General features: G+C 45.5%; 4 protein-coding genes across 4 annotated transcripts; 3 read left to right on the top strand and 1 right to left on the bottom strand.

Annotated features, from left to right (window-relative positions):
- The first annotated feature begins 33,223 nt into the window (after nucleotides 1-33,223).
- On the top strand, nucleotides 33,224-52,238 carry LOC140068707 (uncharacterized). The gene is made up of 4 exons (XM_072114101.1): nucleotides 33,224-33,576; nucleotides 46,334-46,460; nucleotides 46,952-47,025; nucleotides 49,625-52,238. Exons 1-4 carry the CDS (start codon nucleotides 33,261-33,263, stop codon nucleotides 49,954-49,956), a joined length of 849 nt encoding a protein of 282 aa, XP_071970202.1. The 5' UTR covers nucleotides 33,224-33,260; the 3' UTR covers nucleotides 49,957-52,238.
- An 8,615-nt stretch (nucleotides 52,239-60,853) lies between these two features.
- ZC3H6 (zinc finger CCCH-type containing 6) lies at nucleotides 60,854-89,440 on the bottom strand. The gene is made up of 12 exons (XM_072115141.1): nucleotides 89,208-89,440; nucleotides 74,232-74,424; nucleotides 73,402-73,512; nucleotides 72,193-72,409; nucleotides 71,029-71,159; nucleotides 69,955-70,071; nucleotides 68,734-68,845; nucleotides 68,106-68,215; nucleotides 67,662-67,729; nucleotides 67,053-67,390; nucleotides 66,830-66,925; nucleotides 60,854-65,655 (listed from the first exon to the last, which is right to left on the bottom strand). The coding sequence occupies exons 1-12, from the start codon at nucleotides 89,291-89,293 to the stop codon at nucleotides 64,208-64,210; spliced, it is 3,027 nt and encodes a 1,008-aa protein (XP_071971242.1). The 5' UTR covers nucleotides 89,294-89,440; the 3' UTR covers nucleotides 60,854-64,207.
- An 11,837-nt stretch (nucleotides 89,441-101,277) lies between these two features.
- On the top strand, nucleotides 101,278-106,013 carry LOC140068706 (C-reactive protein-like). The gene is made up of 4 exons (XM_072114100.1): nucleotides 101,278-101,348; nucleotides 103,908-103,974; nucleotides 104,699-104,818; nucleotides 105,347-106,013. Exons 2-4 carry the CDS (start codon nucleotides 103,911-103,913, stop codon nucleotides 105,958-105,960), a joined length of 798 nt encoding a protein of 265 aa, XP_071970201.1. The 5' UTR covers nucleotides 101,278-101,348; nucleotides 103,908-103,910; the 3' UTR covers nucleotides 105,961-106,013.
- A 15,195-nt stretch (nucleotides 106,014-121,208) lies between these two features.
- On the top strand, nucleotides 121,209-136,018 carry LOC140068705 (SH2 domain-containing adapter protein D-like). Its single transcript, XM_072114099.1, has 8 exons — nucleotides 121,209-121,334; nucleotides 122,003-122,100; nucleotides 130,665-130,959; nucleotides 131,234-131,351; nucleotides 132,954-133,133; nucleotides 133,684-133,888; nucleotides 133,979-134,092; nucleotides 134,846-136,018. The coding sequence occupies exons 3-8, from the start codon at nucleotides 130,672-130,674 to the stop codon at nucleotides 135,033-135,035; spliced, it is 1,095 nt and encodes a 364-aa protein (XP_071970200.1). The 5' UTR covers nucleotides 121,209-121,334; nucleotides 122,003-122,100; nucleotides 130,665-130,671; the 3' UTR covers nucleotides 135,036-136,018.
- Nucleotides 136,019-144,179: the final 8,161 nt, after the last annotated feature.

Below are 144,179 nucleotides of genomic sequence, written 5' to 3'. Positions count from 1 at the left end.
GGGGCACATTACAGGGGGATCTGTATGGGGCACATTACAGGGGGATCTGTATGGGGCACATTACAGGGGGATCTGTGTGTGGGGCACATTACAGGGGAATCTGTGTATGGGGCACATTACAGGGGGATCTGTATGGGCACATTACAGGAGGATCTATATGGGCACATTACAGGGGGATCTGTATGGGGCACATTACAGGGGGATCTGTGTGTGGGGCACATTACAGGGGAATCTGTGTATGGGGCACATTACAGGGGGATCTGTATGGGGCACATTACAGGGGGATCTGTGTGTGGGGACATTACAGGGGGATCTGTATGGGGCACATTACAGGGGGATCTGTGTGGGGCACATTACAGGGGGATCTGTGTGTGGGGCACATTACAGGGGGATCTGTGTGTGGGGACATTACTTGGGGATCTGTATGGGGCACATTACAGGGGGATCTGTATGGGGCACATTACAGGGGGATCTGTGTATGGGGCACATTACAGGGGGATCTGTATGGGGCACATTACAGGGGGATCTGTGTATGGGGCACATTACAGGGGGATCTGTGTGTGGGGCACATTACAGGGGAATCTGTGTGTGGGGCACATTACAGGGGGATCTGTATGGGGCACATTACAGGGGGATCTGTATGGGGCACATTACAGGGGGATCTGTGTGTGGGGCACATTACAGGGGAATCTGTGTATGGGGCACAGTACAGGGGGATCTGTGTGTGGGGCACATTACAGGGGGATCTGTGTGTGGGGCACATTACAGGGGGATCTGTGTGTGGGGCACATTACAGGGGGATCTGTGTGTGGGGCACATTACAGGGGGATCTGTATGGGGACATTACTTGGGGATCTGTATGGGGCACATTACAGGGGGATCTGTGTGGGGCACATTACAGGGGGATCTGTATGAGGCACATTACAGGGGGATCTGTATGGGGCACATTACAGGAGGATCTGTGTATGGGGCACATTACAGGGGGATCTGTGTGTGGGGCACATTACAGGGGAATCTGTGTGTGGGGCACATTACAGGGGGATCTGTATGGGGCACATTACAGGGGGATCTGTGTGGGGCACATTACAGGGGGATCTGTGTATGGGGCACATTACAGGGGGATCTGTGTGGGGCACATTACAGGGGGATCTGTATGGGCACATTACAGGAGGATCTGTATGGGCACATTACAGGAGGATCTGTATGGGCACATTACAGGGGGATCTGTATGGGGCACATTACAGGGGGATCTGTGTGGGGCACATTACAGGGGAATCTGTGTATGGGGCACATTACAGGGGGATCTGTGTGTGGGGCACATTACAGGGGAATCTGTGTGTGGGGCACATTACAGGGGGATCTGTATGGGGCACATTACAGGGGGATCTGTATGGGGCACATTACAGGGGGATCTGTGTGTGGGGCACATTACAGGGGAATCTGTGTATGGGGCACATTACAGGGGGATCTGTATGGGCACATTACAGGAGGATCTGTATGGGCACATTACAGGGGGATCTGTATGGGGCACATTACAGGGGGATCTGTGTGTGGGGCACATTACAGGGGAATCTGTGTGTGGGGCACATTACAGGGGGATCTGTATGGGGCACATTACAGGGGGATCTGTATGGGGCACATTACAGGGGGATCTGTGTGTGGGGCACATTACAGGGGAATCTGTGTATGGGGCACATTACAGGGGGATCTGTATGGGGCACATTACAGGGGGATCTGTGTGTGGGGACATTACAGGGGGATCTGTATGGGGCACATTACAGGGGGATCTGTGTGGGGCACATTACAGGGGGATCTGTGTGTGGGGCACATTACAGGGGGATCTGTGTGTGGGGACATTACAGGGGATCTGTATGGGGCACATTACAGGGGGATCTGTGTGGGGCACATTACAGGGGGATCTGTATGGGCACATTACAGGAGGATCTGTGTATGGGGCACATTACAGGGGGATCTGTGTGTGGGGCACATTACAGGGGAATCTGTGTGTGGGGCACATTACAGGGGGATCTGTATGGGGCACATTACAGGGGGATCTGTGTGTGGGGCACATTACAGGGGAATCTGTGTATGGGGCACATTACAGGGGGATCTGTATGGGGCACATTACAGGGGGATCTGTGTGTGGGGACATTACAGGGGGATCTGTGTGTGGGGCACATTACAGGGGGATCTGTGTGTGGGGCACATTACAGGGGGATCTGTGTGTGGGGCACATTACAGGGGGATCTGTATGGGGACATTACTTGGGGATCTGTATGGGGCACATTACAGGGGGATCTGTGTGGGGCACATTACAGGGGGATCTGTATGAGGCACATTACAGGGGGATCTGTATGGGCACATTACAGGAGGATCTGTGTATGGGGCACATTACAGGGGGATCTGTGTGTGGGGCACATTACAGGGGAATCTGTGTGTGGGGCACATTACAGGGGGATCTGTATGGGGCACATTACAGGGGGATCTGTGTGTGGGGCACATTACAGGGGAATCTGTGTATGGGGCACATTACAGGGGGATCTGTATGGGCACATTACAGGAGGATCTGTATGGGCACATTACAGGGGGATCTGTATGGGGCACATTACAGGGGGATCTGTGTGGGGCACATTACAGGGGAATCTGTGTATGGGGCACATTACAGGGGGATCTGTGTGTGGGGCACATTACAGGGGAATCTGTGTGTGGGGCACATTACAGGGGGATCTGTATGGGGCACATTACAGGGGGATCTGTATGGGGCACATTACAGGGGGATCTGTGTGTGGGGCACATTACAGGGGAATCTGTGTATGGGGCACATTACAGGGGGATCTGTATGGGGCACATTACAGGGGGATCTGTGTGTGGGGACATTACAGGGGGATCTGTATGGGGCACATTACAGGGGGATCTGTGTGGGGCACATTACAGGGGGATCTGTGTGTGGGGCACATTACAGGGGGATCTGTGTGTGGGGACATTACTTGGGGATCTGTATGGGGCACATTACAGGGGGATCTGTATGGGGCACATTACAGGGGGATCTGTGTATGGGGCACATTACAGGGGGATCTGTATGGGGCACATTACAGGGGGATCTGTGTATGGGGCACATTACAGGGGGATCTGTGTGTGGGGCACATTACAGGGGAATCTGTGTGTGGGGCACATTACAGGGGGATCTGTATGGGGCACATTACAGGGGGATCTGTATGGGGCACATTACAGGGGGATCTGTGTGTGGGGCACATTACAGGGGAATCTGTGTATGGGGCACATTACAGGGGGATCTGTATGGGGCACATTACAGGGGGATCTGTGTGTGGGGACATTACAGGGGAATCTGTGTGTGGGGCACATTACAGGGGGATCTGTGTGTGGGGCACATTACAGGCGGATCTGTGTGTGGGGCACATTACAGGGGGATCTGTATGGGGACATTACTTGGGGATCTGTATGGGGCACATTACAGGGGGATCTGTGTGGGGCACATTACAGGGGGATCTGTATGAGGCACATTACAGGGGGATCTGTATGAGCACATTACAGGAGGATCTGTGTATGGGGCACATTACAGGGGGATCTGTGTATGGGGCACATTACAGGGGGATCTGTGTGTGGGGCACATTACAGGGGGATCTGTGTGTGGGGCACTTTACAGGGGGATCTGTATGGGGACATTACTTGGGGATCTGTATGGGGCACATTACAGGGGGATCTGTGTGGGCACATTACAGGGGGATCTGTATGGGGCACATTACAGGGGGATCTGTATGAGGCACATTACAGGGGGATCTGTATGGGCACATTACAGGAGGATCTGTGTATGGGGCACATTACAGGGGGATCTGTGTGTGGGGCACATTACAGGGGAATCTGTGTGGGGCACATTACAGGGGGATCTGTGTGGGGCACATTACAGGGGGATCTGTGTGGGGCACATTACAGGGGGATCTGTGTGGGGCACATTACAGGGGGATCTGTATGGGGCACATTACAGGGGGATCTGTGTGTGGGGCACATTACAGGGGAATCTGTGTATGGGGCACATTACAGGGGGATCTGTATGGGCACATTACAGGAGGATCTGTATGGGCACATTACAGGAGGATCTGTATGGGGCACATTACAGGGGGATCTGTGTGGGGCACATTACAGGGGAATCTGTGTATGGGGCACATTACAGGGGGATCTGTGTGTGGGGCACATTACAGGGGAATCTGTGTGTGGGGCACATTACAGGGGGATCTGTATGGGGCACATTACAGGGGGATCTGTATGGGGCACATTACAGGGGGATCTGTGTGTGGGGCACATTACAGGGGAATCTGTGTATGGGGCACATTACAGGGGGATCTGTATGGGCACATTACAGGAGGATCTGTATGGGCACATTACAGGGGGATCTGTATGGGGCACATTACAGGGGGATCTGTGTGTGGGGCACATTACAGGGGAATCTGTGTATGGGGCACATTACAGGGGGATCTGTATGGGGCACATTACAGGGGGATCTGTGTGTGGGGACATTACAGGGGGATCTGTATGGGGCACATTACAGGGGGATCTGTGTGGGGCACATTACAGGGGGATCTGTGTGTGGGGCACATTACAGGGGGATCTGTGTGGGGCACATTACAGGGGGATCTGTATGGGCACATTACAGGAGGATCTGTGTGTGGGGCACATTACAGGGGGATCTGTGTGTGGGGCACATTACAGGGGAATCTGTGTGTGGGGCACATTACAGGGGGATCTGTATGGGGCACATTACAGGGGGATCTGTGTGTGGGGCACATTACAGGGGAATCTGTGTATGGGGCACATTACAGGGGGATCTGTATGGGGCACATTACAGGGGGATCTGTGTGTGGGGACATTACAGGGGGATCTGTGTGTGGGGCACATTACAGGGGGATCTGTGTGTGGGGCACATTACAGGGGGATCTGTGTGTGGGGCACATTACAGGGGGATCTGTATGGGGACATTACTTGGGGATCTGTATGGGGCACATTACAGGGGGATCTGTGTGGGGCACATTACAGGGGGATCTGTATGAGGCACATTACAGGGGGATCTGTATGGGCACATTACAGGAGGATCTGTGTATGGGGCACATTACAGGGGGATCTGTGTGTGGGGCACATTACAGGGGAATCTGTGTGTGGGGCACATTACAGGGGGATCTGTATGGGCACATTACAGGAGGATCTGTATGGGCACATTACAGGGGGATCTGTATGGGGCACATTACAGGGGGATCTGTGTGGGGCACATTACATGGGAATCTGTGTATGGGGCACATTACAGGGGGATCTGTGTGTGGGGCACATTACAGGGGAATCTGTGTGTGGGGCACATTACAGGGGGATCTGTATGGGGCACATTACAGGGGGATCTGTATGGGGCACATTACAGGGGGATCTGTGTGTGGGGCACATTACAGGGGAATCTGTGTATGGGGCACATTACAGGGGGATCTGTATGGGCACATTACAGGAGGATCTATATGGGCACATTACAGGGGGATCTGTATGGGGCACATTACAGGGGGATCTGTGTGTGGGGCACATTACAGGGGAATCTGTGTATGGGGCACATTACAGGGGGATCTGTATGGGGCACATTACAGGGGGATCTGTGTGTGGGGACATTACAGGGGGATCTGTATGGGGCACATTACAGGGGGATCTGTGTGGGGCACATTACAGGGGGATCTGTGTGTGGGGCACATTACAGGGGGATCTGTGTGTGGGGACATTACTTGGGGATCTGTATGGGGCACATTACAGGGGGATCTGTATGGGGCACATTACAGGGGGATCTGTGTATGGGGCACATTACAGGGGGATCTGTATGGGGCACATTACAGGGGGATCTGTGTATGGGGCACATTACAGGGGGATCTGTGTGTGGGGCACATTACAGGGGAATCTGTGTGTGGGGCACATTACAGGGGGATCTGTATGGGGCACATTACAGGGGGATCTGTATGGGGCACATTACAGGGGGATCTGTGTGTGGGGCACATTACAGGGGAATCTGTGTATGGGGCACAGTACAGGGGGATCTGTGTGTGGGGCACATTACAGGGGGATCTGTGTGTGGGGCACATTACAGGGGGATCTGTGTGTGGGGCACATTACAGGGGGATCTGTGTGTGGGGCACATTACAGGGGGATCTGTATGGGGACATTACTTGGGGATCTGTATGGGGCACATTACAGGGGGATCTGTGTGGGGCACATTACAGGGGGATCTGTATGAGGCACATTACAGGGGGATCTGTATGGGGCACATTACAGGAGGATCTGTGTATGGGGCACATTACAGGGGGATCTGTGTGTGGGGCACATTACAGGGGAATCTGTGTGTGGGGCACATTACAGGGGGATCTGTATGGGGCACATTACAGGGGGATCTGTGTGGGGCACATTACAGGGGGATCTGTGTATGGGGCACATTACAGGGGGATCTGTGTGGGGCACATTACAGGGGGATCTGTATGGGCACATTACAGGAGGATCTGTATGGGCACATTACAGGAGGATCTGTATGGGCACATTACAGGGGGATCTGTATGGGGCACATTACAGGGGGATCTGTGTGGGGCACATTACAGGGGAATCTGTGTATGGGGCACATTACAGGGGGATCTGTGTGTGGGGCACATTACAGGGGAATCTGTGTGTGGGGCACATTACAGGGGGATCTGTATGGGGCACATTACAGGGGGATCTGTATGGGGCACATTACAGGGGGATCTGTGTGTGGGGCACATTACAGGGGAATCTGTGTATGGGGCACATTACAGGGGGATCTGTATGGGCACATTACAGGAGGATCTGTATGGGCACATTACAGGGGGATCTGTATGGGGCACATTACAGGGGGATCTGTGTGTGGGGCACATTACAGGGGAATCTGTGTGTGGGGCACATTACAGGGGGATCTGTATGGGGCACATTACAGGGGGATCTGTATGGGGCACATTACAGGGGGATCTGTGTGTGGGGCACATTACAGGGGAATCTGTGTATGGGGCACATTACAGGGGGATCTGTATGGGGCACATTACAGGGGGATCTGTGTGTGGGGACATTACAGGGGGATCTGTATGGGGCACATTACAGGGGGATCTGTGTGGGGCACATTACAGGGGGATCTGTGTGTGGGGCACATTACAGGGGGATCTGTGTGTGGGGACATTACAGGGGATCTGTATGGGGCACATTACAGGGGGATCTGTGTGGGGCACATTACAGGGGGATCTGTATGGGCACATTACAGGAGGATCTGTGTATGGGGCACATTACAGGGGGATCTGTGTGTGGGGCACATTACAGGGGAATCTGTGTGTGGGGCACATTACAGGGGGATCTGTATGGGGCACATTACAGGGGGATCTGTGTGTGGGGCACATTACAGGGGAATCTGTGTATGGGGCACATTACAGGGGGATCTGTATGGGGCACATTACAGGGGGATCTGTGTGTGGGGACATTACAGGGGGATCTGTGTGTGGGGCACATTACAGGGGGATCTGTGTGTGGGGCACATTACAGGGGGATCTGTGTGTGGGGCACATTACAGGGGGATCTGTATGGGGACATTACTTGGGGATCTGTATGGGGCACATTACAGGGGGATCTGTGTGGGGCACATTACAGGGGGATCTGTATGAGGCACATTACAGGGGGATCTGTATGGGCACATTACAGGAGGATCTGTGTATGGGGCACATTACAGGGGGATCTGTGTGTGGGGCACATTACAGGGGAATCTGTGTGTGGGGCACATTACAGGGGGATCTGTATGGGGCACATTACAGGGGGATCTGTGTGTGGGGCACATTACAGGGGAATCTGTGTATGGGGCACATTACAGGGGGATCTGTATGGGCACATTACAGGAGGATCTGTATGGGCACATTACAGGGGGATCTGTATGGGGCACATTACAGGGGGATCTGTGTGGGGCACATTACAGGGGAATCTGTGTATGGGGCACATTACAGGGGGATCTGTGTGTGGGGCACATTACAGGGGAATCTGTGTGTGGGGCACATTACAGGGGGATCTGTATGGGGCACATTACAGGGGGATCTGTATGGGGCACATTACAGGGGGATCTGTGTGTGGGGCACATTACAGGGGAATCTGTGTATGGGGCACATTACAGGGGGATCTGTATGGGCACATTACAGGAGGATCTGTATGGGCACATTACAGGGGGATCTGTATGGGGCACATTACAGGGGGATCTGTGTGTGGGGCACATTACAGGGGAATCTGTGTATGGGGCACATTACAGGGGGATCTGTATGGGGCACATTACAGGGGGATCTGTGTGTGGGGACATTACAGGGGGATCTGTATGGGGCACATTACAGGGGGATCTGTGTGGGGCACATTACAGGGGGATCTGTGTGTGGGGCACATTACAGGGGGATCTGTGTGTGGGGACATTACTTGGGGATCTGTATGGGGCACATTACAGGGGGATCTGTATGGGGCACATTACAGGGGGATCTGTGTATGGGGCACATTACAGGGGGATCTGTATGGGGCACATTACAGGGGGATCTGTGTATGGGGCACATTACAGGGGGATCTGTGTGTGGGGCACATTACAGGGGAATCTGTGTGTGGGGCACATTACAGGGGGATCTGTATGGGGCACATTACAGGGGGATCTGTATGGGGCACATTACAGGGGGATCTGTGTGTGGGGCACATTACAGGGGAATCTGTGTATGGGGCACATTACAGGGGGATCTGTATGGGGCACATTACAGGGGGATCTGTGTGTGGGGACATTACAGGGGAATCTGTGTGTGGGGCACATTACAGGGGGATCTGTGTGTGGGGCACATTACAGGCGGATCTGTGTGTGGGGCACATTACAGGGGGATCTGTATGGGGACATTACTTGGGGATCTGTATGGGGCACATTACAGGGGGATCTGTGTGGGGCACATTACAGGGGGATCTGTATGAGGCACATTACAGGGGGATCTGTATGAGCACATTACAGGAGGATCTGTGTATGGGGCACATTACAGGGGGATCTGTGTATGGGGCACATTACAGGGGGATCTGTGTGTGGGGCACATTACAGGGGGATCTGTATGGGGCACATTACAGGGGGATCTGTGTGTGGGGCACATTACAGGGGAATCTGTGTATGGGGCACATTACAGGGGGATCTGTGTGGGGCACATTACAGGAGGATCTGTATGGGCACATTACAGGGGGATCTGTATGGGGCACATTACAGGGGGATCTGTGTGGGGCACATTACAGGGGAATCTGTGTATGGGGCACATTACAGGGGGATCTGTGTGTGGGGCACATTACAGGGGAATCTGTGTGTGGGGCACATTACAGGGGGATCTGTATGGGGCACATTACAGGGGGATCTGTATGGGGCACATTACAGGGGGATCTGTGTGTGGGGCACATTACAGGGGAATCTGTGTATGGGGCACATTACAGGGGGATCTGTATGGGCACATTACAGGAGGATCTGTATGGGCACATTACAGGGGGATCTGTATGGGGCACATTACAGGGGGATCTGTGTGTGGGGCACATTACAGGGGAATCTGTGTATGGGGCACATTACAGGGGGATCTGTATGGGGCACATTACAGGGGGATCTGTGTGTGGGGACATTACAGGGGGATCTGTATGGGGCACATTACAGGGGGATCTGTGTGGGGCACATTACAGGGGGATCTGTGTGTGGGGCACATTACAGGGGGATCTGTGTGTGGGGACATTACAGGGGATCTGTATGGGGCACATTACAGGGGGATCTGTGTGGGGCACATTACAGGGGGATCTGTATGGGCACATTACAGGAGGATCTGTGTATGGGGCACATTACAGGGGGATCTGTGTGTGGAGCACATTACAGGGGAATCTGTGTGTGGGGCACATTACAGGGGGATCTGTATGGGGCACATTACAGGGGGATCTGTGTGTGGGGCACATTACAGGGGAATCTGTGTATGGGGCACATTACAGGGGGATCTGTATGGGGCACATTACAGGGGGATCTGTGTGTGGGGACATTACAGGGGGATCTGTGTGTGGGGCACATTACAGGGGGATCTGTGTGTGGGGCACATTACAGGGGGATCTGTGTGTGGGGCACATTACAGGGGGATCTGTATGGGGACATTACTTGGGGATCTGTATGGGGCACATTACAGGGGGATCTGTGTGGGGCACATTACAGGGGGATCTGTATGAGGCACATTACAGGGGGATCTGTATGGGCACATTACAGGAGGATCTGTGTATGGGGCACATTACAGGGGGATCTGTGTGTGGGGCACATTACAGGGGAATCTGTGTGTGGGGCACATTACAGGGGGATCTGTATGGGGCACATTACAGGGGGATCTGTGTGTGGGGCACATTACAGGGGAATCTGTGTATGGGGCACATTACAGGGGGATCTGTATGGGCACATTACAGGGGGATCTGTATGGGGCACATTACAGGGGGATCTGTGTGGGGCACATTACAGGGGAATCTGTGTATGGGGCACATTACAGGGGGATCTGTGTGTGGGGCACATTACAGGGGAATCTGTGTGTGGGGCACATTACAGGGGGATCTGTATGGGGCACATTACAGGGGGATCTGTATGGGGCACATTACAGGGGGATCTGTGTGTGGGGCACATTACAGGGGAATCTGTGTATGGGGCACATTACAGGGGGATCTGTATGGGCACATTACAGGAGGATCTATATGGGCACATTACAGGGGGATCTGTATGGGGCACATTACAGGGGGATCTGTGTGTGGGGCACATTACAGGGGAATCTGTGTATGGGGCACATTACAGGGGGATCTGTATGGGGCACATTACAGGGGGATCTGTGTGTGGGGACATTACAGGGGGATCTGTATGGGGCACATTACAGGGGGATCTGTGTGGGGCACATTACAGGGGGATCTGTGTGTGGGGCACATTACAGGGGGATCTGTGTGTGGGGACATTACTTGGGGATCTGTATGGGGCACATTACAGGGGGATCTGTATGGGGCACATTACAGGGGGATCTGTGTATGGGGCACATTACAGGGGGATCTGTATGGGGCACATTACAGGGGGATCTGTGTATGGGGCACATTACAGGGGGATCTGTGTGTGGGGCACATTACAGGGGAATCTGTGTGTGGGGCACATTACAGGGGGATCTGTATGGGGCACATTACAGGGGGATCTGTATGGGGCACATTACAGGGGGATCTGTGTGTGGGGCACATTACAGGGGAATCTGTGTATGGGGCACATTACAGGGGGATCTGTGTGTGGGGCACATTACAGGGGGATCTGTGTGTGGGGCACATTACAGGGGGATCTGTGTGTGGGGCACATTACAGGGGAATCTGTGTGTGGGGCACATTACAGGGGGATCTGTATGGGGCACATTACAGGGGGATCTGTATGGGGCACATTACAGGGGGATCTGTGTGTGGGGCACATTACAGGGGAATCTGTGTATGGGGCACATTACAGGGGGATCTGTATGGGCACATTACAGGAGGATCTGTATGGGCACATTACAGGGGGATCTGTATGGGGCACATTACAGGGGGATCTGTGTGTGGGGCACATTACAGGGGAATCTGTGTATGGGGCACATTACAGGGGGATCTGTATGGGGCACATTACAGGGGGATCTGTGTGTGGGGACATTACAGGGGGATCTGTATGGGGCACATTACAGGGGGATCTGTGTGGGGCACATTACAGGGGGATCTGTGTGTGGGGCACATTACAGGGGGATCTGTGTGTGGGGACATTACAGGGGATCTGTATGGGGCACATTACAGGGGGATCTGTGTGGGGCACATTACAGGGGGATCTGTATGGGCACATTACAGGAGGATCTGTGTATGGGGCACATTACAGGGGGATCTGTGTGTGGGGCACATTACAGGGGAATCTGTGTGTGGGGCACATTACAGGGGGATCTGTATGGGGCACATTACAGGGGGATCTGTGTGTGGGGCACATTACAGGGGAATCTGTGTATGGGGCACATTACAGGGGGATCTGTATGGGGCACATTACAGGGGGATCTGTGTGTGGGGACATTACAGGGGGATCTGTGTGTGGGGCACATTACAGGGGGATCTGTGTGTGGGGCACATTACAGGGGGATCTGTGTGTGGGGCACATTACAGGGGGATCTGTATGGGGACATTACTTGGGGATCTGTATGGGGCACATTACAGGGGGATCTGTGTGGGGCACATTACAGGGGGATCTGTATGAGGCACATTACAGGGGGATCTGTATGGGCACATTACAGGAGGATCTGTGTATGGGGCACATTACAGGGGGATCTGTGTGTGGGGCACATTACAGGGGGATCTGTATGGGGCACATTACAGGGGGATCTGTGTGTGGGGCACATTACAGGGGAATCTGTGTATGAGGCACATTACAGGAGGATCTGTATGGGCACATTACAGGGGGATCTGTATGGGGCACATTACAGGGGGATCTGTGTGGGGCACATTACAGGGGAATCTGTGTATGGGGCACATTACAGGGGGATCTGTGTGTGGGGCACATTACAGGGGAATCTGTGTGTGGGGCACATTACAGGGGGATCTGTATGGGGCACATTACAGGGGGATCTGTATGGGGCACATTACAGGGGGATCTGTGTGTGGGGCACATTACAGGGGAATCTGTGTATGGGGCACATTACAGGGGGATCTGTATGGGCACATTACAGGAGGATCTGTATGGGCACATTACAGGGGGATCTGTATGGGGCACATTACAGGGGGATCTGTGTGTGGGGCACATTACAGGGGAATCTGTGTATGGGGCACATTACAGGGGGATCTGTATGGGGCACATTACAGGGGGATCTGTGTGTGGGGACATTACAGGGGGATCTGTATGGGGCACATTACAGGGGGATCTGTGTGGGGCACATTACAGGGGGATCTGTGTGTGGGGCACATTACAGGGGGATCTGTGTGTGGGGACATTACTTGGGGATCTGTATGGGGCACATTACAGGGGGATCTGTATGGGGCACATTACAGGGGGATCTGTGTATGGGGCACATTACAGGGGGATCTGTATGGGGCACATTACAGGGGGATCTGTGTATGGGGCACATTACAGGGGGATCTGTGTGTGGGGCACATTACAGGGGAATCTGTGTGTGGGGCACATTACAGGGGGATCTGTATGGGGCACATTACAGGGGGATCTGTATGGGGCACATTACAGGGGGATCTGTGTGTGGGGCACATTACAGGGGAATCTGTGTATGGGGCACATTACAGGGGGATCTGTATGGGGCACATTACAGGGGGATCTGTGTGTGGGGACATTACAGGGGGATCTGTGTGTGGGGCACATTACAGGGGGATCTGTGTGTGGGGCACATTACAGGGGGATCTGTGTGTGGGGCACATTACAGGGGGATCTGTATGGGGACATTACTTGGGGATCTGTATGGGGCACATTACAGGGGGATCTGTGTGGGGCACATTACAGGGGGATCTGTATGAGGCACATTACAGGGGGATCTGTATGAGCACATTACAGGAGGATCTGTGTATGGGGCACATTACAGGGGGATCTGTGTATGGGGCACATTACAGGGGGATCTGTGTGTGGGGCACATTACAGGGGGATCTGTATGGGGCACATTACAGGGGGATCTGTGTGTGGGGCACATTACAGGGGAATCTGTGTATGGGGCACATTACAGGGGGATCTGTATGGGCACATTACAGGGGGATCTGTATGGGGCACATTACAGGGGGATCTGTGTGGGGCACATTACAGGGGAATCTGTGTATGGGGCACATTACAGGGGGATCTGTGTGTGGGGCACATTACAGGGGAATCTGTGTGTGGGGCACATTACAGGGGGATCTGTATGGGGCACATTACAGGGGGATCTGTATGGGGCACATTACAGGGGGATCTGTGTGTGGGGCACATTACAGGGGAATCTGTGTATGGGGCACATTACAGGGGGATCTGTATGGGCATATTACAGGAGGATCTGTATGGGCACATTACAGGGGGATCTGTATGGGGCACATTACAGGGGGATCTGTGTGGGGCACATTACAGGGGGATCTGTGTGGGGCACATTACAGGGGGATCTGTGTGTGGGGCACATTACAGGGGGATCTGTGTGTGGGGACATTACTTGGGGATCTGTATGGGGCACATTACAGGGGGATCTGTGTGGGGCACATTACAGGGGGATCTGTATGGGCACATTACAGGAGGATCTGTGTATGGGGCACATTACAGGGGGATCTGTGTGTGGGGCACATTACAGGGGAATCTGTGTGTGGGGCACATTACAGGGGGATCTGTATGGGGCACATTACAGGGGGATCTGTATGGGGCACATTACAGGGGGATCTGTATGGGGCACATTACAGGGGGATCTGTGTGTGGGGCACATTACAGGGGAATCTGTGTATGGGGCACATTACAGGGGGATGTGTGTGGGGCACATTACAGGGGGATCTGTGTGGGGCACATTACAGGAGGATATGTGTGGGGCACATTACAGGGGGATCCGTGTGGGGCACATTACAGGGGGATCTGTATGGGGCACATTACAGGGGGATCTGTGTGTGGGGCACATTACAGGGGGATCTGAATGGGGCACATTACAGGGGGATCTGTATGGGGCACATTACAGGGGGATCTGTATGGGGCACATTACAGGGGGATCTGTATGGGCACATTACAGGGGGATCTGTATGGGGCACATTACAGGGGGATCTGTGTGGGGCACATTACAGGAGGATCTGTGTGTGGGGACATTACAGGGGGATCTGTATGGGGCACATTACAGGAGGATCTGTGTGTGTGGCACATTACAGGGGAATCTGTGTATGGGGCACATTACAGGGGGATCTGTGTGTGGGGACATTACAGGGGGATCTGTATGGGGCACATTACAGGAGGATCTGTGTGTGTGGCACATTACAGGCTAATCTGTGTATGGGGCACATTACAGGGGGATCTGTATGGGGCACATTACAGGGGGATCTGTGTGTGGGGACATTACAGGGGGATCTGTGTGTGGGGACATTACAGGGGGATCTGTATGGGGCACATTACAGGGGGATCTGGGTGGGGCACATTACAGGGGGATCTGTATGGGGCACATTACAGGGGGATCTGTATGGGGCACATTACAGGGGGATCTGTGTGTGGGGACATTACAGGGGGATCTGTATGGGGCACATTACAGGGGGATCTGTGTGGGGCACATTACAGGGGGATCTTTGTGTGGGGACATTACAGGGGGATCTGTGTGTGGGGACATTACAGGGGGATCTGTGTATAGGGCACATTACAGGGGGATCTTTGTGTGGGGACATTACAGGGGGATATGTGTATGGGGACATTAAAAGGGGATATGTGTATGGGGACATTACAAGGGGATATGTGTATGGGGCACATTACAGGGGGATCTGTGTGGGGCACATTACAGGGGGATCTGTGTGTGGGGACATTACAGGGGGATCTGTATGGGGCACATTACAGGGGGATCTGTGTGTGGGCACATTACAGGGGGATCTGTGTGTGGGGACATTACAGGGGAATCTGTGTATGGGGACATTACAAGGGGATATGTGTATGGGGACATTACAAGGGGATATGTGTATGGGGCACATTACAGGGGGATCTGTGTGGGGCACATTACAGGGGGATCTGTGTGTGGGGACATTACAGGGGGATCTGTATGGGGCACATTACAGGGGGATCTGTGTGTGGGCACATTACAGGGGGATCTGTGTGTGGGGCACATTACAGGAGGATCTGTGTATGGGGCACATTATAGGGGGATCTGTGTGGGGCACATTACAGGGGGATCTGTGTGTGGGGACATTACAGGGGATCTGTATGGGGCACATTACAGGGGGATCTGTGTGTGGGGACATTACAGGGGGATCTGTATGGTGCACATTACAGGGGGATCTGTGTGTGGGCACATTACAGGGGGATCTGTGTGTGGGGCACATTACAGGGGGATCTGTGTGTGGGGCACATTACAGGGGGATCTGTGTGGGGCACATTACAAGGGGATATGTGTGTGGGGACATTACAGGGGGATCTGTATGAGGCACATTACAGGGGGATATGTGTGTGGGGACATTACAGGGGGATCTCTATGGGGCACATTACAGGGGGATCTGTGTATGGGGCACATTACAGGGGGATCTGTGTGGGGCACATTACAGGGGGATCTGTATGGGGCACATTACAGGGGGATCTGTATGGGGCACATTACAGGGGGATCTGTGTGGGGCACATTACAGGGGGATCTGTGGGAGGCACATTACAGGGGGATCTGTGGGAGGCACATTACAGGGGGGCTGTGTGGGAGGCACATTACAGGGGGGCTGTGTGGGAGGCACATTACAGGGGGATCTGTGGGAGGCACATTACAGGGGGGCTGTGTGGGAGGCACATTACAGGGGGATCTGTGGGAGGCACATTACAGGGGGCTGTGTGGGAGGCACATTACAGGGGGGCTGTGTGGGGCACATTACAGGGGGGCCTGTGTGGGGCACATTACAGGGGGGCTGTGTGGGAGGCACATTACAGGGGGGCCTGTGTGGGGCACATTACTGGGGGAGATTACAAGGGGGACATTACTGGATAGATGTGTGGGTGACATTATTGGGGGATGAGTGGGTAACTTTACTTGAGGGGAGTGTGTGGGACATTACTGGAAGAGATGTGTGGGAGACAATACTGGGGGCTGTGTGAGGACATTACTGGGGGGCTGTGGGGACATTCCTTGGGGTGTGTTCACACGTGGCAGCAGGAAGGTTTGATCTCACATCAGTTTCCAGTGATGATTATGTGATGGATAACGAGCGCCTGGTGTCTTGTATTTATTTAAATGCCACGTGTGAGCACAGCCTTAGGGTGATTTCACACGTGGCGTTTTGAACGCGTTTTTGGCCCGTTTTTAAGCAGTCCATTTTTGACAGGTTTGCCCAATTATCTAAATTCAAACTGGTCAAAAACAGATACTATTTTTGACGGACTGCTTAATAACGTCCAAAAACGTGTTCAAAACGCCACGTGTGACATCACCCTTACAGTATTTTGGGAGAGTGTTAAGGGCAGCAGCAGGACAACACTGTGAGGGCGCGTTCACACGTTGCAGTTAAAACTGCATCACATTCAGCTTTGAGGTGGTTTTAGGTGCAGTTTTGTTAATTTAACGTGTGAAAGACATGAACTGGTGAATTTGAGTTTGAAGGGGAAACCTGTTCGACAAATGTTCTCCGCCGCACCTAAATTGCACCTAAAACCACCTCAAAACTGATTGTGATGCAGTTGTAACTGCAACATGTGAACGCAACTTCGGAGAACGAAGATTTTGGGATAATGAAGGACATAAGATGTCTGTGTAGTGAACTCCACAGAAAGGAGACGTGGTGATGCCGAGTCCAAGGGTGGTTGCACATGTGACATTTTTTTTTTTTTTTTAAAGCTTTATTTGGTCAACCGTAAAGAATATACATGCATACATATAGTCGCGGTTACAATAGTATCAGTATTAATACAAAGCATGGAATTCTTGTGTTTTTGACCATTGTTCTTATTCACAGTTAGATCTCAACTTTATAACATAAACAAGGCGCAACTAGCGCCCTTACGGCTGTACGTCTGTCTTGTTCATTGCACAACAGCGTTTCCCTTGAACGATTAAAAATCGACATAGTAGGAAATACATAAGTAGTATAACTATTTATACCGTGGGAGACATAGTGATCCAGTGTGTGGCATAAAATAACCTTGTTTTTCTAAGGGCAGGATAGGTGTTTTCACGTAGGGAACCTTGCTGACACTAGAAATTAGTTGTGTCTATCTGTAATCGGCCTAGAGTCCCTTTCAAGTTCTCGGTGTGGTACCAAGTTGTATGACATAGCTTTGCCATAAGACGCCTGATCTCCTCTGTTGTGAGGTAGGTGGTGATAAATTTCCTCCATTTGCGGAAGAACGATTTCGTACATTTACTACCCAGTCTCTCTGTCTCTAGCCTGTCTACTTCGAGGTATGTCTTTATCTGTGCTAGCACTTCTGCCCATGTGGGTAATGTATGTTCCAACCAATGATTTAGTAGACATCTCTTGGCTACCAACAGCGTGATATGTATGATTGGCGGTAGGGGGTCTCCTGCCTCTTCCTCTGCCCCTTCAGGTATTGTGGAGTGAAATAGTAATCCTAGAGCTGTGATGGGGAGTGTCACTGAGTAGGCTCTAGCAATTTGGTCTCGGATTTCGGTCCAGTAGGGTTGCAAGTTGGGGCACGCCCACATAGTGTGATAAAGACCTACTAGTGGCTCCTCGCATTTAGGGCATTTAGTTATCCTGTCTGGTCGCAATTCCGTTGCTGGGATGTTGAATGCATAGATGGCGGCATGCATAAGTTTGTAATAGGTCTCACGCCAACGCTCACTTAGAATGTGCCTACGCACCCCAGCCCACCCCTGCAAGATACGTGTGGAGACATGGTTGGCCCGTAACCTTTTTTCCCAGTATGGGAAGTTAAGCGGTTGTTCCACTGGTTCTTCTTTCCGCCCTAGTATGGAATATAATATCGATATGGACCTTCTCCATCCCACTTCCCCCAGCAATTCGTCAAATTTGTTTGTGGTCATTTCACCTGCCAAATTTTGTGTTTTTGAGTTGCAAAACGTCACCATCTGAATGTAGGGAAAGTCTTGTCTGTCTGGCAAGGTATATTCTGTTGTCAGTTCCGTCAGTGTCTTAAGTCTTGGTTCTGTGTCATGTATCAACTGTCGCATCCAATTTATTCCGTTTGCTTTCCACGGTCCATATAGTCTACTAGTCCCTCCCGCCGGGAACTCCGGGTTGTCCCATAATGTTAGATGTTTGGACATCTGATACGGCATCCCAAATTGTTTCCGCAACACCTTCCATGTCGCTATGGTGTCCCTTAATAATGTCGACTGTTTTGCCATTCTTGGGAGTTTAGCGTAAGGTAGGTGCAAGGCTGCTACCAAACCACACCCCTGAAGGAGTCCCTGTTCCAGTTGTATGTTTGAAACATTGTTGGTGCCATGCACCCAGTCAATTAGGTGTCGTAGTATAGAAGCATGATTATAGCGTCTTATATCTGGGAAGTTCAACCCTCCCGATGGTTTAGTATAGGTCAGGCGTTTTAATGATATCCTTTGCTTCTTGCCCTGCCATACAAATCGTGTGAATGCTTTGTTCAGATCTCTTATGTCTGTTGTTTTTAGCAGCAGAGGCAAGGTTTGTAGGGGATAAAGTAAACGTGCGAAACTAATCATTTTTATGAGTTGTACCCTTCCTGAAATGTTTAGTGGAAGAGATTCCCAGCGCAAAAGCTCTGCTTTTATTTTCTGGAAGAGTGGTGGGTAATTCAGGGTATATAGGGAGGAGGACGTTTTTCCTATATGGATTCCTAAATATTTTATGCTCTTTGTGGCAAGGCCTATTCCTAGTGCTTTTATGGCGTGTTGTTCCGTAAATAAAAGTGGGTCTAGCGGTAGAAGGTCACTTTTGGCCAAATTTATCTTAAACCCTGCTATTTCTCCAATGTCTTCGATGTGCGCCAGTATCCGTGGCACCGTATGCACCGGGTCTGTTAGGAAGATCAGTATGTCATCCGCGAATAAAGCAGATTTTACACAAGTGTTGCCCACTTTGATTCCCTCGTTAATGATCGGTGAGCGAAGGGCCTTTGCTTGCGGCTCAAGTGCCAGGTCAAAAAGTAGGGGTGACAGGGGGCATCCCTGCCTTGTCCCTCTACTCAGGTTTATTACTCTGGATTTACAGCCTGCCATTAGTATCTCAGCTCTAGGGTTGGTGTATAAACCTGAGACAAAAGTTCGGAAGTGGCCTGTAAAGCCGTACTTGTCCAATGTCAAGTCCAGCCACCGCCAGCGGATCCTATCAAACGCTTTTTCTGCGTCTAGAGCCAATAATGCTCTTTTCCCCGCTGACGGTGGCTGATGTGGCACGCTGTCCAGCACTGCCAGTACCCGCCGGACGTTCGTGACGGCCGCTCTTCCCTTCACAAATCCAACTTGGGAAGGGTGTATTAGTTTGGGAAGTAGTTCTGCTAGTCGGTTAGCTATTATTTTGGCCGCTAGTTTTAAGTCCTGATTGATTAGCGATATGGGCCGGTACGAACAGGGTAGTAGTAGGTCCCTACCTTCTTTGGGTAATACTTTAATATAAGCCGTGTTTGCCGATGAGGGGATTGGGGCTCCCTCCATAATTTTGGTGAAGTAGCTTGCCAGTATGGGTGCGGCTTGGTCCTTAATCTCTTTGTAAAATTCCGCCGGGAATCCGTCTGGCCCCGGTGCTTTCCCATTTCCCAAATCCTTAATCGCCCCCTTTACCTCCTCTGGAGTTATTTCTTTATTTAGTAGAGACATATCTGCGTCAGACACCGTGGGTAGTGATATCTGAGACAAATATGTCCCCGCCCTGGCGCTGTCAAATGGAGTAGTGTCTTCAAATAGTTTGGTATAAAAGTTGTGAAAGATTGACAGTATTTCTCTGGGGTTTTCATGTATTGTTCCTTCTGCGTCCCTAAGTCTGGTGATGTTAGTGCGCGGTCTTTGTCCCTTTGCCAAATTGGCCAATATTTTTCCAGACTTGTTCCCAAATCTAAATAAAGTCGCCTCAAATCGGCTGCGGTTTTGTGCTTCTTGCAACTCTATTAGCGACTCGTGGTGTGCCCTTGCTGTTTTCCAATGCCCTAGGTTCTCTGTGTTAGGGTGCAAAAGATATTTTGTATAAGCCTCTCTAAGTGAGGCGCTGCTGGTGGCAAAACGTTCCTTATTACGCCTCTTGAGTGCGCCTACATGGTTCATGATTTTCCCCCTGATTTCCATCTTTGCTGCCTCCCAGTACAAGGCAGGTTCTATTTGCCGTCCTGCTTGCGATGCTGCATATTCTGTCCACCATCCTCTCAGGAGCTGGTTAAATGAGTCATCCTTCGCTAGGTGGGTTGGGAATCTCCAACAAAAGTCAGACCCTGGTTTGTGGGTATGCGCTAAAGACAATGAAATAGGAGCGTGATCTGATATCAATATTTGTTCTATAGTCGTGTCTATTGTGCGGCTCAATAGTGCCCCTTTCATAAACATGTAGTCCAGTCTGGACCAGTTGTGATGTACCTCTGAGTAAAAGGTGTATTCCCTGTCATCAGGGTGGTAATATTGCCACACATCCGTCAGTCCTATATCGTCTGTCAGGGTTTTCACATCTGAGTCTGTTTGTGATGTCGTCTGCGGTGTCAGTATTTGGCTTTTCCGGTCTTCTGCATTGTTCATGACCTGATTAAAGTCTCCAGTCAAAAGTATGTGAGGAGATATATCTTGGGCTACTATCCCTGTCAGAGATGCATAAAATGTGTGCTGGTCATGGTTGGGTGCATATATGTTGTATACGCTGAGTCTACCTGCAGGGGTGTCTAGGATGGCATGCAGAACCCTATTGTCTTCTAGCATAACATGAGAGTGTACCGTGATAGATGAGCGTTTATTCACTAGTAGGAGGACCCCCCCTCTCCTTCTAGATGTTGATCCCCCTACTGCAGTTGAGACCCAGAACCTTTTCATTAAAGAAGATTCAGTACTAAGCAGGTGGGATTCCTGAAGCACTGCTACATCCACCTTCATTTTATGTAGATGCCGCAGCACTAGGGATCTTTTCTGCGGGGACCTCAGTCCCTTAACATTCCATGATATTATTTTAGTAGACATGAGTGTCCATTTGGATCGATCTGCATAGTTATGTCCTTTCCTACACTTTTGTTGTATGTCTCCCACTGAACACGACAAATAACAATAAAACAATCATCAACAATACGATAACTCGAAAACATACAAAAAAAAAGGTGTATAGTCACCCGAGCCCATGGTATTGGGCTTGTCGTATAGTCTCTCAGTGACCTCCACATTTTCCGGCATGGAAGGAGACCTCCCCACCCAGTTCGTTTGAAGATGCGTCTTCCCGCCTACATCGGACAAATGATGGCTGTTCCATAGTCTCTTATCTTTGTTTCCCGGGCCTCCGTCTCTTCTTCCGTTGATCAGACACGTCGTGGGGTCTTGGGTGGACGCTGTGATCCCGATGGCCTCTGTTCCGGGGACATTGGTGGTTGTCTTGGGGAGGAATATGACGATGGTGAGCTTTGTCGCTGCCGTGGATGTTCGCGCCAGGCTTGTAGTGCTTGGATTGTGTTTTCTGCGACCAAAGGATCCGTAAAGCTGCAGGAAGTGCCATCTGGGTGAGTGACCTTAAGCGTCGCTGGGTATAGCAGTTGGAATTTCCAGCGTCTCTGAAAAAGTTCGGTGCACAGGGAGCTGAAAGCACGTCTTCTCTTTGTTAACTCTGCAGAGTAGTCCGCAAAAAGTAGCACTGATGCATTATCAATTTTCAGTGGCTCTCGTCTTTTTCTGTAGGCCCGCAGAATGGCCTCTTTTTCTGCATAGTCCAGATATTTTGCTATAACCTGGCGCGGTCGATCCTCCCTCCCTGATGGTTGCGTAGAGGGGGACCTTGGTGCTTTTTGGGGGCCTATTCTGTGTGCCCGCTCTACTTTGTATGGTCCTGTCAGGCCAAGCTGTTGCGGCAGAATATCTGAGAAGACGTGTGAGAGCTGAGATACTGGAACTGACTCTGGAAGCCCTACCAATCGTAGGTTGCTTCTACGAGACCTATTTTCTAGATCGTCAAGTTTCTCTGCGATACGTGCAGATTCGTTTGTGACTGCCGTTAACTTATTCAGAGCTACTGTCAGGTCATCTTCTAGAGTAGATATTCTATGCTCTGCTTCAGATAATTGGGACGTATGCTGGTCCACCTCAGCTTGTATACTCTGCAGCGTCTCCTCTATGGCATTGGAGACTGCTTCCTGTATGCCTGGGGTAATCTTTTTTGCCACCTCTTTAGCCAGCTTTTTGTAATTAATGGGCTGTCTTACCCCCTGCTGTGAACCAGCATCTGATTCATCCTCTGATGCTTCTCCCTTCCCGCTGCGTGGAGCAGGCGGCGCCATGTTGCCAGCACGTGGTCCGGGGGAGTCTGTGGCGGTTCTGGGCTCCCGCTCCGTTCAGCGCCTGGCGATTTCCCCAGGTGAGGTCTCCCGGTTCCGGTAGCCGGGGGACACTGCTTTATATGTCCGGTGCGGCAGTGTTATGCGCGCATGTTGCGCTTTTCGTGCGGTCGGGTGGCGGAGCTCCGCTGCGTGTCTCCCTACATGCCGGGGCCGGAACCGGAAGTTACATGTGACGTTTTGAACCCGTTTTTTGAAAACCCATCCATTTTTGTCCATTTTAAATTAAGATAATTGGTAAAACCGGACAAAAACAGATGCAGTTTCAAAAACGCATGTGTTTTTTAACGGACTGAAAACACCTGACTAAAAATGGACTAACAACCGGTTCAAAACGTCACGAGTTCCACCACCCTAATAATGAAGTAGACATGTCACCTGCAGTCACTGGATGTAAGTCAGGATTTCTCCGGTGTTTCTGTAGCTGTGTAGCCCCTCAGTAAAGTTGTTATTGGCACAAGCACATGTGAGGGGGTTATTTACAAGAGGGGGCATTACTCAAAGTCTGATACAAATTCATTGGGGCCCGTGCCCCGGATCTTTTTTCACACTAGCAACGCCCCTGGGAACAAGTAATCTTTGACCTCACTTAACAAGCCACATGTCAGAACTCGCAAATTGTTCTGATGGATCAGGTTTGAGGCTTCTTGCTGGAAAACCACACCCAGAGCTGCCTGTGATTGACAGCTCCATTTCTGATCCTGGGAAAGCTGGGTGTGTCTTTGCACTCGTTTTGCCTGCAGCTGCGGTTTGAATGATGGACGGCTGAGCCAGTCAGAGCTGGAGGTAGTGTCCATTTCTGCCTTATATTCTGCTCAGCCCCTTCATTTGGTTGCTGGAGATTGCAGTGTATCTGTGTATCTAGTGCTCTTGCGTTTCTTGCTATTCTGTGTACTGACTTCTGCTTTGCCTACTGACCATTCTATTGTTATTTGATTCTGTACCTTTGCCGCCATCTTGGTTTTGACCCGGTTTGTTTGACTTGGCTTGTTTGTCTGTATCTGTTGTTTGTCCCTCAGTATTGTTTATCTCCTAGTGTGTCCACACCTTCCTGTCAGTCTAGTGTCGGTTTCTGTTACCAGTGTAAACACGGATCTATATCTGTATTCCGGTAACCTGTCCGCTCCACCATCCAGCAGCTGCCAGACAAAGTAGGGTTTCCCTGTCATCTTATAGGATCATTCAGGGACCGTCAGAATGGCTCCTGATAGTGGGTTCGCCCTTGTCAGGGCGGTTTATCTGCTTTAGGCAGGACCTTAGCCCGCAGGGTCGTCGCAGGGTGAGTTCGCCACCACCTATTTAGTCTGACAGCTAGCGCCAAGCCTGGTTGTGGTTGTGCGGTTTGCTGGACAGGTGCTGACACCACAATTGAATTTGGCTTTCAAACTGTTAGTCTGAGAAACATTGCAGATTTTTTGACAGTTATTTTAAATAAAGTGCCTCAAAGTGAGTTATGGTGACCTAATGGCGCCACTAGACTAAACTTCCTTCTGTGAAGCACTTAGATATGGCCACATGATTATACTGTTAGAGAAGATACATAGAGATGGATATTACCTGGAGTGCCAGGTTTGAGCCCCAATCCAGGTAAGAGGTTCTCTTTTACATTTTAATCTGGAGGATCTGACCCGAGGAGTTCCCTATGATCCAGAGCCTTTTCCTCTACCTTTATAACGCGGACCCTTCTTACAGTAACTACCCTGGTTATGAATAGGGTTAGATATTTTTTATTCACCTTTATCAAGTGCCCCTTAGAGATGATGACTAAGTACTATACTCCACAATTTCCATTTATTTTTCACCAGAGCCCGACACAAAGTGGGTTGGACTTGCTATGGCGTGGTAACACCAGGTCGCTCCACAGGTGCGACTTTGTCTGCGGTGGAGGCCAAGGCGTAGTACAAAGTTACAAAGTCATGGTTGGGGACAGGCATAAGGTCAGGACAGGCAGACAGGGATCAGAGTCTGGGATGGAATCAAGGTCACAACGGGAAATCAGGATAATCGCAAAGGGCATGGAACAAACCTTTCTCTCAGGCATAGAAGCACAAAGATCCGTCAGGGGACACAGGTAGGGGCTGGAATTTAAACAGAACGGGCTGCCACCCAGCGCCAATTATCGGCATGCTGGCCCTTTAAATCTCTGGAAGCCAACGCGCGTGCGCCCCAGGAGGTGGGGTCGCACACGCTGGACCGTCAGAGCCAGCGCTGAATCAAGGTGAGGTGAGTGAAACCGCGGGGGTTCAGAGGAGCAGAGAGGGGCACAGGTGCGCCTGCGACATAGGACATGGGTTGCAGGAGCACCCGTGACACTGGCTCTCCTCTCGCTGACCAAGCACTATGGCAGGGGCCTCCATCCCCATTAATAATAGTACTCTATGTGGTCGCAACAGGCCGCTCAAGTACTATTAAGTTTCTGAAAGAGACAGAAGTCTTTAAGACACAGACACCATTGATACTGAGTGAGGCAAGGCCAAGAGTGCGAGGGCGCCACATGTCGCATTTTGTCCTTCTGTGTGGCCACTCATCCTTTCAGCTAGAAGTCTGGACATAGGACGCAGAAGTGCAAACAAAGGTAAGTAACTGATTATACTCACTAATATAACTGGCAGGTTATATACTGGGGGCTGGCTGGCTATATACTGGAGAGGCTATATACTGGGGGGCAGGGGCTGGCAGGCTATATAATGGGGGGCTTGCAAGCTATACACTGTGAGGGATGACAGACTATATACTGGGTGTCTGGCTGGCTATATACTGAAGGGGCTGGCTGGTTATATAATAGGGGCTGGTGCTGGCAGGCTATATACTAGGGGAGGCTGGGGATGGCAGGCTATATACTGGAGGATATGGGCTGGAAGGCTATATACTGGGTGGAGGCTGTGACCAATGCATTTCCCACCCTCGGCTTATACTTGAGTCAATAGTTTTTCATAGTTTTTTGTTTTAAAATTAGGTGCCTCGGCTTATACTCGGGTCGGCTTAAACTCGAGTATATACGGTATATATTTGATTCATATATAAATATGTATAAATATATATATCTTTGGTGCACATAATTCCTATATACAGTGGTGACCAAAAGTATTGGCACCCCTGCAATTCTGTCCGATAATACTCTTTTGCTTCCAGAAAATGATTGCAATCACAAATTCTTTGGTATTAATATCTTCATTTTGCTTGCAATGAAAAAACACAAAAGAGAATGAAGAAACATTCAAATAATTGATTATTTTACACAAAACTCCAATAATTGGCCAGACAAAAGTATTGGCACTCTCAACTTAATACTTGGTAGCACGACCTTTAGGCAAAAAAACTGCAAACACCCACTTCCGGTAACCATCAATGAGTTTCTTACAAGGCTCTGCGGGAATTTTACACCATTCTTCTTTGGCAACCTACATCAGGTCCCTGAGATTTGAGGGCTCCTTCTCCAAACGGCCTTTGTGAGATCTCTCCACAGATGTTCTATGGGATTCTGGTCTGGACTCATTGCTGGCCACTTTACAAGTCTCCAGTGCTTTCTCTCAAACCATTTCCTAGTGCTTTTTGAAGTGTGTTCTGGGTAATTCTCCTGCTGGAAGACCCACGACCTCTGAGGGAGGCCGAGCTTTCTCACACTGGGCCCTACATTATGCCGCAAAATTTGTTGGTAGTCTTCAGACTTCATAATGCCATACACCCCAAAACATCAGGGAACCTCTGCTATGTTTGACTGTAGGGACCGTGATGCCTTTTCCCAAAAAGCTCTACTTTTGTGTCATCTGACCAGAGAACATTCTCCCAAAACGTCTTAGGCTTTCTCAGGAAAGTTTTGTCAAACTCCAGCCTGGCTTTTTTATGCTTCTGTGTAAGAAGTGGGGTCTTCCTGGATATCCTACTATACAGTCCCTTTTCATGCAGACGCTGACGGATAGTACGGGTCGACACTGTTGCACCCTCGGACTGCAGGGCAGCTTGAACTTTTTTGGTTGTTAGTCAAGGTTCTTTATCCACCATCCGCACAATCTTGTGTTGAAATCTCTCGTCAATTTTTCTTTTCCTTCCACATCTAGGGAGGTGCCACAGTGCCAGGGGCCTTATACTTCTTCATCCAGGGAGGTGCCACAGTGCCAGGGGCTTTATACTTCTTCATCCAGGGAGGTGCCACAGTGCCAGGGGCTTTATACTTCTTCATCTAAGGAGGTGCCACAGTGCCCAGGGGCTTTATACTTCTTCATCTAAGGAGGTGCCACAGTGCCCAGGGGCTTTACACTTCTTCATCTAGGGAGGTGCCACAGTGCCCAGGGGTTTTATACTTCTTCATCTAAGGAGGTGCCACAGTGCCAGGGGCTTTACACTTCTTCATCTAGGGAGGTGCCACAGTGCCCAGGGGCTTTATACTTCTTCATCTAAGGAGGTGCCACAGTGCCAGGGGCTTTACACTTCTTCATCTAGGGAGGTGCCACAGTGCCCAGGGGCTTTATACTTCTTCATCTAGGGAGGTGCCACAGTGCCCAGGGGCTTTATACTTCTTCATCTAGGGAGGAGCCACACTGCCATGGGCTTTACACTTCTTCATCTAGGGAGGAGCCACACTGCCATGGGCTTTACACTTCTTCATCTAGGGCGGTGCCACAGTGCCAGGGGCTTTACATTTCTTCATCTAGGGAGGTGCCACAGTGCCAGGGGCTTTACACTTCTTCATCTAAGGCGGTGCCACAGTGCCAGGGGCTTTACACTTCTTCATCTAGGGCGGTGCCACAGTGCCAGGGGCTTTACATTTCTTCATCTAGGGAGGTGCCACAGTGCCAGGGGCTTTACACTTCTTCATCTAGGGCGGTGCCACAGTGCCAGGGGCTTTACACGTCTTCATCTAGGGAGGAGCCACAGTGCCAGGGGCTTTATACTTCTTCATCTAGGGAGGTGTCACAGTGCCAGGGGCTTTACATTTCTTCATCTAGGGCAGTACCACTGTGCCAGGGGCTTTACATTTCTTCATCTAGGGAGGTGCCACAGTGCCAGAGGCTTTACACTTCTTCATCTAGGGAGGTGCCAGAGTACCAGGGGTTTTACACTTCTTCATCCAGGGAGGTGTCGCAGTACCAGGGGCTTTACACTTCTTCATCTAGGGAGGTGTCGCAGTACGAGGGGCTTTACACTTCTTCATCTAGGGAGGTGCCAGAGTACCAGGGGCTTTACACTTCTTCATCCAGGGAGGTGCCACAGTACCAGGGGCTTTACACTTCTTCATCTAGGGAGGTGCCAGAGTACCAGGGGCTTTACACTTCTTCATCCAGGGAGGTGCCACAGTACCAGGGGCTTTACACTTCTTCATCTAGGGAGGTGCCACAGTACCAGGAGCTTTACACTTCTTCATCCAGGGAGGTGTCGCAGTACCAGGGGCTTTACACTTCTTCATCCAGGGAGGTGTCGCAGTACCAGGGGCTTTACACTTCTTGATGACACTGCGCACGGTAGACACAGGAACATTTAGGTCTTCGGAGATGGACTTGTAGCCTTAAGATTGCTCAGGCTTCCTCACAATTTTGATTCTCAAGTCCTCAGACAGTTCTTTGGTCTTCTTTCTTTTCTCCATGCTCAATGTGGGACACACAAGGACACAGGACAGAGGTTGAGTCAACTTTAATCCATTTCAACTGGCTGCAAGTGTGATTTGGTTATTGCCACCACCTGTCAGGTGCCACAGGTAAGTTACAGGGGCTGTTAATTACACAAATTAGAGAAGCATCACATGATTTTTCAAAAAGTGCCAATATTTTTGTCCACCCTCTTTTTTATGTTTGGTGTGAAGGCAAATTAAATAAAGATAATAATACCCAAGAATTTCTGATTGCAATCATTTTTTTGCAGGGGTGCCAATACTTTTGGCCACCACTGTGCTTGTTATTTATCTATTATGTATTATTCTGAGATACTGGTACATGTATACACTGGTACAGCTTTATATTCCCTATGTATCTATTTATTTATTAGTTGTTATTTTTTATCTTTGTAATCACATATATCTGTTGTTAATATTGTCACTTATTATTGACCGGTCACTTGACTTTTACATTGATATTTTTTGTCTTTACGCATATGCCGTACACCTTACACGGGCGCCGCCATTATCAGCTAGTGACGCGGCACAGTTGCCATGCCTTTCCAATTTGACCTTTATATCGGAAGCTCTTTCCTTATTATTTAGTATTTAGTATTTAGAACCTGGCGTTTACACCCACCAGTCACTTCTGAGGAAGCCACTCGTGGCGATACACGTGGGGCTTCCAACACCCTCTCCACTGAAACATGTAATTATTAGCGACAATTTTTTGCATTGTTTATTGCTTTTTATTGTGGTATATACCCTTTTACCATCGGGTTCATCTAGGCATCTCTGGGACCATCACCTTTCATAGAGATTGCCTCTTTTTTTGGCTTTGTTACATATTGGGGGTCATTTACTAAGGGCCCGATTCGCGTTTTCCCGACGTGTTACCCGAATATTTCCGATTTGCGGCGATTTTCCATGAATTGCCCCGGGTTTTTGGTGCACGCGATCGGATTGTGGCGCATCGGTGCTGGCATGCACACAACGGAAATCGGGGGGCGTGGCCGAACGAAAACCCGATGGATTCGGAAAAACTGTCGCATTTAAAACAAAAAATTGGTCGCACGGGCCATACTCACATGCACCAGGAAGAGATCAGTGAACTCTGACGCAACTCGGCGGACCTAGGCGCAGCAGCGACAGCTGGTGGACATCGGGCGCAGGACCTTCATGAATCGCCGGAAGACCCGAACGCTCGTCCGAGAAGCCGCCGCTGGAACACGAATGGACCAGGTAAGGAAATGTGCCCCAATATTGTCATTTTGAGGTTACAGAGTCCTGATATTGCATGACGTTTTCAATTACATTGCGTTTGCATTTACGTGTTGTTTGCGTTGTGCTTGCAGTTATGTGACATTTTTGTTGACATGGCTCTTGCATAGCACTTGTGTTTACGTGCAGTTTGTATTGACATGGTGCTGGCGTTAATATGGTGTTTCTGTCGTGTTTACGCAGCACTTCCATTTGTGTCACAATTGCGTTTTGATTACATGGCATTTGCTTGGATTTAGCATCAGGTGTGTGTCGTGTTTATGCTTTCATTTACATGTAGTTTGCATTTACCTTTCTTTTACATTTTACATGGCGGTTGCATTATATTTAAGTGTTGTTTCTTTTGTGTTCATGTGGCGTTTGCAGTTACGTGACGTTTGTATCATGTTTACACTTATGCTTACAAGGTGTTTACATTCATGTGGAGTTTGTGTCACATTTACGTGGCATTTGATTTTATGTGATGCCTACTTCACATTTGCATTTGTGGTGTTTGTGTTTATGTGGTGTTTGTGTTGCGTTTACCTGCCATTTGTGTGCCATTTACAATTACATTGCTTTTGCATTTATGTTTACATGGAGTTTACACTGCCTTTATGTTTACATTTACATGGAATTTACATTCCATGTGTGTTTACAATATGTTTGCGTTTACACTGTGCTCATGTTTCCATCACGTTTGCGTCCTGTTCGAATCACAATTTGTAACGTTGCATTTTTGTATACACGGTGTAAATGTAATCTTAACTGAATATTAGCAAATGTTAACACAAGGTATGAACACAGCATCTAGATAAGTGGAGGTGTCTGCCTCACACACTGTCTGTCACTGATTGGACAGGATGAGATAGATTAGCCTAAAACACGCCTCCAGCACCCAGCTCCTCCTCTCTGACGGATTACAATGGTCAGATACAGGGACTGATATCTCCGCAACCGTCGGGGCTAGAAAGACAATTCAAAGTGCCACCGAATCTGCGTAGCAGCCCCTACAGAATGATATGCTCATCTCTACATGTTTGAGGTGGTAAAGGTCCTCTTTAATATAAATTCTGAACTTAGGCCACTATATGTGAATTACATTTTTTAATATATGCACAAGGCACATTGTGGTTTGTTATAGGGGAGTATATTTGATATTTATGATAGGTACAGTATGGTTAGTTGTTGTATAAGGTGTATATATTATATGTGTAAGGTGTGTGGTATATGGGGGCTGGCTGTATACTACTGGGAACTGCTGGCTATATACTACTGGGGGCTTGCTGGCATTATACTACTGGGGGATGGCTGGCTATATACCACTGGGGGTTGACTGGCTATATCATACTGGGGGCTTGCTGGCTAAATACTGCAGAGGCTGTGAACAATGCCTTTCCCAACCTAGGTTTATACTCAAGTCAATAGGGCTTCCTAGCTTTTGATGATAAAATTAAGTGCCTCGGCTTATACTCAAAAATGTATATGGTATGCAGGGGAGTAGTGGTCAGTGTGGTCAGTTTTGTTGTGAGGCATAATTTTTTTAGGAGCCCAATGTGAGACATACTTGTTATCTAGGTGACTTCATAATCTAAGTGACTGTAATATTGTAATATTTTTAGTTAAACATTAAGGCAATGTGCTGCACTGAAAATTCTGCAGTGATTAGTCAAAATACGTGTAGACTCACAGTCGTCATGCATTTCTGGACCAAATGGAAACTAGTCACCTGTGACGTACTAAAGGTCACTGCTGTCTGTGTCTACACAGTCCTGCTGTCACTGACTGACCTTCTTATACAGTATGTGAGACAGCTCTCAGCATGTGTGTAGTGTTATATCCATAGTGTCAGTGAGACAAATCTGCCTTCTGTATGTGATGCAGTGACTCTGTAAAGGCCCGCAGGATGGGTCATTACAAATTTACAAGTGTGGCCAGCTCTAGTGTTTTACCATTAGAGATTCTACTGCAACTCCCCTCATTTGCTTTTCTTTGCTGTCACCTAATGTCATCATCTGATACTACAACTGCAGTATGGCATAATTTTTCCCACAGGGTTAATGTTGATATAAAAAGTTAGAATATTTGTAATTATTTTTGCAACCTGAAAATCCCCAGATTTTAAAGTTTGGAAATATAAGATCACTTCAAGGCTCTGCATTCAGTCTGGTCAGTCTTTATTTAGTGTTTTTTTGGTCATTCTCTCCATGTCAGGAGACAGTACCAGGGTTCTCTCTCCATGAGAGACTAGTAGCTCTGTGAGTTAACACCACAGAGACTGTCATCCGGATTGCTGCCTAAGCAGCAGAGCCCTACTTTGTTCTTAGTAGCCAGCTCCTAACAACTAGACCAGGGCTGAAGTACACTCCAAAACTACAAATCCACTGCCAACCAATCCACCACCTCATGGCAGTCTGCAGAGAGGAAAGTTTACAGCCTATTACCAGCTGCTTCATTGTACTGTGTGCCATTAAAAAAAACGGTAAGTTTTTTATTCAAGATCCCTGTCTCCATGTGTGACTCCTGGCTGCCACTAACACCATGGGCCTCCTCTTCACCATCTGCCCAGGGATCAATCACTACAAACACTGGGAGTTCCCCGGGGCAATCCCTTCACTATACTGCATCTCCTCACTGGTCCTGAGGGGTGTGGACAAGGAGTGTTCTCCTAGATGATGCCATCCGTGACAACTTATTAGGAGGGTCTTCAGCAGGGCATGTGTGGATTAGGAGATTTTTGCAACAGCTATGGTGAGGATTATAATCTTCTGCATTAGTCTGTATGAATAAAGATGTTTTGCAGCATCTGAGGTGTGGATTTGAAGGGTTCTTTAGCAGGTGATGTGTGGATTATGATCTGTGACAGCTAAAGTGTGAACTTGGATGTTCTTCAGCACGTGATGTGTGGGTTAAGAGTTTTTGCAACAGCTATGGTGTGGATTGTGTTCTACGACAACTGAGGTTTTGATTTGGAGGTTCTTCACCAGGTGATTTGTGGATTTAGAGATTTTTCAACAGTTACGGTGTGGATTATAATGTTCTGCAGAAGATGATGTATGAATTATGATCTGCAGAAGTTGAGATGTGTGTTATGATGTTCTGCAGCAGCTGAGGTGTGGATTAGGGGAGTGGCGACATGCTGAGTAAATGTGAAAGTGAAACCTACAATATATAAAACTTCCCATGAGTCATCGTAATAGAAGGCATCGAGGACAACACAACAAGTCCACAGTAATGGATGTCCAAGAAAGAAGGAGATATATCCAACAGTTCAAAGTTCAAGATAACTCTCTGGCGGAGAATGGCTACAGGAGAATTCTCCTTCAGTTATTTGGATGTACTGGACATGGCAAGTCTACCTTCATCAACTTCTGTATATATACCCTAGGTGATGGGGAATATGAACTCAAAGCCGAGGCTAGTGGGTCTCCTTCGGCTGTCACTTCGGAGAGAAGAGCCTATCAGCTGACTGACTGCATTACAATTGTTGACAACAGAGGATTTGGATTGTCGCCAGAAGATGTGATTGGAGAAATATGCGCTCAGCTGGGTAAGTCCTTACTAAAATCATAGATAGAGATTATAGCAGGAGTGTAACCAGCAGGGGGCGAGGGCTAGGGTAACGGGTCCTGGTGGTAATATCAAGCTGAACCGGATCTACCACTTTTATTACGGCATATTCATTAACCCCATAGCGCTCCGCGCCGTAGTGCTCCGTTCCTGTGAATAGCGCTCAGCGCAGTACAGCTGCTGCGCGGAGACGATGTGGGTTCAGCTCTGCACAGGAGCCGAGCCGGCATCGGGGGTCGCAGGATGTCAGCGGTAATCCGATCGCGGGTGTTTAACCCGTTAAATGCAGCGGTCAGTGCGAGCAGTGAATCACGTGACCGCGAGTTCTCGCACCAGAGCGGTCGCGATGTGTGGGGCTAATGGTATTGTGCCGGAGGTATACTGAACATAAACAGCGCGCCTGTGCAGTGATTACAATCGCAAAGTGCCGTAATGAGCGTGCGCTTGCGCATAACGAGCAGTAGCTTGGTTTGTATCGCTGGCACATAAAAGCCCGTGGCATGTAGTAAAAAAATAAAGACTCGTGGTATGAACTTAGCTTATTGATTAAAGCACCGAAAAATTAGGTATTAACTTGCCTTATTAATTGGAACGTGAAAAACTCACATTTCGATAATGTTCCACATAAACATTAAAATACATAGTGCCGATATAATAAATGGCCTAAATAACAAAGAATAGGCACAAAAAGTGCTGTTGTGCAAATAACCTCACCTAGAACAATAGTAAAGTACATATTCCTTATTGAGGTATGATTATTACCAACAATTGATATTAGTGCAAAACATACATAGATACATAGGTTGGTAAAATATATGATACTTTATGTAAATATGATGCATATATAAAAAATCAGGAATAACCTTTACTGTATACATATAAAAATGCTGCAAAATTAAGATAAAAAAATATTGCATTTAATTACTAAACAAGTGCAGAGTGCAAAGTTCAAAGTGCAGGGGGTGGGGGTAAAGGAACAGGTGTGACAGTGAGGAAATGTGAGGAAGGAAGTAATGGGGTGAAAAACATCGGTGCTGGCACCGATTGCGGGTGTTACCGGTAAGTCTTTGCTGCAATATGCAGCAAAGACTTACCGGCTATGGAGAGGGTTCAGCCCGTGAGCCCTCTCCATGCAGCGGGGCCCGACCACTGCCATGAATACACGGCGGGCGGTCGCAAACTAGTTAATGTGCCATGCCATCATTAGGATATAGAAACCATATCACATGCGCTGGGCCAGATAAAACGGCACTGTGAATAAACTATCTTGCACAAATTCTGTTAGATCAACTATCGTATATATACCCGTGTATAAGCCGAGTTTTTCAGCACAAAAAATGTGCTGATAAACCTCACCTCGGCCTATACACGAGTCAATTAAAAAATGGATGCGACGATGGACGCGACTGCCGGCTAGTGAAGAAAGAAAAGAGAAGCAGCCGCCGAGGTTCAGAAGCCAGTGCCGAGGTTTGGAGGCCGCCGCCAAGGACCGGGAGCCACCACCAAGGACCTGCAGCCACCGCCGAGGACCGGGAACTGCCGCCGCCGAGGACTGGGAGCCGCCTCTGAGGCCCAGGAGCCGTGCCGAGTATCAAAGGTGAGTATCGTCGGAGGGTGAGTATTAAGTTTATTTTTTTATTACTTGCTTGGCATACTGGGGGCTGGCTGTATACTATTTGGGGCAGGCTGTATACTACTTGGGGCTTGCTGTATACTACTTGGGGCTGGCTGTATACTACATGGGGCAGGCTGTATACTACTTTGGGGCAGGCTGTATACTACTTGGGGCTGGCTGTATACTACTTGGGGCTGGCTGTATACTACTTGGGGCTAGCTGTATACTACATGGGGCTGGCTGTATACTACATTGGGCAGGCTGAATACTACTTGGGGCAGGTTGTAAACTCCTTGGGGCTGGCTGTATACTACATGGGACAGGCTGTATACTACTTGGGGCTGGTTGTATACTACAGGGGGCAGGCTGTATACTACTTGGGGCTTGCTATATACTACATGGGGGATGGCTGGCTGTATAATACACCCTCAGCTTATACTCGAGTCAATAGGTTTGCCCAGTTTTTGGTGGTAAAATTAGGGGTCTCAGTTTATACTCGGTCGGCTTATACTCGAGTATATACGGTATTAAAGAGTATTAAATATGATGGTAAATTGTATTTCATCTTCTCATTTCATATTGCTGGGGGATAGAGAACTTACTGGAGAAAGGGGGCAAAGCTCAGAGTTTCATTGAGACCCATCAGTTTGAGTGTATATAAGGTCCATATCCATTGTGTTTTGCACTGTGCAAGTCGTTTCTGGATTGGACCACCTCTGATTCCCAATTCAATTTTATGAATGCCCCGTGCTTTTAGAAGGCTTGGGTCAGAATTCTATTTTTCCTTGAAATGCTACAGGTTTCCCTTCTAAAACCAGATCTATGTCTGCTGTGGCTTTGATATCGCGCATATGTTCTTTAATGCGTACTTTTAACGGGCGGATTGTTAGCCCTACATAGATCAATCCACATGGACAGGTTGCATAATACACTACTGCCTTAGTGTTGCATGAAATTCTATGGGTGATATTGTAGGTGCCTTTAGAATCTGTAAAAGTGTTGATCCGCTCCACATTTGGACATGCGATACATTTACCACAAGGTTTGCAAAAATGGTTTTCGGTCTGCCTGATGTATGGTGGCTCCTTACCAGTAAATCTCTCAGATTTTGAGCTCTCCGAGCTGTCACTGAGGGATATGATGTGATGTATTGTCCCACAATAGGGTCACATTGTAGAATTGGCCAATATCTTTCTAACGCTCGGCACATTTCCTGCCATTGAGAATGGTAGTTAGTAATAAATCTTACCTGATCGGTTGCTGTTTTTTAGGCCTTGGTACCAATAAGGCCTGACGCGACGTTCTTTTTGATCTTCAATAGGCTTCTTCCAGTGACTTGTTGCTATAGCCCCGTTGTAGGAATCTAGCTTGTAGGTCGTCAGCTTGTGTTTCAAAATCTTCTTCGGTAGAGCAAATTCTCCTAATACGGAGAAATTGACCTGTGGGTATTGCTTTGATTGTTTGAGTTGGATGGGATGATGTTGCTTGTAATTGTGCGTTGACGGCTGTTTCTTTGCTGTATGCGTTTGTCTGCTGTCTTTCCTAATAACCACATCCAAAAAGGAAACACAAGATTTGTTTGCATCATAAGTTAATTTTATGTTATAGGGATTTTTATTCAACACGTGGCAGCTGTGGGGGCACTGTGACTACTATGGGGTCCACTGTGGCTTCTGTGGGGGACACTGTGACTACTGTGGAAGCACTCTGGCAGGTATGGGGAAACTGACTACTGTGGAAGCACCGTGGCAGCAGTTATGGGGGCACTGTGGAAGCTGTGGGGGGCACTGGCAGCTGTGGGGGCATTGTGACAGCCATGGGGGCACTGTGACTACTATGGGGGGCACTGTGGCATCTATGGGGTGCACTGTGGCAACTGTGTGGGCACTGTAACTACTGTGGAGGCACTCTGGCAGCTATGGGGACACTGACTACTGTGGAGGCACTCTGGCAGCTATGGGGACACTGACTACTGTGGAGGCACCCTGCCAGGAGTAATGGAGGCACTGCGATAGCTGTGGGGGGCACTGGCAGCTGTCGCAGGCACTGTGGCTGCTGTGGGTGAGCTCACAGTAGCTATGTGGCGGACTTTGGCATCTCTGGGGGGACACTCTGGTGGCTATGGGGGGCACTTTGGCATGTGGCAGCTGTGGGGGCACTCTGAGTATTGGCTGTTTTTGGGGGGCACGCTTACCCGGTGTCTCAGGTCATTTAACAATATTGCTTTGTGGTTGCACTGAATTTGCTAATACTGTATAAATGTAACTACTGAACTGCTTGAGTAGATACACCTATACAGTGATAAAATGACAGTCAGCCCCTTTAAGGCAACCACAAGGCTAATGTGGCCCCCCCAAGGGAAAATTAGTTTGACGCCCCTGATGAAGTGGCTCATGTGGCCCAGGCTGCCCAGAGACAAGGACAAGCTGTCCTCGGTGGATGATGTCTCCTCCTCCACTGCGTCCCCACAGCCATGCCCCAGTGACACCTTTGAGCTGCGCTGGTCATGTCAATCGAGTCATGTGTGGACATACACAACACCTGTTCCTCCTCTTCTTTCTCTTGCACCACTACTACATCCTCTGTCATGGCCTGAAGGGTTTTTGCTAAAAGGCAAAGGATGGAGATGATGGCACTGAGGACATAGCATCATATAGCTGACGTATTGAAAGTACTGCAGCATGGTACAAATGTCCCTCATAGGGCCAACCCCTGCTGTTGATCACTACTTTCATTGACCCAAGCTTTTTGCAGCTGGAATAGAACTATTGCCTGTCGTTGCTCACACATTCAGGACCAGTGCTCGTACGTGAGATGGGCCAAACTTCTGCTTTGTCTCCATTATTTGGGGGATGGAAAGCTGAACGGTTCCTTGGGAGGGTGTGGACAGGCTTGGAGATAGTGGTGCTGCTGGCAGTAGTGGCAGTTTGAGGGGAGACAGGTGGCCCTGTAACTGGGCAGGCATTGGTAGAGGCAGGGAAAACTGATGCAGCCGAGGGAGCCTAAGGTGGTTCCAGGCTTTTTGGTGCTTCATCCACTGCAGTTCATATTTTAGTTTGCATGTACCTGGTCTCAGATTGTCGACACTTTGCAGCATTTTATGGACCAGTGGTACAGTGCACAAATGACACATGTTCTGTCTTCTGTACACTGGGTGAAAATATGGCCGGCTTTTGAGTGCTGAGTAGAGATGAGCGAGCACTAAAATGCTCGGGTGCTCGTTATTCGAGACGAACTTTTCCCATTGAAGTCAATGGGAGACTCGAGCATTTTTCAAGGGGACCAAGGCTCTGCACAGGGAAGCTTGGCCAAACACCTGGGAACCTCAGAAAAGGATGGAAACACCACGGAAATGGACAGGAAACAGCAGGGGCAGCATGCATGGATGCCTCTGAGGCTGCTTAATCGCACCATTATACCAAAATTATGGGCAACAGCATGGCCATGATAGAGTGACCGAATGAGGCTAGATAGCATCTAAAACATGCAATAATTGACCCTGACACTATAGGGGACGGCATGCAGAGGCAGCGGCAGCAGTGGCAGGCTAGAGAGTCTCATGGCGACATACCCTAAATGGACTCAGGTTTCACCAAAGGAGGTGAGCAAGAAGCGCTGAAATGATTTCCTATGTGAACAAAAGGTTGACGGTATATTTAGTCGATAACACAGCATGGTGGCGACATAGTGACCAAGCTCCATAACGTATCTGGTGAAACACCCGAAAAATGAGCCTGACACAGCTCGTTTGATAAAGGGACGACATGGGGAGGCAGCCATGGAGACGACTTCCATGATTAAGAGTGACTACTGGGGCATCCATATTGCTTCTATGATTGAAACTTCAGGTCTCCAGCATGGTGACAGATGGGCCGAGTTCCACTATGTATCTGGTGAAACACCTGAAAATTCTGCCTGACACAGCTCGTTTGATAAGGGGATGATGTGCTGCATATCCTCTCGTGCTCCAGCGTCTGGGGTATAGACAGTTGAAAGTTGCACATGGAGACATTGGTGGACGCTGTGGAGGATCGTGGAGGCGAAATGGACAGGAAACAGCAGGGGCAGCATGCATGGATGCCTCTGAGGCTGCGTAATCTTGGGATGGAGCTGGAGGTCCGCTGCCAGGCGAGCTTTCGCCTGTCCAAGCCCCTGTCTCTCGGCTCCTCCCCACCCAAAATGGGCCTGGGGGCCAGAAGCGTTTACTTTGAAAAAATTATAATTTTCAAAGCAGGTGAATATTCCTAGGTGAATATTTCACCTAGGAATAATGGAATAGCATAGTGGTTCTATTTTTAATTCTTTTTCGGAAATGGTTCCATGATTAAGAGCGACAGTATGGGGCATCCATATTGCGCTGCTATGATTGCAACTTCAGGTCGCCAGCATGGCGGCGACAGACAAAAAATAGCCAGTTTCCTCTGCTTTAGTGTACAAAGAGGAGGAGAAGGAGGACAATGAGGAGGAGGAGTGCATAAATTATTCAGGTTGAGCTTCTTTCACCTGGTGGAGAATGAAAATCCGGAGAAATCCAGGCTTTATTCATCTTGATAAGCGTCAGCCTGTCAGCGCTGTCAGTCGACAGGCGTGTACGCTTATCGGTGATGATGCCACCAGCTGCACTGAAAACCCGCTCGGACAACACGCTAGCGGCAGGGCAGGCAAGAACCTCCAAGGCGTACAGCGCCAGTTCGGGCCACATGTCCAGCTTTGAAACCCAGTAGTTGTAGGGAGCTGTGTGATCATTTAGGACGATGGCATGGTCAGTTACGTACTCCCTCACCATCTTTCTGTAAAGATCAGCCCTACTCTGCCGAGACTGGGGACAGGTGACAGTGTCTTGCTGGGGTGACATAAAACTGGCAAAGGCCTTGTAAAGCGTACCCCTGCCAGTGCTGGACAAGCTGCCTGCTCGCTTACTCTCCCTCGCTACTTGTCCTGCAGAAGTACGCCCTCTGCCGCTAGCGCTGTCAGAAGGGAAATACTGTTTCAGCTTGTGCACCAGGGCCTGCTGGTATTCATGCATTCTCACACTCCTTTCCTCTCCAGGGATGAGAGTGGAAAGATTTTGCTTGTACCGTGGGTCCAAGAGAGTGAATACCCAGTAATCGGTGCTGGAATAAATTCTTTGAACGCGAGGGTCACGGGATAGGCAGCCTAGCATGAAATCTGCCATATGCGCCAGCGTACCAACGAGCAAGAATTCACTCCCCTCACTGGCCTGACTCTCCATTTCCTCCTCCTCCAACTCCTCCAACTCCTCTTCTTCTGCCCATACACGCTGAACAGTGAAGGACTGAACAATGGTCCCCTCTTCTGTCTCGCCAACATTCTCCTCCTCTTCCTCCTCATCCTCCTCCACCTCCTCCGATATGCGCTGAGAAACACACCTGAAGGTGCTTTGGCTATCAACAAGGGAATCTACTTCACCCATCTCTTGTGACGAACGCAAAGCTTCCGACTCCATGCTGACCAGAGAGTTTTTCAACAGACCAAGCAGCGGGATGGTGAAGCTGATGATGGCGGCATTGCCACTGACCATCTGTGTTGACTCCTCAAAGTTACTCAGCACCTGACAGATATCAGACATCCACGTCCACTCCTCATTGTAGACTTGAGGAAGCTGACTGACCTGACTACCAGTTCTGGTGGAAGTTGACATCTGGCAGTCTACAATCGCTCTGCGCTGCTGGTAAACTCTGGATAACATGGTTAATGTTGAATTCCACCTCGTGGGCACGTCGCACAACAGTCGGTGAGCGGGCAGTTGGAGGCGGCGCTGCGCTGCCCTGAGAGTGGCAGCATCTGTGCTGGACTTCCTGAAATGCGCACAGATGCGGCGCACCTTCGTGAGCAAATCAGACAGATTGGGGTATGTCTTGAGGAAACGCTGAACTATGAGATTTAACACATGGGCCAGGCATGGCACATGTGTCAGTCTGCCGAGTTGCAGAGCCGCCACCAGGTTACGGCCGTTGTCACACACAACCATGCCTGGCTTCAGGTTCAGCGGTGCCAGCCACAGATCAGTCTGCGCCGTGATGCCCTGTAATAGCTCTTGGGCGGTGTGCCTTTTATCGCCTAGGCTCAGCAGTTTGAGCACCGCCTGCTGTCGCTTAGCGACGGCACTGCTGCTGTCGCTTAGCGACGGCACTGCTGCTGTGCCTAGAGCTACCGACTGATGGCGCCATGCCCACGGATGGTAATTCGGAGGTGGAGGAGGGGTGGGAGGAGGAGGAGGCATAGTAGGCCTTTGAGACCTGGACCGAGGTAGGCCCCGCAATCCTCGGCGTCGGCAGTATATGACCAGCCCCAGGGTCAGACTCGGTCCCAGCCTCCACCAAGTTAACCCAATGTGCCGTCAGCGAAATATAGTGGCCCTGCCCGGCAGCACTCGTCCACGTGTCCGTGGTCAGGTGGACCTTGTCAGAAACGGCGTTGGTCAGGGCACGGATGATGTTCTCTGACACGTGCTTGTGCAGGGCTGGGACGGCACATCGGGAAAAGTAGTGGCGGCTGGGGACTGAATACCGAGGGGCGGCCGCCGCCATGAGGTTTCGAAAGGCCTCGGTCTCTACCAGCCTATAGGGCAGCATCTCCAGGCTAAGCAACTTAGCGCTATACTTCCTTTTGCGCTCCAGCGTCTGGGGTATGGAGAGCTGAACGCTGGTGGATGCTGTGGAGGATCGTGGAGGCGAAGATGGGGTTTTCGCACGGGAGGTGTTTGGGCCGTGGTCCTGGGCAGGGGGCTGACTAGCAGATGACACAGGGGAAGGAGCAGTGGTGTGCCCGGCCGGAGGTGAACGGGCTTGGTGCCATTGAGTGGGGTGTTTAGCATTCATATGCCTGCGCATACTGGTGGTAGTTAAGCTAGTACTGGTGGAACCCCTGCTGATCCTGGTTTGGCAAAGGTTGCACACCACAGTCCGTCGGTCATCCGGTGTTTCCTTAAAGAACCTCCAGACTTCTGAAAATCTAGCCCTCGCCACGGGAGCTTGACTACGGGCAACATTTGGCGCTGATGCACCAGCTCTGGCCCTGCCTCTCCGTCTGGCCCCACCACTGCCTCTTCCAACCTGTTCTGCTATAGGACTCGCCTCCGTCTCAGAAGCACTGTGTTCACCCGGCCTATCAACCCAGCTTGGGTCTGTCACCTCATCATCGTCCGATCCCTCAGTCTGCTCCCCCCTCGGACTTCCTGCCCTGACAACAACTTCACCACTGTCTGACAACCGTGTCTCCTCATCGTCCGACACCTCTTTACACACTTCTTCCACTACGTCAATAATGTCATCATCACCCACAGACTGCGACCGGTGGAAAACCTGGGCATCGGAAAATTGCTCAGCAGCAACCGGACAAGTGGTTTGTGACTGTGGGAAGGGTCCAGAAAACAGTTCCTCAGAGTATGCTGGTTCAAATGCCAAATTTTGCTGGATAGGGGGCAGACTGGGGGGAAGGAGGCTGAGGTGGAGGAGCTGGAGGAGTGCTGATTTCAGTGACATGGGTGGACTGCGTGGAAGACTGACTGGTGGACAAATGGCTAGAAGCATTGTCCGCAATCCACGACATCACCTCTTCGCACTGTTCTGGCCTCAACAGTGCTCTACCACGAGTCCCAGTAACTTGAGACATGATGAACCTAGGGAGTGTAGCTCTGCGGCGTTCCCCTGCTCCCTCATCAGCAGGTGGTGTCTCACCCCGCCCAGGACCACGGCCTCTGACCCCTGCAGTAGTTGGACGCCCACGTCCACGCCCTCGTCCTCTACCCCTAGCCCTCGGGTTAAACATTTTCAAAATTAAAGTGTAAACTTTTTTTTTTTTTTTTTGTGTTTTTTGTGTTTTTAAACAAAACGATGCTATCCTATTGCTATGGCTAGTTTCTAACCTAAGAAGGGCTGTTGGGTTCTTGTAGAATCACTCCTGCCTAACACTATTCTAATATAACACCCTAACGCTTTCCCTGACCAGCAGCAGCTCTCTCCCTAGCGGCATCCAGACAGAGAATGACGCGATCAGCGCGGGCAGGGGCTAGTCTATTCCAGGGTCACCTGATCTGGCCAGCCAACCACTGCTATCGACGTGTAAGGGTACCACGTCATGCTGGGTGGAGTGCAGAGTCTCCTGGCTTGTGATTGGCTCTGTTTCTGGCCGCCAAAAAGCAAAACGGCGGGAGATGCCATTTTCTCGAGCTGGCGAAGTATTCGTCCGAGCAACGAGCAGTTTTGAGTACGCTAATGCTCGAACGAGCATCAAGCTCGGACGAGTATGTTCGCTCATCTCTAGTGCTGAGTCCCTGAGCAGGGTGGGCAGTAGCAGGTGATGTCAAGGCTATGAGCTGACCGCAGCACCTCCCTAATTTCCTGCTGGCTACCTGGAGCTTCGTGACCACCACTCAGGCCCGGCGCCAGCACCCGGCCAACCCGGGCAAGTGCCGGGGCCCCAGGTTGCTGGAGGGGCCCACTTGAGCCAAGCCTGGCGCCAGCAGCCGGCCAACCCGGGCAAGTGCCGGGGCCCTGGGGTGCTGGAGGGGTCCACTCGAGCCCCCCGATGAATTGTACCAGTGTCGCTATATGACACTAGTACAATTGATCACCTTCCGGATCTATTACTTTTCTGCTTCTATGCTGCGCTCATTGGGAGCGCAGCATAGAAGCAGAATCCAAAACTCACCTGTGCTGGTTGCTCCGAAGCTGCGCTCCGCATGGTATGCGACGGCTCTGTAGCCGGCGCACATGATGATGTCATCAGATCACGCGTGCCGGCTTCAGGCGCGTACGGGATGCCCAGACCGAAGAAAGATGGAGGCTGTTCCTGTGTTGCTCTGTGGGAACCAGGAACGGTGAGGTTTTTTTTCTTTTCCGGAGGGGGGGCAGTTTGTCAGGGGGAGGGGGGGAGGGGGTCAGTGTGTCCGCAGGAGAAGGGGGGGGGGGAGAGGGGGTCAGTGTGTCCCCAGGGGAGGGATGGTGAGGGGGTCAGTGTGTCCGCAGAGGGGGAGGGGGGGTGGTTCAGTGTGTCCGTAGGGGGAGTGGGTTAGTGTGTCCACAGGGGGACGGGGGTGTCAGTGTGTCTGCAGGGGGAGGGGGTGTCAGTGTGTCCGCAGGGGGAGGGGGTGTCAGTGTGTCTGCAGGGGGAGGGGTGGTCAGTGTGTCTGCAGGGGGAGGGGGTGGTCAGTGTGTCTGCAGGGGGAGGGGGTGGTCAGTGTGTCTGCAGGGGGAGGGAGGGGGTCAGTGTGTCTGCAGGGGGAGGGGGTGGTCAGTGTGTCTGCAGGTGGAGGGGGTGTCAGTGTGTCCGCAGGGGGAGGGGTTGGTCAGTGTGTCTGCAGGGGGAGGGAGGGGGTCAGTGTGTCCGCAGAAGGAGGGGGTGGTCAGTGTGTCCGCAAAAGGAGTGGGGGGTCAGTGTGTCTGCAGGGCGAGGGGGGGCAGAGTGGCCACTGGAGGGCGGCTCACGAAGGGGCCCACTAAGGCTCTGTCGCCAAGGGGCCCACTAAAACCTGGAGCCGGCCCTGCCACCACTTATTCATCTAAATTCTCATTGTCCTCTCCGATCTTCTTCCACCAAGGCCTCACCGCTATCCTCCTCATCAGTCTCCACATTGCAGAAAGCCACTGCAGTTGGTCCTTTGTACTAGGTGGATCCATCATGCCAAGTTCAGACGGAACTGAACTATGCAGTTCGGGTCTGCCCAACAATTGTCACAATAGTTAGGAACCTCTATGAGGGCATGTCAAGATTCCTATTATATCTTGCCCTGAGGTTGAGTGTAATATTCAAAACTGTATATTAGCAATCTGCCGCAAAACAATTACATTGCATTATATTTTTCAGAATATTATTATTATTTCAGAAACACTTTAGCGGCTCATATAAATAACATTAAAACATTTTTTTTAAAAACTAAACAAAAATTAGCAAAAACTAATCACCAACCTTTTCCAGAGAATGATGAATCAGTAAACGAACAAAATGATAAACATAGTAGACATTTCAGCAACTGACATGCCTGATAATTATCCCATAAATTGAACAAAGGAACGGGAAAAAAACTGAAAAATGTCGAAAACATGTGGCACAAAGAAAGTATGAATAAAAAGTGATTAAAAGTAGGTGTCCTGAAATGGTATCATTGAAAATGTCAAAAAAATACACCGTACAAAGCTTCCTGAAGTTTAGTGAATTTTAATGTTCCGTATATGCTCGAGTATAAGCCGACCTGAGTATAAGCCGAGACCCCTAATTTTACCACCAAAAACTGGGAAAACCTATTGACTCAAGTATAAGCCGAGGGTGTAGTATACAGCCAGCCAGCCCCCATGTAGTATACAGCCAACAAGCCCCCATGTAATATACAGCCAGCCCCATGTAGCATACAGCAGCCCCATGTAGCATACAGCCTGCCCTCATGTAGCATACAGCCTGCCCCCATGTACCATACAGCCTACCCCATGTAGTATACAGCCTGCCCCCATGTAGTATACAGCCTGTCCCCAGTAGTATACAGCCTGCCCCCATCAGTATACAGCCTGCCCTCAGCATACAGATAAAGAAATAAACTTAATATTCACCCTCCGTTGTCCCCGATGTTCGTCGCGACTCCCGGCGGCTTCTTCACTCTTCTCTCTTCTCTGGCCAGGAGATCGCGCCGGCCGTCGCACACTGTGATGCAGCGCTGTCACCGCGGATGACGTCATCAGCGGCGACAGCGCTGCATCACAGTGTGCGACGGCCGGCAGATCGCGACTCTGCCGGCTAGAGAAGATAGAAGACAGAAGAGGAGACACGGGGAGCCGCCGGGAGCCGCGACAGGGATCGGGAGCTGCAACGAACATCGGGGACAACGGAGGGTGAGTATTAATTTTTTTTTTTTATCATTGACTCATGTATAAGCCAAGGCGAGGTTTTTCAGCACATTTTTTGTGCTGAAAAACTCGGCTTATACACGAGTATATACGGTACTTTGGACTCATCGCTTCCCACACACCAAATGGAGGCTGAATGAGTCTTAGTCTAACGCTGTGCAATGCTCTGGTATCATAAACCGCACAGTTCTAGAGCTTTGGATGGAGGACTTGTGGATTAGTCAAGACGGTTTGATACGGAATCATTCTTGTTTCTTCTTCAGGTAATTTTCTTCCTCTTAACCAGAGAGTGGAGCGAATAAGAGACTTTGTTGAGATAATGTCCAAAGTGGAAGATTCGGATTTGACGCCAAACTACTCAGACTTCATCGTTCCAATATATATTCAAAGGTAAAATTCCAACCCGAAAGAAAAGCTGGATTTTAGGTATCGGAAAAAGGACAATATTCACATAACATCAAGTAATCTAATAGGGGGACATTCATCATCCGCTTTCCCGTGGCTTTATGGCGACTAAAAGTCACCACAAATTTGCATCACTGTTTTTTTTTATTTTTACGATCAAAAAGTTGCTCGGGCAATTCTTGCCTCTTACACATAGAAGCTGTGGGGCATATTTATCAGAGCCTCTGCGCCACATCAGATCTGCCCTACCCAGCCACCTTCACACCAGGGGGAAGGGGTGTGAAGGGGGGGCCACGGGCGGTAGGGCCTGGCGTGGAGATAAACATTGCGCAGGACCCCGCTGGATACATCAAGAGGCCAGAGCCTATTAATGTATACGGCTACAACGGATGCACGGCGAGGCTATCATACGCCCCCATTGTATCAATGTGCCATTACATACCATCATGTTATACATTTCTGTTTTATTTGTCTAGCGTAATAGAAACAGCAACGTGCAAGGAGTTTTTAAGGCTGAAGACATTCTTCCAGAACTGCAGATTCATGACAGGTGAGTCTTTCTATAGTCAATGTCCTAAGGCCAAAAACTGTCCTATGGTGTTAAAGGATGGAGTATACACTAGTCATACACCTGACATATCTATCTTCAAGGTCTCCAGTTCCTGGATCTTTTCTACTCCACTGCAGCAACGGAAGTGTTTCCCACTCAATCATCCTCCACCTTTCCTTTTGAAATAGAACCAGAGGTTGCACAAATTTTTCTGGCAGAGTAAAATACTCATGTTACAGCACTCTGCCCCCGCACATTGGGGCAGATTTACTTACCCGGTCCATTCGCGATCCAGCGGCGCGTTCTCTGCGGTGGATTCGGGTCCGGCCGGGACTCACTAAGGCAGTTCCTCCGACGTCCACCAGGTGGCGCTGCTGCACTGAAGTTCCCCGGATCTTCACCAAGCCGGACGCGAGTCCCGCGACACTTTTTTTTAAAAAATGCAGCGTTTTTTCCGAATCCGTCAGGTTTTCGTTCGGCCATGCCCCCCCAATTTCCGTCGCATGCATGCCAGTGCCGATGCGCCATAATCCGATCGCGTGCGCCAAAATCCCGGGGCAATTCGGGGAAAATCGGTGCAAATCGGAAATATTCGGGTAACACGTCGGGAAAATGCGAATCGGGCCCTTAGTAAATGACCCCCAGTGTGTAACATCATACTGTGTACATGGGCAGTCTGGACAGGTCTCTGCCCGTGCTACTGCATGGGACACCACGGAGAGAAGAGAAAGCCAGAGCGTGAGAAGTAAGTACTGAGCTGATTTTTGTTTACATGGCAAGGGGCCTGTGATTGCTAATAGACAATTTATTAATGAGGGGAGGCTTCTGCTGGACATCTTATTGAGTGGAGGCTGCTGCTAGACATGTTATTAATGAGGGGGGTTTACTAAACAGTATCTTGAGGAGGGATGCTGCAAAGTTCGCATCAGGGCCCACTGGTGTCTTGTTAGCATTTCTGAGGAGTATTTTTAGGTGAGGAGGGATATGAAAGTTGTAGTAATATGACTTATCTATATCTATATCTAAAACTTGCAGTGGGACTCACTGTTGCAGGGTTTTTGAATGTGCTTTGCTACTGAAGTAAAATCGCTGTGGATTAGAAAATTCCAATAAAGCAACCTGCAGCCATACTGCCCATGTCTTCTGGCCTAGAAATTACATAGAAATGGCTTGTGTCTAATTTTATACATGACTCTCCCTGATCAGCCTCTTGCCGACACACTCTTGTTGTAACTACGGTACTTACTAGTGTTCAGCACTTGCTCCCAGTCCCTGGTTGAACGGGTCATCTGTAGCCTCCACAACCACAGTCTCCTCTTCAGTGCCTGTGTATGAGGAAACATCAGCTGCCGCACCAACAGTACTGTAGAAAGTGCTGGTGTCCTCATTGTCTGGCAAGCATGTACTAGGAAAAGTCAATGTGTTTTTAGAAGCGTGAAACTTTTTTTAAACGGTAAAACTGCCTGTACAAGCATCTATGACAGGAATTAGGACACATGCTCATTGTCTCCATCTTTCCTCCCATATAGATTATGAGCCCACACCTCGTGTCTCCATCTTTCCTCCCATATAGATTGTGAGCCCTCACCCCATGTCTCCATCTTCCCTCCCATATAGATTGTGAGCCCTCACCTCATGTCTCCATCTTCCCTCCCATATAGATTGTGAGCCCTCACCTCGTGTCTCCATCTTCCCTCCCATATAGATTGTGAGCCCTCACCTCGTGTCTCCTTCTACCCTCCCACATAGATTGTGAGCCCTCACCTCGTGTCTCCATCTTCCCTCCCATATAGATTGTGCTCCCTCACCTCGTGTCTCCATCTTCCCTCCCATATAGATTGTTCTCCCTCACCTCATGTCTTCATCTTCCCTCCCATATACATTGTGAGCCCTCACCTCGTGTCTCCATCTTCCCTTCCATATAGATTGTGCTCCCTCACCTCATGTCTTCATCTTCCCTCCCATATAGATTGTGCTCCCTCACCTCGTGTCTCCATCTTCCCTTCCATATAGATTGTGCTCCCTCACCTCATGTCTCCATCTTCCCTCCATATAGATTGTGACCTCACCTCATGTCTCCATCTTCCCTCCCATATAGATTGTGCTCCCTCACCTCGTGTCTCCATCTCCCCTCCCATATAGATTGTGCTCCCTCACCTCGTGTCTCCATCTTCCCTCCCATATAGATTGTGACCACACCTCATGTCTCCATCTTCCCTCCCATATAGATTGTGCTCCCTCACCTCGTGTCTCCATCTTCCCTTCCATATAGATTGTAAGCGCTCACCTCGTGTCTCCATCTTCCCTCCCATATAGATTGTGAGCCCTCACCTCGTGTCTCCATCTCCCCTCCCATATAGATTGTGACCTTACCTCATGTCTCCATCTTCCCTCCCATATAGATTGAGCTCTCCCCTCATGTCTCCATCTTCCCTCCCATATAGATTATGAGCCAGCCCCCAGTAGTATATATGCAAAGATTCCCAACAGCGGACGGCACTGTTTCAACCTGGTTGATAGTGAAAGGCTTTTGACTAGGGCTGGATAATTAAGGCCGCCATGGCAGCCATTGAACAATTCTATGGATTTCTTGTTGCAGGTATGTATCCCATTGTTGTCTTCACCAATAAACACCGTGCACCTTACAGTGAATTGGAAAGTTTATTTCAAATGGCCGGTGCAGAACACATCCATGCAGTGGAGAATTACACCGAAGACGACAACGTGAAGACACGAGGAAGATGCAATGACCTTCTGGCAGTGATAGAAGATGCACTGAGGGATGCAAAATTCTGCATGGAACAGAGAAGGGACCCAGTAAGGGAGAGGATAGAACGGAAGAAATTCCTGCTGAAATGTATCTATGACAAAACTATTGAGAAAAAGATAAAAGATACAAAATGGGAATGTGCAAGACTGCAAAATAAATAAACTCAACCCAACATGTGGTTGGTAAGACCTCCAAAAAGATGCATTTTTGCCCATTTCACTTCAGTTTTTTTTTTTTTTACTTTACTTTGTAACTGTCAGTATCTTTCATGTAACTATCTTTGAGTACAAACTATAATAATTCTGTTATTTATATAGCGCACACAGATTACGCAGCGCTGCACAGAGTTTGCCAAATCAGTCCCTGTCCTCAATGGGGCTCACAGTCTAATCAAACTACCAGTATGTTTTGGAGTGTGGGAGGAAACCGGAGGACCCGGAGGAAACCCACGCAAACACGGAGAGAACATACAAACTCTTTGCAGATGTTGACCTGGGATACATGGGGACATTGCCCTCGTCTCTCATTGCATGACTAAGAACAGTCGCGTCACCCCATGAACCCCTCTCCAATGTAGGCACAGGCAGGATTTGTAGTTTGAAAAAATACAAGTGATTTTTTATTTTATTTTACAAACAGAAGTTGAGGTTGGACCATCACAGGGTCACAAGGAGACTCCCATCTCTTTGGTTTATTCTGTTGGTTGGAAAACACGGACCATGTGGCAGTTGCATATCACAGACTAAGCCTCAATGATAGGACTCCTTGCATCATACAGAACTATGGCGCCTGGGTTTCCACTCCTTGTAGAGTTTGGTCCATGGAATACTGTCAGTATATGTAAGGTCCATGGAATACTGTCAGTATATGTAAGGTCCATGGAATACTGTCAGTATATGTAAGGTCCATGGAATACTGTCAGTATATGTATGGTCCATGGAATACTGTCAGTATATATATGTCAGTATATGGTCCATTGGACTCCATTATTATTCCTGTTTCCATTACACAGTGAGGATGCCTATTGACTAGATACATGACCAAATCCAACAGGTAATCCATGGAAATGCTCCCATGTTTTTTATATGTAGATTGAGCTGCACATGTAGATACAATGGGGGAGATTTATTAGAAGTGCCTGACAGCAGAACTGCTCTAGTTGCCCATCACAACCAATCAGAACAACTGTTTCATTTCCCCATAGCCTTTTATAAAAGTAAAGCTGATCTCTGATTGGTTTCCATGGGCAACTAGAACAGTTTTACTTCAGACACTGATAAATCTCCCCCAGTCTGTATAAATGAGATGACAATAATCACATGGAATAACACAATACTGCCGGAGGTAGTGGATTCCCCTCATACAAATCCGCTGTAAATTCAGACCACATGCGTCTATTTCAACATGTCTGACTACAGTCCTAGTTCTTTATAGACTACTGAGATGGTTATGACATTTTTTTATTCTTATTCATTAATGAGAATAAATAATAAAATAATTGGAGATGAGCGAGCACTAAAATGCTCGGGTGCTCGTTATTCGAGACGAACTTTTCCCGATGCTCGGGTGCTCGTCTCGAATAACGAGCCCCATTGAAGTCAATGGGAGACCCGAGCATTTTTTTGCTAAAACAGAACAGTAAAAGAACAGTGTTTAATTAAATATTCCAGATGTTTCCTGATGTTCTGCTTGTTAGAACACATTGAAATAACACTATTCTTCACTTTGCAGATGTGCGCGCGTATCTCCGAACCTATCGGAAGACACGCATGCACACCTGCAATGTGAAGAATAGAATTAAAACATTAAAAACAGTGAATACAGGAGCATTTAAGTGCAGAACACATTGAAAGAACACTATTCTTCACATTCCAGATGTTCCAAACATCTCCGAACCTAGCGGGAGACACGCGCGAACACCTGGAAAGTGAAGAATAGTGTTATTTCAATGTGTTCTTACAAGCAAAACATCAGGAAACATCTGGAATATTTTATTAAACAATAAAAACACTGTTCTTCACTTAATTTAATGCTCGATCGCGAGCAGGGGAAATACTCGTCCGAGTAACGAGCAGGTCCGAGTATGCTAATACTCCACCGAGCAGTATACTCGCTCATCTCTAGTTATAACTTTTGAACTGTTACTTATCTAAACGATTCTGAGACTGTTTTTTCCTCACATGTTGTACTTCATTTTAGTAGTAAATTTTGGCTGATATGTTTTGCGTTTATTAAAAAAAAAAAGAAAAAATGAATTTTTTGAAAAATTTGCCATTTTCGAAATTCAAAATGAAAGCGTTTTAAGGCAGATAGATTTACCACCTAAATAAGTTGCTGAATTACATTTCCCGTTTGTCTACTTTACATTTTCATCATTCTTGAAATGCCTGGATAATTTGAAATGGTAACATTTTATGTATATGGATTCATTCTGTTTGCTATGAAAATGTTTATATGATGATCTAGAATTTTTGTAAAAATTCTTTATATATTGTGATTTGAAACCTTTGTAAAAATTTCTTCCTTTTCGATGTTAATAAAAGTTTAATAATATAAAAAAATATATTTAAAAAAAATACATAAGAAAATAAAACGTTAAAGAGAAAAAAAAAATATCTGGATAATTTATTTTGACGTCACGCGGCTTACAAATTGAATAGCGATTTTCCGTATTTTTTAGAATTGACTATTTTGGGGATAAATACAGTTTTGAAAGAAATTTTACATATTTAACATCAAAACCCCTCTCTATAACCAACCCATTTTCAAATCTTCACCCCTCAAGCTATCAGAAACAGCGTTTAGGGAGATTGTTAACCCCTTGAGATCTTCACAGTAATTACATCAAAATGGAGGTGAAATTTAGAATGGTCATATTGTGTCGGTTATACGTTCATTTTGCCCTAAAATTTACACATTTCCAAAAGATAAAAAGAGAAAATCCACCAAAGAATTTATTCAGCAATTTCTCCCGAGTGCAGAGACCCCCCACATGTGTCCGTTACTTCTCCCGAGTACAGAGACCCCCCACGTGTCCGTTACTTCTCCCGAGTATAGAGACCCCCCACATGTGTCCGTTACTTCTCCCGAGTATAGAGACCCCCCACATGTGTCCGTTACTTCTCCCGAGTATAGAGACCCCCCACATGTGTCCGTTACTTCTTCCGAGTATAGAGACCCCCCACATGTGTCCGTTACTTCTTCCGAGTACAGAGACCCCCCACATGTGTCCGTTACTTCTTCCGAGTACAGAGACCCCCCACATGTGTCCGTTACTTCTCCCGAGTACAGAGACCCCCCACATGTGTCCGTTACTTCTTCCAAGTACAGAGACCCCCCACATGTGTCCGTTACTTCTCCCGAGTATAGAGACCCCCCACATGTGTCCGTTACTTCTCCCGAGTATAGAGACCCCCCACATGTGTCCGTTACTTCTCCCGAGTATAGAGACCCCCCACATGTGTCCGTTACTTCTTCCGAGTACAGAGACCCCCCACATGTGGACGATACTTGTTTTATGGGGGCACAGCGAGGCGCAGAATGGAAGGAGGGACCTAGAGCTGCCAGGATTTTAGTTTCCTCATTGGCCCCTTCTGTAGGCTATAAAATTTTCGCTTTTTCGTTATTGGGGCCAAGTAATGGCATTTTTTTTGCGGGATGAGATGCTTTTTTCAGTGTTGCCATTTTGGGGTTGGTATCACCTATTGTTGAAAATGTAGGAACTTGTTTTTGAGGACAGGAGCAGAAAAGCATCAATTCTGTACTGGATTTTTGACTTTTTTTTTGGTGTTCCCCGTATAGCCTAACAATCATGTTATCTTTATTCTATGGGTCGATGCAATTACGGGGATACCAGACGTGAATATATTTTCTTACGTTTTACTAAATGTGTCAAATAAAACCCTAATGTGGGGAAAAATCTATCATTTTTGCATCGCCGTCTTCCATTGTTAAGTTTTTGGCTACGGAGCTGGCTGATGACATGTTGTACTTTGCACCAGTATCATTCTGGAGTACATATGTTTTTTATCACTTTTTATAGCTTTTGTGGGACTCAATAGTTTAAAATCATATTTTTTGGCAGGTTTTTTAACGGCATTCATCGTGCGGGTTCAATAATGATTTACTTTTATTCTACAGGTTGTTACAGACGCGCTGATACTATATATGTGAGGTTTGTGTTATGATTTAGACTTTTTTTGGGGGTCATATGTCTCTTTATATGTTATGGGGCTTTGGGGGATTTTTATTGATTTATTACTTCATTTTTTATTGAATAACATTTTTTTTTACTTTTTTTACTACTTCCACCATGGGACATGAACAAGCAATCCTCTGATTGCTTGTTCATGATAATACTCTGCAATACTGATGTATTGCAGGGCATTAGCAGTGTCAGCCTATGCACATGCATAGGCTGACACTGTGCCTGAAACATGACATCACAGGTGCCATCTTTCAGGCACTGCCAGCAGGCATCTCTGGGGTCCTGATCGCACCCCCCACCCCCACAACGGCGCGAGGGTGCCGATCGTGGGGGAAATGCCCCCCAAAGGCATGTTAAATGCACCCGCGATTGGAGCCCACTGTTACAGCCGGCATCCCGTGTTTGCCAATGCCGGTTCGGCTTAGATCCAGAGCCGAGCCGGCATCATCTCAGTGGCGGGTATATCCGCCGCAGAGCGGTAAGGGGTTCACTCGATGCAAAGGACCTGAAGTGATGTCACAAGCATGTGACTCCTTACATGCTTCAGGCCGGGCCAATTACAAAGAAGCCGCCCTGCATGCATCATTCTAAAGTACTTAATTTGATGCAAAGGACCTGTAATGATGTCACAAGCATGTGACATGACATGCTTCAGATCGGCCAATTACAAACATGCTTTTCTCTTCTGGGGTGAGCTGATGTCACAACCAGGAAGTACCCACCCATATCAGCTGAATGTAATATATATATATATATATATATATATATATATATATACACCAGATATATCTCAGGCTAGGAAGAAGTCAGCAGCATGATACAGGTATCCTTGGAATCGTTATCAAAGTTTCTCTCCACTATTATTTGTCAGTAACTTTATAGTTAAGCTTTAAGTGCAATACATGTCATTTTGTTTAAAAAAAAAAAAAAAAAAAAAAAAACAGATAAAACATCCTGCCCAATTTTTATTTTTTTAAAACCTTCATGAATTGCAATGCAAATTTAGTTGTATATTGTACTTCATGTGACGTGTGCCAATGGCGTTATATCGGTTGCACAATACCTTAAGTTAAAGACATGTTAGCACCGAACTGCTATCAAAAACGGCAACACGAGCGCCTCCAGTGCTGCTAAACATTTCATCCAGACGCACAACAAGTTGGGGATGAATTATTAATTTCTGCTATTGAACAGATGAAACGTAAGGTACGAGGGGGAGACCAAAAAAAAAGATCTATTTGTGAAGTGAAATGGATTTTTAATCTTATTACATGGTTCCCCTAACGGCATGAATTTTAGGAATGATCTTGTATATATTTAGTAAAACAAATAACAGTTTACAAATCAAAAAAAGACAAATATAATATCCTGATTATTTTATGTCGTTCGGCCCTTTTACGTAATACCTATTTGTATATTCTTCTGTTCCTTTTGGTTGTACTATATCCGATGCCCTTTTTTAGGATAATAGTGTATTATCCATAGACTCATGTTTATGCTTTTCATTATATCGTATTATATGCAGGATGTGACGCGGTTAGTAAGGCGGAGCTATTGCTTTTAGTTTGGTTCATTCATCTGCATGTTAGCCATGAGAAAAGATGCTATCCGAAACGCGTAGGCTGCTTAAATAGGTACAAGCACCATGTACTAGGTATTTTTTTATGAAGAATAAAGTAGAGGCGGTCCCCTTCTTAAGAACACCCAACTTACAGATGACCCCTAGTTACAAACGGACCTCTAGATGTTGGTAAGTTACTGTACTTTAGTCCTAGGCTACTACAATCAGCTGTAACAGTTATCACAGATGTCTACAATGAAGCTTTATTGTTACTCCTGGTTCTTATGACGACCCAACATTTTTAAAAATCCAATTGTCACAGAGACTAAAAAATGTTGCCTGGGGTTACAATTCTAAAATATACAGTTCCGACTTACATACAAACTCAACTTAAGAACAAACCTATAGAACCTATCTTGTATGTAACCCGGGGACTGCCTGTATCAAGAAACTTGTAATTAGTTATGCCGCGGTGTTTCTCCACTTGCTGGATGTTGTGTCTAATGAAATGAATGTAAAACTTTAGACTTTTATTACTGAAAGTAATAAAAATGTCTTAACCGATTCTCTCTCGTGATTCCGGCATTTGGCAGATATAAATAATTTGGATATCACTGACCAAAGACAGGAAAGGTTTATTCTGACTGCATGTCATACAGTGAGAATATAGAACACGTGTCTCGCTATATAGTGTATGGAAACTTCTGATTTTAACTGCAAGGCTACATTCACACGGACGTATGAAAACGGCCGTATCCGTACCGTACAGTTTTTTTACGGGTTACATACGGCAACATTCATTTCAATGGACAATACGTCTGACCATTTATATTGACGTTGTTAACTCCGTTCCGTACCGTATACTGACCGTATAAAAATATAGAGCATGTCCTATTTTCTCCCGTATTTCAGTTCCGTATGCCCTAGAAGTCTATGGGGGACGTATAAAATACGGGTTACATACGGATTAAAAACGTCACGTATATACGGCCCGTAAATACGGGACTGGAGAAATCATACGTGAACGTAGCCTAAATGTTTAAAAATACAGCAATTAGTGTCCGCGCCAATGACCACCACTGCTGGAGCAGGAGCCTGGTGGAGATATACTATGATGATTGTGTAGGGCACAACTTCTGTGCATGGAAAATTACCGATCTGTCCATCCAATGTTACACTCAATCTGCAGTCACAGGTGGATAGCGCCACCTATTGGACAGAAAATATTAACGTTGTGAAGTTTCTTTGAGGGAAAGAGCCATTTACAAGACTTAGATGTACATTCACCTCAAGTACGGTGAGATCCTTCTCCCCTTCCAGTCCATGCCGGAGGGATCATTGCAGCGAGAAGATCTCTCGCTGTTGAGATCTTCTAAACAGATGAGCAACGAGTTAAACTCGATCAGACCTGCAACACATTCTGCTGGACTCGGGGACCTTGCGATTCTTCTAATGCTTCTTCTACTTTCCACCAATCAGTAAAAAGTAGCCCTAAAGACTCTTTGGCCAGGGTCAACCAAAGAGTAGAGTGTCAGACATCTTACTATAGAGGGCAAGATCTTCATTCTCCATAATTAGACTCCGTACACGGAGGAATCCCCAATGTCTCCGTAAGCAAGCTATTTACCAGGACTCTCGTTTGCGCCACAAAGGGGCTCCAAAATGTAGTATTATGTACTATGGTGGGAAAGTAGTTCCTGATATCCTCATGCGGGCGCTGTGGGCATCTTCTATTCTTAACTTGTGTTATACGCAGGAGGCAGGTCAGCTTGGAATGGGACGACTCTTTCCTCAAATCCGTAACATTGCTTGTAACTATCAAGACCTTCTCAAGTTTCTAAGGAAAAACTTCAGCTGTAGGTTCTCAAAATTGTCAGAAACTGGAGACTATCCACGAGCTCATCTGAACAAAGGGCTACGCCAAGGTTTAGACTTTTTGGAAGAACATGGTTATTCGGAAGGCCAGATACTTCGTAATGCTAGTTAGGATCCACTGAATATGGAAACGACCTTTCACCTCTTCTGGAAATGCCAATTTTCATGGGTACGAGAGTTTCTGTTCCCAGAATCAGATTTCATAGACTAACACCAGCACTTTATGGACTTTCTCCAGGGACCCATATAGGCTGATGTTTTCTGAACTGTTGTAAACGGTTTGCCCATGAAAGAAAGTTCTCAAATTTTAATCCCCTAGTGCAGTGGTGGCGAACCTATGGCACGGGTGCCAGAGGCGGCACTCCAAGCTCTTTCTGTGGGCAACCGGGCCTTCGCCCCAGCTCACCAGACAGGACTCAAAGAATTTTCCTGCAGTTCCAAGCAACTTTAAAGATGCTGCTTTCAGTTATATTTTAAAGTATACTTGGTTTACTTGGCTACTTGAGACTGTAGAAAGAGGGAGAATGTGTAGACAGGGCCAAATAATCTTTGGAGGACCTCCTGCTGGATTCCCTGTGTACAGAGGTACACTGGAAAGAAGCTGCAATTATGTAAATTTTCCCTCCTTCTTTCTACTGTGTTGGTGTCCTCAGGACATGTATGATGACAGTATGATTAAAAGTTGTTGAAGAATAGGGAACAAAAAGTTACTGCATTAATTTTTGGTTGGCACCTCGCGATAAATGAGGGTTTGGGGTTGCAGTTTAGGCACTCGGTTGCTAAAAGGTTCACCATCACTGCCCTAGTGTATATACAATAAAAAATTTTAACCTTTTACTTAACAAGTTTTTTTGCCGTTTTAGCTTCTATCACTCAGTGATGGTTAGTGTAAGATTCCAGAGCGTGAGAGGGGACTCTCTTAGCAGACACATTATGATCCGTCTAGTTCTGTGAGATGCTGTGTGCTGACAACGTGCTTAGATTATCAGGCTACAGGGTTTAGCCACATTTTCATTTGGCTTCTGAAGATTTCTACTAATATTTGACATGTAAAGAGAGATGAGACCGCTCAGAGCCATTAGATGGATACAAACCAAAGGATATGGACATTCTTTTGACTGTGTCCAAATTTTCAAGTTTATTTACAAAAAAGGCATTCGCCTCACGGAAACTCATTTGTCAATTAAAACTTCACTTTTATTGAGTCTTATTTTTAAAAAATCATATATGATGTCCCACAGAGGGGGATTTATAAGGACAATTTCCAGTGCAGTATTAAAATTTGCAGGCCGGTGTGAAGACTTTGTGTGGTATTAGAGTGTTTACTGACGTTTTTAGCTATTTAAATGAGGTGTCCTGAGATACAGGTGTTATATGAGCGATGGTGTCTTAATACTACCAGTAGGTGTCGGTCTGTTTCACTGACTTTAATAACCTACATGAACCTGTGACTGCAACACTGTTGTATCTGTTTTGTAAATACAGTGTCAGTTTAAATCTTTAATTGTCAATGGGCTCATATGTTGCAGTACTATTCAGTGCCGCTAGAGTTGTACTATTGACAGTTTATTCGTCACTGTCAATGAACCCTATATAAACCACTCTATAGCTAGAGCCCCGGCACCCCTGACGACGCCACGGGAGGGGGGGGGGGGGCTCAATAATTTACACTGAGGATAAATACAAGATCCTGAGAATTCAGGGAGTGTGTATATGGAGTGGTTTATATAGGGTTCATTGACAGTGACGAATAAACTGTCAATAGTACAACTCTAGCGGCACTGAATAGTACTGCAACATATGAGCCCATTGACAATTAAAGATTTAAACTGACACTGTATTTACAAAACAGATACAACAGTGTTGCAGTCACAGGTTCATGTAGGTTATTAAAGTCAGTGAAACAGACCGACACCTACTGGTAGTATTAAGACACCATCGCTCATATAACACCTGTATCTCAGGACACCTCATTTAAATAGCTAACACTCTAATACCACACAAAGTCTTCACACCGGCCTGCAAATTTTAATACTGCACTGGAAATTGTCCTTATCAATCCCCCTCTGTGGGACATCATATACGATTTTTTAAAAATAAGACTCAATAAAAGTGAAGTTTTAATTGACAAATGAGTTTCAGTGAGGCGAATGCCTTTTTTGTAAATAAACATGAGATGGATACAAGACACCTGAGATCTGCTACCTCACCTATAAAACACAGTCAGCTCTGCTACGCCTCCCCACGGATCCAGAGCTTATCTTTTCTGTAGAGCTGCTGCTATCTCCTCTGTAGGTGCCTGTGTCTGTAGTTCTCTCTGCCTCCTGCAGTATAAGAGAAGCTATTCCTGCCAGAGGAATCTGCCCAAGCATAGTCAGCAGCACATTGTACAGTATAACAATTCAAAAACGGAATCTCCCTAGATTACATATTAAAAACAAAAATTAAAAACACATTTGATCTCACTGCATCCAAAACCGTCAGAGTGGAGGGAAAATAACCTTCTTGAACGTAGCACACAATATTAAAGGAAACCTACCACCCCGGATCTACCTATTAAGGTAGACCCGGTGGTAGGTGCATCTAATTAATGTCAGGATACACCTTTTTAGGGCTAATTCTTTACTCCCCTCTGTCTTTTCTAACCATTAATCAGGGTAATATGTAAATTTTCTAAAGAGGCTACTTGGGTGTGGAGTAGCTGGAGCTGAGGCTACACCGCGCGGTTACTCCATGCTCCAGTAGCCTCTTTGATCCCCCTATCCAGAGATCTTCTGCGTGCATGCGCAGAACTCTGGCTTCGCGGAAGAGTGTGTGCAGCTCCTTGTAGCTGCGCGCTGAAGATATCTGATAAGAGGATCAAAGAGGCTACTGGTGCGTGGAGTAGCCGGGCCGTGTAGCCTCAGCTCCGGCTACTCCACGCCCCAGTAGCCTCTTTAGAAAATTTGCATACCGTATTTTTCGGACTATAAGGCGCACACAAAATCCTTAGAAATAAAAGGTGCGCCTTATAATCCGGTGCGCCTTATATATGAACCTAGAAGTTTTAGCAGGCATTTATTGATGGTGCGCCTTATACTCCGGTGCGACTTATAGTCCGAAAAATACTGTATTACCCTGATTAAAGGTTAGAAAAGACAGAGGGGAGTAAAGGATTTGCCCTAAAAAGGTCTATCCTTACATTCGTTAGATGCACCTACCCCCGGATCTACCTTAATAGGTAGATCCGTAGTGGTAGGCTTCCTTAAAATGAAGCCACTAAGTAAAATCCATCCACAAAAATCAAGCCCTCATACCTTAAACAAAAAAATAAAAAGAAATGACTAATTTTTGAAGGCAGAAAGTAAAAAATGAAAATGCAGAACACAACTTGGCTGCGGCAGGCAGAAGTTAAGAAGGAAAAGAACTACAAAGAGAAAGAGAAGTCCTTTAAATGTATCTACATTTGACAATATTCCATGCACAGGTAAAAAGAAGCACATACAAAATAATAGTACGACATATATTTCCAATAATAGTTTTACAAGCAATAAACCGTGGGGGGGGGGGAAACAAAAATATAGAGATAGCTGTGCACTAAAACAGGGAAATGTCGCAGCTTAAATATTCAGTTAAAACAGCAGAATTCATAAAGTACAGAAAATACACAAAAAAAATATGGAAGTACAAAATGCCATGCAAAATACATCATAGTCATCATCTACAGTGCACAATACAGGTCAATGACCGTGAAAACCCAAAATGTATTAATAGTAACAAAAAGAATTTGTCAGATTCTCTTCTTATCATCGCAAGATTCTAGAACTTTCTGTCCACTTTACAGGGAAAAAAAAAAGGATAAAACGGTTTAAAACGTCATCCGACTTATAGGACGCGCGACTGTGATTCTATATAGAAAAGGGACCACCCAACTTTACAGCTATTACAACGGACACGTTAGAGGGAAGTTTCTGGCTACAAATCCTGAGAATGTAACCATAGAATAGAGATCCGCGATATCAGAGCAATGGCCCTCCCCTCCCCCACAGATCAGCTGATAATAGACAGTGGCGCTCTCGGGTTTAGTGGCCAAACCAAGTCACTGCAGCTTAGTTCCTACTTAGAACTGATCTGTATCAAAGGGGTTTTTGGGCTCAGACTAAAGTTAGGCCCAGACTAAAGTTAGTTAGGCCCAGACTAAAGTTAGTTAGGCCCAGACTAAAGTTAGTTAGGCCCAGACTAAAGTTAGTTAGGACCAGACTAAAGTTAATTAGGCCCAGACTAAAGTTAGTTAGGCCCAGACTAAAGTTAGTTAGGCCCAGACTAAAGTTAGTTAGGCCCAGACTAAAGTTAGTTAGGCCCAGACTAAAGTTAGTTAGGCCCAGACTAAAGTTAGTTAGGCCCAGACTAAAGTTAGTTAGGCCCAGACTAAAGTTAGTTAGGCCCAGACTAAAGTTAGGCTCGGCAATTTCCGTCAGTTCCATAGAGATTAATGGAGCAGAACTGTCATGCGCGGCCGTCTGCTCCATTACCCTGACGGAGCAACAAAGGGTCCGATGGAGGTACGTGGGAACCCATCGGACCCCTCATTTTTGCAATCTGTGGGGGTCCCAGCACTGAAATCCAGAGGATAGGCCCTAACTTTAGTTTGTGGTAAAACCCCTTTAATCTGTAGTAATCTGATCTGAACACTTAACAGAGAATGGAGCTTCTAACAACAGCAGAATTATGGGGGTTCTGATTCCTGGATCTAAACCCCTAGGATAGGTCACAGATATTGTAGCCTGGAAACAATCTACCTTGCAGTATGACCCATCTCCTAATACACTATACATCTCTATGGTTACAGCTCCGCTCCTTATACCCAGGTACAGAAACATCTGCAAACCCCAATACATTAGTGTCTCAGAGCTTCTCCCTTGCAGTTTGCTTTACTATATACAATCTGTATCCTGTACAACCAGCGACACATTGTGCATCCGCGGCATCACAAATCAGGTAAAACTACTTGGCGCCATTACATAGCGGGTGAAAGGAATAATCCCACCTAGAGGAGGGCGGAGCTTGCAGGGTTTTTTTGGAGATTTTTGAGGCCTTTATGACGGTGACCTCTGCTTATGAATCCCATAAGTAACAGTTCTGCAACTTCCTATTAAACTTAAAAGTTGGTGCATAAGGAAAACTTCTCAAAAAGTAAAAGATTTTAATACCTTTGTAGCAAAACCTGATTTGTTTTTTTTCCCCTCCACCCCCGACACTTCTCCATGTATGTAGTAAAGCAAATTAAACCGTATAAAACACATTATATAGAGGATAGGTTTATAGGGGGGTTGTCCAATTTCATCAAATATTATTTGTGTGAAGAGAAGTTCCACAATTTTCCAATAAACTTTCTGTCAATTCCTTACGGTTTTCTAGATCTCTGCTTGCTTGTCATTTTTTTAGGATGTTTTTATGCTTACTTCCTGTGAATAAACACCGGTCCCTGGTCATGTGATGTCACACAGGTGAACGGCTCGTTATATATCCCTGCTCGTGTGATGTCACACAGGTGAACGGCTCGTTATATATCCCTGCTCGTGTGATGTCACACAGGTGCACAGCTCGTTATATATCCCTGCACGTGTGATGTCACACAGGTGCACAGCTCGTTATATATCCCTGCACGTGTGATGTCACACAGGTGCACGGCTCGTTATATATCCCTGCACGTGTGATGTCACACAGGTGCACAGCTCGTTATACATCCCTGCACGTGTGATGTCACACAGGTGCACAGCTCGTTATATACCTGCACATGTGATGTCACACAGGTGCATGGCTCGTTATATACCTGCTAGTCCTGTCTTATAACCAACAATGAAGCTTCCTGTTGAATGACAGCAAGCAGAGATCTAGTAAACCGTTGAGCGATTTCTACAAAGAGTATACAGGAAATTTGTATAACTTTGCACTACACAAACAATATCAATTATTAACACCTTTAATACCCCTTCACATGGGACGTATTCGGCCCATAGACTGAGCACTGCCCCAGAGCACTATATAGTAGTATCTGATGCTACCAGTCCCTGCAGGACAACCATCCTACGTCGTAACAACGTTTCCCATATGGGACATAAGGAGCATCGGACTTGGTGATCATAGATCACTACTGCACTTGGAGTTCTGATCCATTTGTTCTGGGAAAGACGCCCCTTCACATGGTCACAGATGGAGTTTGATAATTTCGATAAGGTCTTACGTGCCAAATACATAATAATCCACTCACACGGACCTCGCGCGGCCCCCTAGCTCGTCTGCTGGTCTCCTCTTTCAGTGACGAGTGGCTGCTCCACTCACAAGTCCGAGCGTCAGCCAAGTTATGGATAATATGTTCGTGGCTGGATGATGACGCCTTTGTGAGAGCGTTCCTGAACGTGTCCATCTCTTTGCTGGATTTCCATGGGCCACGTGTGTGTGAGCGGAGATAATGTACACAGAACCGCTGTGTCCCATATACATGTATCATCTTCACATTATGTCCTATTTACAATGAAAGTGCTTTATTGTAGCCTTTTGTGTCGCTTCCTCTATCACATGATTGACTATTATATATGGGGGGGGGGGACTCCAAAAAGGATACAATACCACAGAGACTGCAGTCAGCGGAACCGTTATCTACACCGGGAGCGGCGCGGGAGGAGGTGTGAAGCGTAATGTACAAATAAATAAATGGGGGGGGGGGAGCCAAATACAAGGCCCGACACGGGAAAGAAAATACAAAAATGTAATAAACAAGGGGGCGCCGCTAACAGAACGGAGAGGCCGTGGGGTCGAAGGTCTTGAAAACGTCTTTGAGAGGCTTGTCGTCATCCCCTTGGCCCTCGGCGGGGGGAGCGTCTTGGGTTGGGGTGACCGGAGCTGCTGGTTTGATCTGCCGGGGGTCACTGTACTGAGGTCTGATGAGTCCTGCTAATGCGGAGACAGGGAGGTTGTGCACTGCTGGTGGGGGGCAGGCCGGTGCTGCCGCGGGTTTGGTTTCCTCTGTGTCGTCAGCTGGGGCGTCCGGTTTATCCTCCACAACCTCCGGACTCTTCTCGGACGCTCCTCCTTTGCTGAGCGGCTGCGTTTCCTCTGCTTCCTCCGACTCTCCTTTGCTCGTCTTGCCCGAATCTGCAGTATCTTTTGAATGATCCCCGTTTTCTCCTACAGAAGGCGGGACGACATCAGGGGAAGTTGCGGAGGCGTCCCGTTGGCTGTACAGACTGATAGTTTTCAGTATGGATGTAGGACTAGTTATTTTAGCACTGGAAGGAGACAGTTTTGGAGCATACGATGACAGGGCATCCTGGGCGGGTCTGAATGATGCTGGAGGGGAGCCTATGGAGGATCTTGCCGCCAAGCGGGGATCGACTTTGGGTGACAATGGCTCTTTTGTGGCGCCGTGCTGGCTGTCGGAACTGGGGGATCTGTGGAGTCTTGACTGAAGGCTCTTTTGGAGACGGGGATCGTTCATTTTGTTGATGGTCACATGTGAATCTGCTGGCTCCGGGAAGCCGCTGCCTTTAGCTTGTTGTTTGGCTTTTTGCTCCAGTCTGGGATCCACCCTTTCCAGTCTCGGGTCGGTAGCGGACTGATGCGTCTCCAGGCTCCTGGACTTGTTAAGCCTCTGGTCGGCAATAAGTGGCGGTAACGGTAAATTAATTGACGAGACCGGATCAGGTTTAGGAGGGGGCACTGGGAGCAGATCCTCTGGAGCCCAGACAACAAGTTTTGCAAAGTTGGGTTTGGACAGTACGATATCCATTTTAATGTGGCTGAACTGCCTTAGTTTACATCGCGGGTCCCTCAAACTCACCCCCGGGAGCATGTCTAGCGGTATAATGGCAGTCTTCTCTCTCAGCTCCCTTTCAGCATCTTCATCCTCATCATCCGCACCTTTCTGCTTGACGTTCCCTCCAGCGTGGGGAAGACGACTGACGGCAGAGGTCTCAGGTTTGACCTTCCTGGGGTCGCGTGCGATTCTTGGGTCGGATGTGACGCTCTCAGTGTGATGTGCAGGACTTTGGCCTTGGCTTAGTCTGAGTCTAGGATCGGCCCGCTCTTTCGCCAGCCTTGGGTCCATAATCGGTAGGGCTGGCGGCTGCTCGCTGGAGTTGCTTCTGGCCAGTTTAGTTTGGTTCCTCAGAGTTTTCAGGATGGAGCTGACCCCGCTGCCATCCTCCTCCTCACTGCTATACCAGTTTGCAAATTCATCTGAAAAAAACAAGCTTTGGTTAATATCTGTATCACCCTCACAGATAGCAACAAACCACCACTAACCTGTCATCTAGGACAGAAACAGGATCCAGAATGATGTCCTTCTATCTACTAGGAGGCAGCGTTACACAGAAAAGGAACTACTAATACTGAATACACATGACCTAAGGAGTCATGGGGAGGAAGAGAGTCACTATAATAATTCCCTTATTTATATAGCGTCAACATATTACGCAGCGCTGCACAGAGCTTGCCAAATCAGTCCCTGTCCCCATGGGGCTCTAATCAACCTGCCAGTATGTTTTGGAGTGTGGAAGGAAACCCATGCAAACACGGAGAGAACACACAAACTCTTTTCAGATGTTGACTTGGATAAGACTGAAACTCAGGACCCCAGCGCTGCAAGGCTGTAGTGCTAACCACTGAGCCACTGTGCTGCACAACTGGGCTGTCCTCTCTGGCTTTATTCATGTCCTATATCACAAGTCTGGGTGACAGCTGATGATGATCGCTTATGCGGATGTACTTGCCAAATGAGACCTTAATCAAGGACAGCGTGACTCTTAGCCGCGCATCTGACTTTTTGTCTCATTTGTATACAGTGATTATTGCTCTTTTTCTGTGTTATAGTGAATCTCCCACAATATGTGGATGCTGAGTGACAAATCTGGCGTTGTATAACAATGTCTAGTCTAACTTTGCACCTCCTATTAGTTGCCTCATGTTTCCCTTTTGCAAGGCCACGCTCCTCAAACTAGATGTAGAAGTCTCTACAAAAGTGACCAAAACCCCTTTATAAATGACACAAGGCTTTTTTATTTTCTTTTTCAACAAATTACGACAAATCTGTGAATTCATACTGATAAGTTGAGCATTATATGTTTTTCATACCACTTTTCTCCAGTTTAAAGGATATTACCACCATGATGAAAGACTATATGCAAATGAGCCTGAGTGGCTCCATTGACACCTATGGACCCTGGAGCCCCTCCGGCTCATTTGCATATAGTCCTTCATCCTGGTGGTAGATGCCCTTTAAACTAAATTCCCTCCCACATGCCCCAATGTTTCTTCATGTCCCTGTATTATCTGTCCCTCTATCAAAGAGTGTGCACATGTGAATGCCCCTGCACCCGTCTACACTCTATCCTACAACACACTGTATACCCACCTTCTTCTCTGCTCATGGATCTCTGTGGCGGAGGCTGACTAGTGTCCGCTCCATCCATTGTCTTTCCAAGTCTTGAAAATAAAACTTTATGCATAGCTAGAAACAGAACAGAGATGAAAATGTGGATTGTTCTTCACATAATCTGAGCACTTACAACACAATATACCATAATTTATCTCCTTCCCGTATTTTGCAAATTTTTATACAATATTAAGGAACTTACATTCAGGTACGCCGGAAGATTTGACATTATGAACAGCCTGCTGGGAGTAGTAGTTCTCATAGTAGGCGGCTGCCCCCTGTCCTGGCTGGTAGCTGTTCTGTGGTGGCATCCCATGTGTCTGCTCCTCTGCGTTGTGGTGGTACGGGGGTGGGTGCACATTGGGACCTTCTCTCTGATGGTTCATACCGTGGCCTGGTGAGTTGAACGATGCGTTCATACCCGAGTTCCCATACATCGGAGGAGGAGGCAGGGGCCCTGGTTCAGGTAGAGGCTCCGAGTTGTACATAGATGGATGATTTCCTTGATACGGCATATACGGCTGATTGTAAAACTTTGACCTGCAGCGGAGAGGACGAGTCACAACACGAACAAAAGCAAAACCATACGCAATAAATACAGGACATGTCAAATAGTTGCCACTTCTCGTCACTTAGCAGCTCCAGCCAAAGATATCCACATATACATTAGTTAGTAACCAGAACCAGACATGATCGCTCCAACACTTCTATCTTCTTACATATCTTTTTAGTGTGTGGATGGTATTTCCGGATAGCAGCCGGTAGACAAGTACACCTTGTTAGCAACTGTTTTGGTACATCTGAGACTCACCCGTGTCGTGGCACCTCCTCCATCTCCTCATCGATATCATGTTGAGCTTCTTCTTCAGTGTTAAGAACCTGACAAAAAGAGGATAATTACTGTCTTTATTAAATACATGCAAGTCATGTTATGGGGCTGAAATCCCTACGTAAGGGGAGCTCCCATCTTCAGGTCCTATGCACTGGCTAGGCCACAAATATCATATGTAGCAGAAAGATTCCAAATATATATATATGTGGCCTACATCTATCATAGTGACATATACTGTGTGTTTTGTGCTCACGGTGGGAATATAGAAGTATATATGTTGTCTTATTGCCAGTATCTGGAGCCTCCTCTCTATACCCTAATAGAGCTCTAACATTCATCATCAAAATGAACGTGGGTAGAATTGTATCAGATCTTTCTATAGTAATTGGAGACTTACTACATGTTGTTTGTTAACCTGTTTACCTTGTGCAGTAACTCTCTGGTGTCATCAGTAAGAGGGTCATGAGAAAACTTGCAGTTGTCCCCTTGGTAGCACTTTGCTCCTGTATGGTGAAACTTGCAAGGAAATTCACGTATGGCACAAAATGTTAAGGGCAAATAAACCAAGACTCCTAGAAGCAGAAACAGCACTATTACCGGCGCAACTTATGTGATGTGAATGATACATGAAGGTCGCTGTTCTTGCCACCTTGACTCTAGAGTCAAAGATAATTCATTGAAAGATTTCTCTGGTTATCTATGATGCAAGGAGTCCCATCATTCCTATGGGACAACTCTGTAATCCTGTTTCTCGTACAGGACAGGCAGAGACTTCTTGGATGATAGATAACTATGATGCTTGGTCCCAGAACTACTGGCAGCACATGGTCCGTATTATACTGAGTGAATGTGTTCATCTGTATTAAGGCCTAAGGAAAAGTTACAAAGATTGCAGAGTCGGGGAATCTTCATTTTCGTCCAAGCTTGTCTGAACCAATGTTGCGGCCAGACCTTATGCAGGAGGATAACTAGGGTTAGTAGCTGTGACGGCCTTTCTGATCTATAAGTGACAAGTAAAAGAAGTCAGATGCTCAGCAATTGCAAAGGATATTATGCATGTAAATGCAGTTCTCTCCTCTTGTACAGTATCCTTGTATGTAGAACTTGCAGATTTCCTTCTTCTTTTCTATTTCTGCATCGTGATCAAACTTGCATTGGTCTCCCTGAAACACAGCAGTCACAGAACCATTGTTATCTCATTTGCAAAAGTTAATAATTCAGTTCCAACACTTCCATTTCTACTCCCTGATCAATAGTAACTAGTGACCAACATACGTGCAACTCCCTCATATTTTGTGAATCCTATACAACTATCCATCACCTCCCCGACATCCTCGCATTACACCCCGCCCGCTGCTCTCCACACCGATTGTGAAATTAAGACAGACTGAAATACAGGAGCCGTACATTCACAATGTACTGCAATACGGTAGTATTGCAGTATATTGCACAAGTGGCCAGACCACTATGGTTTTAAGTACCCTATGGGCCTGAACTAATAGTAAAAAAAATTCAAATCTTATATTTATATATATTTATTTTATTTTGTTTAAATTGCCCCCTCCTTTCCCTAAAACACACATAAATATAAACAAGTAATATCATAAACACGTTAGGTATCGCTGCATCCATAAATATCCAATCTACTCTTAGCGGTGAACCCCGTAATGGAAAATCACACCTAAATGTCAGAATAAACACTATTTTAAAATTTTAATTAAAATCATCAAAAGATGAGAGTTTTCAAAATGGTATCAATGAAAAACATCATCACATCCCACAAACATTGACACAGCTCCGTACACTGAAGTATAAGAAGGTTATGGGTGTAAGAAGGAGGCAACGCAAGGCCTTTTTTAATTGCAATGCTTTTGAAATTTTAAAGCTAAAGATATAAAAGAATATAGAATTGGCACATTTGCAATTTTCCTGTTCTAAAGAACAAAGTAGAAGCGTTGTCAGAATATGATCTGTTTTTGTTTTTTTTTTAATTTTTGGCTAATTCTATTACACTTGGAATTTTTTTCCGGCTTATTAGTACAGGGCACCGAATATTAAGCGATGCGACTAGAGAGTACAATTTGTCTCGCAGATAACAAGCTCTAATATAACTCTGTACACAGAAAAATGAAGCGGAATGAAAGAACGAAAAAGCTAAAAAAAAAAAAACTAAAGAACTTGAAGGGGTTATCCTAAACCTGGACTGTGCTTTGAGTCCATCATGAGAAAAGCACAATTGAAATCTTTGTTGTTCTAGAAGTCATTGCTTTACCTTGATGCATCTCCCCTCCAGGAAATACTTGCAGATCTGCTTCCCTTTACGCTCCACCGTGTGCTGATTGATGAACTCCTGACTCATCGCCACCCACTTCTTTGGGGGTTTATTCTCCTAATGGACAAAGTGGATATAGTGAATGCTACAACACCGGCAATTGGAGACAAGCGGGCAATAAAGATGAAGTAGAAGAAGGCGGCCAATGCCAGATACAAGTGATTGGACTGTCAAAATGTTAGCAGGATAGTGATTGGTCGTTTCGCGGAGCCTAATGATCCAGATCACTATAAAGAGCCGGAGCTCCCATCACTATTACAGCAGCACAACTTATCTTCTAATGTCACGGCATCCTGATCCGGGCCATTACACCTGAGCCCCTGTCCTGGTCACAGGTATCCACACAGAGTTGAAAATACTTAATAGACAGATCCCCTTTAAATTTCATCCTGGCAGCCCATCGAGGAAGCATTCAGGGAAGTAGAAGTGAGGATTTGTCCTCCTGTGACTGATTTTGTGGTCGGTATCGTATATTATATGATTATATCGTATATAAATGATAGTGTTAGAGATACTTACTCGTAGATCCAGGCACCATAAGTAATATGTGACTCATCATGCTGGATTTTGATGATAGATTTCCTCTCAGTAATTAACCTGTATATACCCTACGTGTGATGTATTACTACATTCTACTACAGGAGAATAAAGGGACTCTTTATTGGCCTCTGCAGGGAAGCTTCCTGTTAGTCATCTCCCCTTCACTGACCACAGCTTATACAATTTAGGGGCCATGAGTGCGACTTCCAAGAAGATCACTTGGGATAGTGAATAAAGCATCGGACACTGTGAGCACAACCAAAGGTGTTTTGAGTTTTTGCAATAGATCAGCCCGTCAGCATTTGCCCGTGGTAGTGCTGGGTGACATGTCAACAAAAGTGTTCAGTTTGTCGTGTTAACAACTTTCTTAATTGCAATATATTCTCTGGACATGAATCTTCTACATCCACTGAGGGACAGGTGGAGGTGGTTATATTTGGGCACATCACACGTTGTCAACATTATGTTACCCACCTCCTGGAATCCATCCTGATAATAAGGGTTGGGGCCTTTGTGGGCCCCTCGTCCTCTGCCTCGATCTTTATGTATGGGTTTCTTGTGTGGACCCATGCCCCGCGCATAGTAAAACCCTTTCTGTTCTGCTCCTGGAAAATATCATGGTATCAGTGTCTGAACTTATGCAACTTTATCAAAATAAATATAAACATAAAACTGCATTGTTAAAGAAGACATATAACATTATACGCCTTTACCTGTAAATAGCTTGGTTCTTACTACATACTCACAGGAACTTTTACAATTTTGAATCAATGCATTAAGTTTCCATGAAATATGTTATTCTAAATTAGAAGTGACACAAGCAATGGCTAAGAGACACATGAATCCCCTCCATTGGGATCTGTGCCTGCAGAGACCCTGGTTGACCGCGACATTACGGACGGTCTCCGAGTCCTGTGTGTAGCGAGCCGGTGCTTGGTGTTTCACTCCCACCAATCACATATGGAGGGATTGGTAGGGGTCCAACATTCATCTGCCATCGACCCCACAGGGCAGCTTTTCTCAGCTTCTAATACACAGAGAACGAAGCAGGAAGCAGAGAGTGTAGAGGTCATAACAGCTAAGTGCGAGCAGGAAGTGATCTGCAATAACCTGGTCTGACCACTAGACACCACCCTGAGCGTCTTATTGCAAATTCAGTAATATTTGTATCCTGGAAACCTCTTCAAGTGCCTCAATGTGCTCAATGACCTTTAGTAATGATGGAAACAAAAACTGCACTAAAGTTCCAAATTCACACCCTGAGACTTCATTCACATGTATGGGTCTGTATGGATGCCCATGATTTGTGGCCGGATCATGGCCCCCATAGAGGTCTATGGCACCTATTTATGGTGCTTTGAACACACCATGTCTCACCGCGACCGAGACGTTCGGAATATGGGACGTGTCCTATATTTTGCAGGATCACTGCGGCAATACATCCAGCCGTGTGCGACCGGCGAGCATACAGTCATGTGCAGGTAGCCCTACAGGTGAAGCAGTGTGAGGTATCAAGTAACAAGTTGTAAGTGGCAAATAAATCATGTATCACATTCTTCCATGGCGGTGATTGAGTGATAACACCAGAAACTTGCCTACATGTGCCTCACAGAGGAGCCTGGCATACATGATGGTTACCTGGTGGTATCCCTTTCAAGTTTGGCTTCTTATAAGGGGGTTCGGATACGCCTGGGCTTTCCTTCGACTGCCGGTAATGTTTTAACTGTTCAGCGAAATCCTCCTCCTCCTCTTCATTGTAATTGCCATCACTGTAATTGCTGTAGCTGTCATAATCGGGTGGGTTCTTCTTGCTGTGCATAGATTTCGAGGAGGGCATGTAATTGCCATGCCCATGCTGCAAGACCACAGAATCAAACGTTACACATTTTATGATGTCAGGAAGGGGTCCAAAAATGATAAAAAGGATAAGGAACTGACCGGCCTCAACTCTGCATACTACTTAAAACCTGTAGCTGGAATTATAGTCTCTGCTAATTGCACAGCGATCCCAGCAAAAGCTCTGAAGAGGAACTGAGACCACTGTATCATAATTCTACGTAAACCTGACTGAGAGGCCTCAGTTACTAGCCTCTCGTAGAAATAAAACATATACCGTATTTTTCGGACTATAAGGCGCACAATAAACCCTTTAATTTTCTCAGAAATCAAAGGTGCGCCTTACAGTCCAGTGCGCCTTATATATGAACCGTACTTACAGACAACAGCTGGCTTGAACTGTGCACAGGTCTGTCACCTGCTGGTCATTCATCCTTATAATCAGGTGCGCCTTATATATGAACCGTACTTACAGACAACAGCTGCCTTGAACTGTGCACAGGTCTGCCACCTGCTGGTCATTCATCCTTATAATCAGGTGCGCCTTATAATCCGATAATCCGCCTTATATATGAACCTAGACATTTAAGCAGGCATTTATTGATGGTGCGCCTTATAATCAGGTGCGCCTTATAGTTCGAAAAATACGGTAGGTAATTTGTACAGCAATTCCAATGAAAACCTGTGGGTATTTTCCTGGAGAGTGAGCAGTGGATTTTGGAGACAATGGGGGACATGTATCACTCCTATTGCTTCCTTTTTCTTTGTTTTGTGCTACTTTTTGCAGTTTGCAACTTTTTAGGTGCAGAATCAAGCAGCATTCCAAAGTTAGCTGCCTCTGGGATGTAATGCAGTGGCCAAAATATTTAAATAGCATAACCAACATACACAAAGTATATGAACAAATAGGATATAATAGAAGACAACAGTTCCACAAAGAGACAAGAGTTTGAAGAGAGCCCCCCCCCCCCCCAAATAAAAAGTCACTTATCAGTGTGACAGGCGGCTTACATGTTTATAGTAAGGGTCGTAATCCCTGTACATAGGAGGTTTGCGCGGCCTCTCGTTGTGGTCATCCTCCGAGCTGTAGTCTGAGCTGTCATCGCTGGACGGTGCGCTGTGCTGAAGAGAGAAGAGGAAAGTTTTATCTACAAGAAATAATACTACAAAGGCCCAGTGCACATCTCCGATAAGTCTTCAGTTATCTCCTCTAGTTATGAGCCAAAACCAGGACAAACACACAGAACAGGAGCAAGTCTTTCCATTATACCCTCCCTGTGTAGCTGTCCTGTTCTGTGTGTTCCACCACACCAGGAAATAACTGAAGAACAGGAGTGTAACAAATCGTGGTGTTATCAATGAGGGGAGGCTGCCGCCGGGCATCTTATTAATGAGGGGAGGCTGCCGCCGGGCATCTTATTAATGAGGGGAGGCTGCCGCCGGGCATCTTATTAATGAGGGGAGGCTGCCGCCGGGCATCTTATTGATGAGGGGAGGCTGCCGCCGGGCATCTTATTAATGAGGGGAGGCTGCCGCCGGGCATCTTATTAATGAGGGGAGGCTGCTGCCGGGCATCTTATTAATGAGGGGCGGCTGCTAGACAGTATCTTAATAAGGAAGCCTGCTGCTGGACACTACGTATATGTCTGTGTAGCATATATATGTATTCTCAAGTATAATGTGCAGGACAGTGGTGGAAGCTCGAGTTTATGTATATTGTTCCCCGATCCAAAGTTCATATCAGGGCCTGCTGAAGACCTAATGGAGATGTGAACGGGGACATAGACAGATAAATCTGGGAAAACGTTCACACGCAAACCTAAAGACTTAAAAGCCCTCACCTTGTGCTTTGTTTTGTGGCGACGTTTTTTCTTTTCTTTCACTTTCTTCTTTTTCTTTTTGTACTTTTTATGAGACTTTTCTTCCTGCGGCTCCTCCTCTTCGTCTTTCGTCTCTTCCTTAGCTTCCTCTGGTTTCTCCTCCTCGAACCCTGCGTCGTCTATTTCACCGTCTTCCAACTCGCCCAACTCTTTCCTGTCAGGGAACACACGAGTTTCTATTGAGCATCCACAAATATCACGAATCCACAATCCCCGGGGATCAGAACACGGCTGCTCATGACATGCATGTGGGCCAATTTCACCGGGACTGAACAACAGAGAGGAATCACTAGAGCAGAAATCGGGCAAGAGAGATGTTGGGTGGTTGGATTTCAAGGTGCCTGGTCCTGCTGTTCTAGAGAGGAGTCAGACCTCACTATATGTAGACCATACACATGCTGAGAAGAGCTGAGGCATATAAGTGATGGGTAGAGAACATAGCAGTCAGCCGATCAGCATTACAGCCATATAACACACATGGGATAAATATAGGGGATGAAATAATCGCATAATCCTTCCTATCCAAATACTTCCTATTCAGTGGGGTCTCAGTAAAACACAGTCACATTAAACAAAACGAATGAGGGCCGTGGGCACAAGAAGAACAAGGAGCACTCCGGTCACCGCTGAGTCATTGAATTGTACCTTGTGCAGGACCTGGAGGGAGGAGTGGGACTCCAGGATCTAGGAATACAATGAGAATGAGTCCGGCTCCTCCCTTTCGGGTCCCGCACCTTGTATTATCCAATGAATTAACTGTGACTGGAGTGTTCCTTTAAGCCCCTGATGAAATGCAACGTACTACTATTACTGTGCCTTGAGGCAAGGGGTGTATGGAGAGGGGTCATGGGCTGAGCCCTCTCCATACAGGGCGGGTGTCTGCTGCATTACCCACTGTTATCACCTTGATCACCGCCACCAGTCTCAGACCTCAAATACTTCAATACAGTTGTATTCCAGTAGATGGTGTGAGCAATCAGACCCCCTTGAGTTCAAGCACCCTAAGGGGACTATAACATAGTAAATAGATAAAACACAAATAAAAGTTGAAAGTTCAGTAAATAAAATCATACATGTTGGGTATCGTCGCTTCACAAAAGTCCCGATCTATCAAAATATAAAAACAGTTGTGCCCTGCGGTGAACCCCACAATGGAAAATAGTGCTCCAAACCACCTGGATGAATTTCAACGCATTTGGATTTTTTTCCCGCTTCCCGGTACACGGAATATTTAATACTGACGCTATGAAGTAATTTGTTACAAATTACTTGAAAAAAATAAGAGTAAAAGGGCATTGGCACACACAAAGGGTTCTGGAAAAAAAAAAAATACTGACAACAGATCCACAGCCCGGGTCATCCATGTTTGATAGTCGGGGGGGTCCTCAGTTGTCCTCAGCATATTGATATACAGAGAATAGAACATGAAGCAGATGGCTCCGTCCGCTTTGTAGTGGTCATATCTGGTTACTGCAGATCAGCGCTACTCATTTACATGGGATATAAACTCCAGTGACACCGTTGATCTACAACATAGAGAACGGAGCTGTGTGTATCCTGTGCGGGGGGTTGGTTGTGGATTTCCCTCCAGTCTAGTATTGATGACCTCAGGACCTTTCATCAATACTTTTAGCCTAAGTCAGCAGATAAAGCATTGATCTTCAGGGAGATATGAGAAAACATCAGCACCTTTCTACAATACAGAAGACATTGCAGAGAGATAACTTACTGATATATACACAGGGATATCTGCACTGGCGCTGATAGTAGCCGTGTACACAATGATCACACTATGCAATGTCCCGGCTGCCAGCAGCTATGGGAGGCTAGAGGCCTGGCACACACCGCACACCGGGATCAGCACAGTAATACTGCTCATACACAGGCCAGGGGCCAGACATCTTATAATCAGGGAAACGCAACCAACTTAAATCTCCTTATATTTGTTATCCTTGACCTCCTTCCTTCTAAAAAAATCAACTTTTAAAACGATGCTAATAAGCCAGAAGGGCTCTGGAGTGTGGGGGCGTTACCAGAGCCGCTCTGTACTTCAGATTCACAGGTTGTTACACTGTGCAGAAGTTCTCCTCCGCTCTTACTGTGTGCTGAAACTTTATGTGCTGCAAGTGACATTCATCAGGTAGGGGGAAGTGCTGAAGGAGCAGAGGGAGAGGGGAGACAGTATAACAGTCTGTGAAGGTAGTGCACAAAAAGGCTCTAGTAACAGCCCCAGTAACCTTTTAAGCTCATTAGAATAATGATGGAAGGAGGCCAAAGATAACAAATATAAGGAGATTCCCACAGTCCTGGTGCCCGGATCTATGAGTAATGTCCCTGGTTTATCAGGACGGTAGATTTCATATAAATGTGCTGAAATGTAAATGGATACCTTAGTGTACATTAGATATGATCTATCACTACACATGTAATGTACATCTATACCATGCACCTGTATATATCACTACACATCTATCCTGATAACTTACTGTATAATAAAGGACCACTAAGTAGACTTCAGAAAGCTTTTGTTATGCTGATGCAGGAACTGATTTTGGCTTGTATTTTCTGCAAAAACCGATCATAAGTTTATGCAAATTATGCTCTGGCACTCCTCATGCCATCACAGACGGCTCGGCTCTCCGGTAGTATCTTAATCATGCACGCCTCCAGCGTGCATGTGATAGCCCGGCCCGCTCTCCCTTTCCCCATTCCAGAGAGCCGTCGATCTCACCGAGCTCTCGAGTGCTGTAGCTAGCACTTGGTTCAGAGGCTTTTGGGTAGTTTGCGCAGCAGCCGACTGCACATTACCAAGTGCTATCGTAGTACGCTACAGCCTGGCGACATCGCCGAGCTCTCGGGAATGGGGAAATGAAGGGAGGGCCGGGCTATGACATGCACGCTGGATGTGCGCATAGTTAGGAAAACAGGGCGCCAAGTCGTCTATGTGACGGCACGAGGGAGCGCCAGAGCATAATTTGCAAAAACTTATAAAGGCAGTCCCCCGACTCGAGAACAATCGACTTACAGATGAACAGACCTCTCTGACCACTGTGACCTTTTAATCAAGCTCTCTGGATGGTGGCAATTTGCCCAATTTTGGCTGCAGACTGCAGTGGACAACATATGAATTATTAATGGTGTCCCTTTTTATTTGGTCATTCTTGTTCCCATCATATCTCAAAATTATAAAAATCCTATTATCACAAGGATAAAAAAAATACTTACAAAAAACCTCAATTCCAATTTTTATACAAATTCCACTTAAAAACAAACCTACAGAAAATGCTTAGTTACAATTCAAGCCAACATCAGTTCCTGGTTTGGTTAAAATAGCCCCACAGTAAGTGGTTAAATTGCTTCAAGTATGCTCAATACAAATCTACTCTGATACCTCCCTAATCATTAATTACATACAATTATCACCAAACATCTGCACTAATACTGTACTTATCAAGACGCTAGACATGTCCTATACACCTATACATACAACCAAACATCTGCACTAATACTGTACTTATCATGACGCTAGACATGTCCTATACATACAACCAAACATCTGCACTAATACTGTACTTATGACGCTAGACATGTCCTATACATACAACCAAACATCTGCACTAATACTGTACTTATCAAGACGCTAGACATGTCCTATACACCTATACATACAACCATCACCAAACATCTGCACTAATACTGTACTTATCATGAGGCTAGACATGTCCTATACATACAACCATCACCAAACATCTGCACTAATACTGAACTTATCATGACGCTAGACATGTCCTATACATACAACCATCACCAAACATCTGCACTAATACTGTACTTATGACGCTCGACATGTCCTATACATACAACCAAACATCTGCACTAATACTGTACTTATCATGAGGGTAGACATGTCCTATACACCTATACATACAACCATCACCAAACATCTGCACTAATACTGTACTTATCATGACGCTAGACATGTCCTATACATACAACCATCACCAAACATCTGCACTAATACTGTACTTATCATGACGCTAGACATGTCCTATACACCTATACCTACAACCATCACCAAACATCTGCACTAATACTGTACTTATCATGACGCTAGACATGTCCTATACACCTATACCTACAACCATCACCAAACATCTGCACTAATACTGTACTTATCATGACGCTAGACATGTCCTATACACCTATACCTACAACCATCACCAAACATCTGCACTAATACTGTACTTATCAAGACGCTAGACATGTCCTATACACCTACACCTACAACCATCACCAAACATCTGCACTAATACTGTACTTATCATGACGCTAGACATGTCCTATACACCTACACCTACAACCATCACCAAACATCTGCACTAATACTGTACTTATCAAGACGCTAGACATGTCCTATACACCTATACATACAACCAAACATCTGCACTAATACTGTACTTATCAAGACGCTAGACATGTCCTATACACCTATACATACAACCAAACATCTGCACTAATACTGTACTTATCATGACGCTAGACATGTCCTATACACCTATACATACAACCATCACCAAACATCTGCACTAATACTGTACTTATCATGACGCTAGACATGTCCTATACACCTATACCTACAACCATCACCAAACATCTGCACTAATACTGTACTTATCAAGACGCTAGACATGTCCTATACACCTATACATACAACCAAACATCTGCACTAATACTGTACTTATCATGACGCTAGACATGTCCTATACACCTTTACATACAACCAAACATCGGCACTAATACTGTACTTATCATGACGCTAGACATGTCCTATACACCTATACCTACAACCATCACCAAACATCTGCACTAATACTGTACTTATCATGACGCTAGACATGTCCTATACATACAACCATCACCAAACATCTGCACTAATACTGTACTTATCATGAGGGTAGACATGTCCTATACACCTATACATACAACCATCACCAAACATCTGCACTAATACTGTACTTATCATGACGCTAGACATGTCCTATACATACAACCATCACCAAACATCTGCACTAATACTGTACTTATCATGACGCTAGACATGTCCTATACACCTATACCTACAACCATCACCAAACATCTGCACTAATACTGTACTTATCATGACGCTAGACATGTCCTATACACCTATACCTACAACCATCACCAAACATCTGCACTAATACTGTACTTATCATGACGCTAGACATGTCCTATACACCTATACCTACAACCATCACCAAACATCTGCACTAATACTGTACTTATCAAGACGCTAGACATGTCCTATACACCTACACCTACAACCATCACCAAACATCTGCACTAATACTGTACTTATCATGACGCTAGACATGTCCTATACACCTACACCTACAACCATCACCAAACATCTGCACTAATACTGTACTTATCAAGACGCTAGACATGTCCTATACACCTATACATACAACCAAACATCTGCACTAATACTGTACTTATCAAGACGCTAGACATGTCCTATACACCTATACATACAACCAAACATCTGCACTAATACTGTACTTATCATGACGCTAGACATGTCCTATACACCTATACATACAACCATCACCAAACATCTGCACTAATACTGTACTTATCATGACGCTAGACATGTCCTATACACCTATACCTACAACCATCACCAAACATCTGCACTAATACTGTACTTATCAAGACGCTAGACATGTCCTATACACCTATACATACAACCAAACATCTGCACTAATACTGTACTTATCATGACGCTAGACATGTCCTATACACCTTTACATACAACCAAACATCGGCACTAATACTGTACTTATCATGACGCTAGACATGTCCTATACACCTATACCTACAACCATCACCAAACATCTGCACTAATACTGTACTTATCATGACGCTAGACATGTCCTATACATACAACCATCACCAAACATCTGCACTAATACTGTACTTATCATGACGCTAGACATGTCCTATACACCTACACCTACAACCATCACCAAACATCTGCACTAATACTGTACTTATCATGACGCTAGACATGTCCTATACACCTATACCTACAACCATCACCAAACATCTGCACTAATACTGTACTTATCATGACGCTAGACATGTCCTATACACCTATACCTACAACCATCACCAAACATCTGCACTAATACTGTACTTATCATGACGCTAGACATGTCCTATACACCTATACCTACAACCATCACCAAACATCTGCACTAATACTGTACTTATCATGACGCTAGACATGTCCTATACACCTACACCTACAACCATCACCAAACATCTGCACTAATACTGTACTTATCATGACGCTAGACATGTCCTATACACCTATACCTACAACCATCACCAAACATCTGCACTAATACTGTACTTATCATGACGCTAGACATGTCCTATACACCTATACCTACAACCATCACCAAACATCTGCACTAATACTGTACTTATCAAGACGCTAGACATGTCCTATACACCTATACATACAACCAAACATCTGCACTAATACTGTACTTATCATGACGCTAGACATGTCCTATACACCTTTACATACAACCAAACATCGGCACTAATACTGTACTTATCATGACGCTAGACATGTCCTATACACCTATACCTACAACCATCACCAAACATCTGCACTAATACTGTACTTATCATGACGCTAGACATGTCCTATACATACAACCATCACCAAACATCTGCACTAATACTGTACTTATCATGATGCTAGACATGTCCTATACACCTACACCTACAACCATCACCAAACATCTGCACTAATACTGTACTTATCATGACGCTAGACATGTCCTATACACCTATACCTACAACCATCACCAAACATCTGCACTAATACTGTACTTATCATGACGCTAGACATGTCCTATACACCTACACCTACAACCATCACCAAACATCTGCACTAATACTGTACTTATCATGACGCTAGACATGTCCTATACACCTATACATACAACCATCACCAAACATCTGCACTAATACTGTACTTATCATGACGCTAGACATGTCCTATACACCTATACACCTACAACCATCACCAAACCTCTGCACTAATACTGTACTTATCAAGACGCTAGACATGTCCTATACACCTACACCCATCACCAAACATCTGCACTAATACTGTACTTATCATGACGCTAGACATGTCCTATACACCTATACCTACAACCATCACCAAACATCTGCACTAATACTGTACTTATCATGACGCTAGACATGTCCTATACACCTATACCTACAACCATCACCAAACATCTGCACTAATACTGTACTTATCAAGACGCTAGACATGTCCTATACACCTATACCTACAACCATCACCAAACATCTGCACTAATACTGTACTTATCATGACGCTAGACATGTCCTATACACCTACACCTACAACCATCACCAAACATCTGCACTAATACTGTACTTATCATGACGCTAGACATGTCCTATACACCTATACCTACAACCATCACCAAACATCTGCACTAATACTGTACTTATCAAGACGCTAGACATGTCCTATACACCTATACATACAACCAAACATCTGCACTAATACTGTACTTATCATGACGCTAGACATGTCCTATACACCTTTACATACAACCAAACATCGGCACTAATAATGTACTTATCATGACGCTAGACATGTCCTATACACCTATACCTACAACCATCACCAAACATCTGCACTAATACTGTACTTATCATGACGCTAGACATGTCCTATACATACAACCATCACCAAACATCTGCACTAATACTGTACTTATCATGATGCTAGACATGTCCTATACACCTACACCTACAACCATCACCAAACATCTGCACTAATACTGTACTTATCATGACGCTAGACATGTCCTATACACCTATACCTACAACCATCACCAAACATCTGCACTAATACTGTACTTATCATGACGCTAGACATGTCCTATACACCTACACCTACAACCATCACCAAACATCTGCACTAATACTGTACTTATCATGACGCTAGACATGTCCTATACACCTATACCTACAACCATCACCAAACATCTGCACTAATACTGTACTTATCATGACGCTAGACATGTCCTATACACCTACACCTACAACCATCACCAAACATCTGCACTAATACTGTACTTATCATGACGCTAGACATGTCCTATACACCTATACCTACAACCATCACCAAACATCTGCACTAATACTGTACTTATCATGACGCTAGACATGTCCTATACACCTACACCTACAACCATCACCAAACATCTGCACTAATACTGTACTTATCATGACGCTAGACATGTCCTATACACCTATACATACAACCATCACCAAACATCTGCACTAATACTGTACTTATCATGACGCTAGACATGTCCTATACACCTACAACCATCACCAAACATCTGCACTAATACTGTACTTATCATGACGCTAGACATGTCCTATACACCTATACCTACAACCATCAAACATCTGCACTAATACTGTACTTATCAAGACGCTAGACATGTCCTATACACCTATACCTACAACCATCACCAAACATCTGCACTAATACTGTACTTATCATGACGCTAGACATGTCCTATACACCTACACCCATCACCAAACATCTGCACTAATACTGTACTTATCATGACGCTAGACATGTCCTTTACACCAATACTGTAAAACCATTCCTAGACATGTCCTGTACACCTACACCATATACCTGTACGTCACATTACAGCCTCTACCATCACTACACATCTATACTGATACCTTACTGTATTTCATATCATCAAAAATCACCATAGATCTACACCAATACCTTAGTGATCATTATTTGCATTCAACCACAACAAATTTACATTGATATTTTACTGTACGTCGCATTCATCTTCCATCATCTAAACCTGAAAGCAGTGCGGACCGTACAAGACTGCAGACAGTGTTAGGAGAGATGTGTAACCAGACCCTTGTGTGAGCTGTTGGTGGCAGCAGCAACAGGACTGCAACAAAATGATTTAAAATCCAGGATTGTAGCTGGACTAGGCAGTGTCCTCCCACTACTAAGCTTAGATTTATGCATTCAAACTGCTCCACAGCCCCTATCTTCTCCTATATAGAACCAGAAGACTTATAGTGCAGTCAGAGAAGAGGTGGGGCTGTGCATCAGTTTAGTGTTGAGCTCTCACACAGGCCTGCACCAAGCCTAGCTACAAACCTGGAATATAATTACATTTTTTTTTACAGTCCAGCTGCTGCAGACAACACAAAAAAGTTCTCTTACACAGCTGCTCTGTTATACGGCTGGAAAATAAAATAGTTTAGGATAACTAATGTGAAGATAACCTTTCTCCTCCTCCCAACGTGCTGCATTCGAAAAACTCTGCTCCATTGTGCAGAGCATTTGTTGAAGGATGGAAAGCGTTTGAGGAGGGGGTCTGGGTCTGTCCAGGAATTATCCATATCTGATTGCTGGGGAAACCAACAACCTGGCATGATGACAGCATGTCTCCATGCACTGTATTGTGGCCAAAAGCTGTAATTGCAACCCTGGCTCATATTCAACCCGATGAGAGTCATGGATGCAGTTACAGCTCTGGGCCCTGTGTATACACCAGCTCAAACATCTGATAATCTGGTGGATTATACTAGGATAAGCCATTAATGATACTTCCTGTACAACCCCTTTAATGCATAGAAGATACAATCTATCTGCACAGAGATACCATACAACGTGTCCACACCACTACATGTACATCATCATAATATCCACAGACCGTCACCTCTGTACAACCATTTACTGTATTATATGTCATCTACATGTACATCTCCAGTATTATATGTATAACAGGACACCTCTACATATACATCTCCAGTATTATATGTATAACAGGACACCTCTATATATACATCTCCAGTATTATATCTATAGCCGGACACCTCTATATATACATCTCCAGTATTATATCTATAGCCGGTTACCTCTATATATATATATATATATATATACATCTCCAGTATTATATGTATAACAGGACACCTCTACATATACATCTCCAGTATTATATGTATAACAGGACACCTCCATATATACATCTCCAGTATTATATCTATAGCCGGACACCTCTATATATACATCTCCAGTATTATATCTATAGCCGGTTACCTCTATATATATATATATATATATATACATCTCCAGTATTATATGTATAACAGGACACCTCTATATATACATCTCCAGTATTATATCTATAGCCGGTTACCTCTATATATACATCTCCAGTATTATATCTATAGCCGGTCACCTCCATATATACATCTTCAGTATTATATCTATAGCCGGTTACCTCTATATATATATATACATCTCCAGTATTATATGTATAACAGGACACCTCTATATATATGCATCTCCAGTATTATATGTATAACAGGACACCTCTACATATACATCTCCAGTATTATATGTATAACAGGACACCTCTATATATACATCTCCAGTATTATATCTATAGCCGGACACCTCTATATATACATCTCCAGTATTATATCTATAGCCGGTCACCTCCATATATACATCTTCAGTATTATATCTATAGCCGGTTACCTCTATATATACATCTCCAGTATTATATCTATAGCCGGACACCTCTATATATACATCTCCAGTATTATATCTATAGCCAGTCACCTCCATATATACATCTTCAGTATTATATCTATAGCCGGTCACCTCCATATATACATCTCCAGTATTATATCTATAGCCGGTCACCTCTATATATATATATATGCATCTCCAGTATTATATCTATAGCCGGACACCTCTATATATACATCTCCAGTATTATATCTATAGCCAGTCACCTCCATATATACATCTTCAGTATTATATCTATAGCCGGTCACCTCCATATATACATCTCCAGTATTATATCTATAGCCGGTCACCTCCATATATACATCTTCAGTATTATATCTACAGCCGGTCACCTCCATATATACATCTCCAGTATTATATCTACAGCCGGTCACCTCCATATATACATCTTCAGTATTATATCTACAGCCGGTCACCTCCATATATACATCTCCAGTATTATATCTATAGCCGGTCACCTCCATATATACATCTCCAGTATTTTATCTATAGCCGGTCACCTCCATATATACATCTCCATTATTATATCTATAACAGGACACCTCTACATATACATCACCATTATCCTATCAATAACAGGGCACCTCTTCTTATACATCGGCAGTGTTATATCTGTAGCAAATCACCCCTAACATGTACATCTCCAGTATTATATCTACAGCCAGTCACCTCTATATATATATATATGCATCTCCAGTATTATATCTATAGCCGGTCACCTCCATATATACATCTCCAGTATCATATCTACAGCCGGTCACCTCCATATATACATCTCCAGTATTATATCTATAGCCGGTCACCTCCATATATACATCTCCAGTATTATATCTACAGCCGGTCACCTCTATATATACATCTCCAGTATTATATCTACAGCCGGTCACCTCCATATATATGCATCTTCAGTATTATATCTACAGCCGGTCACCTCCATATATACATCTCCAGTATTATATCTATAGCCAGTCACCTCTATATATATATATGCATCTCCAGTATTATATCTATAGCCGGTCACCTCCATATATACATCTCCAGTATTATATCTACAGCCGGTCACCTCCATATATACATCTCCAGTATTATATCTACAGCCGGTCACCTCTATATATACATCTCCAGTATTATATCTACAGCCGGTCACCTCTATATATACATCTCCAGTATTATATCTATAGCCGGTCACCTCTATATATACATCTCCAGTATTATATCTACAGCCGGTCACCTCTATATATACATCTCCAGTATTATATCTATAGCCGGTCACCTCTATATATACATCTCCAGTATTATATCTACAGCCGGTCACCTCCATATATACATCTCCAGTATTATATCTATAGCCGGTCACCTCCATATATACATCTCCAGTATTATATCTATAGCCGGTCACCTCCATATATACATCTCCAGTATCATATCTACAGCCGGTCACCTCCATATATACATCTCCAGTATTATATCTACAGCCGGTCACCTCTATATATACATCTCCAGTATTATATCTACAGCCGGTCACCTCTATATATACATCTTCAGTATTATATCTACAGCCGGTCACCTCTATATATACATCTCCAGTATTATATCTATAGCCAGTCACCTCTATATATATATATGCATCTCCAGTATTATATCTATAGCCGGACACCTCTATATATACATCTCCAGTATTATATCTATAGCCGGTCACCTCCATATATACATCTCCAGTATCATATCTACAGCCGGTCACCTCCATATATACATCTCCAGTATTATATCTACAGCCGGTCACCTCTATATATACATCTCCAGTATTATATCTACAGCCGGTCACCTCCATATATACATCTCCAGTATTATATCTATAGCCGGTCACCTCCATATATACATCTCCAGTATTATATCTATAGCCGGTCACCTCCATATATACATCTCCAGTATCATATCTACAGCCGGTCACCTCCATATATACATCTCCAGTATTATATCTACAGCCGGTCACCTCTATATATACATCTCCAGTATTATATCTACAGCCGGTCACCTCTATATATACATCTTCAGTATTATATCTACAGCCGGTCACCTCTATATATACATCTCCAGTATTATATCTATAGCCAGTCACCTCTATATATATATATATGCATCTCCAGTATTATATCTATAGCCGGTCACCTCCATATATACATCTCCAGTATTATATCTATAGCCGGTCACCTCCATATATACATCTCCAGTATCATATCTACAGCCGGTCACCTCTATATATACATCTCCAGTATTATATCTATAGCCGGTCACCTCTATATATACATCTCCAGTATTATATCTACAGCCGGTCACCTCCATATATACATCTCCAGTATTATATCTATAGCCGGTCACCTCCATATATACATCTCCAGTATTATATCTATAGCCGGTCACCTCCATATATACATCTCCAGTATCATATCTACAGCCGGTCACCTCCATATATACATCTCCAGTATTATATCTACAGCCGGTCACCTCTATATATACATCTCCAGTATTATATCTACAGCCGGTCACCTCTATATATACATCTTCAGTATTATATCTACAGCCGGTCACCTCTATATATACATCTCCAGTATTATATCTATAGCCAGTCACCTCTATATATATATATGCATCTCCAGTATTATATCTATAGCCGGACACCTCTATATATACACATCTCCAGTATCATATCTACAGCCGGTCACCTCCATATATACATCTCCAGTATTATATCTACAGCCGGTCACCTCTATATATACATCTCCAGTATTATATCTACAGCCGGTCACCTCCATATATACATCTCCAGTATTATATCTATAGCCGGTCACCTCCATATATACATCTCCAGTATTATATCTATAGCCGGTCACCTCCATATATACATCTCCAGTATCATATCTACAGCCGGTCACCTCCATATATACATCTCCAGTATTATATCTACAGCCGGTCACCTCTATATATACATCTCCAGTATTATATCTACAGCCGGTCACCTCTATATATACATCTTCAGTATTATATCTACAGCCGGTCACCTCTATATATACATCTCCAGTATTATATCTATAGCCAGTCACCTCTATATATATATATATGCATCTCCAGTATTATATCTATAGCCGGTCACCTCCATATATACATCTCCAGTATTATATCTATAGCCGGTCACCTCCATATATACATCTCCAGTATCATATCTACAGCCGGTCACCTCTATATATACATCTCCAGTATTATATCTATAGCCGGTCACCTCCATATATACATCTCCAGTATTATATCTATAGCCGGTCACCTCCATATATATGCATCTTCAGTATTACATCTATAGCCAGTCACCTCTATATATATATATATGCATCTCCAGTATTATATCTATAGCCGGTCACCTCCATATATACATCTCCAGTATTATATCTATAGCCGGTCACCTCCATATATACATCTCCAGTATTATATCTACAGCCGGTCACCTCCATATATACATCTCCAGTATTATATCTACAGCCGGTCACCTCCATATATACATCTCCAGTATTATATCTACAGCCGGTCACCTCCATATATACATCTCCAGTATTATATCTACAGCCGGTCACCTCCATATATACATCTCCATTATTATATCTATAACAGGACACCTCTACATATACATCACCATTATCCTATCAATAACAGGGCACCTCTTCTTATACATCGGCAGTGTTATATCTGTAGCAAATCACCCCTAACATGTACATCTCCAGTATTATATCTACAGCCGGTCACCAGTATATCCATAGTTATTACACAATCCTTCCAATTATCCAATGCCTCCTATAATACGCACCTCCCGATCACATACATAGAACATTACAATACAATCTGGCCCCATAGTCGCCACGATAGTCGCATCGCACGCAAAATCGTACCGTCTATGGCCGCCACACGTCCCTGGCGGTGTTAGATTTCATACAATACATGCTATTGTTCTCTTTTTTTAACCAAAACTCTCAATATCGGAGCCCAAATGGTAAAATAAATGAACCTGTGAGCCGCGTGGGCGGCGAGCGGCGCACGTACATGATACAAGACATCCCAGAGCGATAGAAATCATAGACAGATGAGAAGACATGACTGTGGTGACAATAGCAGAGGATGAGACACATGAGAAGAAATAAGAGAAGGTATTACTCGACCTTTCGTCCCCTGCATGCTGACACTCTGTCATGTGGGTGTCTGGGGCTGGGTTGGGGGGTCTGGAGAACAGGCTCTCAAAGGCCATGTCTGCCCGCACTACACACTCTCTCTCACTACTCTCTACTTTCTTTCTTAATTAATTTTAAGTTTTTCTTTCTTTTTTTCTTTTCTCTTTTTTTTTTTACACCGAAACCACTCGGAGGTGACCGTGTACAGCGCACATCCCAGCTGCCGGTACCTGCACCGTTCAGTGCCGCCGTGTAACGGGTGAATACGGTGCACCGGAAGCAGTGAGGGAGATAGAGAATGACCACTTCCGGTTATTCCTCCCTCTCTTTCTGTACGACGTGAGGTATGCTGTTCTCGGCCAATGGGCGCGAGGCTCTGACGCGGGCGCGGGGAGTGACGCGGGCGGCGATTGGCTGCAAGCGTCGAAAGGCGGGAAAGCGCTTATTGTCTTGTTTAGAACTACGAGTCCCAGAATTCCTTCTACAGATTTTAGCATAGAAAACGCAAGCAGTGCATTCTGGGAATTGTAGTTTTGGACGGCATGGCGCAATGTAATAAACGTTTTAAACTGTATTTAGTAAGCGACGCGGTGTTTTCATGATAAGAAACTAATATTTTTAATATTTATAACAGTGAATACGGAATTACCAAATCCCGGAATTCCAAAATTCCTCTCACGTATAGCTTCGGAACCTAGGATAGTAAAGAATTCTGGAGGTGTAGTCTTGCGCGACTCAAGCTCCTTCATCTGTATTTAGGAAGAAACGCAGTTGTTTTTTATAGCGTAGTAGTAGTTTATAGAGTAGTTGCGTGAAGACGGGAAATAAGGAACTACAAGGTCCAGAATTCCTGGCGCTTCATAGACCTCATTTCAAATTAAAAATGGTGTGCAAAGCATGCTGGGACTTGTAGTTTGTAATGTGTTTTGCTTGACAATGGCCTTGTATGTGACAATATATAACAATGTTAGGTTTTTGGAGAAAAGGGTTGTGATTCAGTCATTGAAGATGCTGACTATTAATATTGCTTAATATTTGCCCCATCCACTAAATAGGTGCTATTTATTTAAAAAAAAAAAAAACACCAGTTCTGGGCACATCAGGACTGAAAATTATAATAATTCCTTTATTTATATATTGCACACAGATTACGCAGCGCTGCACAGAGCTGCCAGATCAGACCCTGCCCCCATGGGGCTCACAATCTAAACAACCTACCAGTATGTTTCGGGGAGTAGGAGGAAACCAGAAGACCCGGAGGAAACCCACGCAAACACAGAGAGAACATACAAACTCTTTGCAGATATTGACCTGGATGGGACTACAACACAGGACCCCAGCGCTGCAAGGCGCTGACCACTCACTGAAATTACAATTTTAACAAAAAAATACTTACTAAACTCTTCAGACGTGAGGTAGTTTCTAAAACAGAGTCCTTTCTGGAGGGGCTTCTACAGTATTGGTACTTCAGGGGTTCTGAAAATTAACACATAACACCCAAGAACAATTCCAGCAAAATCCATGCTCTATACTTCCCAATTTTTGTGTCAGAGAAAGAGGTCTACCCCATCAATGATTAGGACAGAAAAGGCTTTAATGACCAGCAGGTTTCAGTAGGCCCCTGGGTGACAGGGCCTCAGTGGGCCCCTTTGCAGTGAACTCACGTGGCGACGTTAAAAATTCAGAAACCAAAACTCATCCTGTCCCCTGTTCCCTCAAATATTCCCTAGTTTATCATATCAAACAGCCCCCATCATGGTTTCTTAATTTTCCTTATGTACGGCCTTATGTGCCCCCCTCCCCTTCCCCCCCTAGCAGCCCTGGGTCCGGCACTTGCCCTGGTATACCCAATGCCTGATGATCGGGGGATTTTTAGTGGATTTCCATATAACCTTTCTTTTTGAGTGCTACCTTAGAAAATGTTTTGCATTTCTTTTCGGAACACATAGGGCTAGTTAAAAACTTTAAAAAGTTTCAAGTTTTTTTTTCTAACTTTTCTGATTTTAACTAACTTGAAATGAACATTATTAGTGAATTCCCTATTTTGCTTTAGTCGTAGTGTTATGTAATATGTTTAGTCTCGGGCAAACAGAGCAACTATGACGGTGTTTTTTGTAGTGTAGAGGGGGATTTTTTTTTATTGTATTAGAAAATGTGAATCTATTTCTATGAATACAGGCAGTCCCCGGGTAACGTACAAGATAAGTTCTGCAGGTATGTTCTTAAGTTGAATTTGTATGTAAGTCGAAACTGTATATTTTATAATTGTAACCCCAGACAGAACTTTTTTGGTCTCTGTGACAATTGGATTTTAAAAATGTTGGGTTGTCATAAGAACCAGGAATAACAATAAAGCTTCATTACAGACACCTGTGATAACTTTTACAGCTGATTATTATAGCCTAGGACTAAAGTATAGTAAATTACCAACATCCAGAGGTCCGTTTGTATCTAGGGGTCGTCTGTAAGTCGAGTATTCTTAAGTAGGGGACCGCCTGTATTTATTAATACTTTCTGTGTGGGTTTATACTTCACGTGTCCCCCATTAGGTCATAAAAGACCCCATGGAAACATTTTCTTTTTTTTTCTTTTACCCTGTAACTGGGGCATCTATAAGAGCCCCCAATACAAGGGGAAACAACCCCCTGTAAGGGCTGATATTGATCAGAGCTGGACTGGGCCTGATTAACTCCTATAGACCTTATAGTGTCTATAGAGTGACTCTGCATGATTCCGCGAGGAATGGAGAAACTTGAATAATAAACCGCTACTCCGACACCAGGAGACCCGGTCCTGCTCCCGTGACTAGCTTGGGAGCAGAAGAGAACTGCAGCTATGTCTAAAGATGTCACTGCAGACTCTAGACCAGCAGTCTGAGGGTAATTAATGGTGCCGGCACATGTTCCGCTAGTACCCAGTGCCAGCGTACGGGGGGCGGCCTCAGCCCAATCACATATGAGTTTCTATGGTTCTGGTTACCGGTACTGTTTCCATATAGCGATTGTGGCCGAGGCCCGTCCCCGTACGTTAGTGCTGCATTTACAAACGGTACCGCACCCTAAAAGTGTGGTGTGTGCAGCTTAAAGGGAACCTGTCAGGAGGATTTGGGATGCTAAACCACCCACAGGTTTCACTGTACATATCAAGAAAGCAGCGCACGATTAATAAATGTATATAGGTAAATTACCTGAAATATCCTACACCCCACACTTACACACATCATAATAAGCATAAGGCATTGTCCTTTGTTGTGGCGATGCTTTTTTGTCTTATTTTATGTTTTCTAGTAATTACTGTTGGTGGCTCTTTTACTTTCAATGGGGGCTGCAGCTGCAGTGGGACCTTCAGGCCACTAGAGGGAGACAGAGCATCCCACATCTGGCTGACCATTGTGGGTCCTGTGTCTATTTTTTGGGGTCCTGTATCAAGGCAATGAGGGGTTTACACGTCCATTCATTCATGTAGTTCTCGTAAAGGTAGCCTTGCCCTACATCATAATGGGACCCCTCTCTCTAGTCTGCAGATAGTCTCTGCATCTATCAGATATATCCTATAGATATAGCAATCGTAGCTGAGTTGGGATTAGAATTCCCCCACGCTCTATGTGGTGGGGTGTATAAAATAGGACACCCCCTTATCTTACAATGTATATTATATCAGGGATCACATTTGTGGAAAGAAAAGCGCTCATAATATTCAAATCTGATAACCAGCCACAAGATGGCGCCATCCTCCTCATCTCAGCAAAAGAGATTCCCAAAAATCATTGCATGGATGTAAAGATGTCATCTATATTATACATCTCTCGTATTACATACAGCAGAGAATCCATTAGCAGATATAATACACTCACCGGCCACTTTATTAGGTACACCATGCTAGTAACGGGTTGGACCCCCTTTTGCCTTCAGAACTGCCTCAATTCTTCGTGGCATAGATACAACAAGGTGCTGGAAGCTCCTCAGAGATTTTGGTCCATATTGACATGATGGCATCACACAGTTGCCGCAGATTTGTCGGCTGCACATCCATGATGCGAGTCTCCCGTTCCACCACATCCCAAAGATGCTCTATTGGATTGAGATCTGGTGACTGTGGAGGCCATTTGAGTCCAGTGACCTCATTGTCATGTTCAAGAAACCAGTCTGAGATGATTCCAGCTTTATGACATGGCGCATTATCCTGCTGAAAGTAGCCATCAGATGTTGGGTACATTGTGCTCATAAAGGGATGGACATGGTCAGCAGCAATACTCAGGTAGGCTGTGGCGTTGTACCAAGGGGCCCAAAGACACCATGACACCACCACCACCAGCCTGAGCCGCTGATACAAGGCAGGATGGATCCATGCTTTCATGTTGTTGACGCCAAATTCTGACCCTACCATCCGAATGTCGCAGCAGAAATCAACGATGAGCTTGTGCAAATTTCGATGCACTTGTGCAAATTGTAGCCTCAGTTTCCTGTTCTTAGCTGAAAGTAGTGGCACCCGGTGTGGTCTTCTGCTGCTGTAGCCCATCTGCCTCAAAGTGTGACGTACTGTGCGTTCAGAGATGCTCTTCTGCCTACCTTGGTTGTAACGGGTGGCGATTTAAGTCACTGTTGCCTTTCTATCAGCTCGAACCAGTCTGCCCATTCTCCTCTGACCTCTGGCATCAACAAGGCATTTCCGCCCACAGAACTGCCGCTCACTGGATGTTTTTTCTTTTTCGGACCATTCTCTGTAAACCCTAGAGATGGTTGTGCGTGAAAATCCCAGTAGATCAGCAGTTTCTGAAATACTCAGACCAGCCCTTCTGGCACCAACAACCGTGCCACGTTCAAAGGCCACAAATCACCTTTCTTCCCCATACTGATGCTCGGTTTGAACTGCAGGAGATTGTCTTGACCATGTGTACATGCCTAAATGCACTGAGTTGCCGCCATGTAATTGGCTGATTAAAAATGAAGTGTTAATTGGACAGTTGGACAGGTGCACCTAATAAAGTGGCCGGTGAGTGTATAATCTCAGCCTTTCAGTAATATACTGCAGGAGAGCTATGTGTGGTCCCTGACCTTAAAGGGAACTTGTCATAAGCATGTCCAATTAGAACGGAGCAAAGCCTTTATTTTTATCCCTGTTGAAATTAGGTTTCTGGTACATCCTCTCCCATAGATTGTCATTACATCACTACTGACAATAGATGATGTCACAGCTTATCTCCTCCTCCCTGTACAATGTCCTCTATATAGATAACACTGACCCATCATTACATCACTACTGACAATAGATGATGTCACAGCTTATCTCCTCCCCCTCCCTGTACAATGTCCTCTATATAGATAACACTGACCCATCATTACATCACTACTGACAATAGATGATGTCACAGCTTATCTCCTCCTCCTCCTCCCTGTACAATGACCTCTATATAGATAACACTGACCCATCATTACATCTCTACTGACAATAGATGATGTCACAGCTTATCTCCTCCCCCTCTCTGTACAATGTCCTCTATATAGATAACACTGACCCATCATTACATCACTACTGACAATAGATGATGTCACAGCTTATCTCCTCCCCCTCCCTGTACAATGTCCTCTATATAGATAACACTGACCCATCATTACATCACTACTGACAATAGATGATGTCACAGCTTATCTCCTCCCCTTCCCTGTACAATGACCTCTTTATAGAGCACCTCCCCGCATTGTCCCTGGCTGCCCCACTTTGTCCCGCCTCCTACTGGTCCCATACATTAAAAGAGGATTGACAAGGGACACAAGGGAGAGCAGAGGAAGAGAGGGGCCACAATGTGAGGAGGAGAGGGGAGTGAGTAGGAGTACAGAACGCTTGGGAATTATAAGTATGGGTAGACAAATACAAGTGGGAAACCAAATGCAAGCATAATTGGTTTCACAAGGGCTAGGCTCACAATCCAGAGCCCCCTCTAAACTTAACCCACTCTAAGGAACCAAACCCAAAAAAAGGAAGTGTGCATAGTTGTAAAATACAATACCTTCATTGGTAATTAATATAAAAAATACACAAAATAGAAAAATACAAATATAGCATTGGTGTTTCCGATAATACATGCATATACCCCAATACCCAACCAGGAGACCACAAATTTATAGTTACAAAGTTAATAATATGTTGAAGCCAGCTATATCCAAATATATAAAGGGCAATGTTTTTAGCCAAGTGTTTTCTAACTGGCTAAAAACATATAGGTATATACCTTAATAAAGTCTCAGATTTGTATCTTTCCCATATATCTTACCAGTGGTGGGAATGACGGACTCTCCGAAAATGCTATTTGTCAGGTTTGATCTCTTGCTACGGCCTGTGGATCCTGTGTGAAATCACAAAAGTTCTTCAGATTTGAAATAAAGAATATTTTTATGAAATGTTGTGTTGATGTTTGCACTTTTCCATGTTTATATCAGTATTTTAAAATAGTAAAATCATGCAGCTTTCCCTTGTCTTACACATGTTTGAATGTAGAGGTAATGGGGATGGATGATCACGGTGATTGATGAATATTGGACCCCTGTCTTGTCACTCTCGTTAGGCAAATTGAGTTGGATGTTCTGAGACGGAAACGTATGGTTGGTATATGAATTTTCTACAGCTATTTTGACGTCCAAAAGCACAAAATTAACCATTAAAGTTCTCTTTTTTAGGTTAATTTGTATCCATATGGCATGTGTTTTTTTCACAGATCTTTATAAATTATATATTTAGGACTGATATAGGGAAAAAGTTCTGTTCTTGCAGAATAGGGAATACAAAGCGAGACATTGCCCTCTAGGGCAGTCCAACGTGTAATATTATACCATCACCGCACCTCAGGTGGGTGGTTACCTTTGTAATTCTTGTTAGATCATCATAAAAATTATCCCTTGGAATAGCTGACCAACGGTCGACAGACTAGACGTGCTCGGTCGAAACATAGTTTCATAGTTTATACAGTTGAAAAAAGACACTTGTCCATCAAGTTCAACCAAGGAAGCGAAGGGATTGCATGAGGAAGAGATTTATGGGAAACAATTCTATATAACATAACCATCAATGTTATTTAGGTGTAAAAAGGCATCTAGGCTAGAGATGAGCGAGCACTAAAATGCTCGAGTGCTCGTTATTCAAGACAAACTTTTCCAGATGCTCGAGTGCTCGTTTCGAATAACGAGCCCCATCGAAGTCAATGGGAGACTCGAGCATTTTTCAAAGGGACCACGGTTCGGGAATAAAATGTTTTATTTAGTTGAAAAAGAATGTCTTCTGATAAGTTAGCAGATGTATGCAAACATCTGCAATCTATTCTTCACTGTTCCGCGCGTATATTATCTCCCGACAAGTTAGCAGATGTGAAGAACAGTGAAGAATAGAATAAAAACAGTGAACACAGGATCATTTAAGTGAAAAACGCAGTGAAAAACACAGTGAAGAATAGATTGCAGATGTTCGGCACATCTGCTTATTTGTCGGAATCCGTGCTGCTGCTCCCCGGTGTCTCCGTGCTGCTGCTCCCCAGTGTCTCCGTGCTGCTGCTCCCCAGTGTCTCCGTGCTGCTGCTCCCCGGTGTCTCCGTGCTGCTGCTCCCCGGTGTCTCCGTGCTGCTGCTCCCCGGTGTCTCCGTGCTGCTGCTCCCCGGTGTCTCCGTGCTGCTGCTCCCCGGTGTCTCCGTACTGCTGCTCCCCGGTGTCTCCGTGCTGCCCCGATGTCTCCGTTCTGCCCCTGCCCGGATGTCTCCGTGCTGCCTGATGTCTCTGTGCTGCCCCAGTGTCTCCGTTCTGCCCCTGCCCAATGTCTCCGTGCTGCTCGATGTCTCCGTGCTGCCCGATGTCTCCGCGCTGCCCCAGGGTCTCCGTGCTGCCCCGGTGTCTCCGTTCTGCCCCTGCCCCGATGTCTCCGTGCTGCCCGATGTCTCTGTGCTGCCCCACTCTCTTCGTTCTACCCCTGCCCGATGTCTCTGTGCTGCCCGATGTCTCCGTGCTGCCCCAGTGTCTCCGTTCTGCCCCTGCCCCGATGTCTCCGTGCTGCCCCAGTGTCTCCGTGCTGCCCGATGTCTCTGTGCTGCCCCAGTGTCTCCGTTCTGCCCCTGCCCCGATGTCTCCGTGCTGCCCGATGTCTCCGTGCTGCCCGATGTCTCCGTGCTGCCCCAGTGTCTCTGTGCTGCCCCTGTGTCTCCATTCTGCCCCTGCCCCGATGTCTCCGTGCTGCCCCAGTGTCTCCGTGCTGCCCGATGTCTCCGTGCTGCCCCAGTGTCTCCGTGCTGCCCCTGCCCCGATGTCTCCGTGCTGCTGTTCCCCCGATGTCTCAGTGCTGCTGCTCCCCGGTGTCTCTATGCTGCTGCTCCCCCGATGTCTCTGTGCTGCTGTTCCCCCGATGTCTCAGTGCTGCTGCTCCCCGGTGTCTCTATGCTGCTGTTCCCCCGATGTCTCTGTGCTGCTGTTCCCCCGATGTCTCTGTGCTGCTGCTCCCCGGTGTCTCCGTGCTGCTGCTCCCCGGTGTCTCTGTGCTGCTCCCCGGTGTCTCTGTGCTGCTCCCCGGTGTCTCCGTCCTGCTCACCGTGTTCTTCAATGTGTTCTTCACACATATATATTGTTCTTCACATAGTATTTTGTTCGCACCGTTCCGCGCGTATCTCCCGACAAGTAAGCAGATGTGCCGAACATCTGTAATCTATTCTTCACTGTGTTCTTCACTGTGTTTTTCATTTAAATGATCCTGTGTTCACTGTGTTCACTGTTTTTATTCTATTCTTCATTGTTCTTCACTGTGTTTTTTTAATTAAATGCTCGATCTCCAGCAGGGGAAATACTCGTCCGAGCAACGAGCCGTTTCGAGTACCTTAATACTCGAACGAGCATCAAGCTCGGACGAGTATACTCGCTCATTTCTAATCTAGACCCTTCTTGAAGCTCTCTGCTGTCCCTGCTGTGACCAGCGCCTGAGGCAGGCTACTCCACAGATTGACAGTTCTCATAGTAAAAAATCCCTGTCGCCTCTGGTGATTAAACCTTGTTTTCTCCAGACGGAGACAGTGCCCCCTTGTCTTTTGATTTGTTTTAATCTGGAACAACTTTCCACCATATTTTTTTTGGACCATGCATATATTTATATAAATTTATCATGTCCCCTCGTAGTCGTCTCTTTACCGGACTAAATAAATCAAGTTCTTTTAATCTTTCCTCATAACTGAGACATGTTTGGTTGGGATCAGGGTTGAGAGTGCCAGTGAATTGTGACCGGAACGGAGCCAGGGGATCGTAGTTCACCTCTAAAACGCGTCATCCTAATAAACTAACGTTAACCAAACGATCTTTTATGTGGACCCAACTAACATTTCCTACTATCTCTTATGGTCACATTTCACTGATGTTCTTGCAGAAGTCTTCTCAGCTGTACTGCAGCGACTCTGCTCCTTTCCTGACAAGCAGGACAAAAAGTTATTTCTATTGGCTGCTGTGGACAGAGGTTACTATACAGAGACCTGGCTCTAGGGAGAGTGACTGAGCATGAGTGTCCACCAGCACTCAGATCATTAAGTGGAGGATCTGAAATGTGATAGGGATCAGTAGAGTAACAAAGGGTTATCCATTATCACAACATTAAACATAACATTTACTTCTCTCGCTCATTTTGTACTAAAGCAGAATCAACAATGATATGTTTCAAGTTACACTGTTTGTAGAGGGTCATGTAATCTTTTGGAAGGCGCCCAGACTTAGGAGCAGGAGGACATGAGAAGTGTACATAGTGACAGAGCTGAGAGAGAAAGGACATGTACAGCCAATGTAATAGGACAGTAAAGAATATCCAATATAGATCTACAAATCATCTGTGAAAGGAGGGTTATGAGTACAAAGTTTCTCTTCTCATCTGGATTCATTTTGACAATGAGTTCCTTGATGTCCCACCATTATTACTCTACCTCATCAGTCCAAAGATCAGGAGGAAGCTAGATACTTCTACACAAAGGGAAACATTGCAACTACTGTCATAGTCCTGTATCCTAATACCCTGATCCCAGTAAAGTACTTTGTTGTAGCCCTGGTGCTTAGTACATGAGGCTAATGTCCTTAAGTTAAATCTCCTCGGAACCACCACTGATGATACCTTCTTTACTTTTTAAGCAATGGAGATATTTTTGTAATGGTTACTAGCCTAAGTATCGGCCCATTGTCATATTTTTAAAAAGTATTTGGTTGTCATTCAGCCTATGGGGCAAACATGGACATCAAACATGGACATCAACATAAATCCAGGTGAATCGTTTGCAGATAGAGGTTAGAAATCATCACACAGACAAATTGGACCAAGACCACTGCTGATACTGTAGTGAACAAGAAACCATATTGCTCAAGCACCTTAACCTTTTTTGCTAAGGCACCTATAATCTTATTGCTCAGGCACCTACAACCTAATTGCTCAGGCACCTACAACCTTATTGCTCAGGCTCCCATGAGCAATAAGGTTATAGGTGCCAGGGCAATTAGGTTATGGTAGCCTGAGCTATAACATTATGGGAGCCTAAGCAATAATGTTTTGGGAGCCTGAGCAATAAGGTTGTAGGTGCCTGAGCAATTAGGTTGTAGGTGCCTGAGCAATAAGATTGTAGGTGCCTTAGCAAAAAAGGTTAAGGTGCTTGAGCAATAACCTTATAGGAGCCTGAGCAACACTTTTTGGGAGCCTGAGCAATAATGTTAGTGGAGCCTGAGCAAAAGGTTATGAGAGCCTGAGCATTAAGGTTTTTGGAGTCTGAGCAATAAGGTTATAGGTGCCTGAGCAATAAGGTTATAGGTGCCTTAGCAATAAGGCTATGAGAGCTTGAGCAATAAGGTTATAGGAGCCTCAGCAAAAAGGTTATGGGAGCCTTAGCTAAAAGGTTATGGAGCCTTAGCAAAAAGGTTAAAACTGTCCAAGCAATAAGGTTATAGGTGCCTGAGCAATAGTTATGTGCGGCTGAGAAGGCTCTCCAAACCTAATTGTCCTGGCACCTATAACCTTATTACTCATGCTCCCATAACACTGGTTGGAGGTGCCTGAGCAATAAGATTATGGGTGCCTGAGCAATAAGGTTATAGGTGCTTGAGCAATAAGGTTATGGGAGCATAAGCAATAAGATAATGGGAGTACCTTTCTCAGGCTCCTACAACCCTGGGTTGTGGGCTGATTAGAATGAAGGATCTTTAGATGCTACTGATTTTAGAAGCCAGCTGCTGCTGCGGGCACCAAGTAGAGAAGAGATCTGGTAGACGAAGGTAAGTGCTAGTGCTGCCATTACCTACTGTTACTGCAAATGGTAATTCATGTTTTACACTACTGTATATGCATGCTTAATCTCCTTTTTGTCCAAGACCTAAGTTTACATGAACAAGTTCTCAATGGTTTGTCACATCCATCACTTCTATAGATTGGACATCAATATAGATGTGTGCATTGTCAGCATTCAGGTGTTTGGATATTGTGTTTTGGGAGAAGATGGGACCACATGGGGCAGATTTTCTTACCCATCCCTGCGCGATCCCCGAGGTGGGTTCCCCTATGAGAGTGCACTCTGCCAAGATTCACTACGAGCGTGCGCCCGATACCCTGCATGTGTCGCTTCCCCGCACAGCTCCAACGGAGTTCACCTTCTTCTTCCCGGTGCATGTAAGTGCTTGGCTTGCGACACAATTTAAATGTTAAATCCTGTGCATAGTCCTAATCAGTTGGATCGTTCGAAGGCCCACCCGCCCCAATTTGTGTCACATGAAAGCCGGCGCTGATGCACCAAAATCTGATCGCGTGTGCCAAAATCCCCAGTTGAATACGGCGCAAATCGTCAGAATATCCAACGATAGTGCAGTCCGCGGACCCTCAGTAAATGAGCCCCATAGTGTCTATTTTTCTTCTATATATTCAGATTTATAATAGGAGAAGTTTGTGCTCTCTCTCATTCACCGCATGTACTTTACTGAAGGTGTGACTATTCTCCGGAAAATAAACATCAAAGCTAAAATAAATAATCTCAAGATCTTTCTTCATACAAGTCCTTATTCCCATATAGAGGGAAGCACACACTGCTACACATTCCTATCCGGACTATACAGGCGAGCAGAGCAACTTCTTTCCACACTTTGGAGATATTTTGAGGTATGAATTTAAAGCCACTGGAATTTAAAATATGAGAACATTGTGGAATTAGACCTTCTTTTTGCTGGGGGAAGCTTGGCTGCCTATAAAGTTTAGCGATTTTGTCAGACTTCTGTTCAGAAGCTGCTGTTCTCTAAGGGTGGAGTAGTCTTAGGGGACCATTAGGATTGTAGATATATATATATATATATATATATATGTAGACCATTACTATAAGCCACTCATCATAGTTGGGTGGCCTAGTAAAGAACTTGCATTGTGGTGCAGCAGCTTCATCTTCCACCCGATATCCTGAATGTGTCGCTTCCCCGCTCCGGTCCGACAGAGTTCACCATCTCTTTTGTGATGCATCTTTAACATAGGACGCACGACACAATCTAAAAGTTAAATACGGCGCTCAGTCCGAATAAGTCGGACCGACCAATGGCACGCTCCCTAATATGTGTTGCATGGAGGCCAGCGCAGCTGTGCCACAAAAGGCTCGAGGGCACCACAATCCTGCACTTCTTAAATACCTGTGAAAGCCGTTTTAGCCAACAAAAAAGGTGCACAGTCCGACTAAAGTGCAGGGCGGAACCATTAGTAAATGAGACCCACTGGGGGTCATTTACTAAGGGCCCGATTCGCGTTTTCCCGACGTGTTACCTGAATATTTCCGATTTGCGCCGATTTTTGTTGAATTGCCCCTGGATTTTGACGCACGCGATCGGATTGTGGTGCATCGGCACCGGCATGCACTTGACGGAAATCGGGGGGCGTGGGCCGAACGAAAGCCCGACGGATTCGGAAAAACCGCCACATTTTTTAAAAAAAAGTGTCGCTGGACACACGCTTACCTTCACCCAGCAATGGATCGTGAACTCCGGCGGACCTCGGCGGAGTTCAGCGCAGCAGCGCCACCTGGTGGACGTTGGAGGAACTGCCTTAGTAAATCGCCGGAAGACCCGAATCCACCGCAGAGAACGCACCACTGGATCGCGAATGGACCGGGTAAGTAAATCTGCCCCATTGTTTTCTTGTAACAGAGACATCATATCCGATTCATCATTGCCCTACCTTTATCAGTGGTGAGAATCAATGTCCTCCATGGTCCCTCCATCCCTTTAGTGTCTGACTTAGTGTGATGTTGGGTTTTCAAGTGTTGGCCTATGTATTCCCAACAGGCTGCAGTTATTTTGTTTTCCATAGGAGTCTAAGTAATCGAAAGGTGATGGTTTCCATGTTAAAAGTGTTTTGGAACCTCATCTTCTACCGTTTTCTAAAGTTTTGTGGTGCAGCACATTGATGTGATGAGTGTAGGTGCTCCATAGAAAGCCCTTTAAGTGGTGAAGGAGTAACATCAAGCATCAAAGTTGTGTATACCAAACACAGAGAAGGGTCTTCAACATTAGTCACCTTAAAAGAGCCTTCTCGATACACTAATCTAGTTTTGGCAAACCTCAACCATTACATTAAAGGTGTTCCTATTTTATCCTCGAGTCATAGTTTATAGACAGTGTGGACTGGTTTTCCTTGGATTCAGCAGAGGAAAGTATTCTAACAGCCCACCTAGGACATATCAAAAATGTATTCTACTTATGGTTCTTTTCTACTTGAGCTTTGGGACCCTGTAAGAAAACAGATATTGCCTCTGAGCCTGGGCCAACCATAGCATTAGCTGGTTCCCTGTTGGACCTGTGTGACACATTTTGGGGATCTAAGAGATCGAAAGATTACGTTTTCAACTGAAGTCCTGAATAGTTTTACGGTTAACATCTGGCAAATTAAAGACCACGGGGACTTAAGAGATTGTAGCTAATAGATGATTCTAAAAAAATATTAACATGAAAGTCATAGTGAGCTCAGTAGTGGCTCTGATATTTTGTGCACCCACACAGCAAAACAAGCCTTGGGCAATGTGGTCACGGAAGAGACATTAGCGTGAGAATTCTAGAACTGGTTGTGAACCTATGTTGGTTCCTGAAGACCCCTTGAGATATTATGACAGCTGTGATGGGTGTTTTTAGAGGGGAGCGATAGAGTATTAGGTAACAGGAAGCTTCTCCCTGTACTCCGTGCTTCCATCCTAGGATTATCTCTATTAGTGAATGTTTTTCTTCCCAAATTGGAGCTAGTAAAGGTATATCAACATATGCGAGGAAAGCACAATATCTTCATGCTCCCAAGGATCTCAAAGTTTAGGGTCATGATGAGGAACATGGAGACTTCAAGAGCTCCATGTTCAACTTAATTCCACTGGAAGAGGTCCTACCTTTCCTAAGGAGATGAGACCTTGATTGCTCGTACATTTTATAATAGACTACTTCAGTAATCACAGTGATCCTTGATCGATCACAGATTATCCAGCTGTAGGATATTACAACTAAAACAAATTTAGAGAGGGCACCACCTTCTACACACATGGCTTTTATTTTAAGCTTTCTCGATAAAACGTTCCCCCAAATTTTGTTTAATTTGCAGAATTGTTAAGCTTTATTCAGTAAAGTTTGAAATATAATTGAAATGTAAATGAAACCACCAGTTATAAATGATAATCGTATTATCATTTTACATCCACAGACAATGGACGCTGTGATGATCGTTCTACTGGGTTTTGCAAGTTTTTCTGGTATCTTGGGTCAGACAGGTGGGTTGCAATTTATGTTCTGTAATGGTCAAGTAAAGACTGTACATAGAGAGGAAGAAGGATGAAGAAACGGTCCAACTTTTGGTGGTTCATACCTCCACTTTCTTGTTTAGGAGATATGGGGAGCCTCACCTTAAGATTAGAGAAGAGAGGACCCGACCTCCCGATTTACTTACCCGGTCCATTCGCGATCCAGTGGCGCGTTCTCTGCGGTGGATTCGGGTCCGGCCGGGATTTATTAAGGTAGTTCCTCCGCCGTCCACCAGGTGGCGCTGCTGCGCTGAAAGGCATCGGAACGCACTGGAGTTCACCGAGCCAGGCTGAGTGAAGGTAAGTGCAAGCTCCGCAACAGATTTTTTGTTTTAAATGCAGCAGTTTTTCCGAATCCGTTGGGTTTTCGTTTGGCCCCCCCGATTTCCGTCACGTGCATGCCAGCGCCGATGCGCCACAATCCGATCGCGTGCGCCAAAATCCCGGGGCAATTCAGGGGAAATTGGCGCAAATTGGAAATATTCGGATAACACGTCGGGAAAACGCGAATCGGGCCCTTAGTAAATGACCCCCATTGTGTCCTCTCATCTCTACTTAAGATGTCTCACTTTCCCTTTTATTTTTTATGGTATTTGTGCACATATTTGTATTGTTATGGTCTAATACTATGTATAATACTAATACTTTGGGGCACATTTACTTACCCGGTCCTGTCACGATCTCCGATCCGAAGATGAAGATGAAGATGAAGATGAAGTCCGGCGTGATTCACCAAGATCGTGCTCCCTAGATCCTGCATGTGTCGCTTTTCCGCTGAGGTCCGCCGGAGTTCACCTTCTTCTTCCCTGTGTATGTGAGTGCATGTCTGGCGACACAATTTGAGATGTTAAATCCCACACATTGTCCTAATCCCACGCGTTGGATTGTCTGACGCCCCCCCGATTTGTGTCGCATGAAAGCCAGCGCTGATACGTCAAAATCCGATCATGAGTGCCAAAACCCCAGTTAAATGCAGCACAAAACGGAAAAATAGGGGAATCCCGACAGAAATGCGTTCCGCGTACCCTTAGTAAATGTGCCCCTATGTATCCATTGTCGGGCCAATGGGAATTTCTACATAATGTTAGATGCTAGACCAAACATCTAGTCATAGTAGTAGATGTAGTAGTCATAGGAACAATTGGAGATTGTTACATAAACAATTTAAGAAGATGGTAACTTGGAGAAAGTTGACAGAGGTCAAGCAATATAGCAACTTTCTCTTCCTCCGAACTTATAAGCCCATAGACTCAACAAGATCCTTGGTGAAGTTGTCTTCTGTCTTAGCACTGACATGTCATGTCTTGTATTAACCTCAGTGATTAATTTATTTCCAATACAGATATGGCTTGCAAGTCATTCATCTTCTCCAAGAACTTCAGCTTCCCTGCAGAACTCACCTATGAAGGGAGAGGAGACAAACTTTCCAAGTTCACCGTCTGCCTGACGTCTTGCACTAATATGACGGAGAGCGTCATGTTCAGCGTGTTGAGCGCTCTACACTATGACTACTTCTATGTCATCCTTGGTGGAGGTTCTGATGCCAACACTGGGCTGATCTGGATCGAAGGACGAAGAGTGGACATTAATTTTCCCAATGATGACATTAGGCCAAGGAGAAGCATCTGTCTGAGTTGGGATTCTTCTAGTGCCAAGCTAGTGCTTTGGGTCAATGGAGAGATAAGGGAGAATAAAGAGTTTGAAAAACGAGGAATTCAGTACCTTGATCCTAGGATTTTTATTGGACCAGGACAAATTTTCCTTGGTGGTAAACCAATGTTAGATGTGGGGGAAGTGACAGATGTCCACGTGTGGGACAGAGTGTTGAAACCTCGTGAGGTGAAGGATTATTATAAGAAGAAAGGAAAGGTTGGTAATGTAATTAACTGGAGGGCTTTAAAATATGACAGGGCCGAAGGGGATTTCATTATTGGTCCTTTTCAGTGTAAATCTTAAACCTGTTGTGTTTTTCCAAAAATCTGATTAATAAAGCAGTGTCAGATGGACAATTATGTGATCACTATTCTGGATGAATTCAGTGTATGGTACATTCCTCTTAGTCTTAGACTATGATGTGAATACGCTCCCTAATATCTATATTCCCCAGGGGGTCGGATTAAGTTTGGTGGGGGCCCCTGGGTGCAAAATCTGGTGGAAGCCCCCACTGAATATAGCCCAGACAGGGTACACAGTTAACATTCATGTAATATGCAGGGTCCCCACTTCATACTTGAAGAGACTCTACTATTAAAATTAACTCACCCAACATAAATACTTCATTAAAAACTTTGATTAAAATGCATTGCCCTGATCCCTAAATGGGTCCTTTCCATGGCTGCAATGTAAAAAAATCAGTTTGTAATCAGGACCGTAGATGACATCATCCTGGTCACATGACATGAAGGGCGGAAAACTCAGAAGAGGCCTGTGACATGGGGAGAAGTAGTTGGGAGGGGCCAGCCGAGCAGGACACGCCCCCTTGGATGCCAGGGACTATTACATAAAGTTGATTTATGGGGACGTAAGGTAAACAATTTTTAGCTAAACAAAGGGTGTCAGTTAGTTAATAGGGCTCTATGGGAACCTGTCACTAGTTATGTATGTGAAAAATTTGGTGACAGGTTCTTTTTTTTAGCCCCAATGGAGCAGAAACAAAATAACTAAATCTACTCACCTCCCACGTCTTCTCTGGTGTCCTCGCATCTTCATGTGGAAGAAGCAGGTGTGTGATGCCATCACTGTGCTTCTGCATCTTAAAGAGGCCGGACTGTAGGGGTGTGTATTATACCCCTCTGCCGGTGATGGCTGCATAATCCTATAGATGCGCAAGTATGTGATTACATACCGAAACTGGCTCATAATTGGAGCTGTTGTTGCCCCAGAATGGTACCCGGTACTGGTTCTCCAAGAGCGCCAATGATAATCTGGCCCTGGCTGCTGTGCATAACTCCCAGACAGTCCCTTTAGGAGTAAGTGGTGTGGCCCTGGAGCCATCCCAATAATCTGGCCATGATCCCGTATGTCGTAAATCCATCCAGAATAAGACAAAATTTCAAATGAACCGACGTGTGGGGTTAATAGGAAGCAAACACCTACCGGCAAAACACGTGATCGGTGTCACGGTTGACCCCTCGATCGCCACCGGCAAAGCTGCGGCACCGCCACACTGGCTTAGGTCTACGCTCATCGTGACTTTATAGAGGAGCGGCAATCTGTTACTTATGTTAAATTGTAGAGCTTTTGATATAGGACCTGATGAAGGGAGCGGTGCGCCCCCGAAACGCGTTGGAATTTATTTAATCATATTAAGAATGAAAAGTTGGGTATATCAAGCAGCGCAGTACAGACCTGTTTTTCTTCTTCCACTTATCAGTTACCATGACAGCCCCGGGTCATATAAAGACCCAAAGCTGTATCAATTTAACCAATTTATTACAATGTGTGATTTGCACATTGTAACAAATGAGGTGAAAAATCCCCTTATACTGCTATACTGTAGAATGGCAGTAAATGGTAGGGTCAATCAGATAGCCTAGGGTTAAAGTACCTTAGGGGGTCTGAAAAATAGTAAAAAAAAATGAAATTAAAAAACGCTAAAAATTATTATCACCCCCCTTTCCCTAGAACTAATATAAATATAATAAACTGTAAAAATCATGAACATGTTAGGTATCGCCGCTTGCAAAATGTCTGATCTATCAAAATATAATATTGGTTATTCTGCCAAAAATTCTAATTTTTTTGACCGTTTTGCAAAAGGCCTTAAATTGTCACAGGGAGCGACGATCTTCACCAAGATGTACTACTACGTCACACATGGGTAAGGGGTTAAGCCCTTAACTGCGAGGCCCTTTTTTATTTTTACCTTTCCATTTTTTAATCCCCATCTTCAAAAATCTATAACATTTTTATTCTTCCATGTTAAGAGCTTGTTTTTTTTGCGTAACAAATTGCACTTCATAGAGACGGTATTTGATAATCCATGCCGTGTACTGGGAAGCGGGAAAAAATTATTCACTTTGCCATCTTCTGCCGCTAATAACTTTTTCATATTTCAGGGTACAGAGCTGTGGGTGGTGTCATTTTTGCGACTTTTGATGATGTTTTCAACACTTCTATTTTAGGACTATGTGGCCTTTTGTTCACTTTTTATAGAATTCTTTTATATTTTTCAAAATGACACTATTTTTCCGTTACGGGGTTAAATGCTGTGAAAAGATATTATTATATTTTGATACATTTTGGGAAGTGGCGATACCTAATGTGTTTATGATTTTTATTTATATTTATATCAGTTCTAGGGAAAGGGGGGTGATTTGAATTTTTTGGTTTCTATAATATAATTTTTTAAAAACTTTTTTATATATATATATAATTTTTTACTATATTTCAGACCCCCTAGGGTACTTTAACCCTAGGTTGTCTGATTGATCCTACCATCTACTGTCATACTACAGTATGGTAGTATATGGGGATTTTCCTCCAAATTGCACATTGTAATGAATAGGTTAAAAACCAGACAATCTTGGGTCTTCGGTGGACCCGAGGCTGTCACGGCAACCAATTGCTGTTCCAAGTGGTACACCGAAGTATGAAAAAATTATTAGCGCCAGAAGATGGCAAAATATTTTTTTTTGTACAGGAGGTTTTAATTTTTGTAAAGTATGAAAACATTATAAAACCTATACGAATGTGTTATCCCTGTGATGGCATCGACCCAAAGAATAAAGTAGAAATGTCATTTGGGGCGCACAGTGAAAGCCATAAAATCGAAGCCCACAAGAAAACGGCGCAAATGTGTTTTTCTTCCAATTTCACTGCATTTGGAATATTTTTGCAGCTTCCCAGTACATGATATGGAATATTAAATACCATCACTATGAAGTGAAATTTGTTACACAAAAAAACAAGCCCTCACACAGCTTTATGTGGAAAAATAAAAAAGTTACAGCTTTTTGAAGGTGGGGAGTGAAAAATGGAAAACGAAAAAATAAAAAAGAGCCTTGGCATTAATGGGTTAAAGGGGTTCTTCAGCTTTTATTTGATAACCTACCCTTAGGACAGGTCAACATCTGATTGATGGACTTCAGACAATCCGGACCCCTCTTAATCAGCTGACCACATAACTGCCGGTCGGCTCCTATGTAAGTGAATGTCAAATATTTTTAGTAAATTTTGAAGCAAATTCAATTCCTTCTTAGGGGAAATTGAAGACAGCATATTTTTTATTGAAACAGTAGATATTTTTGTTATATAGTCAATCTCTGAGTGCTCTGTGACTACAGGATCTCTTCCCATTTAACCCCTTATCACCGACACTAGTTTTCAGCTCAATGACCAGACTCGATTTTTCAAATCTGACATGTCTCATGATAATTGGTTATAACTTCGGAACACTTTAACATATCCGGGTGATTTTGAGAATGTTTTCTCGTGACACACTGTACTTCATGTTAGTTCTAAATTTAAGTGATACGTTTTGCTTTTCGTTCTGGAAAAAAGTGAAAATTTGGCAAAAGTTTCTAAAAATTCTTCATTTTCCAAGTTTGAAATGTTCTGCTTTCCAGACAGGAAATAAAACTACCCCAAAAGTTTGATAATTAACATTTACAGAATATCTGCTTTATGTTGGGATGATATTTTATGCTTACGGTCATTTTTCTACGATGTTATGAGGCGCAGAACTTTAGGTGCGATTTTTCTTATTTTCATGAAAATTGCTAAAACTCACATTTTGAGGGACAACTCAGCTTCCAAGTGACTTTGAAAGGCCTAAATAATAGTAAAACCCCATAAATTACCCCACTATAGAAAGTTTACCCCTCAACGTATGTAAAACAACTTCTATTAAGTCTATTAACCCTTTAAGTGTTTCACATGGGTTAAAACAGTATGGACCTGCAATTTAGAAACTTTAGTATTTTTGGGAAAATACATTCATTTAGGCCAAAACTGACAGTTTTATAATGAATAAAATGATGAAACGCACTGCAACGCTTGATGCCCAATTCCTCCCGAGTGTACTGATACCCCATATGTGGTGGTAAACTTCTGTACGGGCGCACGGCCGAGCATAGAATGAATGGAGGCGCAATTCACTGCAGATTTGTATTGTCACATTGTACGACCTATACATTTTTATTTTTTTTGGTAATGCGAACATATGAGGGCTTATTATTTGCGTGGTGAGATACATAGATATAGAGATGTATAGATATTTCATTTTGGGGGTCTATAGCTTATTCATGAGATTTTATTAACTTTTTCAAGGGTGACACAAACAAAATCATCAATTTTTATTTTGGATTTTTAGCATTTTTTCCCCCCGCTCACCGTAACGTAAAAATAATATTTTATCTTTATTCTCTGGTTCATTACGATTGCGGTGATTTCTCATTTATATCATTTTTCTTATCTTTGCTCAATTTTACTGAGCAAAACCAATATTGGAGAAAATCACATTGTTTTTACTATTGACAACTTTTTAGGGCCATAACTTTTGTATTTTTCTGTTGTCAGATCTGGTTGAGGGCTTATTTTTTGTGAAAAGAGTTGTTCTATTCAGTCGTATCATATTAGGGAACGTAACTTTTTTGATCACTTTTTAGAACATTTTTTGTGATGAAAAATTGTATATTACGGGAAGTTTTTCGTAGTTTTTTTTTTCGTCGTTCACCGAGCGGATTCAATATTGATTTAGATTTATTGTACAGATTAATACGGACGCGGTGATACCAAATATGTACATTTTTCGTGTGTTTTTGTGTTTTATATACTGTATTTGCATTATATGTGTAACTGGGGAGATTATGGGACTTTATTTAATTTATTTATTTAATTATTATTATAAAATGATTTAATCTTTTTTTTTTTACTTTCACTTATTTTCCACCTTTTGGCTTGAACAAGCGATCATCCGATCACTTATTCAAGCCTCTACACTGCAATACACTTACACTTGTATAGTGTAAGTAACTGAGCATGCCGCGCATGCTCAGTTACTTACAGCCGGGTCCTGCCAGGAAGGCAGAACCTGGCGAGAAGAGGAGCCGACAGCCCCGGGTCACTCGCCGGGGGCAGCGGCAGGAGGGATCGGATCCCCCCGGTAAGCACACCGGGGGGTCCGATCCACGGGGGACACACTTGCATGCTGCGGTCATGCTTGAACTCCCGGGATCTGAGTTTTTCCAATCCCGGTTGTTAGTGCCGGGTCTGGGCTGTGATATCACAGCCCGACACCAGCAATATACTGACCCGATGTCCCGAAATCTTCTCCTGACGCGGCGCCGTAGAAAGGCGTCGCGTCAGAAGAAGTACCCTTAATGACCGCCGTAGATTCACGATAGGGCGGTCATTAAGGGGTTAAACATTAAAAAAAATACTATTTTAGTAAATTCTGAGCATACATAATAGGGGTCTACATTTATGATCTCATCTATTGGATAGAAGAAGAATCTGCTGATGTGGAGGACCGGTCCTGTCTGACATTGCATAGTCAATAGATCAATATGAATGGGTATGGTGTAATACTTGAGTTCTCCTGTGGGGGTGCTGCAGGGAAATTACACACCAGCTGTTTACAGTCTCATCTCTAGGGATCTCATCATTTTATAATCAGGTTTTTTTTTGCTAAGGGAGTTGAGGTTATGAAAGGTGAAAAATTCTATAAATTGTTAATTTTAGGTAAAAATGAAAAAGAAAATTACTTTTTTTATAGAGTGAAGATGTATAAAATACTACAAGTAATGTGACGATATCTATACAGTAAAGCAGCATGTCTATACTACAAGGATCCATTACTGGTGACCCTGCCATCCTCTATACATCTGCATAAAGACGTGGGGACAAAGAAGAAATTCATTAAGAGATCTTTACACGTCCTGCTCGTGTTAAGACCTTAAGTACATAACATAAATCCTATGCGGAGCCTCCCCGGGGAGCTTAAGTGTCCTGCGGCCCCCACATGCAGCCCCCACAGGCAGCCTCCATCCTGCTCATTTCATGCCGGGGCCTTTGTCTGTCGCTGCAATGACTTGTTCAAGATGAATTAGAAAATAATGGCATCTCCCTGTGATGAATAATAGGAGACTCCCGGCGCCCCCCGAGGTTACATCACCCACAGATCTATAGGAGACCCCAGATCAGGGGCAAAATGTGATATCACTAAATATCCAAAATATCCCATATCTATCTATCTATCTATCTATCTATCTATCTATCTATCTATCTATCTCCTATCTATCTATCTATCTATCTATCTATCTATCTCCTATCTATCTATCTATCTATCTATCTATCTATCTATCTATCTATCTCATATCTATCTATCTATCTCCTATCTATCTATCTATCTCATATCTATCTATCTCATATCTATCTATCTATCTATCTCCTATCTATCTATCTATCTCATATCTATCTATCTCATATCTATCTATCTATCTATCTATCTATCTATCTATCTATCTATCTCATATCTATCTATCTATCTATCATCTATCTATTTATCTATCTCATATCTATCTATCTATCTATCTATCTATCTATCTCCTATCTATCTATCTATCTATCTATCTATCTATCTATCTATCTATCTATCTATCTATCTCATATCTATCTATCTCCTATCTATCTATCTATCTATCTATCTATCTATCTCCTATCTATCTATCTATCTATCTATCTTTCTTCTATCTCTTTCTCAATTTTAATATTTTAATTTCATAATATGTTAAAGGCAAAGAAAAAAAGAAAAGAACTTAATAATGCAATGATAGAAAAGACATGTGATGGTATCAGTGACAATGATCAGACTGTAGGAAAGTCACCAGAACCCACTGATTTCATGAGAACCGGCCAGCACCTATCACACATGTTCCTGCTCTATATATGAGGTAAACCAATGATGGCAAGAAGATGGACCTGACTAGGAAATGAGGTGAGTGGCGGCTCCTCTGTAGGGGGCACTTGTTGCAGGGAATAATGTAATTATCTCCTCATTGATCAGTCCTGGCGCAGACCTCAAGGGCAGATGACACAATAGGGAAGACGCGTGAGACCTTGGGGCATAGAATCTCTGTAAATCTATATAAAAGTATATATCATCCTGTGATGGAACATTTTTTATTTCAAAAGATTAAAAAAATCGGGGGGGGGGGGGGGGGGTGGGGAGGGGGCATGGCCGAGCGAAAACCCGACGGATTCGGAAAAACCGCCGCATTTAAAAAAAGAAATGTGTCGCTTGGGACGCGCTTACCTTCACTTGGTCCGGCCCGGTGAACTCCAGCGCGTTCAGATGCTTTTCAGCGCAGCAGCGCCACCTGGTGGACGGTGGAGGAACGACCTTGATGAATCCCGGACAGACCCGAATCCAGCGCAGAGAACGCACCACTGGATCGCGAACGGACCGGGTAAGTAAATCTGCCCCGATGTGTCTATGCCAAGGAGAAGCTTAACTGGATCAGCGGTTACGAGCACACCAATGGTCACAGTCTACGGCCCTGATGGAAATTACTGAGCATGATAAATATATATCCACAAATGTCGACCATTTTGCTCGTGTTTGTCCAATGGTGATTTTATGCAGGCCTAATCCTGGGCACTGTAAAAGATCACTTAAACAAGTATTCATCAACTTGCTATATGTTTTCTCTAAAGTGGACCATTGCTTACACGACTTCTCTTCACATCACAGTTTCCATATCGCAGAGATGATAAGGGTGGTAGATGCCTTTAGTAAAAGTTTTCTTTGTTAAGACTCTTCTATAAATAAAGGAGAAGTCCTACTAATACAGAAACAGCACTACTCATGTCCTTTGGTCGTGTCTGGTACTGCAGTCCAGGTCCTAAAGAGAGTAGAGAGTGGTTACAAAGAGTGTCTCTCTCTCTCTGGAGGACCTGTCCTCTTCTGCCTTAGGTTTCTTTCACATGAACTTGTGCTATCACTGGGCCGGGACCTGGGCATAACACAGGTTCGGCAGGAGAAGATGGTGTGTTGAGTGCTCACCATAGAGAGGCATGGCCCCAGGTGTAAACACGGGAAAAGAGAAAGCATGCTCTTTTTTCGACATGGTCGGTACGGTTAGGTGACACACATGTGTGGCCACCGTACCGCGCCAGACGCCACTGATATCCGTCCACAAACTGTGTGAGTGGATATGAGTTTGTGTACAAGAGGCCTTACACAGACAACCCATTGATGTGAGCAGATGTGTAATACTTCAATTTTCCTGCGGAGGCGCTGCAGGGTATTTCAGTATCTATTATTAGTTCCCAACAGAGGCACTTTATATACAATACATGAATAGATGTTCTGAGAGATGTTTCTGCTTCATTGTCCTGCATTAACGAGGGGACCTTGTACTTCCCCGCAGCCTATGTGTTCTCCTTGCTCAGGAATTCTCTAATTGTTAACATATGGTGACATGAAAGCCTTTCCTTTGCAAAAGGTGGCTCTCAGGGCATACACAGCGATGAGTACCCTGCCGTCAAGTCTCTGACATGTTGTCAATCATCTCTATTCAGACCCAAGGCCTTGAGTAGGAAATCCAGACCTGACAAGAGGAATGCAGATATCAGGAGCTTCAGAATATGTCTTGAGTTTTCTTATCTCCATAGAAAAATCCAGAAGGATCTGAGAATGATGTGTTATCTGTCTTGTCACTCCTATAATACACGTGATAGACGCCATTCCACTCACTTGTATGATACGACAGTCCCAAAAATAGTGGGGCAGATTTACTTACCCGGTCCGTTCGCGATCCAGCAGCGCGTTCTCTGCGGTGGATTCGGGTCCGGCCGGGATTCATCAAGGCAGTTCCTCCGCCGTCCACCAGGTGGCGCTGCTGCGCTGAAAAGCATCTCAAGTTCACCAAGCCGGACCAAGTGAAGGTAAGTGCGTCCCAAGCGACACTTTTATTGTTTTAAATGCGGCGGTTTTTCCGAATCCGTCTGGTTTTTTCGCTCGGCCACGCGTGCGCCAAAACCCCGGGGCAATACAGGGAAAATCGGCACAAATCAGAAATATTCGGGTAACACGTCGGGAAAACGCGAATCGAGCCCTTAGTAAATGACCCCCAATATTTAAAGCATCGCTGATGTCAACACAATGAGGCACAATTACTAAGGTTCCGCAGACCATGATTCTGTCGGGTTTCCCAAATATTTCCTTTTTGCGCCGAATTGCCCCGGGTTTTTGGCGCACCCGATCGGATTGTGGGGCATTAGCGCCGGCTTGCATGCAACACAAATCAGGGGGTGCGTGACATTGGACAACCCGACTGATTCGGACAAACCGCGAAATTTAAAAACGAAATTGTGTCGCAACATCAAGCACTTACAGCACCGGGAAGAGGAAGGTGAACTCCGGCGGACCTGAGCGGGGAAGCAACACATGCAGGAAATTGGACGCACAATCTTAGTGAAACGCGGCAGACCCAAATCCTCGTCGGACAACGCACAGCGGGGATCACGACGGGACGGGTAAGTAAATGTGCCCCTATGTCCTTTTATCTTCTATGGGATTCAGCTGCAATACCAGATACAAGAGTGTCTGTGTTTCTGGTGGAAGGTATCCGTCCTCTCCATTGCTTTCTGTAGTATCTATTAACCATAGGCTTTGGAAATTGTAACTCCTTCTTAAACACCATGCAATATTGTCAGCCAATCCCTAGCAACCATATTCTTAAGGCACCTCATCCGTCAGGAATGTGCCTGAGCAAATGGTTCCTAGTAGTGATGAGCGGACCCAATCAGGTTGAGGTTTCTGCCAGTTTAGCCTAAGCTTGAACAAAGGTTTGGTTGAGTACCTGAACCCAACCCTTTAAATGTCGCTGGCAAAGCTGGGGAATGATGATCCTAGGCAATGACAAGGCAATGGGGAGCAATTATCCTAGGAAAAATGGCAGCTTTCTCGTGGCATTTGTAGTTTTAACAACCGCGATCGGTGTGGGTAATAGCAATGGGTGATAAGAGCTGGTTGACGAACTTCTTTGTTAGGTGAGCTCCAACATCAAATATTTTGGCACAGACCGAACATTGCGGTTCGGGTCCCCTCATCACTAGTTCCACTAGTTCTTGACTTTCTGTATATTACTTCTGGATCAGTCCATTTCTTGACCTTGGTCTCTTTACCGACGTGAACCTGTTCTGCTTACCCTGCCTTGTTGTAACGTTAACCACATGTCCTGACCTCAGCTTATCCACAGGTTGTCCCTTCAGTGCTACACAGTAATGTTTTGGATCCCATACATGTCAGCCACCACTGAGATACTACTCCAGAGATGGCAAACTGGAGGTCCATATCCCTCAACGAGGGGAAAGGGTGAAAATCAGAAGATCACCTAAACTACATCCTTGGTACTAGGCCTAAACCCAAAACATTTCAATAACACGGTTGTTCTACATCTGCCGTATTACACATTCTCTAGTCTCATTCCTCTTCTTTAAGGCCTACTAATGCTAATTGTTGCACCATTAATAAGTCTCGAGTATTGAGGCGGTCATTGTTGACCCAGCTTGTTCCAATCTCTATTTGCGTCTTCCTAGAACAAGCCTCAATTGTACCGAAATCCAGGAAACAATTACAAGATGGCCTTACATGGGTCGTATGAGTGAGTGTAGCCTTCCTTTACAGGAACCTCATCCAGGCTTATATCTCATGACATAAGAAAGGAAACATAGGAAGAGCAAGTCTCCATACACACAACTCTGCATCCTCCCCATGGGTCATGTTGTTATGGCGATACTTATACCCCAGGAGCCCATTCCTATTGCTATTTACCCTCTTGGACGAAACGTTGGTAAATGTGGATTAACCAACCATGACACATTTCCTTTAAAGGAAACCTCCCACCTAGAATCTACTTACAGAAGTAGATCCAGGGGCATATTGTGTTGTGTTTTTTTTATAACTGGGTATCACTTCCTTTACACCAAAATTTATATGCTAATTTGTTGCAGAGGCCACGCGCCCCCATTAACCTCTGCAGAAAAGCCACCTTGTGCTTCCGTGCTGAAAGTGGAGCCGATCCTCTGAAGCCGGTGGAGAAACAGGACGCAGTCCGCATGTGCGCCTCTGACATCGTCTCCACTATCAGCAAGGAGGCGTCTCTGCAGGGATTACTGGGGGCATGTAATAGCCATAGCCCTGGAGCTCACAGGAGCTATGGTGACGCCCCTGTAGCCCCTGGATCAAATTAGTATATTAGTAAATACATTTTTGGGCACATCAAGGAGGCCATACCCAGTTATATGAAAAACACAATGGGGAACATTTACTTACCCTGCCCTGCGGAGTTCACGAAAGTGCATTGTCCAACGATCATGCACTGTGGCGCGATTCACTAAGATTGTGCGCCCGATATCCTGCATGTGCTTCCCCGCTCAGGTCCGCAGGAGTTCACCTTCTCCTTCCTGGTGCATGTAAGTACTTGATCTTGCCACACAATTTGAATGTTAAATCCTGCGCTCAGTCCGAATCAGTTGGATCGTCCGACGACCTGCCCCCCGATTTGTGTTGCATGAAAGCAGCGCAGGCGCGCCACATTTCAATCGCGTGCGACACAATCCCCAGTTAAATACCTGTCACAGCCGCGCAAATCTTGAAAATGTCCGAAAGACCAACGAATGTGCGTCCACCGACTCTTAGTAAATAAGCACCAATATCTACATCACAATGCACTGGGGAATCGGCCTCTTGATCTACTCATGTAAGGAGGTAAAAAGTGGTAGGTTTCCTTTAAGGGGTTCATACGGTGCCTCTTCAGCATTAGGATTAGGGTATATATGTTACATTGGTCCATCAGCTTCAAGTCATCCATTGGAACATCATCACAGGTGAATTTCACATGGTTTTCTAGGTCTGAAATATTGGGTATAGCTCATTAAAATCTCATGGATCAGGGTCAAAGAATTTCACATTGTTTTCAAGGTTTTAAATATTGGGAATAGCTCGATAATATCTCGTGGATAAGGGTCAGATCAGCCATCCAAGGTGGAAGCAGGGCTCCGGCGGGTGCCTTTTCTGTATGGTATGAAGTCATTTTGACTAGTCACATGGTCAGCTTGGATCTCACCCATTGACAAGTGAATGGAGCTGAGATGAAATAGCCAGGTAAGTACTAAAGAGGCTACAGCACAAGTCCTTCTGTCTCACTCAGAACTCAGATATTTACCATTAATACGTGAAGTCGGATCTGTGACGATCAGCGCTGAACCACTCAGGGGTCGTAGAGAGACGACACAATGACAGCACTAATATAAGAATAATAACTCCATTACGCACAGTGCACAGCGCCGGTACCTGCAGTCACATCAGTCCTTGTCCCTCGTGGGGCTCACAATCTAATTGTCTCCTCTCAGGCACCATTGTGTAATGGTGACACTTATTTATCCGTCTGAGAGTCGCGAATGATAAATGACTGTCACATGCTGGAGTATACCGGCTGGAGACCACCGGAGCTGTGCCAAAAATCCCCAATTTTTTTTCATTTATAGGGGAGTATTATATTAGTAGTATATTGGTATAATATTTCCTGCTTTTGGATTTCAAATATTTCTCAAATTTTTCTTCTAAATAATTAGCGTAAAAAAAAGTAAAAAAGAGCGAAAATAAATAATCAAGAAAGTAGTGGAGGCTTCTACTGATATAAAAGTACATGCTGTTTGATAACTTACCATTTCCCTGCTGCTCTGGAGTTGACACTTCCCTGATCCTGAACAGAAGTCTGCTCCAATGATAATGTGTTGACAGAACATGTGACCACTGCAGCCAATCCCAGCAGTCACTACTGCCAGTGATTGGCTCAAGCAATCACATGACTGATGAATGTGTAATCATTGGACTATACACAAATACATTTTCCAGGATTGGATAAGGAAAACATTGGGGCAGATTTACTTACCCGGTCCAGTCGCGATCCATCGGCGCGTTCTCCGACGTTGATTGGGGTTCTGCAGGTGTCGCTGCTACGCCGAGGTCCGCCGGTGTTCACCTTCTTCTTCCTGGTGCTTGTAAGTGCTGATCTTGCCACACAAATTCTTTTTTAAATTCTGCGGTTTTTCCGGATCCATCGGTTTTTCCAACGCCACGCCCCACAATTTCTGTCACGTGAAAGCCGGTGCCGATGCGCCACAATCCGATTGCGTGCGCCAAATTGCGGCAATTCGGCGCAAAACCAAAAAATTTGGGAACGCGATTCGGACCCTTAGTAAATGAGCCCCATTGACATTTAGCTATCTTGTAAGGTAGTCCCCAATAACATCTATCATGACATGATGCGGGTTGAAAACCAAGCTGCTATATCTATTCCAAAAGGTACAGATTCTTAAAGGAAACCTACCACTTGAAGTGGCAGGTTTCAGATGGAAATACCGGAGCTTATTTTTGTTAGTGTTTTAAACCGCTGTATCGCGGTATAAAACACTTTTTAAACTTTATAGCCGGCGCAGGCAGGTACGCGCTCGGCGCTTACCATGCGCGCGGCTACATAGGAAGTGAAGGAGAGCCGCGCGCATGGTAAGCGCCGAGCGCGTACCTCCCTGCGGCGGCTATAAAGTTTAAAAAGTGTTTTATACCGCGATACAGCGGTTTAAAACACTAACAAAAATAAGCTCCGGCACCAGCTCAGCCTGAGCTGGTGCTCGGTATTTCCATCTGAAACCTGCCACTTCAAGTGGTAGGTTTCCTTTAACTCTAGACAGTGCTGTTTCCATGTCCTTGCATCTCGTCCGTACAGTGTAGGGAACTGGTTAAGCTGAGTGAGACGCTTTCGACTAGGGCTGAGAAGGAAGAGCTCGCCTTACAAAGACTTTGCCAATTAAGGCCACCTTACAGGTGAATGGATACGTACAGCTATTGACGCTCAACTAGCGGATTCTGGAAAATATGCAAATATCTTTTACAGGATGGGATGTCTGTAAGTGTCCACACTCCGCAGTCATCTAATACAAGCACAGCACCATGCATTGTGTAGTGGCTGGGCTCGGTATAGCAGTCCAGCCCATTTCACTTGAATGTGACTGAACTGCAAACAGACCAATGTGACGCATGGACATGACATCAAAGGACCATAAAAATTTACTGGCGTTCATCTCCGAGGACGGTGGGTGTCAACCCCCCCCCCCCCTGTCATTGATCACCTATACTAAGAATAGGGCATCGATATTTTAATTTCCGAAAGAGCCCCTTTAAATGGCAAATACATTAACCCTGTACCGGCATCATAAAGAAGACCTTGTCCACATCTCCTGACTGCTTGAAAGCTGATCCCGTATGACAGGCGATGGTTCACTGGAGCCTTATACCAGCAAATCAATGTGTGCGGCCATCTGCACAACTCATAGGAAAGGCATCATAGACATCGTGATGGGATGTGTCTCTATATAACTATATCTATATATTGTTTTATGTATGTTACTTTATATTATTTTACATATATATATATATATATATACAGGCAGTCCCCGGGTTACGTACAATATAATTTCTGTCGGTTTGTTCTTAAGTTGAATTTGTATGTAAGTCGGAACTGTATACTTTATAATTGTAACCCCAGTCAGAATTTTTTTTTGGTCTCTGTGACAATTGGGATTTAAAAATGTTGGATTGTCATAAGAACCAGGATTAACAATAAATCTTAATATCAGACACCTTTGTAACTGTTATGATCATTGTAGCTAAAGTACAGTAAATTACCAAAACCCAGAGGTTCGTTTGTAACTAGGGGTGGTCTGTAAGTCGGCTGTTCTTAAGTAGGGGACCGCCTGTATATCTATATATTATTTAATATATATATATATATCTTTATATATATATTTAAGTATATTACATATATATACAGATTATAAAAAACCAAATTAATATATTTTTGCATTTTTACATTGTAACAACCTTAACCGATTTAGCTTGATTTCATCTTTTGTTACTATCGGTCGTGTCAGCCGTAAATCTCTACATCTACGGGCCACCTCCGTCCACCAGAGCCGTAATTAAAGGGCTACACGCGGCTCTACACTAATTACTTTTATATTTAGCTCCAAGAGTTTCAGTCTTGTCTTGACACAATGGAGGGCTGTATGGAGGGCTCCCCCCCCCCTCCAATCTCTCACCTCCCTCCACTTTCCTTCTCCCCCCACCTCCAATACCTCCCCCCCTAGTGCATTGCTTTGTATTCCTGCAATCAGATCCAGACTTTCTTGTCTCCCCCTGGAGTAGTTTCACAAGGAGCCAGGACAGCCCCTCCTCCGCTCCTCATCTGCCACCTCCTCCATCCTCCAGCAAGCACAACAAGAAGCTACTTTATGCGGGCAGAGGGACCAGCCATCGCCAGGTGAAGTTGCATTGGGTTCTTGGGTTCGCCTCTGGCAGTGGGCACAGTTCTGGCGCAACTTACAAGAGTTGCTCCAATTCCATTAGCATTTCCCCCCTCACTCCCAGTCTCCCCCACTCCCTTATCCTTTGTGTGATGTGGACAATACCGCTCTACTCCCAGCAAATAGATACTGGATGGAGCAGAGGCGGCCAACCTGTGGCTACCGGTCCTCGTCCAGCTGCTGCCGAACTAACAGCCCCAGCATGCTTCCCTGAACCCCCTCATGCTGGGACTTGCAGTTCCACAACCTCTACCCAATGACGTAAACTTTACCAAAGAGGGAATGTTCTACTTCTCCTCTTCCAGAACCTCATATTTCACCTTTTTAGCTTGTGCGAAAGGCACAAAAACATTATAAATGACAATAATAATAGTAATAATAATAAAAAACCTAATAAAGGACAATAATAATAGTAATAATAATAAAAAAACATAAATGACAAAAATAGTAATAATAATACAAATATAATAAATGACAGTAGTAATAGTAATAATAATAAAAAAAAACATAATAAATGACAAAAATAGTAATAATAATAAAAAAATATAATAAATGGCAATAATAGTAATAATAATAAAAAAATATTAAAATAATAATAATAATGTAAATATTTTCTTAAATCCAGGTAATCGCAGAGGAGAACATGCTGGTCGTCATCCACTAGCCCAGAAGTGGTCCCCAAAAGAGGAAACACCAAAGTTTTGGTTGTTATAAAGTAGCAGGGTAAGGAATTTAATTTATTGCTTTTTTTTAATTTTTTAAATGTTTTACTTCTTTCTGTTATTATACTAAATACAAAATTTACCTTTTGTCTATTTAAAGTACATAAATAATTTTATAGTCATTATTTTAATACATTTTTTTACATTTAGATTTTATAGGATTTATTTATTATATTTTATTATATATATTATTATATTATATATAGAAGTTATTTAAAACGTGTATTTGATTTTATTACTTTTATTTTTTGTACGTTTGAGTTGTTTTTATGTATTTTTTCCCCTTTTTTATATATATATATATATATCTTGTACTTTTTTGGTTTTTTTTAAAGTTTTTGAGTCGGTGTAACTTGTATGAATAAAGTTTATTGAAGCGAGCGCAGAACATGTGTTATACATAACCGATGAGGCGAGATCTCGCAGACCTCGTGGTTGCAGCCTCTTCTGTGTTACATGGCGCAGAATAATGAATGTGAACTCCATAGATCCACAGCTTTGTTGACATGGAGGTAGATATGTGTATAGATGAAGGCGACGCATTGCTCCTCTGTGGACCTACCCCCATCCATGTAAACACATTACTGACTGATGAGCCGGGACTATGTAAACGAATCCATCCACTGATAGCTGGGGGTCATTCATTTAGTGATCTTTTGGATAAACTGTGCTCACATCAATAGACTTTCAAGTCCAGGAGAACCCAACAAGACATTTTCTTTGTGAATTGAAGAGAACCTGTCCCCAGCTTTTACCTCTCTAAACTACCAGCCCCCCCCCCCCCCCAGGTAAGAGATTAATGCCCTTTCTAGAATTCCCTCTTTTATGTGAAATTTCATAGACAAATATGACTCTTCTCACTTCATTTTAACATGAGATGAGTCAAGTTTTGTGGTTGCATAGGTTGCCCCTATCTTCTGTTCTATAGCACCTAGGAACATGCTACTGGTGTCATATTAAAGATAAGAATCTCATCTTTCAGATTGCATCACATTTTGTGGTTGCATGGGGTAGTGTCACTTCAGAAGCCCTTATCTTCTGTTCTATAGCACCTATAAACATGCTGCTGGTATCATATTAAAGATAAGGATCTCATCTTTCAGAATTATCATGTTTTGTGGTTGAATGGGGAAGTGTCACTTCAGAAGCCATTATCTTCTGTTCTGTAGCACCTAGAAACACGCTACTGGTGTTATATTAAAGATAAGGATCTCATCCTTCACATCACACATTTTGGTTCTACAGAACCGGAGACATAGTTGATAATGCAAGTTGCAGACCCAGTTTCCACCTATTTTTTAACTACCTATATGTTTAATTCTGCTGTATACATAACCATAAGGCTAAAGTGACCTGAAAGAGGAGATTCTTATATTTAATATGACACCAGCAGCTTGTTTCTAGGTGCTATAGAACAGAGGATAGGGGCTTTTGAAATTACACTACCCCTGCAACTACTAAACTTGACTCTCATGTGTAAATGGGATAATAAGGGTCATATTTACCTTAATTTGTGGGAGATTTTTTTTTAATGGGCAAAATTTCACATAAAAAAGGGAATTCTAGGAAATTTTATTTTCCTTCTTGAGGGGGGTAATTGTAGTTTAGTGGTGTAAAACAGGTGGTCCCCTACTTAAGGACATCCAACTTACAGATGACCCTTAGTTACAGACGGACCCCTGTGACCTCTGGTGAAGTCTCTGGATGTTACTTTAGTCCTAGACTGCACTGATCAGCTGTAAGGTGTCTGTAATGAAGCTTTATTGATAATCCTTGGTCCCATTACACAAAAAATTTTGAAACTCCAATTGTCACTGGGGCCAAAAAAAAAATTTGTCTAGAACTTCAATTATAAAATATACAGTTTCAACTTAAGTACAAATTCAACTTAAGAACAAACTTCCGGACCCTATCTTGTATGTCCTGTAACAGGTTCCCTTTAAAAACCTACCATATAAAACCTTATAAATAGTCTAAACTCAAGGGCTATGCCCCTTTAAACCATTGCCCTACCTGCTCTTTACATTAAAATCCCTATAGTCCAGCATCAGCAGTCTATTAAGCGTCACAATATGATGTATAACATATCACTATGAAGTATTTGTTGTTAGTTATGATCTGGCACCAATTCTGAGAAAAAGGGGGCACCAGGCCTAATTTACCATTCACGCCCCTTCTAAATTTACCCCCACAGCAACACATGGGGTAATATGACTAGACAGAAAGCTATACTACGCAAACTACACTGGCACCAAGACCCCCACCGATCGTACAGATCACATAGATATAGGATATGTGATTGCTCTGAAGGTTAAGATTATACTTTTAAAAGTGTCTACATAGTACTTTGCTACCAAAGAGGTGGAAGGAGATGACTCCATGCTTTAATAATAATTCTTTATTTATATATAGCGCACACAGATTACGCAGCGCTGCACAAAGCATGACAAATTGGTCCCTGTCCCCTATGGGGCTCACAATCTAAACAACCTGCCAGTATGTTTTGGAGTGTGGGAGGAAACCGGAGTACCCGGAGGAAACCCACGCAAGCACGGAGAGAACATACAAACTCTTTGCAGATGTTGACCTGGGTGGGATTCGAACCCAGGACTCCAGCACTGCAAGGCAGAAGTGCTACTCACTCAGCCACCATGCCGCCCTAATGCTTTACATATTGGCCGGAAGCTTCAACTACAGCAGTAGCTCCCAGTGAAGTGAAGATTAGGCCATCAACTGTAGCCTACTATGTGAACTGTATTGCTTCTCTGTGGACATTCTGCATGGCAAATTGTGTTTTTAGATGCCACCATATTTGTATACATAATTTTTTTTAGCTTTTACAAATTTTATTGGAAGTTTTGTGTTAAAAAGTTGTAGTCCTAGCATTATGGACCATAGGAGTGTAGTCCTCTAGCCCAAACTATCCATATTGAGTAATCCTTTATGACCTACTGTACAAATCTTGATTTAAGCATATAGGCAAGCCACAAAGCCATGGTTGCTGAGGAACAAGGGTCTAGTCTTGAGCCCATGAGGAGCTATAGACATGGGTGGTACTCCTAAAATCAAGTTCCAACTGGATATTCTCTTTTGGGAATTATATAAGGCAGGGTGTGCGGCCATGAACCTCTATGGGTCAGTTGATATTTGGATGGGGAAACCATGGCTCCACATGACTAGAGATGATCCCAAACAACGTTGGTTTACACAGAGCAGAGTAGGTGGGTCGTATCTATGCTATAGGATTTTGGGGTAATGCTCCTGGACCTTGCATGGGGCTTTAATTCAGAAATGGTTTGTTTCAGGACTTTGCTTACAACATGAGGTTCAGTATCTGAAAATTGTTTGAAGAAACTGTCTAGCTAAAATATAACCATCTACCATCAGTTTTACCCATGGTTGCCGTGTCCTAATAAGATGTTTCTCAGGACCTTTTGTATTATAACTCTATATCAGTGATGGCGACCCTTTTAGAGACCGAGTGCCCAAACTACAACCAAGACCCACTTATTTATCTCAAAGTGCCAACACAGAAATTTAATACTCCCTTTTCTTTCACAGCTTTCATTCATATCAGCCCCCTGAGGACACTAATAAAGCAGAAAGTAGAAGAAATTTGGATGATCATTGTAGCTTTCTTCCAGGGTCCCATAAATAGGAAGAATTGTTAGGGCCGGAGCAGGAGCTACAATGATAATCCAGATCTGCCTACACCTTCCCACTCCTCCGGTAGTCCCAGGTAGAGCTGTCACTTTAAAATAGCTCTGTGCACAGCAAGTCCTGGGCTGTCTGGGACTGCAGGAAGATACCTGGAGTAATCTCTGGTGATGGCCTGAGTGCCCACAGAAAGGGCTCTGAGTGCCACCTCTGGCACCCGTGCCATAGGTTCGCCACCACTGCTCTATATGCTGCAATTGCGGCAATCGAGAGTATAAAAAATATGCTAATTAGCCTGGAGTGCTCCGGAACTTCCCAGGAGCTTCTTATTAGGACTCATCTACCATCAGTAGAACTGATGGTAGATGTCCTTTAAGGCCGCCTTGTAGGCATGTGGAGATTAATGACAATATTCCAGAAGGAACAGATTTCCAACTGTAGACAGCACTGTTTCACTGTGGTTGCATCTCTTCAGTACAGTGGTGTCTGTACCAATCTGTTCCTTCTGGAATAGAAATACTGGTTTTAATCCCGCATCATGTCACTAGGCTTCCTGAAAGTCATGCTTGATTTTTAGGTGGCTGCCTTACAAGGTAGCTAAAAGAGGCGTGGTTTTCTTTAATTCACCTTCGGAAACTTATTTGCATAATTAGTTAAAATATATTTGACATATACTTACCCGGTCCTGCGCCTTCCTCGATCCGGAGTGTCCGACGCTCAAGCACTCTGCCACGTTTCACTTAGATCATGCGGCCGATATCCTACATGTGTCGCTTCCCCGCTCAGGTCCCCGGAGTTCACCTTCTTCTTCCTGGTGCATGTAAGTGCATGGCTTGTGACACAATTTTAAAGTTGAATCAATCGGATTGTCCCACGGCCCCGCCCCACGATTTCTGTTGCATGAAAGCCGGCGCCTATGCGCCAAAAGTCGACCGTGTGCGACACAGTCCCCTTCTAAATCCCTGTCCCAGTGGCGCGATCCTCGGAAACGCTGGAAAGCCTGACGGAAATGCGGCCGCGAGACCCTTAGTAAATAAGCCCTAATGTTGGACATGGCAATGAGGTTGTGGAAATATTTTGTCACATTTTTGTGTTGTAAACTTACAGGAGATGCGCAGTCAGACAGTCTTAATCCATGCCAGATACTTCAGCCAACATCAGTCATTTTGATAAATCTGGAGTAGTATAAGACTGTCTGTCTATCTTTGTACTGTCTTATTTTAGGACATTTAAGACAATTTGATAAATCTGCATCATTCAGTTTATTCTACCATCAGGTGCACATACAAGAGAGATCCCCAACCAAGTATAAGGATGGAAACCTTGTGAGAAAGTTTCTCCCAGGGCCTGTAACCCGTTGAGATGATGTAGGCCTGGGAGGTACTACTGAGCCTATTGTACAGCCAAGTGCTCTCAATGTAGACTTTACTACTGCAGTATTGGGTCAATCTTTGCCTCCTGTAGGGTAGACATCCCCAAACGAGGTGCTCTGATTTGGGTAAAGCTGGACTTAGTCTCCTTGACTTTATACAAACATTTTACAACTCACTTCAAAGTTGAATTTCTGGGTTATGCCACCATGAATGCCATGAAAGAAGCATGATCTGTAGGGTGTTTAGTTGCTTGACAACATACCGGTGGTGTTTTATTAAAGGGAACCTGTCACTAGGAGACCCATTTTTAGCACTCCCCCAGTCCCCACAGAGCATAGTACATACACTGACAAAGTGTTTTTGTATAAAAAAATAGGTTTTACAGAAAAAAGATATGTTATATTGTACCTTTCATTAGCATCTGCTGTGTGACCAGGCAGTTGCCTTTTGGGAGGAGCTGGAAAGGAGCAGTTCCCCCCCACCATTGGGAAACATGTGACCTTTTCAAATATATGAATAACTCCCCACACTCGGGATTGGCTGTAGAGGAGCAGGGGGCGTCGCTAAGCCCAGTGATGGGTGTTTTCATATATTTGAAAAGGTCACATGGAGAAGCTGTTCCCCAAGGGTGGGGGGGAAACTGCTCCTTTCCAGCTCCTCCCAAAAGGCAACTGCCTAGTCACACAGCAGATGCTAATGAAAGGTACAATATAACTTATCTTTTTTTCTGTAAAACCAATTTTTTATACAAAAACACTTTGGCAGTGTATGTACTATGCTCTGTGGGGACTGGGGGAGTGCTAAAAATGGCTCTCCTGGTGACAGGTTCCCTTTAAGTCTGTTTCTGCTGACAAGTTCCCTTTAAGGTCTCGGGTCTACCATTTTCCTTGAGGATTCTACACAAAATATCTTATATAAAGAGAACTATATGAAAGTTAAAAGTCCGGCCATCAGCATGGGAATAGCAGAAACCTTCAGCATACCTGTTCCTTGTTCATTATAGATTGGATTGCTGGGACCTATGAACCCAGGAACTTGTACAGGCAGTCCCCGGGTTACGTACAAGATGGGTTCTTTAGGTTTCTCAGAACAGGAACGTTTTGTAAGTGTAACAGCAGCTAAATTATTTTTGGTATCTGTGACAATTGGATTTTAAAAATTTTGGATGGACCTTTTTTTGATGATGATTGCAGCCTGTAATTAAAGTTCAGTAAATTACCAGCATCCACCAGAGATCACAGTGGACAGAGAGGTCCGTTTGTAACTAGGGCCTGTGATTCAGATGTCCTTATGTCGGGGACTCCCTGTATAGTTAGTAAAATCCAAGTTATCAAAACTACCCCACTTCATCATAGATTAAATATTTAAGGTTCTATAAAAATTTTTACCATTTTTTCACAATAAACCTTTAATAAAAAAAACCTAAAATTACAGTAAGATTGTAATTGACAAAACTAGGGGACATTTCGATAGTAAGATGGTCTGGATCACTTTGGAGGATAATCTAAACCATTGTGAGATACATCATCCGTAAGCCGTTCAGTATGGGTAATGAGTCTATGAATCCTTGATAGATTGAGTCAGTGGTGGGTCACTATAGGGTCACAGTAATCATGGCTCGAGATAATGGCATTTTTTTGCATTCAAATCAGTCGCCTTTCAAAAACATAAAAATGCATTAGCGACGGCTATGGGGACACAAGCTGCTGGCGCTGGCACGTAACACCGGTCCCTTGGCTATTGAGCCTTGGTTATTCCACCACATTATGTAGTCATTGTTATAAATAGGAATTATTGATTCTTCTGATTGATGGCTGAACAAAAGGGAACATGACATCGATGGCTAAAGAAAAAGCAAAAACATCTGCCGGCCGAGCAGCTTATGTCTTCATTATATCACTGACATGCTCTGTGGAGCTGTGCTTGAGATGTTAACGTCAGTCTATGCTAATCTCTGTAACATGAAAGGGTTAAGGTGGCTATACACAGATGTGAGTCATCAGCCGATTGATGAATAATTTTTTTTGTTCTAATGAAAGACCCAAGAAACATTTGAGAACTTGACTGTTTAGAGGACCTCTTCCACCTCCACCAATTTAATCCTTTGCATTCTTAAAAGAGATAGTCCACCAGTATGTACACCAAGCACACAGACATACTGGTGTCTACCCCCTTGTTTCACCAGAGGTACCCCCTTGTTTTCTCTGAGTGAACCTAAGGGGCTCCTGGCTCAATTAACAGCTATGGAACCTGGAGCCCCTTAGGCTCATTTAAATAATTTGTAAAGCCTTTTTTTTTGTAAAAAAGACAAGGGCATAAGAAGCTAGAAGAAGTGCAGATCCTTCCAGAGGGGATAGACACCAGCCTGTTAGTTCGCTTAGTTTACAATCCTTGATCCCTATAACGTAACTGTACATTGTGGTGCCATTAGAGATTTTTGTAGAGGGCAGAACTGCATTTCATAAGCATCAAAGAGGTTCTGAGACAAACATGTTAAAAAGCACTCTCCGAGGGCACACACAATTTAGATGAATAAGGTAGCACCTGGGTTGGGAGCAGTAGAGAGCCTTATTAGTATGTTCAATACTACCCTAAAATTATGTTAATACTCTATACCAGTGATGGCGAACTTATGGCACAGGTGCCAGAGGTGGCACTCAGAGCCCTTTCTGTGGGCACCCAGGCCTTCACCCCAACACAGAGTTTGCTGGATAGGACTCAAGGCTTTCTCCTGTGATCCAATACAGCCCAGGACGCACCATGCTCAGCGCTATTTTAAAGCAACGTACTTGGCTGCCAAGACTACAGGAGGAGCGGGAAGGGCTGGATAGAGATGGATTGTCATTGGAGCTCCTGCTCTGGGTCCCCTGATACTTCCTCTTCAGGTGACCCTGGAAGGAAGCTACAATCCAAATTTCTCCATCTTTCTATTGTACTAGTGAACTCAGGACACCAATACGATTAAAACCTGTGATACAGCAGGGAACAATAAGTTACTGCTTACATTGTCATGATGGCACTTTGCGACATACAAGTAGATTTTGGTTATAGCTTGGGCACTCTGGCTCCAAAAGGTTCGCCATCACTGCTCTATACTGTAGGTGATCCTAGAGATAGCTCCACCCTTTTGACATTATGGAACCAAAAATATTGACATTGCAGGAGGTGTCCATCGGATATCTATCAACCAAAGCAGAAAGCCCCTTCAGAGAAATATGGTCATGAATGGTGACCATGTAATTCCAGATTTCACTTGCACTGGCCACCAAGCTACTGATGATCAATTAGTTACTAGGATGGCTACAGAAAATGGACCGACCCATTGGGATTAGGATTAGGGTGTTCCTTTGGATATTTACTGGGTTCGGAGGTGTAGTGTTTATGCCAGACATGGGACATTGCCAAAGATTATTTTTAAGGGCTGCAAAAAGATTGAGTTCTGGATATCTTGCAGATTTTTTCAAATAGTATTAAATTCTTTGAGCTCCTCAACATCCTGATCCAAATACTTCTTATTCCATTGTGCTCCATTCAGGGAACTAATGGCACGGTGGTTGAAGGATTACCTACATTTTGGGAGTAAAAGGTCTCCACCACAGCCTCCCAAGCCAGATTATACAGAAAGTGAAATCCTCCGTGCCTACAGAGCTCAGAAAAACCTAGATTTTGAGGACCCCTATGAAGACAAGGGCAATGATAAGGGATCCCAGCCAAGACTGGAAGAGCTGCAGCTGACAATCGTGTCTCCTAGACATCGTCTTATCAAGGTGGAACCATCAGAATGTAAGAGGAAAATACGTCTAGGATCAGAAGAGAATGTGGGAACAAAAGTAAGTGTCCGATTCGTCATAGAGGTAATATCATATCTAAGGAACTAAGGTGATTATTTATTTTGTTTCCCGTCCAGTTGTAAGACATTGGACTTTTGACCACATTTGTCTTCATATTGGATGAAAACCCCAAATATCTCAGCTTAACAGATTAATACTGTAGATATATTTTTGAGTATATTTTTGATTAAAGATTTTAGAGTAGTCATTTGTCTAAGTGGTGCAGCTCTACTCTACATGGTGTTGTATGAAATTTTTAATGTTCCTATTATAGATCCCAGGAGTCAATGATTATTCTAATCCATTTGATATGAAGAGCAATCAGTTTGACCATGAAGACCTAGAAGACACCAGTTATATGGAACCATACGAGAGTCAAAGATCAGAAGCAGGTATGAGACAATGCTACACTTATCTTAGCAAGATCCCTATTGAAATGAATACACATACTCGGAGGAGTAAGTAGGAACAATCCAAAAGATCATAGACGAAGGATCATCTTATTAGCATAGGTGGCCTTGGCTTCAGAAATCAGGTAGAGACAAATTTGACGCAGAATCTGGTTGTAGTATTTACTGGGTAAGTATAAAGCTTTCCTTTTAACATGGCTCCTGGACAGGTTTAGGCTTAGGATCTATGGTTATAGTATATGCTGGACAAGTATAAAGTTTTCCTTTCAACGTGGCTCCTGGACAGGTTTACACTAAGGATCTGTGGGTCGTTTAATGTCCCAAAGGTTCTTGAAAAGTTACCATCAGATAACAATCAGACAGCTGTTCCCCGTGTCTCCCTCACTCCTTCCTATCTAGATTTTATAAAGGTTATATAATGGCATTTAATCGAGGTGTGATCATAGTTGCCTATAGAGGGCACCCAAAATTAAAATTTCTAACCCTAGTAGAGCTGTCCACTCATAGAAAGTATGACACGGAATGGAAGATATAAAAAATATCGTCCAGATGAAGAGTGGTCTTCTCAATCAGTTGGTCTTTTGGAGAAGCTTCGTTGGATTTGCCTCACCACTAGTTTCCCCAATTATTCAGTCAATAGTGAGTAAGGAATACCGGTGCTGAAAGCAGGAAATATGATAATGTTAGACAATGCATTAAATCACGACATCAGATCTGTCTAATAAAGACACCAGGAACAACTCGCCGGCAATGAAAGCCTATGCTGGCCGGGGTATAAATAAACCAACAGCGCGATCATCATCATGTTACACTGGTGAGCATCTGCCAGGAACACATATACCTCTATATAATTTTATATCATTAATAAAAACAGGCTGTTTACAAGCCTCTACAAAAAAAAAATCTATGGATATAGGAGTGGTTGAACATATAGATATCATGGGTGGTTTACGCCATTAGGTAGGACATAGATTACACATCTGCACCTAAGGCGCAACTATCGAGAAATATATAGAGGAATAGCAATCCATATCCTACCTAAAGGCAAAAACCATCCATGATGTCAATGGGGCACATTTACTAAGGGTCCGAACAGTGCATTTTCGTTGGGTTTCGCGATTCTTTCTGTTTTGCGCTGAATTGCCCCGGATTTTTGGCACACATGATCGGATATTGGCGCAATTGCGTCGGCTTGTGTGCAACACAAATTGGGGGACGTGGACGTCAGACAACCCGACTGATTCGGACAACCACAGAATTTAAAAAGCAAATTGTGTCACAAGATCAGCACTTACAAGCACTGGGAAGAAGAAGGTGAACTCCGACGGACCTCAGCCGGGGAAGTGACACATGCAGGAAATTGGACGCACGATCTTAGTGAATCGCGGCAGACCCGAATCCTCGTCGGACAACACACAGCGGGGATCGCGGCGGGACGGTTAAGTAAATGTGCCCCAATATCTTCAACGAGGACCAATACACCTCACCTACCACTGACTGAATTCAGTAGGGAGGTCGATGAACTGGTGGAGGATCTGATAATAAAAGCTATTGTTACTATGACCTCTCTTTTCTCATCTACAGACCAGCATGATGGAGAGAAGGTGACAGACAAGGTATTGCAGCTCTATGATTCTCCATATAACGATAAATACAGGACAATCCCCCATGAAAGATGCCAGCCGTCTGAAGATGAGAGGCCAGCTGATGAGTATGACCAGCCCTGGGAGTGGAAGAAGGATGACATCAGCAGGGCATTTGCAGGTGGGGGAGCCGGAGACAAGTCCGGTATATCCATTACATTACAGGTTTACCAACTCTGTTCTGGCCCTGGTGATTGCCTTCATCAGATGATTTTGTGAGAATTCTGCACACATCATATAATCTTTTAAAGTTACAGTCAAGCGATAGACTATCCTGTGCTTAAGCTACAACTGCCCCGTAAGTCATCTTTATGGTTAATGGATCTGATTATTCACTTCCCTGAAACTTTTGGATTTAGTTAAGAACCAGGAATCTAGGTTCACTTCTTATTGGTCCTTGATGAATGTGACCATACACATAATAAGGAAGTTGGCCAAACGCAACCATTTTGTAAGGACCATGGGACCGAGGTATGATGAGTGTCACAGAAAGTTCCAGGCCTATTTGGTCAATTTTGTACACCCCCTTTTATTTAATTACAATACATTTCCTCAGGATAGGGGAGTCCTGTACATTGTAACACCAAACATCTCCCTTCTAGGTATACTGAAACAGGTGGTATCTAATCAGCCCTTGAAACAAATGGTAAATGTGTTCTCTGTCATTTCAGTACAATTTGAGAGTTCAGCTTGGCCTTGCGGTTCTCCCCATGCAAGAGCACGGGTTCTACAGTCCACTCCCAGAAGTCCAATCAGTCTAAGACCATCCAGTCCTGAGATGGCTACTCATCTGCGAGAACATGGGTCTCCTCCTAAAGACCTAGTAGACTCCACAAGAGTACGGAAGGCAAATATTGTAGAGCTACAAAGACAAACGTGAGTGTTTCTCCACAAGATGGTGATATAGTAGAAGAGTGGACGATGAAGACAAGTCCAAAGTCTAACCCAAGTCTATCCTTCATGCAGGTGGTTTCATGGGTCTCTGAGCTGCACCGATGCTGAAAGACGATTGCATAAAAGTGAGCCTGGGAGCTTTCTAGTGCGTACGGAGGCTGAGAGTATGTTCTTCCTATCAGTTAGGTAAGTTGTACTTGGTGGGTTCTTCCCTATTGGGTGCTATCAAAAAGACAAATACTCATAGATAAGAGCATGTCCTATAGAACAAAAGCAAAATGGTTGCTTATAGATGTTGGTTCCACCCCTGGGAGCACCGTCCTATGCAGTAATGTGGTCACTGGACGCATCTAGCTGTAGAATGAATGGAGTGGTAGAACTTTCCATTGACTTCCTGGGGAATCTCTGCAATATCCAAGTATTATTGGTTAGCTAATGGAAGGAGCAAGTAACATGCAAGCTACTTGACCATTCAGTTATGGTATGGATGCAGTGAGCAGTGGACACCTCATCGGGAAGGACAGGGGTTATGGATCCCCATCTCCAGGGATAAGTGTAGGTCCAACCACTATTGTGTCCACAGAATATGCTAGTACTGTGTGAATGGAGTAGTCTGTGCCACATTTCTGAGGGAGTTCTAGAGGACATTTTCCTAGAAGTCCATGCATATGCACCGCCACACTAGGAGACCCATAATCTTCAGATAACTTGAGAACCCATTTGTTAATCCACCTTTTTCAAGATTCTGTGGATAGGGTTAGGGATGGTCATCCATACATTTCCAATTCATCGCCCTCAAGTTCCTCCAGCTAGTTTTTTGGCAGGCTATTTGTTCTTCTAATGGGGTAGCATTGACACTCTTCTTTAACATGGCCTGAATTTAGTTAATAGGTGCTCTAGAAAAGTCTGACTAATCTGAAAATCTTCTATATGTGACAGGGGACGAGGCAGCATCTTGCATGTGAAGGTGATAGCCCTACCAGATGGTCGGTACATGCTCGGAGACAGCGGGCCATCCCTGCCATGCATCATTGATCTGGTCCAGCATTATATACAATCTCCTCTGCTCTTCCCAGGAGAAGGACAAGTTTGTCTTCAGCATCCAGTGCCTTCAGTAATACATCAGTGACTCTATGATTGTTCCATAAACCAATGGTAAAACCAAGGGCCTTAAGACCAAGACAATATTTTGGACTTGTTTTTTTTTCTCTTTTGATAAGAACTTAAACCAGAAACACAAGGCAATATTCCAAAAATGCATCTCAAGAAGGCAACATGGCTGAAGGGGGTGGTCGAAGAGGACCTGCCTCCTCCTGGACCCTTCTGGCCAACCATTCATTCAGATTTTTTCAATTGTTCCTGGAACCAAATTTGATGCAATTTTCTGTGACACATATCAGAGCAGATTTACTTAACCGGTCCATTCGCGATCCAGCGGCGCGTTCTGTGTGGAGGATTCGGGTCTTCCGGCGATTCACTAAGGCAGTGCGCCCGATGTCCACCAGGTGTCGCTGCTGCACTGAAGTTACCGTCCTACGCTGGGTGCAGGTAAGTGTGTGTCAAGTGACACTTTTTTAAAAAAAATGCGGCGGTTTTTCCGAATCCGTCAGGAATTTCGTACGCCCCCCCCCCGATTTCTGTCGCGTGCACGCCAGCGCCGATACGCCACAATCCGATCGCGTGCGCCAAAATCCCCGGGCAATTCAGGGAAATGTGCCACAAAACGGAAAAATTCAGGTAACCCGCCAGAAAAACGCGATTCGGGCCCTCATCGACTTTATTTTATCACTTATTACACTTTTTTAATTTTAGGTCATCTGCAGTAGCCTGGACTGAGATGATCATTTAGTTAGTTGTTCAACCACAACGATCATCCAAGTATAAGACACCTTAAAATGTTATAATAGGGTGATGACTGAAGTGGGTCTAATGCATTGTTGGGTTTACCTCCTGCCTGGAATAAGGACTACACTTCCAGAAATGTAAAGCTTTTGTGTCCTTCAAGATGTCATTCCTCGCAGTGAATGAACCATGACGACCAGAGACTTTCAGGATAAAGTTCCCATCTTTCTGTTCTGCTATGACACCCACTTTTTTGGGGGGGGATTTACTTATTACCACAAATTAAACATTTTATATTTACAAGCCTTGAGTTGTCTGTGTTCTGTGTATATGAGGGTAAAATAGTCAAACATGTCCTACTTCCAAAACTTAAAACCTAATCCTTTCTCTAAGAGTCATCCACTCGGAACCACAGAGATCACAAAATGAGGGTCCCTGAGTCTCCGGCAGATGCAGATGTGTGACCATTGCTCTGTTCACTTCCATTGTTCTAACAAATGTGGCCACATAATTACATACCTGTCAATCCCTTAGGGGTGAAAGAGCCCTGGTCGTGTGTACTCCTACAGCTTTATTCATGAATCCTAACAATGGGTTCTAAACAATATGAAAATATCAATATCAAAAGAAAAGTATCGGAAAAAATAAATAAAACAAAACTATTTTTTGACATGTTTAACTCCTTAATCACTTTTCATTCCCCGCCTTCAGAAATCTGTAACTGTATGAGGTGTATTAGGCCTTATTCACACAGACATATACGTCCCCCTTAGGCCAGCAATGGGAGCACGGCGCCGTATGGAGCGGTAGGGTGCAGCACACGTGCGGCACCGCTCGGTTCCGTAGCCGGTGAGAAAGATAGGACATGTTCTATTTTTCCCCGAAATATGGTGCCTTGCCCCTTGTTTCATTATGCAGAGGGGCGGGGGTGAGCGGCGCCGACGTGTGTGTGAATTCAGCCTTAGGGCTTGTTTTATGCATAACAAATTGTACTTCGAAGCAATAATATTTACTATTCCATGCCGTGTACTGGGAAGTGCTGGGAAATTCCAAATACGGTGATATTGGTTAATAAACACACATATGCGCCATTTTTTTGTGGCTTTTACAGTGCTCTCCCATTTACACCTCCCCTTTATTTTTTGGGTCAGTACCATTACAGGGATACCAAATTTATACAAGTTTTATCCTGTTTTAATACATGATAATAAATTCTGTACGAAAAAATGTCTTTATTACACCATCTTCTGGCGCAAATAACTTTGGCGCTTATAACTTTGGTCCAGGGAGCTGTGTTATTTTTTTCGGAAAGGGCTGTTGTTATCTTTTCTAGCATTTTGAGGACTGTACAACCCTTTCATCAGATTTTATTGAATTTATGTGTTGAAAAATGGCAAAAAAATTTTGGACCTACCTACCTGGCCGTTCCTACCATACACTGGAATATTACTTTATTGTATATTCTCGGCCTAACCTTCCTAACAAGGGCAGTACACAGATTCTGGGGCACATTTACTAAGGGTCCGCAGCCGCGAATCCGTTGGGTTTTTCCCGAATATTTCCTCTTTGCGCTGTATTTCACAGGATTGTGGCGCACGCGATCGATTTTTGGCGCAATCGCGCCGACTTTCGCGCGACAGAAATCGGGGGGCGTGGCCACTGGACAACCCGAAGGATTCGGAAAAACCGCAGAATTTAAAAAGCCATTTGTGTCGCAAGATCAAGCACTCACATACACCAGAAAAAAGCAGGTGAACTCCAGCGGACCTCGGCGCAGCAGCGACACCTGGTGAATATCGGCGCACGGACCTTAGTGAATCCCGGCAGAACCCGAATCAGCACCGGAGAACCCGCCGCTGGATCGCGACTGGACCGGGTAAGTAAATGTGCCCCTCTGTCTTTCAATGGTTAATTTGGCCCTGACTGACCCTCAAACTGTGTTCCATATGCATTTTGTCACCAATGGTGACTCATTGGGGGATTTTATTAAAGTGACCCCTTCCCACTGTCTGGTGGGCAAGGAAATACTGCTCCGCTTTAGGCCCTATCACATTGGTAGGTATATGGGCTCCTGACAACAGGGCATAAGTTTAATTGGACCACTTATGACAGCCCAGCTAGAATGCCAGAAACAGTTGAGTGCTGTGGTAAGGCCCAAAGCCATGGCAATGTATTCCTTGACCACCCCCAGGCAGTGGGAGGGGGTCACCTCAATGACAACCTCTGAAACGCGTAGGAGGCGCAGTTTGAGGTTAAGTCTGGGACAGAAAAGCCATTGGAAGGGTAGGGTGAGAAGCAAGCACCCAAACACTACTTGGAAACCTCCCGTCCCTTGGTTACGATTTTCATTTGTGGTAAGAACATCCCTTTATGTCCTGGAGCATCGGCTGGTGTAGGAATCACACAGATTGGGGGTCATTTATTGTAATGTGTCTGTAGTTATGTTGTGTTGCATCGGAAATACTTTTTCAACATCTCAAGTAGAAGTTCCATTTTATTTTTTTTTTGGTGCCATGTTTTTGATATTACCCTTCTCCAGACTCATTTGTTCTTCTCCAGATTTCTCTGTACCCTCCTGCCTTCTCTTCCCCCTCCAGACTGCAGTGTCCCTTCCAGATATCTGTCCCCGCAAGGCCCCTTTGTTTGCTGCAGACTTTGCTGTACGCCCCTGTCCTGTTCACAACTGCCCCCTCCAGTCTTATCTCCCTCCAAACTTCTCTGTCCCCTCCAACCTTCATTGCCCCTCCAGATTCCTCTGTCCCCTCCAGACTCATTTGTTTAAACCAGACTTGTCTCCCCCCTCCAATCTTCTCTGCCCCCTCCAGACTTATCTGCCCCTATTCAGACTACTCTGCCCCTTCAGACTCCTCTGTCCATTCCAGAATTCTGTCCACTAAAATCCTGTTGTCCACTATAGACCTTCCTTCCAGTCTTCTCTGCCCCTCCAGACTCATTTGTCCCTTCCAGATTTCTGTCCCCACCAGACTTCTCTGCTCGCTCCAGTCTTCTCTGCTCGCTCCAGTCTTCTCTGCTCGCTCCAGTCTTCTCTGCCCCTTGAGTATCTTCTGCCCCTTCCAGACTTATTTCCCCTCCAGGCCCCTTTGTTTGTTCCGGACTTCTCTGTACCCTCCATACCTCCGACCCCTTCACAACTTCTCTGTCCCCTCCAGACTCCTCTGTCTATTCCAGAATTCTGTGCCCTAAAATCTCTTTGTCCCCTGTAGACCCCCCTTCCAGTCTTCTCTGTCCCTCTCAGACTCCACTTTCCCTTCAGACCTCTTGTTGTCTTTTCCGTCCCCTCCGGGTTCCCTGTTTTTCCAGAATTCTTTGTCACATCCTGACTTCTCTCCCTTTGTCCGGTCCAGATCCCACTGCCCCTTTCATTTCTTCCCAGATTCCTTGTTTCTTCCACACTCCCCCATCACCTCCAGACTCCTACGGCCACATCTCAGTTCCCCTTTAAATAAAAGGCTCATATACTTTATATTAACATTAATCTGGCTGGTACTTCCTTCCCCTGCCAGCGATGTCAGTAGAGAGTCCTGGGTCAGTGGGTCAGTTTGTCTATCCGCTGTCTGGAGCGCTCTCATTTGGCAGGAATCTGCTGTGTACAACAACCCCATCCTCCTCCCTAGCTCATAGCTATACCCTAATCCACAGCTTCATGTTATCCCTTGTACCTGTAGTTCTGTAGCCTGCGCTGACATCTAGTGGCCAGTATGAAAACTGCAAAGCTGCTCAAATAATAAGAACCTCTCTGCACACAGCCAGATGTCTGCCTCATACAGCTGCATCACAAAAACAAGAATTCAGCAGAGCAACAGGAATCCCTCAAGAATTGGACCAAAACAATAGTGTCTGCTCTGCAGGTGTGAACACTGTCCAAATGTGTAATACAAGCATAAAAATAAATGTACAACATCCTCATTTATCTTTCTAGTTTGCGTTTGCTTACTTACCATGAGAACAGGGACACAACAACAGATCCCCTACACTATATAACACTGTATGTAATGTATGTGCCAAAATTATGCAGCATGAACAAAGTGCACCAAAAAAAAAGAAGGTGACACTTCCTGGTCAGTGCAGGGGGCGCCAGATTCATGGAGACCGGGCACCAGTTTTTATATATCTGGCGCCCCCTGCACACTCCACAGGCAAACTGCACATAGTACAGACTGAACTAGTTTTGATAAATGTGGGCCATAATGTGAACGCAGCCTAAGAGCATGTGCACAAGATGTGGTTGATCAGAATCTCCTCCCTGTACGTGTGCTTAGACCTGAACGCTCATGTCCAGTAAGTAGTAACATGTTTTGCCGTGTTAAAAACTTCTGCAATACAAGCATTAAGCTCTAAACACGTCTGCATGTAAGAAGGAGATTCTCCAGATGCGCCTAAAATGTCATTCAATCTTGTGAACATGGATGCAAGGTCCAGGATTAGGCCGACTCCAGGTTTTAGTGGCCCCCTGGGCGACAGAGCGTGGGTCGCCCTCCATTAGCCACACTGCTCCCCCTCACCCCTGTGGTCACACTGCTCGCCCCCCTGTGGTCACACTGCCCCCCCACCCCCTGTGGTCACACTGCCCCCCCCCCTCTGTGGTCACACTGCCCCTCCCTCCCCCTGTGGACACACTGCCCCCCCTCCCCCCCCCCTGTAGACATACGGCCCCCCTCCTCTGTGGACACACTGCCCCCCTCCTCTCCCCCTGTAGACACACGCCCCCCTCCCCCTGTAGACACACTCCCCCCCCCTCCTCTCCCCCTGTAGACACACGTCCCCCCTCCTCTCCCCCTATAGACACACTGCCCCCCTCCTCTCCCCCTGTAGACACACGGCCCCCCTCCACTCCCCCTGTAGACACACGCCCCCCCTCTCCCCCTGTAGACACACGGCCCCCCTCCTCTCCCCCTATAGAAACACGGCCCCCCTCCTCTCCCCCTATAGACACACGACCCCCCTCCTCTCCCCCTGTAGACACCGGCCCCCCTCCTCCTGTAGACACACTGCCCCCCCCCCTCCTCTCCCCCTGTAGACACATGCCCCCCCCTCCTCTCCCCCTATAGACACACGGCCCCCTCCTCTCCCCCTATAGACACACGGACCCCTCCTCTCCCCCTATAGACACACGACCCCCCTCCTCTCCCCCTGTAGACACCGGCCCCCCTCCCCCTGTAGACACACTGCCCCACCTCCTCTCCCCCTGTAGACACACGGCCCCCCTCCCCCTGTAGACACACGCCCCCCCTCCCACTGTAGACACATGGCCCCCCCTTTTCTCCCCCTGTAGACACACTGCCCCCCTCCCCCTGTAGACACACGGCCCCCCCTCCTTTCCCCCTGTAGACACACGGCCCCCCCTCCTCTCCCCTGTAGACACACGGCCCCCCCTCCTCTCCCCCTGTAGACACACGGCCCCCCCTCCTCTCCCCCTGTAGACACACGGCCCCCCTCCTCTCCCCCTGTAGACACACGGCCCCCCTCCCCCTGTAGACACACGGCCCCCCTCCCCCTGTAGACACACTGCCCCCCTCCCCCTGTAGACACACGGCCCCCCTCCCCCTGTAGACACACGGCCCCCCTCCCCCTGTAGACACACGGCCCCCCTCCCCCTGTAGACACACGCCCCCCCCTCCTTTCCCCCTGTAGACACACGGCCCCCCCTCCTCTCCCCTGTAGACACACGGCCCCCCCTCCTCTCCCCCTGTAGACACACGGCCCCCCCTCCTCTCCCCCTGTAGACACACGGCCCCCCTCCTCTCCCCCTGTAGACACACTGCCCCCCTCCCCCTGTAGACACACGGCCCCCCTCCCCCTGTAGACACATGCCCCCCCCTCCTTTCCCCCTGTAGACACACGGCCCCCCCTCCTCTCCCCTGTAGACACACGGCCCCCCCTCCTCTCCCCCTGTAGACACACGGCCCCCCCTCCTCTCCCCCTGTAGACACACGGCCCCCCCTCCTCTCCCCCTGTAGACACACTGCCCCCCTCCCCCTGTAGACACACGGCCCCCCTCCGCCTGTAGACACATGGCCCCCCCTCCTTTCCCCCTGTAGACACACAGCCCCCCTCCACCTGTAGACACACTGCCCCCCCTCCTACTCCTGTGGACACATTGCCACTCCCTCCTCCCTCTCCCACTACACTTCCCCTCCTCATCCCTCTCCCTCTACACTGCCCCCCTACCCCTCCCGCTACACTGCCCCCCTCGCCCGGGAAAGAAAAAAAATCACCTTTCCTTGTTCCCCCGGAGCAGCGCCTGCAGCCGCCTTCTTTCTTTGGCATATGCCGGCCATACGCGCCGGCTCTGAAGCCGGCACACGTGATCAGATGACGCCATGATATGCCGGTGCAGCACAGATTCAGAAAAGTAATTAAGCCAGAAGGTGATCATTTGTACCAGTGTCTTGAAGCGACACTGCTACAATTATTCCAGGGGCCCGAGTGGGCCCCTCCAGCACCCCGGGGCCATGGCACTTGTCCAGGTTGACCGGGTGCTGGCGCCGGGCCTGGAAAGAACTATTCAAAGCAATCAGTGCCTCTACTAGCTCCTATAGTGGCCACTCACATTTCCCTGAAATTGCTGTCCATTTTACTCCCCCCTCATATTGTGGCCCCCTCTTAACCCCCCCTCATATTGTAGCCCCTCTTATCTCCCCTCATGCTGTAGCCCCTCTCACCGCTTCCCCAAATTGTGGTCACTCTCATCTTCTCTTAATACAGAAGAGCAGGCCCGCGCCTGCGCGGTCACAACTCCGAAACAGGCGCGGGCCTGCTCTTCTGCGCATGCCAGACGGCAGGATCGCCGGACGAGGGCGCGCAGCTACGCGGAGCTGCGCGCCGAAGATGGGTGAGTAGGAGGGGTAAAGTGGCTACCGGGGCGTGGAGTAGCCGCCTCGTGTAATCTCATATGCGGCTACTCCACGCCCCGGTAGCCGCATAAGTAAATTTGAATAAATATCAAATTAAAGTTATCAAAAAAGTGCAGGGACGTGAGGATTAGCCCTTAAAAGGGCTATTCTCACGTCCCATTGATCCACCTACCACCCGATCTACCTTTATAGGTAGATTTGTGGTGGTAGGTGCCCTTTAAGAGCAGTTTTTGCCCCAGACTGAGGACAGGTCATGCATTTTATTTCTTAAAAAAAAACATTTAAGGGTCCATCCAGTGATACATGGATTGTGGTCATATCCAAGAACATGAGCAGAACATAAAATAGGATAAAATTGAGTTTTGCAGACATTTCCTTGCAGCACGGATGCTTTGGGATTTGTCAGTGTACAGAGGATGGAAGGGACGGCTCTGATTTTATGCTTATCTCAGGGTCCTGGAAGTCCGGATAATATAGACCAGAGAATATGTAACCAAAAAAGTCTTGTTTCAGCAAATTCTACACAATAACAGGAAACACCGGATCTAAGGGGAAATCTGTGCCTCAACTTCATATACAGCAATAAATATACAGGGAGGTCCATAAATATTTTTCTAGTTTTGGTTCTGTACATTAACACTATGGGGGACATTTACTTACCCGTTCCTGCGCGTTTCCCCAGGTGCGATCCCAACGATCATGCACATCTGCCAGGATTCAATCCAATCGTGCGCCCGATATCGTGCATGTGTTGCTTCCCTGCTCAGGTCCGCCGGAGTTCACCTTATTCTTCCTGGTGCATGTAAGTGCTTGGCTTGCGACACAATTTTGAAGTTAAATCCCGCGCTTAGTCCGAATCCGTCGGATCATGCGACGGCCACACCCCCCAATTTCTGTCACATGAAAGCCAGCGCGATTGCGCCAAAATCCAATCCCATGCATCACAATCCCCTTCTAAATCCCTGTCCCAGCGGCGCAATCCCTGAAAAGTCGGAAAACCCGACAGAAATGCAACCGCGGGACCCTTAATAAATAAGCCCCAAAGAATTGTGAACAAAATAATGCAGTTGAGGTTGAACAAAATGACTGCATAAAAATGTGAGGAGACGAAAGCGTTTTTTTTCTCACGAGAATCGGTTGTCCGATATTCTCCAGTTGGACCCCTTGTCGCTCCCTGAGATGACGGGTTGCCTCCATGACGGTGCTCGGAAATCTCTGTCAGCTCCATAGAGATGATCAGGGCAGCTCTGACATGCGTATCCTGCTGCTCCGCTTATCATGGGGAGCGACGAGGTGTCCGACTGGGGTTCATCAGACCCCTCGTTCTAGTGATATGTGGAGGTCCCATCAGTGAGACCCCCACCGATCAGCAACTTAGGCCCCTAACCTGTGGATAGGGCCCAACTTGTTTTTTGGGAAAACCCAGTCACAGTGCTAAAAATATTGCCTGTGCAGTCGGCACCTGGTACTACAGCCTGCCAGAGCTCCAATGTAACAGACAGCAATAGTCCATGGAAGTGTCCATATACAAAATGATTGCCAGTCACAGTGTCAGT

The sequence above is a fragment of the Engystomops pustulosus genome, chromosome 7, assembly GCF_040894005.1.
Source record: "Engystomops pustulosus chromosome 7, aEngPut4.maternal, whole genome shotgun sequence".
Lineage (NCBI taxonomy): Eukaryota > Metazoa > Chordata > Amphibia > Anura > Leptodactylidae > Engystomops > Engystomops pustulosus.
This window is presented reverse-complemented; position numbering and strand designations above follow the sequence as displayed.

What these genes read in the sequence shown, in the direction of transcription:
- ZC3H6 (XM_072115141.1), bottom strand. Translation starts at nt 89,293, where the DNA reads ATGGCCTTTGAGAGCCTGTTCTCCAGACCCCCCAACCCAGCCCCAGAC. An exon ending in ACGACCCTTACTATAAACAT is followed by an intron (nt 72,410 to 73,401) that starts GTAAGCCGCCTG and finishes GTGGTCTTGCAG; the next exon opens with CATGGGCATGGCAATTACAT. An exon ending in CTTGAAAGGGATACCACCAG is followed by an intron (nt 71,160 to 72,192) that starts GTAACCATCATG and finishes GATATTTTCCAG; the next exon opens with GAGCAGAACAGAAAGGGTTT.
- LOC140068707 (XM_072114101.1), top strand. Translation starts at nt 33,261, where the DNA reads ATGGATGTCCAAGAAAGAAGGAGATATATCCAACAGTTCAAAGTTCAA. An exon ending in GTTCCAATATATATTCAAAG is followed by an intron (nt 46,461 to 46,951) that starts GTAAAATTCCAA and finishes TTATTTGTCTAG; the next exon opens with CGTAATAGAAACAGCAACGT. An exon ending in GAACTGCAGATTCATGACAG is followed by an intron (nt 47,026 to 49,624) that starts GTGAGTCTTTCT and finishes TTCTTGTTGCAG; the next exon opens with GTATGTATCCCATTGTTGTC.
- LOC140068706 (XM_072114100.1), top strand. Translation starts at nt 103,911, where the DNA reads ATGGACGCTGTGATGATCGTTCTACTGGGTTTTGCAAGTTTTTCTGGT. An exon ending in TGGTATCTTGGGTCAGACAG is followed by an intron (nt 103,975 to 104,698) that starts GTGGGTTGCAAT and finishes TCCGATCCGAAG; the next exon opens with ATGAAGATGAAGATGAAGAT. An exon ending in CCTTCTTCTTCCCTGTGTAT is followed by an intron (nt 104,819 to 105,346) that starts GTGAGTGCATGT and finishes TTTCCAATACAG; the next exon opens with ATATGGCTTGCAAGTCATTC.
- LOC140068705 (XM_072114099.1), top strand. Translation starts at nt 130,672, where the DNA reads ATGGCACGGTGGTTGAAGGATTACCTACATTTTGGGAGTAAAAGGTCT. An exon ending in CATCAGCAGGGCATTTGCAG is followed by an intron (nt 133,134 to 133,683) that starts GTGGGGGAGCCG and finishes CTGTCATTTCAG; the next exon opens with TACAATTTGAGAGTTCAGCT. An exon ending in GTAGAGCTACAAAGACAAAC is followed by an intron (nt 133,889 to 133,978) that starts GTGAGTGTTTCT and finishes TCCTTCATGCAG; the next exon opens with GTGGTTTCATGGGTCTCTGA.